At 50.1% G+C, this 121,497-nt stretch overlaps 6 protein-coding genes, 1 long non-coding RNA gene and 1 other non-coding gene across 15 annotated transcripts; 5 read left to right on the top strand and 3 right to left on the bottom strand.

Annotated features, from left to right (window-relative positions):
- Positions 1 to 4,178: 4,178 nt before the first annotated feature.
- PIAS4 (protein inhibitor of activated STAT 4) lies at positions 4,179 to 27,561 on the bottom strand. Of its 2 annotated transcripts, XR_008574275.1 has the most exons (12): positions 27,430 to 27,561; positions 23,774 to 24,209; positions 18,333 to 18,417; positions 16,602 to 16,643; positions 16,096 to 16,186; positions 15,591 to 15,719; positions 15,398 to 15,503; positions 11,965 to 12,038; positions 11,643 to 11,803; positions 8,000 to 8,130; positions 6,494 to 7,106; positions 4,179 to 6,025 (listed from the first exon to the last, which is right to left on the bottom strand). XR_008574275.1 is itself a non-coding variant. In XM_054805187.1 (11 exons), the coding sequence occupies exons 1-11, from the start codon at positions 27,454 to 27,456 to the stop codon at positions 6,901 to 6,903; spliced, it is 1,488 nt and encodes a 495-aa protein (XP_054661162.1). In that variant the 5' UTR covers positions 27,457 to 27,561; the 3' UTR covers positions 6,423 to 6,900. The 2 variants fall into 2 exon arrangements, 1 of the variants encoding a protein (XP_054661162.1); XM_054805187.1 differs by lacking the exon at positions 4,179 to 6,025 and having other exon boundaries at positions 6,423 to 7,106.
- Positions 27,562 to 30,407: 2,846 nt separating this feature from the next.
- EEF2 (eukaryotic translation elongation factor 2) lies at positions 30,408 to 39,392 on the top strand. Its single transcript, XM_054805184.1, has 15 exons — positions 30,408 to 30,547; positions 31,357 to 31,571; positions 32,242 to 32,423; positions 32,510 to 32,721; positions 33,542 to 33,720; positions 34,100 to 34,205; positions 34,513 to 34,626; positions 34,817 to 34,955; positions 35,073 to 35,268; positions 35,465 to 35,723; positions 36,040 to 36,147; positions 36,251 to 36,604; positions 37,506 to 37,688; positions 37,772 to 37,904; positions 38,777 to 39,392. The coding sequence occupies exons 1-15, from the start codon at positions 30,545 to 30,547 to the stop codon at positions 38,968 to 38,970; spliced, it is 2,577 nt and encodes an 858-aa protein (XP_054661159.1). The 5' UTR covers positions 30,408 to 30,544; the 3' UTR covers positions 38,971 to 39,392.
- Positions 34,263 to 34,332, top strand: LOC129197481 (small nucleolar RNA SNORD37). Its single transcript, XR_008574329.1, has one exon. It is a non-coding gene; the product is annotated as a small nucleolar RNA SNORD37 (small nucleolar RNA).
- Positions 39,393 to 39,531: 139 nt separating the features above from the next.
- DAPK3 (death associated protein kinase 3) lies at positions 39,532 to 45,629 on the top strand. Its single transcript, XM_054805189.1, has 9 exons — positions 39,532 to 39,614; positions 40,515 to 40,655; positions 42,255 to 42,615; positions 42,781 to 42,910; positions 43,090 to 43,138; positions 43,290 to 43,316; positions 43,417 to 43,569; positions 44,199 to 44,244; positions 44,447 to 45,629. The coding sequence occupies exons 2-9, from the start codon at positions 40,594 to 40,596 to the stop codon at positions 44,987 to 44,989; spliced, it is 1,371 nt and encodes a 456-aa protein (XP_054661164.1). The 5' UTR covers positions 39,532 to 39,614; positions 40,515 to 40,593; the 3' UTR covers positions 44,990 to 45,629.
- Positions 45,630 to 49,494: 3,865 nt separating this feature from the next.
- On the bottom strand, positions 49,495 to 56,968 carry NMRK2 (nicotinamide riboside kinase 2). Of its 2 annotated transcripts, none has more exons than XM_054805358.1 (8): positions 56,806 to 56,968; positions 55,281 to 55,371; positions 53,980 to 54,028; positions 53,612 to 53,783; positions 51,909 to 51,980; positions 51,290 to 51,396; positions 50,921 to 51,006; positions 49,495 to 50,262 (listed from the first exon to the last, which is right to left on the bottom strand). In XM_054805358.1, the coding sequence occupies exons 1-7, from the start codon at positions 56,829 to 56,831 to the stop codon at positions 50,921 to 50,923; spliced, it is 603 nt and encodes a 200-aa protein (XP_054661333.1). In that variant the 5' UTR covers positions 56,832 to 56,968; the 3' UTR covers positions 49,495 to 50,262. The 2 variants fall into 2 exon arrangements, with proteins under 2 accessions (XP_054661333.1, XP_054661332.1); XM_054805357.1 differs by lacking the exon at positions 49,495 to 50,262 and adding an exon at positions 50,438 to 50,816.
- Positions 56,969 to 60,877: 3,909 nt separating this feature from the next.
- On the top strand, positions 60,878 to 68,290 carry LOC129197194 (uncharacterized). The gene is made up of 4 exons (XR_008574282.1): positions 60,878 to 61,664; positions 65,101 to 65,228; positions 65,945 to 66,090; positions 68,168 to 68,290. It is a non-coding gene; the product is annotated as an uncharacterized LOC129197194 (long non-coding RNA).
- Positions 67,741 to 85,793, bottom strand: ATCAY (ATCAY kinesin light chain interacting caytaxin). Of its 4 annotated transcripts, none has more exons than XM_054805354.1 (13): positions 85,411 to 85,793; positions 83,446 to 83,574; positions 79,124 to 79,188; positions 78,539 to 78,760; positions 77,552 to 77,737; positions 76,802 to 76,904; positions 76,134 to 76,265; positions 75,655 to 75,741; positions 75,056 to 75,154; positions 74,746 to 74,781; positions 73,831 to 73,866; positions 73,041 to 73,076; positions 67,741 to 72,487 (listed from the first exon to the last, which is right to left on the bottom strand). In XM_054805354.1, the coding sequence occupies exons 2-13, from the start codon at positions 83,520 to 83,522 to the stop codon at positions 72,478 to 72,480; spliced, it is 1,089 nt and encodes a 362-aa protein (XP_054661329.1). In that variant the 5' UTR covers positions 83,523 to 83,574; positions 85,411 to 85,793; the 3' UTR covers positions 67,741 to 72,477. The 4 variants fall into 4 exon arrangements, with proteins under 4 accessions (XP_054661329.1, XP_054661330.1, XP_054661328.1 ...); XM_054805355.1 differs by having other exon boundaries at positions 73,041 to 73,073; positions 85,411 to 85,787; XM_054805353.1 differs by lacking the exons at positions 67,741 to 72,487; positions 73,041 to 73,076 and adding an exon at positions 73,400 to 73,642 and having other exon boundaries at positions 85,411 to 85,787.
- A 2,558-nt stretch (positions 85,794 to 88,351) lies between these two features.
- Positions 88,352 to 120,780, top strand: LOC129197254 (3-galactosyl-N-acetylglucosaminide 4-alpha-L-fucosyltransferase FUT3-like). 3 transcript variants are annotated; one of them, XM_054805510.1, is made up of 9 exons: positions 88,352 to 88,513; positions 91,321 to 91,448; positions 105,003 to 105,207; positions 106,649 to 106,798; positions 112,407 to 112,652; positions 113,968 to 114,192; positions 114,894 to 115,298; positions 115,393 to 115,586; positions 117,953 to 120,780. In XM_054805510.1, the coding sequence occupies exon 9, from the start codon at positions 117,961 to 117,963 to the stop codon at positions 119,047 to 119,049; it is 1,089 nt and encodes a 362-aa protein (XP_054661485.1). In that variant the 5' UTR covers positions 88,352 to 88,513; positions 91,321 to 91,448; positions 105,003 to 105,207; positions 106,649 to 106,798; positions 112,407 to 112,652; positions 113,968 to 114,192; positions 114,894 to 115,298; positions 115,393 to 115,586; positions 117,953 to 117,960; the 3' UTR covers positions 119,050 to 120,780. The 3 variants fall into 3 exon arrangements, with proteins under 3 accessions (XP_054661485.1, XP_054661483.1, XP_054661484.1); XM_054805508.1 differs by lacking the exon at positions 113,968 to 114,192; XM_054805509.1 differs by lacking the exon at positions 113,968 to 114,192 and having other exon boundaries at positions 114,894 to 115,303.
- Positions 120,781 to 121,497: the final 717 nt, after the last annotated feature.

Genomic DNA, 121,497 nt, shown 5'->3' with positions numbered 1-121,497 from the left:
GGGTTGGGGGGGAAAAAAAAAAAAAAATAAATGAAATAATAATGATAATAAGCGGAGAAAAAGCCCAAAGGGGAGGGTCAGGCTGAAAAAGGAGAAATTAAGGGGTTTGGTACAAAGGAGGAGAAAAATAATCGTGTGTCCCCATCCCCCCCCCAGTATAAGGGCATTGGGGGGGCTCAGCCCGGGTTTGGGGGGGCTCAGCCTGGGGGCCCCCCCCCAAAAAGCACCTGGTGAGGGTGGGGGTGGCCGGGGCCATTCCCTGCAAGTTGGGGGGCTGGGGGGGGGCAAAGGGGGGGGGAGCAAAGGGGCTTCATCCCCTCCCGGGGGCTGGGGGGGGGCAGCTCCTTCCTCCCCCCACGCTGCTTGTAAAGATGCTGCATCCAGCCCCTCCCCCCCCGGGGCTGGGGGGTCCTGGCCCCCCCCGGCCTGGGCAGTGTTGGGGGGGGGGGGTCGTTCTTCTGCAGGAAAAGGGCTGATTTCTTCCCCCCCCCCCCCCCAAATTCGCCTTCAGCACCCACCGGTTCGTGCCCCCCCCAGCCCTTTGGGTCCCGCTGGCAGCTGGGACCCCCCCCCCCCTCCCCCCGAGGCCTGATTCGACTATTTAAAAAGAAAATAAGAAAAAAAAATTATATATATAGCGCTATATATATCGTATCTATTTATATTTTCGATTTATTATGAAGAGTTTTATTTAAATAAAGAGGAACACTTTTTAAAAAAAAAAAAAAGGCAAATCGCCGCAGCGGCACAGGACGGAACTTTCTTAAGGTGGGGGGGTGGGTGGTAGGGGGGGGTCGTACCGAGTCGCAAAATGCTGCGTTTAAAGTTGTGTTTTCAAAAAATTCTATATATATATATATATATATACACACACACCGAGAGCTTAAACTTCTCCTGGGGCAGGGGGGGGACGCGGGAGCCCGAGCTCTGCCCAGGAACCCAGCGAGGATGCTCGAGATGGGGCCACTTCTATTTCAATTTTTTTTTTTCCCCCCCCTTTTGGTTGGTTTGTTTGTTTTTTGGTTTTTTTTTTTTTTTTTTCTGCGTCTTTATATATAATCTATTAAAGAGATTCTCTATCTGAAGCACTCGCAAGGTTTCAGCGGTTTTTATGTGTAAACTACTTTTGTGGTATATTTGGGTAAAAGGAGCGAGGCAAGGAAAAAAAGAAAAAAAAAAACCCAACAAAAAAAAAAAACACACAAAAAAAAGCACAGAAAAGACATTCCATAGATTGTAACTTTGATAGTTCTTTATAAAGTGTGGGAGACGAGGAAAAAAAAAAAAAAATTAAAATAATAAAAATTGCACTTTGGGGGGGGGGCTTTAAAAAAAAAAAAAAAAGAAAATAAACTATATATTAAAAATACACCCGCAGCCGTTTGGTCTTCTTGGGAGGCGGAAAAGCTTATCGGGGGCAACAGCCCTGCGGGGGGGGAAGGGGGTGTCCCCACTATTTTGGGCTGGTGTACGATGCTTTGGGTTGGGGGGGGTTTGGGGGGGGGGTTTTCTCTTTCGGGTGGTTTGGAGGCGGCGGGAGCCCCCGGGGGCTGCGCGGAGCAGGGTGGGGGGGTGGGGGGTTAAACCCTGGTTTGGGGGGGGGGGGGGTGACTGTCAGTCCCAACCTGTCACCGTGCCTCAGTTTCCCCAAACAGAACAACACCCCCCCCCCCCTTGCAAAGCCAACGCAGAGCTGAGTGCCCCCTCCCAGTCCGCCCAGTACCCCCAGCAGCTCGGCCCCGTTAAGCCGCTGGGGTGGGGGGGGCATGGGGGGGCCACGGGGCCCTAATCCCGTTTGGGCACAGATTAGGGCCGGGGCAAACGCCGGCACCCAGATGGCCGCGGTTTAAGGAGCCTCCGGGGCTGAGGTTTGGGGTGTGCCCACCCCCCCCCCCGGCCCCCCAAGGCTGCGATGGGGGCGGGGACCAGCTGCAAACAGGGAAACTGAGGCAGGCGGGGGGGGGGGGGAACGGACACGCAGGTGGCGCCGAGGGGACTCCGCGATCCCCAAAATCCTGCTGCCGCCCCGTGTCCGAGCGAGACCCAGCCTGGCCTCCACCCCCCCCCCCCCCCGCTGCCCCCCCCGGCCCCCCCCGAAGGGCACAGCCGCCGTTAACGGATTAATTTGTGTCATAAGCTTCCTAGTTCTCGGGAGCGCGAAGAGCTTTGGGGGTTTTATCTCCCGGGATTTAGCGGCCGACTCGTCTGTCTTAGCGAGACGCCCTAATGCCACTTAACACCTGGGAGCCGCGATTTTCATTAGGGGCGTCAGGGACAATTAGTAAGAAAATAATTAGGGCAAGGGACCTGCCGCTGGAGGGGGTGAGCCCCATATGTGCCTGCGGGGGTGACACCGCTGGGAGGTGGCTGGCCATGATGGGGGGACATGGGGCAGTGGGTCCCCTCCTGGGGCACCCTGTGAGCCCAGGGAGATGGGGGGGGGCCCAGGAGGGTCCCCTCAGGGGGATGTGTAGCCCAGGCACATTCGGGGGTCATCGGTGATGGGGGGGACACGCACAACCCCTTGGCGTGGCAGAGGGAGGGGACACGGCAGGTGACATCCAGAGTGGCCCTGAGCAGGTCCTGCTTGGAGCTGCCCCCACATTTTGGGGGGCCCCATCTGAGCGGCCCCCCAGCCCTGAGTGGAGGCAGGGGGGGGCTACAGGAAGGGGGGCCGGGGAAGGAGGGGGCCGGGGCCACGGAGAGCGGGGACCCGTCCCCAGGCCCAGCGTGCCCGCTCGGGCAGGCAGCGGTGGGGGGCTGCGGGCAGGGCGAGGGGGGGCAGCGCAGGCAGGGCAAGGGGGGGGCCGGGGGGCGCCGGGGGGCAGCAGGGGCAGCAGCAGCCGAGGCCGTACAGGGCGTAGGGGTGGTAGTAGCCGACGTTCACCCTGCGAGGGGAAACAGAGCACCCGGGGTCAGCCCTGAGCCCCAAACCGCCCTGCGACACCCCCCCCCCCCCCGGATACCCCCCCAAAACCCCGCTGACCTGCGGACGCGCCGCCGGGCTCGCCGGCGATGGTAGTCGCCTTTGGCGAAATCCTCCACGTTGGCAGGGTGGATGGCCCAGAAGTGGCCTTTGCCGTTGTCGCTGCGGCCGGCTTTGACGAAGCACTCGTTAAGGGAGAGGTTGTGGCGGACGCTGTTGCGCCAGCTCTTCTCCTGGACCGAGAGGCACCGTCAGCCAGCCCGCGCCTGCCACGGCCCCACCGCACCCACCCCAGGCACCGCCGGGACATCAGTAGGCACCAGAGTGAACGGCACCCGACCCGCCTGGAGAAACCAGCTCCTGGCACCACTTGAAATTGTCCTGAGATCCAGACGCCGGCAGACGCGTTTTCCCGGTGGTTTGGGGTCAGCAGAGACACTTCGAGTCCAGCCCAGCCCTGTCCCCCACCTGATGCCAGCATCCCGAGCTCAGCTCCCAGTTTGCCCATCCCAACCACCAAAACTGGGGGGGGAAAAAAAAAAAATCCCAGGAAACGGGTCCGTTCCGGCATCGCAGCCCCTCACCTTGTTCTTGAAGTAGGGGTAGTTGTCCATGATCCACTGGTAGATGTCGGAGAGCAGCAGCTTCTTCTCCGGGGAAGAGAGGATGGCGGTGGAGATGAGGGCGATGTAGGACTGCGATGGCTTGTCCCCGGTGTCTGGCGGGCGCCGGGGGGCTGGCGGGGGGGTCGGGCAGGGGGGAGAGGGGCTGCGGGGTCCCCCGTCGCCCCGCTCCGACAGCAGGTACTCGATGGTGAAGGAGGCCCCGGGTGGGTGCCGTCCCCCGGGCACCGCGTCCCCCATGGTCCCCGCGCCGCGGCCAGCCGGAGGGGAGACCTCCCGGCCCGGCCTGGTAATTAGCGCAGATTACAGGGTTTGCTAATTGTGTTTTCACAAACGGGCTGCCTTCGCAAAGCAGGCTGTTTATCTGGCAAAGCCCCGGGTTTAGCGGGATTTGGACCTTTAAGCCTCATAAATAAAATGATTAATCCGCTGGAGGTGGAGGAATTCGAAGCGGCACCGAGGTGCCCGCGGGAACGGGGCCCCTGCGCCCACCACGCTCTCGGCCCCCCAGTTCCCAGGGGGACCCCGGGGCGGGGGCTGCCCCATGCACAGACAGGCCCCCCCAGCTCATTTTGGGGTGAGGAGGGACCCCAGGGAGAAATCCCACCAAGCTGACACCGAATTAAATGTAAATCTTTCTTTTTATTTAACAAACACTATAATTTGAACTTTGAAGAATGTGTACTGAGGGAAAGAAAAATAATTTTCTTTTTGTTTTTTCTCTTCTCTTTACAAAAAAAAGAAAAAAACAGGATATAAGAAAAAACATATGTACAGGAAGAGCTGGCCAACTCAAACAGAAAGCAGTAACAGAAGCATGATGTTTCCAAACAGTGGCTTGGCCTGGAAAATTTAAAAGCAATTAAATTAGAATACAAATATTAGAAAAAACTGGACTCTAAAGCTACTGTGCAGCCAGGGATGCGAGCCACAGAACTTTATACAGTAAAACTTAATTTTTGAGCTCTACCCAGGTTTTTTATTTTTTTGTGTTTTAATCCCCTTTCCCACCCCCGCCCCCGTTTAAACCTGAAAACATATTGCTTACACGCAAACAGAAAAAAAAAGAGAAGAAAAAGAAAAGTCTTGTGTCATACAAGTAAGAGTTTCTCCGTGGAAGCAAGACTGGAAACAGCGGAAGAGCGAACGAGATGCGGCTGCCTCCCTGCCTGCTGCCCGCTCCCCCCTGCCCGTCCCTGCCTGCACCGGCCGGGACACCCTCCCAAGGTGCCTGGGGAGAAACCGTGGGGGGTTCTTTAATTCCCCCCCCCCCCCCCCCCCCCCCGCCTTTTGCCTTCAAGTTCTCGTTTTCCGAGACAAAACGCAGAAGGGCAGGAAGGGCCGGGAGCGAGGGGCGCTCCCTCCGCCAGCGCCCGCAGCCCGATGCGGAGCCCGGTGCCCTCCTGCGCTGGGCCGGGGATTCGGGGATCCTACACCACACGCGGGAGAGACGGGGGAGAATTTGGAGGGGAAACCTCCAAACGTGCCAGGTCGAAGCTTCCTGCTCAACAGCATTTAGAGGATAATTCTTTGCTTTCTTCCTAGATGCTTTTGGGCAAGTCACTGACAAGGATTTAAAATTGTTCTGGGTGGACCTTGGTGGCTTTTCTGACGACATGAGATTGGCTGTGCTTCGTTTTTTCTCAAAGCGCCGTCGCTTTGGTTCTGCCACTTCGCTGCCGTCGCCGCCCCCCTCCCCCCAACGCCCCAGCTGCCGGGAGGCGAGGGCTGAAGGGTTTGGGGTGCAGGGACACCCCTGCGCCGGGCTCGGGCAGTGCCCGGTGACACCAGGAGCCCCTTGCCCAGAGCTCGGGGGTCTCGGCACAGCGCGGCTGGACGCTGCTCAAGCGGCAGGAACGCCCCGACGTTGGGCACGGGGACATCGCTCCTGCTTGTCACCCATCCCGTGGCACGGCGAGGGGCAGAGGCACAGGCCAGCTTCCTCCTTGCAACGTTTATTCTCAGCTAACACGTGAGAAAAGTCAGCGAGGTCCAAAGCAAAAGAGAGTTCAGAGGCGTTAGCGGGAACAGCAGAGCTGCTGACGCAAAGTTAATTACAAAAATTCCCTAAGACAAAGTCAAAAAGGTTACCATTTGGAAACTCAAAAGCAACAACATTTTGCCATCAAGAGCATAGCAGTAGCTTTGGGTCTGGGACCAAAGTCTTGAACAGAGAAGTGGAAAGTCCAGAGGCTGTTAACACGTGGTCGCAGGGCTCCACGCATCGTCCCTCGGCTCTGTCCTCAACACCCTGCCAACAGTGCCGCCAGCAGCGCCGGTGCCGGGCCGCACGCTGGTTCGTGACTGAAAGAAACCTGAATTGGAGTTTACCGAGGTAGTTGGCTAGAAACTGAGATTCCCCCACCTGGCATTTTCTCGAAGGCCCAAGCATCCCTCGCCCCCCACCCCGCTCCTCCTCACGTGCCAGGTGTCCAGCTGTCCTGCAGGTCACTGCCACCGCCTCCAGAAACAAAGCCTTCTCAAAGAAAAGGGAATGCGCAGCCCTTTTAAGTCTTCAAAAACACCAAGTTATTGCACTTCAAAAATACAACAGATTTGTGGTTCGAGCCCTCCCCGCCCTCCCCATGGCTTCTGCTCAACTAAAACGATTCACTACGCACAATTTCTACATTACCTTCGGATTAGGTTAAAAGATTCAAAACGTGTCTCTTTACATGAGGTGCAGAGCTGCTGGAGCTCCTATCTAGAACAGTGCGATTTCAATCGTACGTCTCTTCCCTTTCACCCCGTGCCCCCCGTCCCCACCCCTAAAAATCCCCTCTATGCTTGCTGGGTTATACAAACCTCCCTCACCCCCCCACCCCTCTTCCTCTCCCTCTCCCCCCCCCCCCCGCCTTCCCTCCCCACCCCGGACTCACACGTCCAGCAAAAACTTTAGATTAATTAAGGAATGGTTATTTAACAAGACAATAAAAATGCACACAGCTTTGGAGATGCACGGGAGTTAGATGTCCTGTAGATCTGCAGGTGAACTCCACCGATTCCAACCGTCCTGGTGAAGGGCAGCAGAGACCAGCGAGCTGCGGATTCTGACTGCCTGGCTTAAGACACTTTCCTTACTTCAGACTCCAGTTCAGGGTCAGGCTTTGAGTGGGGTCGTTTTCCAACCAAGAAGCAGCTCAATGGTTTGTTTTTTGTTTGCGGTTGTGGTTTTTTTTTTCTTTCTCTTTTTTTTCTCTCATTTTAATGATTAATTTGGAATAGGAAAGTCAAAGGAGATCAGGGAGGAAGGGAGATGAGGTGGGAGAGGACATTCTCCCCCTCCTCCAGTTTAATAAGCACCAGAGTATTCAAGTCTGTCCGTTCTGAGATTCAGAGCTGCTTCCGCAGTCAGCAGGCAGAAACTAAACCTTTCTCATAAGAGCAGCGTCGTTTTGGTTGGGGTCCCTCATCATCGTCATCTTCTTCCTCATCTTCCTCCTCCTCTTCCTCCGATGATGAGCTGTCCAGTGTTAAATCCACAACGTCGGCAGTGGCCTTGCCGTTCTCACCGTTACCGTTCGGAGTGGGCAACAGCCCATTCACATCCGAAGAACCTGGAAGAGAAGACTCATTAAGACACTTAACGCCCATTTTAGGGAACGTTCCAATACTCAGTCTCTCATGGCTGTGTGGTACGTAAAATAGAATAATTTCAGTTAGAAGGGACCTACAACGACCATCTGGTCCAACTGCCTGACCAGAAGTTAAAGCCTGTTGTTAAGGGCATTGTCCGAACGCCTCTTACGCACCGACAGGCTTGGGGCATCGACTGCCTCTCCAGGAAGCCTGTCCCAGGGTCTGACCACCCTCTCGGCAAAGAAATGGTCCCTCATGTCCAGTCTAAAAGGCAAAGGTGCGTGAAACAAACTCTGCCTAAAAAAAAAAAAAAAAAGAGCCGATGCCACAAACCCAATGCTCGCTCTGGGGTCAGAACTTAGTGCCCAACGGCATCTGCCCGAGACCCGGGAACGGGCTCGGCCGAAGCGAGAAGTTACGCAGCAACGCTGCCCAGCCCGTCGCCATCACCACTGCCAGAGGGACCCGGCCTCGCGTGGGCTGCCCAACAGACAGTTTTCTAGTGAAAATCCTCTTTTCCCACAAAAGTAGCACAGTGCTGCTCTGGGCTGGTCATGCCGATGACATTCGGGGGTCGTTGCAGAAGTGCATCTACTAACAAACTTGTTTGACGCTGTACTGGCAGCCACCCAGCTTTGCGGAATAACCCAATTTGGGCCAGGCCCTCCTCCGCAGGGATGCGATGCACCCTGGCGATGCCGCTCGTTTCTGGAGAGGCTGAAAACGAAGGGGCTAACCAGAGGAAGCTCTCCGAGAGCCAAACTCATGTTAAGGTATCACACAGCTTTTCCCAAGCCAGCTGGGGAAGTCTAGTTTTCCAATTTGTGCGAATCTACGGTAATTTAAAGTCTTTAGTGCCAGAGATACTCACCTAGAACTAATATTGGACACTGAGGGCTGCAGCTCCGCTCTTTCTCAGCTCTGATGGGACACCAGGAGCCATCCACCAGGTACTCTATTTCATCTGCATCTTCGCATTCTGTCAGGATCTTTGACAGGAGCCTGGACAGGAGAAAAGATGCCATCTATTAAGCTCGAGGCAATCAGCAGGATGCATTTAGTGATGGGCCATCAACCTGGATCTTCACCTTAAACAGCCCTAAATTTAAAAGAAATTTGGTATTAGAAGGCTGCCAAACAGACAGTCCTTGCAGTACAGGGCTTGTTTTATTTCCCATAACACAAGTACAGGTTCTGACAGCGCAAGCCATCCTCGTCCCTTCTGACAACGTACCCAAACTGTGAACTAACATTTTAATCACCTGCAATTAAAAGACAGTCTTGCCTCTTCACCCAGTTTCCCAAGTCTGCGGTACCGCTTCCAGACAAGACGTCTGACGCCCCATCTAGAGCTATGTCAGGGCTGGTGCAGGTACATTCACACCAAGGCATTAGCAAAGGACAAAATATCCAATGACATTAGGAAATAAGCAATCCAACAAGCAGCACTTCACTTCCATCCAATTTTTATTTTCCAAAGCCTCCGTAGCAGCCACCAAAACAATACAGACAGCTTCCTTCAACAGCAAAAAAAGACGTGTTCACCACTGAAAACAGACCCAGTGTGGATACCTCGATGGCAGTCATCCCTCGTTGCAGAGACACTAACCAGAACGAAGCCCTTGCTCTGGCTCATTGTGTCTCAGAAACTGGGCACCTGCTTTATTCTGCTACGTCCCACCATTTCCCTGGGATGGTTACTTGGACACGCTATCAGAACCACTGTTCGGCAAAGCCTTACTGACTTTTGGATTTGAGCATTTCCTTTCAGTATAAAGGAGAACCAATAGCAAAAATCTCACAAGCTCAGGAAGACTATTTGTGGCACATCTATGGGAGAAAGTTTCTGCTGTCTCCCAGCTCGAGTAGGAAACGCGTTTCCACAGACGGTCCTGTCATCCAGCAGAGCAACCACCAAGGCTGCAATTCCAAAAAAGCTGACAAGGCCCAGAGGATCTCAGACCCGACCAACTGCCTCCCTCCTCAGGAGCCTACACCCCTTTTTTGACTAAACATCCAGCTGTGACTGCCAGGTTCCCTCCAGCTTACTTTCAGGGAGGTCTGAAGACTACCTTCATCCAACAGAACCAGCACTGAAACTCAATCTTGAGCACTGCAGAGCAGGGAGAAAGAAATCTGCTGAGCCTTCACCAGTGATGACCTCCTCCTCCTCCTCCTCGAGGGACACCTGCATTGCTGACCCATCGAGGTTCCACAGTCCAACCCCTCGTACCTTCCCCTTCAATCTCAGCAGCCTCGTTAGAGATCTCAAAGGAACTGGATTTTCCTGTTGGTGTTGGCCAGAGGACAAAGCAAACTTATGCCTAGGCTGCTTCAGACTGTCTAAAAAGCCACAGCTCCTGGATCAAATCAGTACCTACAAACACAGCAACGCTCAGAATATTATCAGCCTGGCCCTGGGAACATACCACCCAGGCGGAGACTTGTCTGCTCGCTTCTTTGCCTCGTGTGCCAAGAGCTGGATGCACCTGAACAATTTCTCTCTAAACTCTCCCTACTTTTGAAGGCCTCTGCGTTAGAGGCCAATTATAGAAGCCGTGAGGGTGGAGATCATTTTCCAGAAGCCAACAACCATGCATCTTGCTCCACCAGTCCTCAGGGTTGCTCTCAGTTTGGCTAGCACCGCTACGGATGTCGGTGGTCCCAGTCATAAAACAGACTCCCTGCATTTTGAGGCAACAAAGCTTCATCTGAGGGGTGGGTGGAGATCACTGTTCCCATTAACTCATTCCTTGTTCCTTCCTTCACTCTTGGACAAAAGCCAGGCAATTTATTGCACTCTTCTCTTGAGGTAGCCTCTGGAACCCATATTTCTGGAGCTGACAAGCATCGTCGCCAGCTTTCTGGCTTGCCTCAGGTGGCCCCTGCTGTCAGCCTAGCTCGTTCTGCATTTGCATACAGGACTCTGTCCACTGGGTCTGCAACAAGGAGAGGGAGATCTCCTGTTTTGTAGAGTAATCCCCTTGGCACACAACTACATTTTCGAGTTTTCCGGTATCAAACCTCACTCAGACATACAAGCATCACCTCCAAAGTGTTCTTGTACTGATGAACGGTAGCACAGTTAAGCTCTTCTAGCTCACGGTGAGCCCTCTGCTCCTCTCTTTGGTAACAAGACAGGCTAAGGTAAACTAACCTTAGTCCAGAGATGTGGGAAACACCATTCCCATATGAACTGAAAACCAGATGACAAGTTGAGTGCCAAGTCTAAAGCAACCTTTCCCCACTTCACGGCCGGAGAACCCTTGGCAGGGCTCAGGGTATGCATTTCTTGCCTCACCCTTTTCCAAATGCTGTTTGGAATTTACTTTGCTTTAATCCCCTCCTGTGCTTTTACAGCAACGACGCCACATTCAAAATGAGACAGCAGAAAGAGAACATCCCTCATGCAGGAGACAGGGGCTGCCTCGCTGGGAACACCGAGAATCGGGATGCTGGTGTGGCTCTGTCCTTCTGGCCCACTACGGGGCAGGCAGCAGCCCCAGGACGCAGCCAGACCCAAATGCATGGGTCTTTGCCGTCTGCCCTTCACCAACCCACTCTAAATTTGCTGTACCAAAAGCCAAGTCCCTCTCAGCGTACCCCATCTGCCTGCCAAGTGCACTGGTGTCCCCTCTCACACCAAGGGAGCTGGTGACCCCCTGCAGGGAGCTCCCAGGGCCCACTGAGCACCCCAAGGTCCTGCTGCGCAGGCTCAGCCTGCTAGCAGGATCAGCCACCACTGGGTGTCCCCAGAGGAACCAGGGCGGGGGCCCAGGCAGATCCACAAAACCTCCAGCCTGGACAATACATCCAAAGCATTTGAATTCTGTCCCTCCAGTGCATCAGAACCTGCTGGTTTTTTCCCCCTCTAGGTATGCAATACACAGAAACAATCCCTACTGAGGCATCCTTCCCATCCCTGACACTAAGATATTCACAGTGGTCACAGAAATTGTACTGGAACAGTCACACGGACTGTACAAAAGTCTTTCCACATACTACATCTGTACCTCTGTCTCAGGGGGTATATGTTGCATGACGTTCAGTTTAAGAGCTGGCAGAGAAGATCCCCCAATCACATTTACAGCGTGCCAAGAATTGCTCGTGAGCTGATGAGCACCTCACACCAACGAGAAAAGAGGAAGATGTTTCCTATTAAAAAAAATCACCTTATCGGGTGCCTATAAAGTGGTTTATTCCATGCAGCATGATATCGGTCAGCCAAGGCAGCTAGTTGTGCAGGTTCATCAGCCTGATGAAAAGAGCGAGGCAGTAAATGCTCGATTCTCAAAATGCTTTAGGGTAATCCAAAAATTAAGAACGGCAGACAAACAGTCAAGCCTTGCTCTAACACACCGAGACAATTAAGTCAGAATATTATGCCCCAGCAGAATAAGCTTCCCACTTTGTTTTGAGGTGAACTTCAATCAGATGCACAGAGCAAAAGACAAGATGCTGCACCCAGTGGGGAAAAAGAAAGGGGTTGAGGACAGAGAAGCGTGCGTACTCACCCGTCAATAATTAGCTGGTCGTAGGGTGCTGGTTTGTCACACACAGGGCACATCCACGTAGGCTTTTTCTCGTTCATCTGTAGGTAGAAGACTGCATCAAAGCACTGCAGATGTGCACAGGTCTCCGCCCGGCATGGGACAGACAGCCGCATCTTCACCAGCTGTTGAACCAAAGAGCAGAAGATCAGCGATAAAACCCGCCCAAGGCATCACCAGACAGTTCTCCTCCTAAGCAAAAAGGTTCGTTAGCTTGCAAAGCTGGTCTGGCAGTAGAATAGAGTTTCTTGACAAAACAAGATTAAAATATATTGCAAAGACTTACCGGACAGATAAGAGAGACACGAACACCCGTAGTAGCAATTTCACTGTCTGGATCCAAGCGTAGCTTCTCTTTTACTGCAGTAAGAGTAGAGGGCACAAAATTTAACAGATGCAAACTCAAACTTCGGAAACAACGTGTAGCACAGGTCAAGAAGCTCACTGACAGCCTTTGGCTGCGCGTGAGTCACGTTCCCCACAGACGACAACCTCTGCCAGTCAGGGACAGAGGACACCGGAGAGAGAAAGCTGTTGTATTGGACCAGGCTTGCGCAACCTGCGGAGCTCAGTAGAGACACTGCTTGGCCAGCCAAAAACCTTGTGCATGATGAGGCAGTTCATGGTCTACAGGCCAGCTGGAGTACTTTTTGGCCAGCCAGGACCACGTTTTCTTACAGAACCCCCATCCCAACGACTCAGGTCTCCCAGCCAAACAGCACTGCTGCCTCTCATCCAAGCAGACCAAATGAAGGAGGCGGGATAGACTTAGGTGTTGGGGTGAGGGCAACTGTCTGCGTGCTACCTGCTAGCTGCACTGTTAATGCTCTCTTAGCAACCCTTCCACCTCTTATTTACAAATGGTAGGCTGGGCAGCTGGGGTACATAGAGGAAATCCCACTGCTGACCAGCTTTTTCACGTTAATATTACACCAAGGCAGCCAACCAGGAGTTAATTTCTCTCCCTTTGGAGGGGACTGAGACGCCCACACACCCGGGCTTCCCGTAGGAAGGGAAAGAGCGGATGGATAGAGCTCTAGCACTTGGCAAGACTTCTGGAACAAAGTCAATTTAGGCTTATTTGGTGTTTAGCATAAGCCTGATGGATTTTATTCCCTTCCGAGGGCAGTGGCAATAGGACAGGGTTAACTGCCTCCCACTGCCCCGTGAAATTCAGAGAAAGTCCCCCCAGAAATGAGCAAACATGGGATACAGTCAAATTGACAGGAAACCAACCACATCCCATTATTCCCCCATCAAATAAACAAGTCTCCTCTTAGGGCTACTGAGCTGTAACTCTTCAGCTTATATGCTGGCCAGCTCATTTATTGCAGCAAACTGTTTCACAGGAACCGCAAGCAGACCCAGAGGTACCAGAGCAGACAGCTCAAAGAGCAAGGCAGCCATGCAAAAACAGTCACAAGCAGCGATGCAGCGTATATTTGTAAAGAATCAGACATTAGGAAAGGAGGGAGACAATCCTGCCCCTGCTGCTGCATCCTGAAAGGAAAACCCAGAGGAGCTGCAGGCAAACCAAGAAGAGCAGCAGACGCGCAGGTCCCGCATCAAGGTGCGGAATCAACACAGAAAATTAGCTTTAAACTACTGCACAACTCCTGAAGAGTAGCTGCTGCTAACACTGCTGTCTGAAAAGGCCTTTGACACTTCTATCACCATTTTTCTTTGGAGCAAGTCAACCATTTATTTTGACCTTTTCAGATCATAACAAGATGTCTCCAGACAATGAGCCTACATGCAGTTTTGCAACACACAGCTCTAATTAGAGAGTGACTTCTCAGATGTGAAATTCCCACAAGATTACAAGATTTGGTGTTGTTTTCTTCACATTACGAGACTTTTCAGCCAAGCTTAATTTTTCATAATGTTCTTTGTAAGAGCATTCTCTGTGCATCAATTACTATGATACATGGGAAGGAGAAATGGGCATTTTCTAGGACCTCCTGATTAGAATCAAGCTGGTTTAAGACTGCTTTTGGATCTACGGCCACGTATGTAAGCATCTCTGTTTTCAGACAACGTTCCTATACTAAAGTCAGCAGAAGCATATGCAAAGGAAGATGAGTCAGCCCTGAGATGCAACCGACGTCAAAAGTAGCTTTAGTGAGTACTGAAGGATATTGCAATGAACGTGAAATGGAATCATTTGCAGAACAGACCAGAGCTATAAAAGCAAAGTTTACTTGTGCTTGCCAGTTTGAGATGTCCAAACAACTTCCAAGCAGTAACGGGCCAAAGGAAGCAAAACAAGGCAACGTTCCTGTTTAGTTAAGTTTAAGGCCACCAAATCTCTGCCCCAAAGCCCAGCCAAAGCCGTTAGTTATCAAACTCAGAAGAACTGGATGCACACGCTTGTTACCGAGCGGAAAAGGGAAGACAGCTGCTTTCAGAACCTCTGCCTGCCACTCCTGGATTGAGAGCCCATCCTACAAGTGCTCGCTTTAAAGGGAACGGCACATACTGCTGAGCCTGGTTTCAAGAAGTGTCAGAGAAGAATGAGAGTATCCTCTGCAGTTTAGGACAACTCAAGAGCCAGTCTCTGCTCAATTCATTTAAGGTTCTACTGAACAGCAAAAAAAAGAAGGAGCACAGCCAGTGCCCTGGGCTTCTGAGGATGATGGATATTTAACAAATGGAAATTTTCCTTTCTTATGTCAATAGGCAAGTGCTGGCTGTCAGAGTGGTCTAATATGATCAAGACGGCCCTGGACATTATTTGGTGTGGCACACAGATATAGAAGCAGAAATGCTGCACTTAGCACGAAGATCAAACGTTTGGCTGAAGCAGCAGCTTGCCCCGCAGTGTGCATTAGGTGTCTGAAGACTGGACATGCCCGAAATCGTCATCTCCACTACGAATGACAATCTATCTTCAAGATCATGTTTCTTATACTCAGCAAGAGTTGTCCATGACTTGAATAGTATGTTTTAAAGACCATCGCAATCCATGGTGCTAGTTCTCCCATGCAGAACTAAATAGTAAGAACACTCTCTCCAGTAACATTAAATAACTGGAAATCCTCCAGACCCTCATGAGCTGCAAGTCAGATTCTACCTTGGAAAGGTAGTTTCCCCTCATTTTCAATAATGTTTTGCATTTGCCTCATACCATGATGATTTACCTGAGTGGTCTAGGATAAGCATCGCTCGGGATCATCTCTTCTCTGAAGCTCTCAACGCATATGAAAGTGCTGGTGGTGAAATCCCACTGCCAGCCCCTAGGGTTCACGGGCAGCAGGACATTTTCACCAGGATCCCTTGCTCCAGAAATCTCCTTTGGAAATAGTGCGGGTCAAGGCCGAGGTGCTGCGGTAATGTTCGTCAGCTCATAATTAGGTGAAGGCATGAAGCCATTCGCATCAGAACGACACTGGCCCTCAGCGGCACTCACCACGATACGACCTGGGGACAAATTCTAAATCCAACTAAAGTGATTCAGAGTTTCTGCAGAGCCAGGAGAAACACGCGCTGCAGAAGCGCTGCACTTGCACACAGATTTGGGGCAATTTCACACGACTGACATGCAGCTTAGCAAATCTGTTCAAATAAAAAGTGTTTTTATACAACTGGAGGAAAGACATCATATAAAGCTTGGCAGCTGTTTCCAAGCATGTTTCTAGTAGCCTGGCTATCAGGAACGCTGCAGCCTGACAGGCACACAGCAGACCTCCCTGAGCCACCTCATAAGCAAACATACTCACCAAGTGCTTTGCAGAGTTCTGGATGTTTGATCCCAATGGTTTTCAATCTCTGCAGCAGCTCCGCTGAGGTCATCTGCCGCACCAAGTACAGCCCCACGGAATAGCTCTAGGGAGAGAAGGAAGGGAAGGAATGAGTGAGGCTGCTCTTTTGCACTTGTTCGTGCCGTTCTGTGTGATTTCCTTCGGCACGTACCTTCCCATAATTCCCCCAGGTAACGGTGATGCGATTGGTCGCTGCGGACAAGTACATGAGATGGGTAAGGTTGATGGGACGACAGGGCCTTTTAGGTTCCACTCCAGGTTTGTTTGATGGATAGTAGCCCTAAGGCAGAAAGATTAAATACATTTTTGTTTTGGTGGGTTTTGTTGTTTGGTTGGGTTTTTTTTAATGAAGATGCTTTTATGTGGGCACATCTATTCATCAGCTTCACTAAATTCTACTCACCCACAGTTTTCAAGGAGAGGGGTAGAAGGGAGGTGAACAGTCAGACCAAGCGCAAAGTAAAAAGGAGCGAGTCTTTTTGCAAGAACAGTTTATTAACAACATAGCTAATCCATTAGAAAATTAGCTTTAAACTAAGCAGTGCACTTTTATACTCTGGCTTCTTGTCTGCATTCATCAGGAAAACAATTTCTTTCTAAATTACACAAGTCCTCCCAAAGTTGCAATGTCACACCTCCTGGCTGAGCTGACTTACCGGCACTGAGCAGTAACTATGATTCACTTTCACTGCAATGTTCGGAGGGTACTGATCCTCCTGAGGAGAACTAGTGTCTGTGTAACAGATTCTGTAAAGAAACGACACGTCTCTCAATATCCCCATGCTGTTTGCAGGTTCAAAGCTCTCTGCACATCAACAGCTACCAGCAGCCAACCATCACCACACCAACCCATGCTCCCTCATCTGGCCAAAGCAAAGCCAATTCCACTCGGCTCTCCCAGATCGGATGCAGGCTTGATACCTGGGCAGCAAAATCTGACACACTGTTGTTTTCTACTGCAACTCTAACTCAAGCAATGCGTGTAGGAAGAGTTTAGAAAGTAGAGTTTAAGGTGCTTGCGTTAGGCATGTGAACAAACAACTTACTGTAAGTTATCTTTGTAGCTACGAAAACCACACTGAAAGTTACTATCTTTTGGTAGTGCATTCCCTCCTCCACTGTTCTGCACCTGATGTTAAATCAACCCCATGCACAGACTTACCTTAGCACAACCTGAACCGATTTCACACCAGGTTGCAACTCCCTAGTAAATTAAAGAAGAAACAGAAACTTCACATTAATTATTTAAAAAAACCCCAAACAAAACCACCCCAAAACAACCAAAATCAGCTGTCGCTTTTGCCAGACTTAAGAGTTTTAGTTCTTTTTTTATATAAACCTTTAAAGAATTACTTTACAGAATTTTATTTAAATTGTACAATTTCCTCTGCAAATATCAGTGGTTCCATAATGTTTTGGGGTTTTGGTTTTTTTCCCCACCCTACAGCCTTTCCGTGGGTTTTCAAAACTGCAAAAGTTTTGGGTGAAAGATATCAATTTGCCTGGCATCCTTTTGCTGATTTGTAAGCATTTACAAAAACTAGGTTTTAAGGTCAGGTCTACCTGACAGTGTTCTTTGAAGACTCCCTTTGTTCAATTATTCAGCTAAAGCTGTTCATGCAAACCAAGGAACCGAGTGTTATGGCACCAGCAGAACAGCTTTTAGTATCGCTAACTTCAGTAGTACTATTCATAACAGGATTTCAACTGGTATCAGGAAAGCAACATATCCCAGAACAAGGGTATTTTATTCAGAGTCTTTGCACACAGGTGTAAAACATACTCTGATTTCTGCACAAGACACAAGGCTTTAGATAAGATCCAAAATTAGTCTTGATTTTAGGGGTGGAGGGGATGGAACCTCAGTTCAGCGGACAGACTGGTGCTGATGTGGCAGTTTTAGATCTGGGGGAACATATCTGGATACCACCCGCAAGCCGTGGAAGCAGATGGACCTGCACCGAGTGATCACTCTAGATTCTCACTGAAACGCCCTGCTATGAAATATTTAAGTTGTGTTACTGACAGTGAAAGTTTTCTCACAAATCTGACTATATGGAGAAAAGAGCACCAAGAATCAGCTACAGCACGTGTAGTCTTTTATCACCCTTAAAGACTTCGTGGAATATCATTTCCTTTCTGTTAAGCCTTCAAACAGCTTCCCCTACACTGCTTCTCTTGACCTACTGGGATCACAACAGTAATCAAGCACTGCATATTCAAGAAACATCATCTTTCTCCGACCCTATGATAACAGTATGATTTTACTGTGAAGAGAAATATTTAAAGGTTTTACGCTTTGTTTTGGAGGACCTCTTCTGCATCATTGTCCTTGTATGGCAGCAAGGACCAAGGGGGCAGGTCAGCAAAAGAGGAAGCCTTACTGCCTGCACTGACATCTCTCGGGCGTTGCATTGCTTGAATCAAAAGTTGCATCATGACAGAGGTCAGGGTAAATCCTAATCGGTGCAAGATGTTTTCTCATGCAGTTACTATAGCATCCTTTACAACAAGGAAGCTTTCTTTCAGATGCAAACAGCATTACACGTACAGCTTTTGAACTTTCGATGCAAAGAAAAATCTGCAAATATTCACAACACAAGCTCAGCAGAGAATTTAGGTCATCGACAATTTCATACTGCTTTTCCTGCCCAAAGGTACAATTCAAAAGGAAGATTAGAGGAGCAGAAGTTAAAATTAGGGACTTAAATAGGTAAAATTGTACCTCCCACCTCCCCCAAAGCTATTTGCTTTACATGAGAAGTAGCCTGTCTGCTTATGTCCTCAAACAAACTGTGTTTCCTTGCAGAGAACAAAAGCTTCCACAGAGAGGGAACACAGAGGAATTATACAGCTACATTTTTTCGAACTGTTAATACTCAATGAGAAGTACCTGGAATTTCTGATCAACTCCACTTGTCTTGGTGTTAATGCAAAAATGCACGGACTTTCCTGAAGCTTCTCATTATTCTGTGGAACTGAAGAGGAAAAAAAGACTGTACATCAAACTGATAATATCTAGCTCTTCATACATTGCTTAGCACAAGGTGATTTTTTTTATCTTCTGAGTTCTGCTTACTTCTAAGTCTTCTTTTCTCCCATAGAGAACTCCAATTATCACGCAATTTGGTAAATCTACCGTTGATTACAGCTTTGCTCATTTATTCCTTGCCTGTTTTGCTAGTTAGCACACTAACAGTACACAGTGGATTTGGACCCGCTTTTTTTTTTTTTCTTTCTTTTTCCTCCCCTCAAATAATCAATAAGCCAACAATCCTATGTTCATATAAGAACAAACCATGAGTGGCATCACAGTGTGGAGACTAGAACTGAAAGAAGCATAAGAAGAGACCTATACGTGACACGAAAGCATGAAACCACCAGACTGATCAGACTGATTCTAGAAAAGAAAGGAAACAACAACAAAAAGATCAGCTTAGATAATAAAAAAAAGCATCACAAAAAACAGCCGTAAGAGACAAAACACAACTGAAACACATGACCTTGAGGGTGCATTTATAGGTAGGGTGTTACAGTAGTCCGCTTTCAGAAACACTTAAATGAGAACCCAGCATTAATTGTGGCCTTTTATCCATTGACAATTTTAAGATCAAATGCATTTCACGTGGTTAAAATGAAGCCCGAGATGTGGAAAACACGTTATGACTTCCGTTTAGTACCTTTTATTAAATTCAAACGCGTCAAGTTTTATTGTCAGTACACGTTTCCAACTGAAGTCGAGGCCCTGAGCTGGTGAAAGTCACAGGATAAACACAAAGAACAGGAAGTGATAAACCAGCTTTTTTTAAATTTCTTTTTAGCAAAAAATGCGTGTTTTTCTTTGCATCACTTCAATTGCTAAGTTTATTCAAAGCCAATATACCAGAATTTGAGAAGTAGGAAAGTGTGCTTTACTGTCTGTGAATAAGATGAGATGAAAGAAGGATAAAACCTCAGCAGCTCTAAGATCTTGGAAGACACGGTGACAATCTGAGTCACCGACTACGGATATTTCCCTTTGGTAATTCAGCTTTAAAAATGCAAAAAGGGCTTTCAGAAATAATAAAAAGGTATCTTTATGGACTTTTAATTTAATTCTAGTTTCCATCCAAATGTCTCTTGACCAAAACAACCATCCAGAAGCAAAGCATTTCATACAGACTGGTATTTTTACAATGTGATGAACGATAACAACAACAAAAAATCATTTTACTATTGTTGCTTAAGTAACTGTCTATAGACACACTGTCCCTGATTATTGACCTACACAAAGACAAAGCAAACCTGATTAGAAAGACTGAGAAGTTGCTCATGTTTTATTTTGCATTTATATCAGCTCACCCTTCTTTTACAAAAAAGAGGGCCTGGCTGCTCAAAGCAGGCTGCCCATGGCACTGACTGGCACCGTTAGAGGATGCCATCAGTGACAGAAGTCAAAACCTGTGAAGTACCCAACAAATTTGCTATCGCCTCTCCAGCAAAATTTTTTAGCATCAAAACCAGCACACAACTCGGCTCCTTGACTTGTAAAACAGCTGCTGGGATCAATTTATTTTAACAGTTCACAATAGCAGGAAATCAATTTAAGACTGAGCTCAATCAGCAATCCTCAGAACGAGTCAAGACATAAAACTTCCAAAACCCAAAAGGTCTTGGCACATTGTACTCAAGACTTTAGCCCAAGGTAATTGCAGTGGATTCCCACCCTGAGAAGCCAACCTCATCTGCAGCTCTCCATCTGGCAGGCTAGACCACGCCATGCAAAATGAGGACTGCATTGATTTCTGGGTTTTAGGGTTTCCCTGCAACAAGGGGATTTTTGGTTTATTTCTTTTTTTAAATGTAACATTCCTTACTATTATACTTACTGGTCAAACTTGCTAAAGGCATTATATACTCCCAGGAAAGAGAGATCATACTGTCATCACCATGGCTGGAGATCATAGAATCATAGAATGGTTTGGGTTGGAAGGGACCTCAGAGATCATGTAGTCCCAACCCCCCTGCCATGGGCAGGGACACCCTCCACTAGACCAGGTTGCCCAAAGCCTCATCCAACTAGATCCCAAAGGTAGATCAGGTAGAGGTGAGCTGCTGGCAGGAAGCTTCTGTAGGCCTGAGGAGCTTGTTGTGAGTCCTCATTCACATCCCTACACCTCCAAAACAGCCCACCTCGGGGCACAATACAATATATAGGTGGCTTTTTTTCTTTCCTCCTGGGCTATTGGAACTACTCTGACTGGACTGAAGGTCATTTGTGTTCATGCAGGGGCCTGGGGAGACAGGGCAAGTTGACAGTATGACATCTTTTATTTTCGTAAGCGGCAGAAGCACTCATTTTAATGCATGCCACAGTTTGTTTAGGTGGATATAGCAACAATTCAAGCGCATGCTTTTGCTGGGATTCCTTGGAGATGGCTCAACGCAGTGGTGTTTGCTCTGCCATCAGAGGAAGGTGGCTGCCTTTGCCACAGAATTGGTGGCCCTGTTTACAGCGACTGAAGTCTGGCTTCAGAGGAGGAGGGGGCTGGAGCAGCAGTTTTACTACTTGCACATGAGAGAAGAGCCTCGCCACCACTGCAAGGCAGGTATTATCAAAGGGAAAAAAAACCCAAACAAGTCCTGTTTACACCGACAGCAGCAGGACCTCCCAGCCTACATGGCCTTCTGCTCCCACAGCTGTACCACAAGATCTCCTCTGGCATGCCTCCAGGAGAAGACCAGAAGCCTCAGTATCTCCAGCGAGTACAGGCTGTCACAGCTAACATTCGGAACAAAACAATCATTCAGAATTACTTACAGCACACTATTACTGTCAAAAACTATATTCACACTGCTTTCACCCAAAAAGGTGCCAGAGGATAAGTACGTGTATCAGCAAGGTGCTCAGATACCCCAGAGCTCACACATATACCCCACCTGTTAGCTACTTAAAATACAATGCAGGAAAGATATTAGTATTCATCCTCTCTAAAAAGGTATCTGATCAATCTTAATTTTAAGCTTTATCTACTCAAGAGATTTGCGGCAATTTCAGTAAATTAGAAGCATTCTTTCATGTTGACATCCTTAGACCAAACGAGAAAGCTGTGGCAGAAGCTGTTTTCATGTAGATAACTCAGATGCTAAACTCAATACTTCAATTGACTGGAATTGTGTGTGCAGTTACCAAATACGAGATATTAGCTGGTTCACAGTGGAGCTAATCTATCTGCTTTTAGCTGAAGCCACCTTTGTCTACAAGTATAACAGTAATGTGATAGTTCTTCAGGGACTCTGCTTGCCTACAGACCAAATTAGGCATTGCCCACCTCACCTTTGATGTCAAGGCAATCATCTCAAAGAGGCAAAGGAGCCTTTTCATTAATAAAGATGCTTCCAACTGAAGTCTGGAACATATAAATTAAGCTTCCCCTATTCCCACCATGGCTATATGCTTAAAATGCCTCTTTTGTAGCCTCAGGAAATGGGGAACTACAACAGCAGCTGGGTGTTTCTAAATGGATCCAAGATCTTAAACCTCTTTCAGGTACTTCCACGTTATGAGTTCCTGAGGCTGACAAGGAGCTTATGCTCAGTCCAAACACAGAAAGTGAAATCTGGGCAACAAAGCATGAACTGACGCAGCTTCCGTATGGAAAAACACTCAATTTTCCTCAGAGTGCTTTGTTTTATCATTCTTCCACACTAAGCAAAGCCTCATACAAGCATAACTTCTAACGTCAGAAGTTATTCCAGCACCCGGCTGTTCGAGGTTGCAATGGGGAGCAGTTTACATCCATGCAGTGTTGAAATAACCCGTTTTACAGAGAAACAAATGCTCCTTTATTCACATTGGCATAGGCAGAAGGAATTACAGTTGCAGGTCACCAGGTTGGGGAAAATTAAACAAGTGTCTAGAAGATGTCGTTAGGTTCTGAACAGCCAACTGGGACAATGAAGACTGAACATCTGTTCATACCCAGCTACTCACCACCAATCCCCCACGGTTAACCAGAAAGCACTCTCATCAAAAGGGAAAATTAGTCAAATATGCTTTAGGGAACAAGCTGACCCAAGGGAGGTGTTGGCTAACCGAGGTGAGATACTCAATTTAATGAAACCTCAGTTCTGGTCTGATGTAGAAAATTTAATGTCAATTTTTAACAAAATCTGTTAATCAAAGTATATCCAGGCTCCTCTCCTCTCTCTGGATGTTTCCACATTTTGAAAACTCATTTTCCCCTCAAAATACTACGTTTGCGTTCCTGACTAACAAACACCACTCCACGTTTAAGACTGAACTAACCCATTCCCCAAACAGCATTTAAAAGGTTTTAGCTTTACACTGGCAGTCACTCCTTGACTGTTTAAATGGTCCCAGCACTAACATATTTAATGCCTCCAAATGAAGATGAAAACTACACAAAGTCTAATGAATTAGTCTTTTTTTTTTTCCCACCTGCACAACCATATCTTCATCTATCTTTTTTTTCCTCCAATCCACATCAAACATTTTTTTCTGCAAAGACAGACCAGCTTCCCAAGTTCTAGGTTCATTTAGTAGTGAAGCCTGATTATTGACTTCATAAGACACTGCTCAGCAGACTACAACGATACTTCTCTGTATACACTGCCTTCACTGCAAGGACATTATATTTAACATCCATGACAACACTCTTTGTTTCTCAAAATTAAAAGAATGAAAAATCAGTCTCCTAGCCCCAGGGTGGGAAAAAGCACTTCTTCCAGTTTTCCTAGTTGCCCCTCAGAATACATACAAGTAACTGTGACAAGCACAAAAAAAAAAAAAAAAACAAACCACATCAGAAATACTGTTTGATGTGTGTATCACCCTCTTTCATCCATAGGAGGCTTTAGGTCAGGTATTTTAAGCACTGAAAAATAGCTTCAATGTAGAATATGTCAGTATATTTGTTTAGCACAGGTGCGACACCAACACAGAAAGATTTTCATCAATACACTGCCAAATTACGGAGATCGAAGGCATATTATGATTCACAGCAAAAGACACTGCAACATGCAACACAGCAGCATTTCCAAGGAAGGATATGAAAGCTACAGCCAAACAAGACAGGCTTTCAAATTACATCTCAAAAAGTGACCACACTCCTGTTCTAAGGCAAGGGGAAAAAAACAGATATAAATATTCTTCTCTAAAGTCTAAGTCTGAGGGGAGAGAGGAAGGTATCCACAACCACGTTAATCAGTCTCTCTGTCATACAACTTTACAGAACCTTGAAAACACCGTCACCTTTTTGACACTTAAACCTGTTTCACTTTTCTCTCCCAGACCGAGTTGATCATACGCGCACCAGCGTACTGAAAACTCACCCAATTCTGTTGGCTTCAACAGTTCATCCAGGGTCGTATAGAAGGGAAGTTTCACCAGCCGAACTTCAGGCTTCGCAACTTTGGGTGGCAACCTTCCCAGTCCGTTAAGGTATTTCCCATAGAGCGCAGGATAGTCAATATTAGTAGTGGAGATAGAAGTCCGAGCAACGGTGCTCCCGCGGTCGTACGATGAATGTATGGAGAGTGCCTCGGGAGACCGGTGTTGCTGTGGCTGAGGCTGCGCGACTTCAGAGCTCTTCTTGGCGTAGCGAGTCTCATAGAGCTCCTTAATCTTCTTGAAAACTTCAGGGCTGCAGTCAAATTGGACCAATTGCAATGCTCTGGTGACTAGTTCATGTTTAAGTCCGCTTTTACTCCTGCCAACAAAACCCAGCAACATCTGAAGATCTGAGACTCGGAAACTCATCACCATGTTCTAGGGGATAAAAAATTAAAAATGTTCTTACAGTTATAAAAAGGCAAAGCATCAGTTCGCACTATACTCTATCACCGGAATCCAAAATACTAAGAAAATCCTTATAAGACAGACACCAAACCTTCTGTTTAAATCAGCTGTTATTCACCTGATTAGCATCCCATTTCTTAGGGACTTGTTTGAGCAAGGCAAATACAGAGGAGACCATCAATTGAAATTGATCACCAAAATCAGAGAAACACCACGACAGTCAATGAATTACTCAAAAATCATTTGTGATAAATGCTAAGCATCCTCAAGGCAGTTTGACTGGAAGCAAGAGCGACCACAAAGGAAAACATCTCTAACAGCAGGCCCCACACAGGAAAGAAGCACATTAACTCCTCTACCACAGAGGTTCAAAGCATCCAAACTTCCCAGGCACCTTTGGGTAAGAGAGCTACATTAAAAACTTCATCTAAAACGTTATCAGCATTAGGCAAAGGAAGAACGCGAATGAGAACTGTATATTATCTGTATGGGCAAAACCCCCTCCAGAATCCTTCCTACCTACACAGAATCTTTACAAAATATCATGCATTTTAGACCATGGAAAGATATTAAAAGACTATTAAAGAAAGCAATACGTTCCCATGAGAACAATGCCTCCAAACTCTATTTGGGTGTTTTGCCAAGCACTCCCGCATGATCACAGCAGTAGCTGCCTTTGCTGCTGCATTGCTACTATCGATTTCAGTGTTTTGATAAGCAGTAAAAAACTATCTCCGTCTTCAAAAATTTACTTTCTTGCTCCTGTGGAAACTCAGAAGGCCTGTAACCGTCAGCAGATTCAAAGACCATACTACACTATACAGCAACTTTCCCTCAGACTAAGATCTAGAAATTATTTCTGTTAAAACTACTGTAAGAGTCTGGTGAGATTGATGTTTCAGTTCTCTCATGACAAAGCCGCATTATGAATGCACAAGACAAGCTTATCAAGTATGTGTGTTTGAATATTCAAGCTGCCCTGAAAATATACTTGATAGGTACCCACACAAATTCACTCAATATCCTTCCTGGTTTGTGGAAAACACAGGAATTCCAGAAGAAACCCCAGCTGTCCCACAGTTAAAAACCCAGAAGCAGAGACCCAGCAGGTCTCTCTTCCCCAACTGACACTCCAACCCTTGTCTGTGGATTAAATAATAATAATAATTAAAAAAAAGCATAAAAGACAGATTTCTGTGGAAGTAGCCTTGTAATTTCCTGGAATAAAACAGATAAGGATATTTTTTTTTAAATTAAGAAAGCTACTACTGACTCCAGAAACATTTAACCACCACTTTTGCATGTATGGGAATTAGACTATAGAGAAAATGTCATTTTATTTTCTCCTTTTTTCATGAAACCTGTCATTTAATCTGGAAGCTCCAAAGATGTTAAACAAATGTCACTGGTTGTAGTTAAAATTTTTGGCAGTTGTGGTGTGTCCCAAAATACCTTTGATGAGAGGAAAACAAGGAGAGAAAGGATGTTTAATTACTAGAAAGTCAGGATTCAAGAGATCTGGATTTATATTGCTGCTTCACTAGATACCACCCGTGCGACCTTGGAGAAATCTAGTTTCTGTGTCTGTTTTCTCCAAAACGGAGAGCATATTGTCCTCTCTGAGGCACTTTGAGGATAAATAGCGTATTTGCAAAGATAAATACATGAAGGCGGTATAAACGCTTCAACAGTGCGGTACCAGGGAAGTCGCACCACTCACTGCTTCTACACCGCTGGTCACTTGGGACTGTTGGTGTATAAAGCAGAGTTTGAGCTGACGGTCTTCTGCAGTTTACATTTAGAAGGATTTAAGATCCAGAAGAATAACCAGATTTGAGCAGTAACAGAAGAACAAGCCTCAGACAAAGAAAACCCGTCACTGAGGCTTGGACCCGCATGACAGAACGAGCAGTAGAGAGATCATGTTAACGCTAAAGCCTACTCCTCCCAGCAAGGAAGCCTTGGACAGAGCTCAACCAGCACCTGCGTACGAGAGCAACCATGACGCCTGGGAAGCACACCTCCTCCGCAGGGGTCTTGGGCTCAGCTCAGAACACCGAGATGAGCCCAAGAGCAGGGAGAGGGCAGTGCCTCCTAAAACAAGCCTCTCCAAATCTTATTTTTGCAGGGATGTAGCCACATCCTCGCTGGTGAGCTGATCCTGCAGGCGCTAAACACTCTACGTCCATTGGCGATGCTCAGTACCACCCTTAGCACCAGCTTCCCCATGGCGCTGTTGGGTGAAGCCAGCTCAAGGGCCGCCAGCCCGTCCTCTGCGCTGCCACGCACCAACAGCGGACATGGAGAAGTCCCAGGTCCCAGAGAGATGCCAGTGAATTGGGGACCCAGAGGGAAAAGGAGAGACCCACAGCAGAGCGGGGGCTCTTTCAACCAGAAGGCCCAATAGGGTGTACAGAACACCTTGGAAGCACAACACATCTTCAGGCATGTTTGTTGTGAAGACGTGACACTTCACCCCACCGCGGAGGAGCCTCAGAGGCAGCCCCAGGCCCCTCCGCCATGGAAAGACAGGGGCTGTGCCCCAACACCCCCAGCGCCGGGCACTGCTCGTCCCACCGCCACCCCCCCAAGCCACGGCGAGACGGGTGAAACCGGCCGGGGTCACTGCGAGGGCTCCCGAGCCCTCCGCCCGCCGGGCCCGGCTGGACAGCTCCGCTCCGCGCCCCACCGGCCGCGCCCCCAAACCGGCCACAGGGAGCCCAGGGCAGGCCGCGGAGGAGGAACCGGGCACCGGGCACGAATGGGCCGGGGCACCGCGGAGAGGAGGCAGAAGGGCCCGGGGAGCAGGGGAAGGAGCTCTGCCGGGTGGCGGGGGGAAGCCACCTGCGCTAATTAATCACTAGGAATTAACTGCGGGGGAGGCCGGGGCCCGGCCCGGCGGCGAGGGACAGGCCTAGGGGCGGCCGGCTGCCCGGGGCTGCGAGCCGAGCCAGGCCAGGCCCGGGGTCCAGCGGGGGCCGCGGCCGGGCTCGGAGGCCGGGGCGGGGCAGCCCCTGAGGTAAAAGGGGGGGGGCGGGGGGGACGGTCCCGGGGCGCCGCCCCCCCTCCAGCTCTCGCCGCCGGGGCCAGCGCCAAAGCCGTGCCGCCCACCCGCGGTCCCCGCGCCGGGTGCCACCCTGCCCGGCCCAGCCCAGGCCCCGCCGGTGGGGTGGGGGCACGGCTCACTCACTTTCGCCTCCACCAGCTCCGCCGCCATCTTGGCCTCCAGCGTCCACCGCGCCGGGAGCCGCCGTCCGAGTCACGTGACGCCCGCGAGCGGGGGAGGGGCCGCGAGAGGCACGCGCTGCCCAATCCGCGCGCGCGCTCTTCTCCCCGCGGGCCGCGGCCTCTCCGCGCAGGCGCAGTAGCCCCGCCTCGCCCGGCACCACCTTCCCAGGACAGCTTAAAGAGACAGCGCCCCGCTAAACCTAACGGGGGGCGGGGAGGAAAGAAAAAAAAAAAAAAAAAAAAAGAAAGAAGGACTGGGGCCCGGAGGTAGCGGCGCTGGAGAGGTCCCACCGCAGCGAGCAAGAGACAGAGCGACCGGGCCGGTGGCGGCAGCAGCATCCCCCTGGGAGTGATGTGTGGTGCCTCCAAAATGGCGGCAGGTGGATGCCCAGGCCAGGCCCCGCTGTGCCCGGTGTCGGCCTGGGTCAGCCCCGGGGGCTTCTCCCGAGGCCCTGCTTCCTTCTGCCGGCCCCTCTGCCACCCTGGAGCGCAGCCGGGCCCTGCTCACCCTCCCTGCTGAGGAACCTGGCCCAGACTGTGGGGCTGGGGAGGGGGCTCCCCCTGCATCCCGCTCATGGCTGAATGCTGGGTGCTTCGTTTTGGCCTGGGGAGGCTTTGGCGCTGAGGCCTGGGTGTGGTTTTGTACTGAAACTGGACAGCACCAGATCCGATCACTCATGTTTTTGTTGGGAGATGCTTGGGAAGAGCAGATGACTGACGTGAGCTTTTCTGAAGAAAAAATGCTCTGGAGAAAAACCCAAGAAAAGAGAGATCTGTGTCTTCAGAGAAACCCAAAAGATACCAGCCTAACCATCCTCCTCCTCGCTCTGCAGCAGCCTCTACTTGAACTTGCAAACCTCAAATTTTCCTGTTGGATCTCAGACCTCGGAGCTGCCAGACCCTCCGGCGTCCTCCATTAGTGAGGGATGCCGCTCACCCCTGTGTGTCTGCCGCACGGACCTCCGCAGCCTCCCGCCATGCCGTCCCCTCTGACGGGCTCCCTGCCGAGGCACACGGGGCACCTCGGGGCCAAAACCAACCTGCTCCATGGCCACGGCGTCCTGGAGATCCCCCAGCCCTCCTGCACAGGTCAGCGTCTGTGACCCCCATGGGTGCTTGGGGAGGAGACAATCTCTCCGATAACCCACCGCTTATTGAAATTACCTTCTCTGTGGATGGAAATAATTTCTCCTAAGCCCAAGACTGTTCCCCCGGGATCTGGTTGCTCTGTTTCTAAGAAGTGAGTGCACAGCAGTGCCCTTTCCAGCTCTAGGAGGTAACCCTAGTAGTTGGGGTGAAAGGCTGCATTGGGAGAGGTTTTCCAGCACTTTCCCCTCCTCGTTATCAACCCCATGAGATAATTAAGCAAAAAAGGCAATAAGCCAGTTTCCTAGGCAAGCCAATATGTTAATCAGGCTCCCCAGTGTTCCCTTCCAGTCTGGCAAAAGCCAGTATTGGTGCTAAAAATTGAAACGATTGCTATGGAAACCCCAACAGCTGATAACTCATCCTGTCACACCAGGAACACGGGGGGCCAAATCCATCCAGGGTCTAGCTCTGCCGCCATCCTGCCTGTCCCTGCCTGCGACTGATGGAGGGGACAGACGAGCTCGGGATGCGCCGGGAATTTGGCAGCAACTGTAGCTGCCAGGCGAGGTGGTGTGGGGACAGAGCAGCTTGATTTGTGTGAGCTTTCCTACGCTGAAGCTGAGGGAGGTGGAGCGATGGCCTCCTGCGGTGCTGAAGAGAAGGAAAAAAGCAGCAAAATATTTATGCCATGTGGGGTTATATTTCCCCCTGCCTGGGGTCCCTCTTTCTCACCCGCACGTGTTATCTCCCTTTAACCTGTCCCTAACTCAGGTGATGCTCTTCACCGGGTAGAGCTTCAGCTTCCCAACTCGTTGGGACAAAACGAGGGGAGTTTGGCCCTTCCTGCCTGCGCTGGGTTGGAAGGAATCCTCCCCAAACTGTCGGCGGGGTCTTCCCAGGCGCTGCCCAGCTGTTCCGCATCCCTCGGTGGGATGGTTCCGGACTCCACACGAGGAATCACGCCACAGCCCCAGGAGGAGCGAGGCCGCTGGGCTCCCCAGAGGGACCTCGATGGCCCCGGGGAGCCCCGGTACCACGCCCGGCAGCACGGCCCGGTGTTGCAGGGTGATGTCGCGGCCCTGGTGCAGCACCGTGGGACCCCCGGGACGTGGTGTGGGGTGCCGAGGGCACGGTCACGGCACGTACGGGGGCTCGGTGTCCCTGTGGCTGCCCGGGGGCGGGGGGGGGGGGGGGGGGGGGTAGCCCAGCCGGGTTCCCCCCGGCCCCGCGCTCCTCCCCGCCCATAGGGGGCGCTGCTGCCCCCTGCCCTCCCCGCCCACCCCCCCCACGCCGGCCGGCGCATGCGCAGTGCGGGAACCCTGCGGGGCCGGAGCGGGCGGGGGGCCCGACCGGCGGTGGCGGGAGGAGCCGGGCGGGGCTCAACCTCCGCCGGTGCCGGTGCCTGGGCTGACACCGGGCTCTGCCCTACCGCCTCCTCCCGGGAACCGAGACCCCGGGTTCGCCTGCCGCTCTGGTGGCGCCGGCGGCCCTCACCGTTCCAACAGCGGCGACAGTGCCGCTGCCCGCCCCGGGGGTCACCACCCGCGGTAGCCGTACCGGCTCCGGTGCCTCGGGTTGTGTTTCCACCCGAACTACCGGCAGCGCGTGGGGAGAGCTTTCCCCTTCTTCCCCCCCCCCCCCCCCCCCCCCGCGGTCCGGGCAGAGTCACGGCAGAGCGGGGCGGGACCCGCCGGTCCCAGCTCCCCCGCACGCCCCGGTGAGCGGCCACGTGGTCCCGCCCCGGCGGAACAGCCCTCCTCAACCATAGAGCTTGCCGGCTGCTGCGGGCCAGAGAGGCGCGGCAGCGCATGCGCCTTGGGTGCCGGGTGCGCAGGTTCCGCCCCCCGGCCGGCGCCGTCGTATAAGAAGGGGGCGGTTGACGTCAGCGTTCTCTTCCGCCCGCTCTGCGCTCGCCAGCGAGACAGGGCTGTCGCCGCCGCCATTGCTGTAACCCCCCCGCCCCGGAGAATCCGCCGCCATCCGCCACCATGGTGAGGCCCTGCGTCCTGCCACCGCCCCGAGGGGCCGAGCGGGCACCGCGCTCGCTCCGGCGGTGGGGATGGCCGTCCCGGGATGGCCCAAGGGCCTGCGGTGGCGGCAGCGGCCTGTCGTGCCGGGCTGGGCCGCTGCTGAGGGGAGAGGGGTGGGGCTGGACGGCGTCCCGGGGCGGGGGGGAGGGGACTGTCCCCGGGGAGACCCGGGGCCCTTCCCTGGCGGCTGGGGCTCGGTGTCCCTGGGGGCCTGTGCTAGCCCCCGTAGGGCCCTCCTCTCCCGGTGCCGGGGCTGCCGTGGCGGTGGGGCCCGGTAGTGCTATGCCTGCCCTGTGAGGAGGGGGAGCGGCGGCGGTGATGTGGCACCGGGACGGTGTTGACGCCAGGGACGGGCCTTTGCGATGGCTGGCGACTGCCTTATGTAACGCTGCGGCCCGGGCAGGGGGCAGTCATACCGGGCTGTCACCCGCCCTCTGCGGAGCAGCGACCGAACGAGTGGTCGGTTTTAGCGGGGGTTTGCCTCAAGAAAACGTTGACGTTGCCGCAGTTTGTAGGACATGAGCCAGCGAAGGAACGCGCTGGGTGCTTGCGCTGCAGGCCCGGGCCCCTCTGCTTGTAATGCTGGTGTCTGCAGTGCCCTTGCTCTTCTCCCTGTGGGTTGTCTTGTAAAACGCAGGCTGCACAGGCAGAATGGATGTCACTGTGGCTGTGGCAGGTATTTCTGATGTTGGTTGGGTTTCCTAGAATTGTCAAAGCCGTTTCTATATACCCTGCGTTTTTCTCTTCCCCCCCTTCTTTCATTCTTCAAGGTGAACTTCACAGTAGACCAGATACGGGCCATCATGGACAAAAAGGCCAACATCAGAAACATGTCTGTGATCGCCCATGTTGATCACGGCAAATCAACGTTGACTGATTCTCTGGTATGCAAAGCTGGTATCATCGCCTCTGCCCGTGCGGGGGAGACCCGTTTCACCGACACAAGGAAAGATGAGCAGGAACGGTGCATTACCATCAAATCAACGTGAGTTCCCTCCCTTTAGGTGCCTCAGTGCTCCACCTGCATGGTGTGAACTCGAGGGGGGGCTTTGAGTCCCCAACTGGTTTAATCGTGAGATGAAAGAAGACGGCGTCAGGCTTTCTCTAGTCTAGTTCAGAAGCTCATCTCTTGCTCATAAGGATTGCTTAAATGAAAGAGCAAGTGTTGATTGGCTTCTGGTGAATCATAGAGCATTACCTCGGTGGCCGCTGGGAAATAGATGTAACTCGGAAGCTTCAGCCTTCCATTTTAGCGCTGGGACTGTTGGATGTGGCTGATGTCTGCTGGAGTCCCGTGGGCACAGTGTGGAGACTGTCTTGGGAGCATCGCTGACAATGTACCTGGCGTCTGAAAGGGGATCAAAAAGGGCCTGGCAGAAAAAACGTAAATCCTTGATTGAAAGAAATTGAGCCCTCTTTGGGCTATTCAGATTGCACGGAGTCAGAAGAGGTTATGATTTCAGAAGTGGTTACGATCTCAGAAAAGCGTAGGAAGGGCAGATTTTAGCCTGCGCTCCTGGTTATCTCCCCACTGGCCTCCCAGGAATACGCTTCAGGACAGGCAGAGCTGATGTGTGGGATAAAAGGCTGTTTCTAAGCATTGGGGGAGGGGTAATGCGTAGATGATAATGTTAATGGTTTTTCTTCTATTTCAGAGCTATTTCTCTATTTTATGAGCTCTCTGAAAACGATTTGGCCTTCATCAAGCAGAGCAAGGATGGTTCTGGTTTCTTGATCAACCTGATTGACTCTCCTGGGCACGTGGATTTCTCTTCAGAGGTCACCGCTGCCCTTCGTGTCACTGATGGTGCCCTGGTTGTTGTAGATTGTGTCTCTGGTAAGGTTTTCTGCAGCCATGTGCCACTGGAGCCTGTATTGGGCGAGTTTGAAGATGAGTATAACTAATTCCCCTGTGTTTGGCAGGCGTGTGCGTGCAGACAGAGACTGTGCTGCGTCAGGCCATTGCCGAGAGGATTAAGCCTGTCCTGATGATGAACAAGATGGACCGAGCGCTGCTGGAGCTGCAGCTGGAGCCAGAAGAGCTGTACCAGACCTTCCAGCGCATCGTGGAAAACGTGAACGTCATTATCTCCACGTATGGAGAAGGAGAAAGCGGCCCCATGGGAAATATTATGGTAAGTGGGAGGCTGTGTTTGAAACTGGTGAGGGGGAGCAGTTGTGGCCCTTTGCTGTCTTGAGTGGAGAAGTGAGAGTAGAACAAGGAAGACGCCTGTACTACCTGGGCTTGCCCTGGTTTGGAGCTCTTGCTAGCTTTCCTTCCAAATCTTGTGTTAGCTCAAAGCTTGAGCAAATAAAGATTATAAATACAGGAAAGTATTTTCTCTCTTTACCAAGGGTGCCCTTGTTTTGTAGGACACCTCCTTGCCCACATCACATCTGTGATGTCAGGTGATGCGAGATCCTAGGCTCCTACGCAGCATCCCTCCCCCGGCTGTCTTCTGAAATGGAAGGCCAGTAGGTGTTTGCCAGTCCCTGCGCTCCGAGCACTGCTCCCCGCTGGGTTCCTGGGTAGCGAGCAGGGCTGTCGGCTCTGAGAAAAAGCTTGCGCTTTGTTCCCATTGAGCACTCTCCTGCATGCTGCAGGTTTTCATGTATTGCTGATCCTCCCTGAGGACAGGAATCTTACCTGCGCACGAATCTAAGCAGCTGCTGAGCTGTCTTGAGTATGTAGCTGGTTGAAGTGAAGGAAAAACAATCTAGTTTTGCGGTACAAAGATAAAATTGTGGGTGGGGGTCAGGCTGTCCTTGGACCTTGGAGATGGCTGCTGTCACAGAACTGCTCGAGAGTACCATAGTCCTGAAGCTCCATCTTAAAACTCTTTTTGTACTTGAGTGTCATCTGGGATGGAGCGTGCTGACTGCTGTAACGCTCCGTGGTTGCAAGAGCTGTGGCTATTCCTTTGTAACCCAACTGTCCTCTCTGTTCCCTTTCAGATCGATCCAGTGCTTGGTACCGTCGGCTTTGGTTCTGGCCTGCATGGCTGGGCTTTCACTCTGAAACAGTTTGCTGAAATGTATGTTGCAAAGTTCGCTGCCAAGGGTGACGCCCAGCTGAATCCATCTGAGCGTGCCAAGAAAGTAGAAGACATGATGAAGAAGCTGTGGGGAGACAGGTGAGGAATTGCGGCTGTTGATTTTAATTCTGGATCAGCTCTGTGTGGCTGCAACCTGACGCTGCAGAAGATCGATAAGGAGGGAGGATGCGGTCATGCCTGCTTACAGCCCTGTTTCAGTGGCTTGGTGCATGTGCTAGCACAAGAACTGAAATCTTTGCAGAGTAGGAAACGCATGGGTAAATGGGGAGAGGATGGGGAGTTGGCAAGGTGGGTTAAAGGCATTTTGACTAGCTCTGAAAGCCTGGGAGTGATGGGGGAAGGTATGAAGATGGTTCTTACTCAGCAGCTCTTTCCTTTGGCCTGAGGAAGCAGAACAAACCACCTTTCCGTAGCTGAACTGAGCATTGATTCTTGTCTGACTTGATTCTTTCGCCAGATATTTTGATCCTGCTACTGGCAAGTTCAGCAAGTCTGCTACCAGCCCTGATGGAAAGAAACTGCCCAGGACCTTCTGCCAGCTCATCCTTGACCCCATCTTCAAGGCAAGTCCGTTAGCGTTCAGTCCTTGCTGGTGCCTTGTTTACTTTGGCTGGGTGACAGCGCGTGATGATGGAAAATTTCTTCACTTTGACCTGACTTGTCTGATTGAAGAAATTTAAATATCTGACAAAGTCGTTACTCTGTGCGGGCAGGGACGCAGGTAGATATTGTGCAGGCGAGGATGTGGCTTAGCCTCCAAATGGATTCAGCTGGGTGATGAGCGAAAACAGAGATTCTCTTTAGAGACGCTTGTGCTGCTGCTTCAAACTGGGTCACCGGCAACCTTCGTAACTGCTGCTGCTGTTCCAGGTTTTCGATGCAATCATGAACTTCAAGAAAGAGGAGGCGGCTAAACTGATAGAGAAACTGGACATTAAGCTTGACAGCGAAGATAAGGACAAGGAGGGCAAACCCCTGCTGAAGGTGAGATTGGTCTGCATCGTCTGTGGGGAGGAGATGAGTCGTCGTGCTGCTCCAACTACGGCAGCTTACTAAGCAGCTACAAACCCTGTTTGGGTAGGAAGGTGCTGTTGGCAGCTTGGAGGTTGGGGAGGAAGAGGAGGCTTAACTGCCAGGTTGTGAATAATGTGACACTCCTCTGATCTCTGCTCAGGCCGTGATGAGGCGGTGGCTGCCTGCTGGAGATGCCCTGCTGCAGATGATCACCATTCACCTGCCTTCTCCTGTCACAGCCCAGAAGTACCGCTGTGAGTTGCTCTACGAGGGACCCCCTGATGATGAGGCTGCCATAGGTACGATGAGCTTTGCCACTGAGCGTGTCTTCATGTAAATGCTCCAAAATATCCGTAGCCGTATACCAAATGTGAGAAACGGTACTGAATTAAGTTGATCTCTCCCTCTCCTCCCAGGTATCAAGAACTGTGACCCCAAAGGCCCCCTGATGATGTACATCTCTAAAATGGTGCCAACCTCTGACAAGGGACGTTTCTACGCTTTTGGACGTGTCTTCTCTGGTCTTGTCTCGACTGGCTTGAAAGTCAGAATCATGGGGCCAAACTACACACCTGGCAAGAAGGAGGACCTGTACCTGAAGCCAATTCAAAGGTCAGTCCTGGCTGGGTGGAGTGTGCGTGGAGCCATAGCTCAGGTTTGTGGTTCTAGAACTGTCTTGGGCCTCTTTTCTCTGAGGCCAGGCAAGATGCTTGGCCGTCGACTTAAAGTCTGCTGCCGCAACTCCAGGATGCTGCCTGGTTGGACCTCCTCTTTCAAACTTGAGTGAAACAACTTTCTGTTTTGCCAGGACCATTCTTATGATGGGCCGCTACGTTGAACCCATCGAGGACGTGCCTTGTGGAAACATTGTTGGTCTGGTTGGTGTCGACCAGTTCCTTGTGAAGACTGGAACCATCACCACCTTTGAGCACGCTCACAACATGAGAGTCATGAAGTTCAGCGTCAGCCCTGTCGTGCGCGTGGCTGTGGAAGCCAAGAACCCAGCCGACCTGCCCAAGCTGGTGGAGGGACTGAAGCGTCTTGCCAAGTCTGACCCTATGGTGCAGGTGAATATCCGAAATGGTTTTTGGGACAGGAGAATTCCTGGTTCTGCTGGCACAGGAGGCTTCTGCCTTTAATTGTGATCATGCTGGGGGTGCCTGCAGAAAAGTCTTGAGTATTGGTCCCACCAGAGTGGGCAGGAATGCTGCGTTTCACCTTGGGGCTGGTGCTGAGTCATCCCCAGATGAGTGGAAAGAGCATCTAAAAGTAGCTTGTTGAGTCAAAGACAAAAATTGGAGGCAGTCACTGGTATTTAATGTGCGAGAGCTTTTGTTGCATTGCAGTCAGAAGCCTCACCAGCTGTATAAATGGTCTTTTCAGTGCATCATTGAGGAGTCTGGCGAGCACATCATCGCTGGTGCAGGGGAGCTGCACTTGGAGATCTGCCTGAAGGACCTGGAGGAGGACCATGCCTGCATTCCTATCAAGGTAGAGGGCTGCAGTGGCAGAGCTCCTCCTGAGCTCCGATGGGGTATCTGGTGAGCTGCGGTGTGGTTGATGGCTCACTGCTCTTTGCTCTTCGTCACTGCAGAAATCAGATCCTGTTGTGTCCTACCGTGAGACGGTCAGCGAGGAATCCAACGTGATGTGCCTTTCCAAGTCCCCCAACAAACACAACAGGCTGTACATGAAGGCCCGGCCCTTCCCGGATGGCTTGGCCGAAGACATCGACAAGGGTGAGGTCTCTGCTCGTCAGGAGCTGAAGCAACGAGCTCGTTACCTGGCTGAGAAGTACGAGTGGGATGTCACTGAAGCCAGGAAAATCTGGTGCTTCGGTCCTGATGGCACTGGCCCCAACATCCTGACTGACATCACCAAGGGAGTGCAGTACCTGAACGAGATCAAGGACAGCGTGGTGGCCGGCTTCCAGTGGGCGACGAAGGAGGTAAGGGCAGCCCGGCTCTGGTCACGGCGGGGCTGGGATCGCTCCGGGACAGGCAGTCTGCAGCGTCATAAACAGTTACTGCGTGTCCTTTCAAAGGAATTGTGGAAAAACTGCCACATAGAGTGCAAGGTATTTGTAATTCAAAAGTATCTTTTAGGATAAATGAAATCTGGTGACAGCTGGAATGATGATGTCATATCGGTTTAGACACACAAAACACACAACCTTGAGACAAAAAGCTTCCTCCCAGGACTGCAGAGAAAATCATCGTGGCAGCATGTACTTAAAATTTTAAAAAGCTGTTCAGAGAGCAAAATGTCACAGCAGGGACAGAAACTATTAAGGCGAATAACACAAAAGAAAATGAAAGGTGCTCTGAGAGCCTCGGCAAAGATCTGCCCTTGTTTACCAATTTATTTTTTTTTTTTAAGAATAGAGAGGAGATGGCTCCAAAATAATAAGGTAGACTGGGAACAGGAGAGGGTTTTTCCCTGTTTAAAAAAAGGTAAAGTTAGTCTCAGTCTGAAGAAGATGATACCATGTCACCAACGTTTTTTGTCCCAGTAATATGAAAAACTACTTTTCCTGGCCAAATACTTGGGTTTGTGGCATCATAAACGTGTGTCAGCACTTCCGATGTCAGCCTTGGAGCTATTGTGTGGAGATACTGGTAAATGGTGTCAGTGCCTGAAGCCTTCTTGGAGGAGCTGGTCTGAGCTCCTAGGCAAGGAGGTGACGTGCTGAATGGCTCCTTGCTGTGCCGAGCAGGTTCTTGTGCTTCCTGCTCTAGAACCTGCTTCCAAGGAGCACCCACAAGCTGAGGAACCAGAGCCTTCTGGTAGGGAACACCCGCTGTCCCCCTGACACGGTGTTGCTTGACCCCCTGCCCTGCTTTTTCTAGGGGGTCCTGTGTGAGGAGAACATGCGTGCCGTGCGTTTTGATGTGCACGATGTCACCCTGCACGCCGATGCCATCCACCGCGGAGGTGGGCAGATCATTCCCACTGCCAGGAGATGCTTGTACGCCTGCGTGCTCACCGCTCAGCCCAGGCTCATGGAGCCCATCTACCTTGTGGAAATCCAGGTGAGGAACCTCTACTTGGCCCAGAAGATCCTGGGCAAAAATGCAAGCAGGTGGTTCGTGGTCCTCACACCTCTCTCTTGCAGTGCCCGGAGCAGGTGGTCGGTGGCATCTATGGTGTGCTGAACAGGAAGCGTGGCCACGTGTTTGAGGAGACCCAGGTTGCTGGCACCCCCATGTTCGTGGTCAAGGCCTACCTGCCCGTCAATGAGTCCTTTGGTGAGTGTGCTGGTCCTGGCACTCCCCTGGGCCTGCAGCAGCTCCCGGGAGCTCGATCCCAACCGGGGAAGGAGATCCTTTGTGTCCCGCTTTCTGATGGCCACCATTGTAAAATTGTGGAGTCATTTCGGTTGGATAAGACCCCTAAGATCACTGAATCCAACTGTTAACGCTGTCAGGGCCACCACTAAACCATGTCCATAACCACCATGTCTGCACATCTGTTAGATCCCTCCAGGGATGGTGACCCCACCACTTCCCTGGGCAGCCTGTCCCACTTTCTGACAACCCTTTTGGTGAAGAACCTGTTCCCAATACCCAACCTGAGGCTGTTTCCTCTCATCCCATCACTTGTTACGTGGGAGAAGAGACCGATGTCACAGAACAGTTTGGGTTGGCAGGACCTTCCCAGGTCACCTAGTCCAACCACGAGCAGCGACATCTCCAACTGGAGCAGGGTGCTCAGAGCCCCGTCCAACCCGACCCTGAACGTTTCCAGAGATGGGGCATCTCCCACCTCTCTGGGCAACCCGTGCCAGTGCCTCACCACCCTCAGGGTAAATCATTTCTCCTTTAGATCTAGTCCGAATCTCCCCTCTTTTAGTTGAAACCCGTTTCCCCCTTGTCCTGTTGCTACAGGCCCTACTGCAGTCAGTCTCCATCTTTCTTCTGAGCCCCCTTTAAGCAAGAGCAGCTGCAGCGGGGTCTTGCGGAGCCCTCTCCCACCCCTTCCCCTGGCAGAGCACCGTGCTCACCATCTCTGGGGGGGCTCTGGGGCGCAGCTTTGGGTTCCTCTGGTCCAGCCGTGCTGGTGGTGACCCGTCCGTTTCTCCTTCCCCCTCATGGCTGTGGTTTTTTTTTCTCCCTCACAGGTTTCACAGCGGATCTGAGGTCCAACACGGGGGGCCAGGCGTTCCCCCAGTGCGTCTTCGACCACTGGCAGATCCTGCCCGGGGATCCCTTCGACAGCGCCAGCCGCCCCTGCCAGGTGGTGGCCGAGACCCGCAAACGCAAAGGGCTGAAGGAAGGCATCCCCGCCCTCGACAACTTCCTCGACAAACTCTAATTAAACTCGTCGGACTCTTGGGGGAGGGGGGGGGGGGAATTAATTAATTAGCGTTAATGCCCGTGTGAAGGGGTAGATGCCCGTGACCACCATCTCTTTGCATTGTTAATTAATCGGTTTCATAGCAATTTGAGACTTTAAATGAGGAGGAAAAAAAAAAAAGCTTTATAGGTTTCTGTGTTGCACATGATTCATTGCCATTGTAACTAAAACATTTCCACTAGATTTGCCCAAATCTGTATTTATTTGACTCAAAGCAAGGGGGGGGGGGGATGTGCTCTGTCATGGGGTAAATGGATGCAAAAATGAGGAAAAGGGGGTGGGGTGGGGGTGGGAAATGCCCGTCTGCAGTGTGACTGTCCTTCGTGACCATCGCCGCCTGTGTTAGTGCCACTGGAATTAATAAAATTGGATAATGGTGATCCGTGGTGATTTCGGGGTGATTTTCCAGCCGGAAATAGGGCGCCCCCTTGCGGGCGGGAGGACTTTTGGGGTGCCGTGGGTGGGAGGGGCGAGAGGAGCTGCGCCCACCTTTGGCTCCGCCCACCCTCCGCGCGCAAGGCGCGCGGAGGGTGGGCGGAGCCAAAGGTGGGCGGAGCCTGTAACAGTGTTGGAATGCGACGACGCGGGCGGCGGCGGCTCAGGTAGGGCGGGGGGGGGAAGAATGTGGGGGGGGGGCCGTGGGGCGGGAAAGGGGGCTGGGGGTTATGGGGTGAGGGGAATTTGGGGGGCTGTGAGGGCGGGAAAGGGGCGACGGCTTGAATTTGGTGGATGAAGGGGTGGGTGGGGCTGTGAGGGATGAAAGGGGGGTGCTGTGAGGCAGGGAGGGGGCTGTGGGGCCTGTGAGGCAGGGAGGGGGCTGTGAGGCATCGGGATGGGGGGGGGGGGAGTGTGTTTGGGGCCTGTGGGGAAGGATGGGGGCTGTGAGGGGTCGGGATGGGGGGGGTGTGGGTTTGGAGGCTGTAGGGCGGAGGGGGGCAGTGGGAGATGGGGGGGTTGAGGCCTGTGGGGCGGGAATGGGCTGTGGGGGAGCGGGGGTGCGTGGAATTGGGGTTATGGGGCAGGAAGGGGCTGTGGCAGATCGGGGGGGTGGGGCCTATGGAGCAGGAAGGGGCTGTGGGGGCTAGAGTGCTGCTGGCTGGGGGCAGTGGGGTGCCGCTGGCTGGGTTTGGGGGTCCCTCCACCACAGCTGGGTGTCACTGGCTGCGGTGACAAGAGATTGGGGCCAGGGTGGCCATGGACCCCATGCAGCCACCGCCCCCATTCCCTCCTTTCTCCCCCCAGGGCATCCCCTCAGGGCCGGGGTGGGCAGGGGTTTCCCACCGGCCTTGGGGCGTGATGAGGCTGGGGGACATCCCCGGGACTAATCTGCGGCTTGGCCCCAGCCGCCCCACGGCGCAGCATGGCATAGGGCTGCGCTGCTTCGAGGCTCCCGGCCCTCTGTCCCCCTGTGCTGGGTCCTGGCCCCGAGCTGCCACAGCAGGTCTGTTGCTGGTGTCGGTGCGTGGCTCCCGGGACATAAACCCCCTTTTCTGGTGCCGCAGGTGCTGATCCCCAGCTACTCCCCAGCATCCTCCGCACACAGGGTTGGGGCGGCTTCAGCTCCGCGGGGGCCCCGCAGCCATGTCCACCTTCCGGCAAGAGAGCGTGGAGGACTTCTATGAGATGGGGGAAGAGCTGGGCAGGTGAGTGACATCTTGCCACGCTCAGAGGGGGCTTCTGTGGCTGCAACCCCTGCCCAAGCACCGGGCCAGGAGCTTTGCCTAGCTGCTGCAGCCTTTGTGGTGTCCCCATGCCGGTGGCATCCCCTGTGCCGCCTCCGTGCTACCTGCAGGGAGTGGGTCTAGGGGCCGGGGACTGTGCTGAGAGCCAGGCACCTCTAGCAGCTGCCCATTAAAAATAAAGGCATTAGTTAATGTTAAACTGGCTCCTATATCTGGGCAAGCATAGCAGCTCCCTGCAGAGCTCCTGTCCTGTCTGGGTTTGGCCAGGGCTGCTGGGCCTGTGCTGGCGGCTTCCGGCCCTTCTCTGTCGCTGCTGCCTGGCTCTGCGCCTGCGGGACAGATTTGGGGGTGAATCACTGCATGCAAATGGGATTTAATCATCCGAGATGCAAAGGCGGTGGCGGGGGAGGGTGGGCTGGGTTTGGATCCTCCACCACTGCCTCGGCCACACCAGCACCGCTGGGACTCAGGGTCTGCCGCAGCCGTGGCTGCCTGGGCACGGGGCTTCTTGGGCACTGGGAAATAATTGTGCAGCGGAAACATTTTGAGTAGCTGTAGCTTTTTTTTTAAACGGGGGGCGGGGCTGCACTGTAGCCACCGTCCAGTGTGAGCTCTCGGGATGGATGCGGTGCCTGGGGGTTGGATCCCATCTGAGCAAGGCTGGTCCCTGAACTGGGGGGGAGGGGGCTGTGGGTGGCCCCAGCCACGATCCAGGGACGTGTAAAGGAGTGTTGGGTCTGGGAGCGTGCAGAGGCTGTGACGGGGACCACACGTCACCGCGTGCTGGTGGGGATGGCCAATGGCCGGGGCAGTGGGGAGGGGAGGGAGCAGCCTGGGGGCGTGGGACGGATCCCATCCTCAGGGAAAGGTGTTGAGGGGCCCTTGTGCATCCCAGCGCCCCAGCTGCAGGAGGCTCAGCCAGGGCTGGGAGGGACAAGGGTCGGGATCCTGCTGTAGCAGTGATGCTGGTGTTGGTAGGACCTGACTCCTTGAAGTGCCTGTCGATGCCCAGAGCCCTGCCTCCCCCCAGCCCCTGACCACAGGGTGCTTTGAACTGTCGGTTACTTTTATTTCGGACATTTTCCCCCACCCACCTTCCCCATCGGAGCTTTATGGTCCCCTGGGACCGCCAGGCTCCGAGGTTCACTTCTGGGAGCAGCCTGGGGGGCTCCTGGCTGGAAATGGGCCGATGGGCATCTCCCACCCCGGGTGATCACAGCAGCACCCCAACAGCCCGGGGAGGGTCAGCAGCTGCCGCACCCCTGGAAGGAATTCCCTTCTTCTGTCCGGGCCGCACTGGAGTTTACACGCCTGCTTTGGTGGTGCCAGGGTGTGTAAATCCCAGGAGCGTGCTGGAAGCAGGCAGGCAATGTTGGCTATGTGCTGGGAGGACCTTGATTCCTGACAGACCCCGGGGAAACCGTGCATCCTCTTGTGCGGTGCAGCATTCCTGCATGCAGCATCCCCCATCCTCGTGCCGGTGCTGACCCCACTGCCAAGCACACACTGGCACGTGCGATGCAGGAGATCCTCTCCTCACCTCCTCCCTGCATCCCGCAGTGGCCAGTTTGCCATTGTACGAAAATGCCGGGAGAGGAAAACGGGTCTGGAATACGCGGCCAAATTCATCAAGAAGCGTCGACTGTCGTCCAGCCGTCGGGGCGTGAGCCGGGAGGAGATCGAGAGGGAGGTGGACATCCTGCGGGAGATCCAGCACCCCAACATCATCACGCTGCATGACATCTTCGAGAACAAGACGGATGTGGTGCTGATCCTGGAGCTGGTCTCGGGCGGCGAGCTCTTTGATTTCCTGGCTGAGAAGGAGTCCCTGACGGAGGAGGAGGCCACCCAGTTCCTCAAGCAGATCCTGGACGGGGTGCACTACCTGCACTCCAAGCGCATCGCCCACTTTGACTTGAAGGTGAGGTCTGGGAGGTGCAAACGCCTCGTGCTCGGCAGTGGGGCTGGCTCTGGGATCTCTCCCTACTTGAGGTGTGTGTCCTCTCCTCCAGGGGAGGAGCCAGGGCAGCACAAGACTCCCGTGGGTGCGTGTGTGGGGTAAACAACGGCTCCTCTCCCCCTGCAGCCAGAGAACATCATGCTGCTGGACAAGAATGTGCCAAACCCTCGCATCAAACTCATCGACTTTGGGATCGCCCACAAGATTGAAGCTGGGAATGAATTCAAGAATATATTTGGGACCCCGGAGTTTGTAGGTGAGACCCGGCTGGCGGTGCTCTTTGGGGCTCCTCTGGGCTCTGAAAGCTTTGGCTTAATCCCGGAGAGATGTCCAAAGCCCTGGTGTGGCCGGCTGGGCAGTTTCTGGGATATGTCCATGGGGACGGGCTTCTTTCCCTCAGAATAAGCCTGTTTTCTTCTCTCTTTCCTTCTAAAGCTCCGGAAATTGTGAACTACGAACCCCTGGGGCTGGAGGCCGACATGTGGTGAGTGAGTCCCCTCCCGAGCACCTGCCGGCACCAGCCCCGGTGGCACCAGCCGCTTGTGCCGGCGTATCTCCCTTTTTGCTGAAAGCGCAGGGAGAGGGGACCAACGGCACTCTGCGGGGCTTCAGCCTCATCTTCCTCTCTCTTCCAGGAGCATCGGGGTCATCACTTACATCCTGTGAGTATAAGGGGTGTCTGGGGGAGACGGGCGCTGCAGGGTGAGTCCCCCGCCTTGGGCTGTCGCCTTTTTGGGGTGTCACAACCTGCTCTTGCCGCAGGCTGAGCGGAGCCTCCCCCTTCCTGGGGGAAACGAAGCAAGAGACCCTGACCAACATATCTGCCGTCAACTACGACTTCGACGAGGAGTATTTCAGCAACACCAGTGAGCTGGCCAAGGACTTCATCCGCCGCCTGCTTGTCAAAGACCCCAAGTGAGAGCTGGGGAGCAGAGCTAGGGATTACGCTGGGAAAGGGGACAGTCCCTTCTGCCCTGACCCTCTGTGTACAGGCAGCTCCCACATCTCCTGCCCACACGAGGGTTTACGCTCTGAGCCTGCCTGCTGCCAGCCCAGAGGCCTTTGCCCATCCCTGTTGTGCTGGTTGTTTATAAATCCCCTTTATCCTTGCTGCTTGTAGGATTTGGTGTTGCAAAACATCTTAAAACCAAAGTCTCTCCTGCCGTGTCAGGCATGGGGTGAATTCTAGGATCACCCTGAGAGTGTAGCAACTTGGCTGAAAAGTAGAGAACAGAGTTTGGAAGGGATCAAGGGCTGACCTGAGCACCCAGGACCCTGGGCTGAGGTGGGAGGAGTGGTGCTGCGTGATCAGACGTCAGTTGGGAGGTTCCTGCAGGCTCTTCCATGGGTATTTCCTCGTGGGAGGCTGGCTGAGGGCATGGGAGCTGGATGCAGCCCCTGTCTGGGGTGGCCCCTGAGTACAGTGAGTTTGGGCTTGTCCGTGCTCCAAAGGCGATGGGATCCGAGCTGCTTCTCCAGGACTTTAACAGGGAAAGGGGCAGCAAAGCCTCTGTCCCTCGGTCGCAGCCTTGCTGTTGTTGCAGGAAGCGGATGACCATCGCTCAAAGCCTGGAACACCCTTGGATTAAGGTGAGAAGTTAAAGAATTGGCACTCTATGGGTGTCAAACATCCAAGAGGTCGGGGGTGGGTGTTGACACACCGGCAGCTCTCCACTGCTCTTCCAGCCCCCCGTTGGGGCTGGTTTGGTGCTGCCGGGGGACCGTGGGTGGGTGCCGTCCGGCTCCCGCTGCCCTGGCTGTGCCCCACGCCTGCGGCTGTCCCTCTCCACAGGTGATCAAGAGGAGGAATGTCCGCAATGAAGACAACTGCAAGAAACCTGAGCGCCGCCGGCTGAAGACCACGCGCCTGAAGGAGTACACCATCAAGTCCCACTCCAGCATGCCGCCAAACAACACGTACATCAACTTTGAGCGCTTCTCCAAGGTCATGGAGGAGGTGGCTGCAGCCGAGGAGAGCCTCCGAGAGCTGGAGAGGAACAAGAAGTCCTTCCAGGAGGACATCGAGGCCCTGCTGTCCATCTATGAAGAGAAAGAGTCGTGGTACAAGGAGGAGAACGAGAGCATCAGCCAGGACCTCCGCCAGATCCGGCAGGAGCTGCAGAAGACGGAGGCCCTGAAGAAGCAGGCGCAGGAGGAGACCAGGAATGTGGTGCAGGCGACCAACGGCCTCAAGAGGCGTTACCGAAAGCTGGAGAACCACTATGAAGCGTTGGCCAAGCAGGTGGCCTCGGAGATGAAGTTCGTCCAGGAGCTGGTGTGGTCCATTGAGCGGGAGAAGCTGCAGAGCAGCGAGGGAGACGGCAGCATCCGCTAGCTCAGCCGGTGCTGGGGTCGGCTGCCCTCGGGCTGAGGTTGGGTCGTCCTTCCCGGATCCCCCCCTGCTGACCCGCAGTGGCAGGCATCACCGAAGGGACCTTGGTGGCTCTGCCCCTTGCTCGCCCCAGGAGCTGGACCACCGACAGCCTTTGGTAAATGTCCCCAGGCTCTGCTGGGCTCGCGGTGGCGTCCCGGGGGCTTGTGCCTCCCTGGAGACCCCTGCCTCAGGGAGCTCGAGTTCTGCTCGCTTGGGTTTTGGCTTCCCGCGTGTGGCTCTTGTTTGGCTTGCCATCTGCGTGCTCCCTGCGGTCCCGGCTGCTCCTCCCCTCGCTGCCGCAGGGCTGGGGGGCCAGTTCTCCCCTCCCCGTCCCACCTGGGGTCTGGGTCTCGGAGGTGCCACAGCGCCCTGCCTGGGGGGGATGTTGGTGGGGAGACCCCTCCTCTAAACCCTTGCAGCAGCTCAGTGTCTGCCACGCGTGAGCCATGACCGAGGACTGATTCCTGCGCGGCCCAACACGTGACCCCAGCTGTTCCCCGTTCCCCCCGGGGCATCGCACCCCGCCTTGTCCGCCCGCCCCAGCCCTCGGTCCCACTGGGCACTCCCCCTTTTAACAAAATAAAGGTTTCCCTACACCGGGGCGGCCGCCTTGGCTCCTGCCATGGGAGGATGGGTGGTGGGAAGGGGGCAAGGACACACTGTGGGGTGACAGCTCCTCTGCTGTGCCCCCAAATGGTGTTTGTGCTCCCATCCCAGAGGGATTTCCTTCATTTGGGAGGAGAAAGGCTTTTTCTTTTCCTTATCAGCCCCAACGCTGGCAGGTGAGCTCCCCGCGGGCTTGGAGGGAGCTCTGGGGATGGCGCTGGGTGACCCCTCGGCCCCTCTTGCCTCAGACCCCGGGGGAGGTTTGGGGGGCTCAGGGAGGGTTGGGAGATGGTCCTGGGAAGTGGAGAAGGTCTGTGGGATTTGGGGAGGTCCCTGGGGCTCGGGAAAGGCCCTTGGGTGCAGGGAGGGCCCCAGGGTTTGGGGAAGGTCTGTGGGGTTCCTACTGTTTTTCCCAGGGATTCCACTTTTGCAGGGAACCAGCTAGATGGGAACAGAGAGGACAAGGAATTGGCCCCAATGTTATTGGGGCCAGGAAGAGTTGCTGGGCTCTGGCATCACCGGCCAGCGTGGCAGAGCAGCTGGTGGCCAGGGCTGGTGGCCAGCATGGGCTGGACCCCCTCCCCTCGCCCCTGGCCTTCCGGGAACAAGGGCACAAGGTTCTCAAATCGCCGCTTTCCGCAGAGCATGCGCGAGAGCCCGGGGCTAGGTTTCCGCCGGGAGTGCCGAGGGGTTTTCATCTGCCCACGGCCCTGTGGCGATGGAGCCAAGATCCAGCTGAATTTGATCTGGGGGAATCACCGGCCAAATCCCAGCGGATGGCAGGCGGCCCTCTGGCTCGCCAGCACCCACGGCAGGGCGGGCAGTGGCCTGTTTTCCTCTGGCCAAGGGGATTTGCTCAATTCAGGCTTTATTTGTCACTCCAGTGTCCCCCCTGCCAGCTCCCTGCAGGGCTGGGGTGGTGGTGAGGTGGGCACAAGCCCGTGTGGAGGGGACATGCCCCGTGCCCCTGTCGGGCAGCCCCATGTGCCGGTTGCTGCCCGCTGACGTCCCGCAGGGTGTAGGTTTCATCCCAGCCCTCGGGGCATGCGGGCCCAGGGATAATTTTAGTCTGCCCCGTTTTTCCAGGCCAAAGTGCTCGGCATCGAAGGGTGATGGCGTGACCGTCTGGCTGGTGGCATCGTCCCAGGGCAGAGCAGGATCCGTGCTGTGGCCCCAGCGTGCTGGAGGGGGGATCTTGCCATGGGGGGCTGCCAGAGCCTGGCCGGGGGGGCTTGGGGCCGTTGTCCTCCTCCTGGACGCTGCATCTTGGGGGGCTGAGGTTTGCGGGGGAGGCTTTGAGGTGCAGATTCAGCTGAGTCCTGGGGCATTTGATCTGCTCTCACAGAGCCGATTTGTCACCAGAGCCAGCGTGTGAAAGGATGTACGGGAATCCTATAGCAACAGTTGTTCCCAAGCTGTGCAAAGTTCGCATAGTGCTAAGGCTTCCCAGATGCTCCTCGTGCCATGGGTTTCTGTTTCGTCTCCTGGAAGTCACTGGCCATTCACCCTGGCCGACACGGCCGTCTCCTCCTCAGCCACCCGGCAAGTACGCTGCTCCAGAGGCGGTGGTAGCAGGACATCTCATCCTGGTGGATAACACCAAAATATTTCTTGAAAAGCAGAATTTGGGGTGGTTTTCGTTGCTGCCGTGCTCAGGGTGACTTGCTTTAGAGGGTTTTAAGTTGCAGAGTACTGGCATGAGTTCAGCAGGCCGCATGCTGTGCCACCCACAGCTGCAAAGAAGGGGGAAAATACCTACTGCTCCTCATGGAGGAGGATTTACTGCAGAGAAAGTGTCCAGGAGGTAAATGCTACAGGAACTCAGCTAATGCTAAATGCCGTAGGAGCTAGAGCGGTGCTCAGAAACCAGGGGGTGTGCTGGTCCCCAGGAGGTTTTGGTGATGGGATGTACTGGGATGATCTCGCCTTGGTTCCCCTCTAACAGCTAACGCTGCTCTAGGGCGTTTTATGTTCTCTGTGGCCAGAGAATATCGAAACGCCTTTTTTACGCTTCGGTTTTTGCTTCCTAGAGGCTGACTTGAAGCGAGCGCCATGTCTTTTCCCTTAAATGTCTTTATAAAAGCAAAATGGTTTTGTCTGGTTTATCAGGTGAGGGTTAAACCTATCTTGTTAACTCGGGGGAAACCCTGATGGAAATTCTCCTGTGTCAGATCCTGCTGGGGAGCTGAGGCTGCTTTTTTTTTTTTTCCCCCCCTGCCAGTAAGCAGAGCTGCAGTTAATCTGCGGGAAACGCTCCATCTAACGATGTCAAATGGACTTACAAGGTATCAGTGACAAGTTGCAGCACACTGTCCCTGGCCCAGGCGTTCCTCAGCTTTGCCATTGATGAGCACCCGGCCGTGTAACGGTGTAATTATAGTTTTGTGGGTCTCTCCAGGCACGCGCGGGTTGCTCACAAGGAAATATGCCTTTTTATAGCTTGTGGAAGCGTGGGTGATGTCATCAATATTCGCGTCTCATTTCTGGCTGTGGCATCCCAGTTCCGGCCAGACAATTGGAAAATACGGGTGCGACACGAGGGGAAGGTGGTGGATCAGGCGTCCTTCTGGCTGCTTCGCCAGGCTGTTTGAAACACCCCTCGAAACAGGCAGGGTGGTTTTGGGGTGACTTCTCACTAATCTATGGCAGCTGCTTTTCCGGAGCAATGTTTCTAATTGAGGCATGCCCGAAAATCTTCTGAAGTGAGCTGTGCTGACACCACAGCCAAGTTATTTTAGTGCCCAAAAGATCACCACACTCATCCCACGTGAGAGGTTTTGTACTTTTAACGTGGTGAACCTTTTATGCGTGGTGCGCCGCATGTGCTTTAGTACATCAGTTTAATGACACTTCCTATCTTTAGCTGGTGTATTTCGATAGCGGGTTGACAGATCTCAACACGCTCACCTATCTCACCACAGTATTTAAGCTCAATTAGTTACCAGGCATGGAGTGGTGTGGAGAGTTTATTATTAACTTGGAGTTAGCCACGAGCCAAGGACAGTGCTGTGACCAGGTCTTCTTTGTGTGTGCAGAGCTGCAGTGCTGCGCCCCACCGTTTGAGAAGGGTGTGAAGGTCCTCGGGTGGGTGCGGAGGGACGAAGGGCTGGCAGGCATGTCCTCCGAGGGACGGCTGAGCGCTCGGGGTCCTCTCGCTTGGAGAGGAGGAGGCTGAGGGGCAACCTCACGGCTGTCTGCAGCTTTCCGAGGAGGGGACGTAGAGAGGGAGGTCTGAGCTCTTCTCCCTGGGATCCAGGGACAGGATGCCTGGGAATGGTCCCAGCGCTGAGTCAAGGGAGATTCAGACTGGACACGAGGGACCATTTCTTTGCCGAGAGGGCGGTCAGACCCTGGGACAGGCTTCCTGGAGAGGCGGTCGATGCCCCAAGCCTGTTGGTGCGCAAGAGGTGTTCGGACAATGCCCTTAACAACAGGCTTTAACTTCTGGTCAGGCAGTTGGACCAGATGGTCGTTGTAGGTCCCTTCTAACTGAAATTGTGGACGGGGTAAAGGGGAGATGACATTTTTCATGGCACCCACCACTGCGCTACTCGCGCTTCCCTCGGTTCTGGTTCTCCCTGAACGCCTGGTGAGGAACAGGAGCTGTGCTATTCATATAGGAGGAAATTTGGGCAGAATGTTCTCAAAGAAAGTACATAAGTAGGAAGATAAAGGGCTACCACTCATTTTTGCATCAGGAACAACACCCTCATTCCTTTCTCAAGCATGTTATGATTTATTTCAATATTACGATTATGTTTGCCTAATTACTTCTTTGGTGCTATCTCACTTGGAGCGGGGGCTTTTTTTCTCTCACTGAAATATTGAGAAAAAGCCTATCAACAGAAAAAGCAGTAAAACTATTTCCACTGATACTTTATTTATGGTTTTACTAGAAAGGGAGGGTGTGGATGCGTAAGAAATCCGTGGACTTCAAACCAACCTCCCAGAAGCATTTGAAAAACCAGAACCTCTTGTACATACGTTGTACAGAGTTGTTGTAATGTGCTGTTGGGCACTTTCAAGCAGGATTTTACCAAAAGTACATAACCTAGTTGGGTGTGAGCTCCTCCACAGGGGTGTAAAGGACATAGATTCCTTAGGACACCTTCACAGTGAGTTAACGAAAAAAATCTATTGGTAAATAGACTGCACGTGTACAAAGTGAACATTTAAATGCTGTTTGTTTCAAACCAAAATGAGGATGGCACTTGCAGGGCTAGTTCCGGAAAAGTTCCCTCAGGTAGCAGTTTTAATACAAGGCTGCTACTCGTGTTTCCTGAGAAGTCCCATTGATTTGCCTTCTGGAGTATAAGTTCAGAAATACTGCCATTTCCACCTCTTGAGGTTCAGGTAGCTGGAGGCTTTAGGACCAAATGACATTCTTATTTGGGTTGCAAAAGGCAGAAATAGCAACTTCTGTCCATACTTCTAATCTTGGGAGCACTTGCCTATAGTATCTTTACATGCTAATTTGTTTTGAGCGTGAAGCGAGAAAGGCCGAGAAGCCGAGGCTGACACAAAACTGGTTCCGTACCAGCACTTTAAAGACATCTGAAGCGCTGTTCACCTCCGAGAATCTCTCTTGTTGTGACGTCTGAACTAGGTTTCCAGGCCAGTGTCATCACCTAAACCAAAGCAGCAACACACAAAAGGAGGTTTGTGGCTGCACTGGTATGAAATTTCAGATGCTGTAGGAAAAAGCAGGGGCTGGTGGTCTGTTTTGGGGAGTTTTGCACCTATTTCTACTACAGTAAAGGTGACTGATGTATTAAAACAGGACTTCAACAAAAAAAAAAAAGAGAGTTTAAGTTGATTTTTACTGAATTTAAGAGATGACATTACAAACAAGCCATTACATAAAGACTTAATATCTGCAGAAGCGCAGAAGCACAGAAGCAGAAGTCAGTTGTTTTCCCAACGCAGCTCTACTTGTTCCATTATAAAAATGCATTTTCAACTTATGTTTAAGCCAGTGGAATATAAAATAAGAAAATTAAAAAAAAAAAAAATCCTGTCCCTCACGGAGTTGTGAATAAGTTATCTTCATTTTTTCAATTATATACAAAAGATACTTTCCGAAGGACAGTATAAGAAGAGTTTACACAAATAAACCCTCATTCCGACTTCTAAGTACTATTTACATCATTCTGTACATGGGTCTTTCAGGTGTTCCGAGACCCTGAAAAGCAAGAAGGGAAAGTGTGACTATCTGAGCTTAAGAGCGGTTGTTTCCAGCAGCCCATCCCTCGTGTTTCACCCCCTCGGAAGCAGGGATGTATTTACCTATAAGCAATTTAAAATCTTGTTGTGGATATCTTCAAGCACTTGATTGTAAAGTTCATCTCTAGACTTCAGGCCATCTAAATAAACTGAAAGAAAAAAAGATGGAGTCAGGCCAGAGGTTTTTGATCAGAATAAAATTTATGTAGATGAGTTTTAAAATATTTCACACTGTTGACCCAAAGGACAACTGGAAAAACAGAACCATCCTGAAAAAGCTACGGCCCACAAAATCTCTTATCCCATTATAAAGAATAGGTTTTTCTTCCCCCCCGATAATATGAATCAAAGGGAAGAAGTTATTAATTAAATTACCACCTTACTTAAAATCCAAAGTACAATGCCAAAGGATTTGTATTCAGGGACACTTACCAACATCAACGCCACTGTCCTCCATTTCTTTCCTGTGCTTTAAGTACATGGGCCAGACGTGTCCATCAAAGAGACCCGGTGGGTCGGGAACAGTGTAGTTACGAGTACTGCAAATACCAAAACGGAAGAGAACGTGAGGACTGCCGGGCTGCCTCTTGCACCCCCCCGAAGCCTGAAGGTAATCTGACAGCTGCTCAGTTGCATTTATGTAAAAGGTGAATGTCACAGCCCAACTTCTCATCGATATTTGTCCGTGTTTTGCAACAAGTTTATTTAAGCACCCAGAGTAAATACAGAAGCTGGAGGTGGCCGATGAAGGCAGAGCAAGCAGGCTCTGAGGGTTTACTGATGCTCACGGGGGAAGCGTGCAATGACTTTATTCTTTTTGCACCCATAATCTCCACAACCACCCCCCACAAATGGGACAGCTAGAGCTAAGGTTTCGGAAAACACCACGTGAAGGTCTCTTTCTCCAACTAAATTAAGATTTTGAACTGTAATTCCAATTTGTGACACCAATATCTCCCATTAAGAGAACAGAAAGGCAGCCTGAAGGCTCACCTCTCGTGGAGTCTTTATTGGAAGGAAGGATTAGTCTTATGTGAAAGGATCTTCTTACCTTCTCCTCCTTTTGCATTCATCGTATGGCACTGCCAGGTAGTAGCGTATGTCAAAGAGGTCTATCAGTGGTCTAGGGTAGGGTAGAAAGAGAGAACGTGTCTATGTCTATTTTTTTTCTGACAGAGAAAAGTGTTAAATCACCCCTGAAAGCCATACAAATCTTTCTGCCTCCCTCCTATTTGTGTCTATTGTAGACAACAGAAGTGTAAGTGTTTTCATTAAGACACAAGCTAAGGTTTGTTAGTAGCTATAATCCTGGAGGATGCTGTTTTCCAAAGGGCAGAATGCAATGCCAGGTACTTTTCCCACCCAGATACCCACTACTGTTTGCTGTGGAGGATCAGGCACTGGGCTGGGAAGGTGTGAACCCCAACTCTTTCTAGATCGTTTCCGATTCTGCTTGCAGTAGACCAAAGCTGTGATTCATCAATCTGATGTGAACTGACTTATCAAACCGCCCAGCCTGGTGTGCTGAAGCAAGCTGTCAAAATGTGCATGGGCAGACAGATTTGGTACAAGGCAATTCATCAGCTTGTGTTCTTTTCCAGAAATCAGGGAGTTGCTCTACTGTGGCGTACTGCGTTGTGCTTCTACTAGGCTGAAGAAAGTAAACCCAGAAAAATCCTTAAAGCAAATCTAGTTTGAGCCTGGGGGGACTGACAGAGTTCTAAAAGCCTGCTGAGTGTTGCATAAATGCTTAATATAGTATGAACTGAGCAAGCTCCATGTCTGGGGATGAAATATTCCCTCTGGACGAAGGAAAGGCTCCTGTTCACAAGACTGAGCGCTTCAGAGGTATTTGTAACCTTCAGGAGAGATATGGAGAGTTACCTCCCTGGGGACAGGCCAAGAACACCCGGCAGTTTGCCAGTTCCAGTTGGCTGTTCTCAGTATGGGTTGTCCGAGATTGCCATTTTACATTTTCCATTCAGTTTGGAAAGCCAGAACGGTGCTGCTTGTCTTATGGTACAGCTTAAACAACTCTGGTTTTGCTAAGTGTCATGTACAGCTTGTTCTCTTGAAAGAGTTTTGTAAACAAAACTGCAGTTTGGAGCCAAGAATCTTTTGCTCATCATGTTTCTAGCATACAATTTCCTGAAGTTTATATATTTAGCTATTGAAAGTTTTCTGTCTCTTCGCTGCTGGTCTCCTTATCTTCCTGCCAAGCATTTCTTCCCCATATAACAAAAGCAAAAGGAGTTGATCTTTGCTCCAATGTACAGTTAATTACTATGCTCAATTTAGTCAGTGTTAAACAAGCATGTGTACCACATGAGATAACTATTCTTAAATTCCAGGAGAGATTCCAAGTAGTGAATGCAGAACAGATTATGTTCTTGTTCTCATCAACAACCTTTTCAGGTCAAGGTTTAGGCACCGTGGAGGAAGGCCAGACGGAAGCCTGAGCCTTCACTGCGCGCTCAGTATTTACAAGTTCTGGGCTAAAGTTCTCCACGCCCTAGAGTTCAAGGGTGTGCCCTAAATGAGAACTTCCTACATTACCTTGAGAAAGTCACCTTGCGCACCTCACTTTTCCCAGCATTTACTGCTAAATGTTACATTTTACGTGAGAAAAATTCTTACACATGATACTTCAGAGCAAGGCAGGAAGGGTGTATTAGTACAAAGGAGGTTTTAGCCCTGGCACCAGAGCGCTAGTGTTCTTCCCTGGCAAACCGTTAATAGTTCCCCAAACCTTACTTGTAATTATAAAGCAGGAAGCCTTCAATGACCAAAATATGGATATCTTTGGAGGCTGGCTCTTTAGAGCCAGGCGTAACATTCACCCCGTGGGAACGGGCAAACTTCACTGGGTTCTCAATCCACGCACGCACAGTGCTCACCATTGCCTCCATATCCAAGGAGTCCAACACTAGTTAGGAGAAAGGGGGTGGGTAGGAAAAAGGTATATAATCAAATACCATGAACCACATCGGTTTGAAAGTATAATATAGAATGAACTTGTAAAATTGAAATTACATAAATTTACTATTAAATCTTTAATAATTAAAAAGAAATACTTAGGAAAGATATACATTACTGCATCCTATAGCGAACACTGCTCTTACCATCCCATTGTTTAAAGCCGTCTTCCCCGACTTCTATTTGATCTTGTGGCTGAAATATAGTGAGCAATAAAACATTGCTGCAAACTCAGCGTGATCAGTTACCTAAGATCCGATCACAACCTGGACACTACTGCAATACACAACAAAGCAAGTGTTCACTTAAAACAATTACAGACCTTATTTGGACTACAATAAAATTTAAGTTCCCATCTTTCACCAACCCCAAGAACTTTGAAAAGTTTTCTTGGCTCAGTCAAGCCACTACAGACGAAGATACATGTTCAGTAGTAGCTATTTTAACTCCTAATGGCTCTAATAAAAATGCAGGTTAGCATAGCACGACCTTTGGTCACTTAATAACAGCTTTATTTGCTCTAGCATTTGCAAGCTAAACACACTAGTGAGAAGTTAGATATCTTTATGGAAAATTCCTCCTCTACTTTAAGGACTCATATCTGACCAAATTTGTGCATGAGGCTTCTGGCAAAGAAGCGCTTCCAAATGAGTCTTTCGTACGGCACGTGCGGGACAGACCGACCCCACAGCTGCCAATGCTGGAGCACCTCGTGTGTCAGGGGACGCCATACAACGTCCTGCCAGCACGTTGCCACATCTCTTGGACTTCGGTGTATGGCGAGGTCCAGCTATGTTGTAATTCCTGTGAAATGGCTGCAGCCCACAGGGTTTAGTAATGTGGTTCTGACGTGACCACTTCCCCTGCTGTGGGGACCCAAGTCAGCACAAGTCGTCTGTATTCATCTTTAGTAATCTTTTAATTGGGTTTCTGATACAGAGCTGCCAAAGCTCCCCAATACAACTGTCTTTCTGTACTTAAAGCAGTGTAGGGGTGCTTAAATCCTGGAGTATTATTTAGAAGCAACATTCTTATTTAAATAAAATAAGGAGGAAAACCCAACACAGAGAAAATTATCTGTGCAGAATACAGTAAATAACCTCTAACTTCAATCAGTAGTTTGACCCAAAGTTAGACCTGTTGTTAAAACTAAAGCAAGCTTTTGCTGCAACTGCTCTGTGCTCAGCTGTGCCAAGCTCTGCTTCTGTGGAAGCTGGCAGGTACCAATATTTGTAAAGGTCAGTATCTCCTTACCTGTCCAAAGTTACTTAAAAAATTACATATACATATTTAAAAAAAAAATCAGAAAATATTACTGCTAAGCTGTCAAAACTTACTCGGAAAGCATGCACAAGTATATAAAACTTACAGGGGGGACCTACTACAACTATCACTACACACGCAAGCAGCGTTTGATATTTTAGTCAAAGGGAGGAGCTCAGCTTACCTTGAAGAAGTCATCCTGATGGACCACACAGCAGTTGGGGAGCACCTTGATGATCCTGTTGGTCAAGGTGGTTTTGCCCCCGTTGGTGACACTGCACAGAGAGGCGAGACGGAGGCGGGAGAACCGCGTTAGAGCCGCTGGGACCCCCCCCCGGCCCTCAGCGGGACCCTCTGAGGAGAGACCAACCCCCGCGGCGCCCCGCGCTCCGCCCGTTTGAATTTCCCGCCTCGCCGCCGTCTCGGCGCGCGCTGGCCGCCCATTGGTTGTGACCGCCCCTCGCCCCGCCCCTTCCCCGCCGGCAACTGGCTGTATCCGGCGCGCGCGCGCGCGCGCGCGGGGGCTCTGCGCCGTTCCTAACGGCTGCGCCGCTTCCCGCGCGCTCAACGGCCGTGCTGAGGGAGCGCGGGTCCGCGCCGCCATCTCCGCTCCCCTCAGAGCGGCTCCCCGGCGGGTCTCCCCCCCTCCCTTGCTCTCCGCGAACCTGCTCGAGCTGGGGGAAGCCCGGCTGGCGCCTCCTTGAGATGGAGGAGGCTGCGCGGGTCCGGCCGCTGAGCTGCCCTCCCTCTGGGTGCCCTCTCAGCCCCCGCGGAGGCTCCGGTGAGCGCTGGCGCCTTTCCCCGCTGGGGCCCGGCTGAGCTGCCTCTGCGGAGGGACCCGGCAGCTTCCGAGGTAGACTTAAAACGCGCCTTTGCTGGCATTTATTGCCCTAAAACGCCCTTGCTCGTTAGGGGGCTGGTGCTCATTAGCTTAAGAAGCCACCCCGTGAAAGTCAGGCTTGTAAAAAGTGCTTTTTAAAAAATGCCTTAAATGGATTATGAAAGAGGGCAGCTCAGAGAACGATTCAGGCTTCCTTGTACCTGCAAAGCCCGCTTAAATATAAAAGGCCTGAATAATCTTCCTCTGCAAAAGAAAGCGCTGCCAAATCTGAATGCGTTTATTTCTAATTTTTTATTCAAGGGCTATAAAAATCATGCTGTCTTTAACCCACGTTGTAAGCAAATCCAGCTCTTGCCCGGTGTTGGTTTTGCAAGAACTTGTGCAGTCGGCGGGGATGTGCCGAGCTGTCGCCCTGTCCTCAGCAGGCACACAGGCTTGCTTCTAAATCCTGCTTTGCTGGAGGAAATAGGTACACCTTCCACCTTATTTGAAGCAGGATTTTTTCCTCTTCCTTTCAGGGAAGATTTTAAAAGTCTAACCCAATGTTGAAAACATCCTCTTTCATAGTTGAGGCACACCACTCCCTTCATCTGACTTATAAAATGACTTGAAATACTTTTTTCTACTTCAGCATACCTCCTGTTAACACTATAAAAGTTTGGTGTGTGCCATCCTGCAGAGCTCTCTGCATTAAGTAAAAGCAGCATGAATTAAGACCCAGCAAGTTGCATCTTTTCTCAAATCCTGTAATATTATTTTATAGTCAGATATAAAATCTCAAAGTCTTCAATCCTCTATACATAGAACAATTAAATGGGAAAAAAAAGCAGTGTGTATATCTAAATATGCAATAATAACCGGAACTCACCCTCCGATGCCTATGATGTATTTCATCTTTGTCGACTTGCCTCCTTAGCAGGAATGCAGTGAGACGAAAAATTTAGAAATGCTGAAACTACTTTCAGCAGAACAAACTTCCCCTCACTCAGCTCTGCCTTGCCTTAACTATTTCATTGAAGGAAAAGGCGGGTTTTGCCTCTAATTTATAGGGTCCCACGGCAGTGCCCTTCCCTCCCCGCCATCTCCCCGCCCCGCCTGCTGATGGAAAAGCCCTGTGACTATCATGAGCCAAAGATGTCATATTTTTGAGCCGGGATTAGCCAATCCTCACCTCGGCGGCCGGGGTCATGCGCGCTGCTGCTGCACCTGTTTCTGCACCCCTCGTGGACCCCCGCTCCCCCGGCTTTGCTATAAATAGCTTTTTGGCAAGCTCTTCCTTTGCCTAAATTAGTAATGGGGTAGGTGGAAATGTCACCCCTTTTTACATTTCCTTTGGGAGTCCTGGGGAAGGCACAGAGTTGCGTGAGGATATAATTAAATGTCTTTTTTTTTTTTTTTTCCTTGAAGGCACACAAGCTCTTTACCTTCCTCTTCTTTTCCCCAATTCTTGTTTGATTATCTGAAATGCATCCAGGAATGTCCTGAGAAGGAATTTTTTTGTTTCTCCAAACTTCTGATAAGGAAGGCAAGGGAACTAAATTTATTTATTTAATTTTTTACTCCTTTTAGTGAAGCTGTTCAGAGAATGGAATATGCAGAGGCTGATGAGTGAATCCATTTGGACCATTATCTTTTGAACCTTTAGGAGGAACTTTTTGAACAGCTTATCCCTCATAAATAGACACAAAGTCAGAAAATGATACTAGCTTTCCAGCTCCAGTTTACTTATGTAAAGTAATGCTTTTTAAGGTAAGTTAACTCTAGCTGGACTGCTTCCTCAAGTAAACACCTCTGACCATGAGTACGCGTTGGGGAACCTGTGCTTTAATTTCAATTGTTTCAGATGCTCCTAAAATCAGGGCTGTCTCGAGAGATGTTAGGTGAAGGTAGAGTTAGCAACAGTTCTGAATGTTTTTTTCAGATGTACACAATGTGAAGTATATAGTACGCATTTTTAAATAGTATCTTGTCTAATAGAACTTAAATCATCAAACCATTGTGTGCCTTTGTTCTTCCTTTTTATGAAATCAGTCTGTGGAAACATAAAAAGGCATACTTAAAGGTTCTTTGTCCTACAGTGATTTGTAAAGTAATCATAAACAACCTTAGTGACACAGATATCTACGTGTGTGGTGTCTTGTTCATGTTCCTTACAGCTTTGGAGTCTGCAGAGTGATTCTTACCTTAGGATCTCGGACTGATAGATGTATGTGCAGCATACAGTGAGTGCTGGTGCAGGGCTTGGCCCCTGGCTGAAGGAGAATACAGAAGCTGCTGTTGCTGAAAGGAGTAGACAGGCGTTGTTTCTATTCTAGTTTTTTTGTATTGCCTCCATCATTTGCTCACTGGCTACAAAATATTACTGTCCCTTGAGCTTTTCAGCTGTTACAGTGAAAATATATCCACATAGCCAGAATTTAACGACTGAGAATCTGAGGAAACCGTTTTTGAAGGAGTATTCCTCAAAATCACTCCGGAGGGCAGGGTGGGGTGCAGCTCCAGCATCACGGGCAGTTGCTACTCCAGGGAATCGGGCTGCACCTCAGGGCTCACAGCTGCCACATGGGCAGGGGTACGTTTGTGGAGCTCTCCCATATACAGAGGTTTGGGGGCTCTCTCGGCAGGATGTTCCATAATTAACATGACGTCTATAGGAGCCTGTAGAACATTTTTGTTCTGGCAGTTAACGGCATCTCTTTTGGCCCACGTGGTATCCTATGGCTTAATCATCTCACCCCTTCTTAATATCCCCGGTATTTTGTGGATACCTTTTCCTCAAATTGGGTAATTGTTTGACATCTCTAAGTTTTATTCAGAACAACTGTTCCCAAGCTGTATTTAACTTGAAATTTTCTGCTTGTCTTTCAGGCCTGAAGAAGGATTTTGTGGCCTACAACCTTGTTTGTCTCACCCCAGTTATGTCTGTGATGTTACTTTTCCCTACAAAGCTGTTTTATGCTCATCAGCTATAAGGTCAAGGCCCAGTGCTTTGATAAAGTGAGCTGATCATGACTAAATATGGGCTGCAAATTAGAAGATTATTAACCGTCAGAGGTGTAAGATTCTGGAAGCTTTGCAGTAAAGACAGTGGAGGCAAGAAAATTGGTTTTAAGATAGAACCTTGTAAATTTATGAATGGGATTATAGCGAATGATCTTTTCCAGTCTATTATGCTGTCTTAGTTCTGTGTGTTTAACGAATAGTTACACAGTGTTTCCACTGTAATTATTATTTATGGTCAACATTAGTACACTATTTGATTGTTCCCTGAGACATCACTTGCAAATTATACTTTCATCATCATTTCCAAGGTAGCTATGTAAAAATCATTGCTCCAGAGAAATTGGGAGCTCGAATTCTTGAATACGAAGGAGACGTGACTCAAAGAAAAGTTACCTCTCCAGCAGCTGCCCCTCACTTTAAGCGCAGCATTTGCAGTGGAGAGTCACCGAGTCAGCCTCTCAGCTGGTGTAAATTGTCATTGTGCACCAAAGTGGGGCAATGGTAATTTACACCAACAGAAAATTTGACCTAAGATTAGCTCTCTGCTCAGATTTTTCATGCCCTTCATTATGTTTCTCTTCTGCTCATGAGCTAGGAAGGTGTCTTGGTTAAGAAAGCAAACTGCGTGTTACTTCAGTGTTTGTTTTACTACATTTGACCTTATGTGCTAGGGAAAAAACCTGGGAGTCTTGGAAGTTGTATAAAATTTAGGAGGGGACACTGGTCTCGGCTATCCTGATCCAGTCCTCTTTATGTTGGAGTCGTGCTAATCCAAATATTTTTGGAACGTGCCATCCTTGAGGTGAGGGAAAATTGTATTCTGCCCTGTGGGTTTACTAATATGAATGTGCTTCATATTATGTGTATATTCATACAGGTTGGGTTTTTGCATTGAAAGAATATTTGGCCTAAGATGTATCGAAAGAAACAATACATTTCTAGTAGAGATAGCAAACAAAAAATAACTGTGGCAGTAGCAGCTCCAGTTCCAAATACCAGAGTATTTGCCTGAGTTGTTTGGGATCAGTGCATTCCAGAACAGTGAAGTCCCACTATCTCTGTAAAGAATGTTAAAACTCAGTTTCCTCTGAAAACCAGAGGAATGAAGGACAGAAGGCACGTTGTTTTGTTGTTGGTTTTGATTTTATTTTTAAGCTCACAGTTGCAAATCTCATTCACGTAGCCCTCAGTGTAAAAGCTCATTTTTTAAACCTTTTCTTCATGGTCCCTCTGTGCTCTTGTGGATGCGTCTGGCTTTTCCTGAGTTTGCTTTTGAGCTCCTTGTCATGATTTTTCTGTCACCCTTATTCACGCTCATGCACCAAACATGCAGTGAAATCATATTCACCCACATAGCTCAAATTCTCAGATTCCTGAATGGCCTCAGACTTGCTGTTCCTTTAGGTGGTGGCATGTGCCTGCCTGTATTTGGAGATCTCTGGCATTTCAGCTGTCTGCTTCCCTAAGAACAAAAAAACCTCTTAGAAAAAACTGTCTGAAATGAATGGTGACAGTTACACTTACCAGCTACAACAAATTTTACCCAACCTGTAAAAATATGCCTATGCAAATGCCAAGTGTTCATAAATGCTTTATTTAGCAAGTTATGTTAGCTGCGTTTCTCAGTGAGTTATGTTTCAATCATTTGAAACTTCCTTTTTTTTGGGCTTGTTTATCCTGCAGATACGTTATCTACTTGACACTTGACTAATACAAATACCATTCAACAGCGTGCCTCAATCAAAGATAGAAAATGTTCCCTCTCTTTACATTATTTTTAGAATACTAACGTTTACTAAAAGTTTCATGTTAATCATCTTTGTTAAAACTAAGATAAATTTGGCAGAAGCCAGTTTAATATTCATGGAGCCATCACGGTATAATTTCCCTGTGATAGTTTAGTTTCTGTGTGTCCACTGACCTTTCTGTTGCAGAATATGACTCATTTATTCTAAAGGTTTAATTCAGAATTTAAATCCTTCACTAATCGTAAGACATTGTTTATGGTATGAGCAAGGTTATGCCAAGGTTCCTTCCGCTAGAGACCCAGGGGAGGGAGCTGGATGAGAGTGCATACCAGCTAGTAAAAGAATGGGATGAGACTCATTTTCACTTGTGAATTTTTAAATCGTGGGTTTATTTATTCTTTCCAGAAAGCTGTGTTAGTTGGGTTGCTGAGAGTCCTTCTCCAAGGCTTTGGAGGCTGCTCACCACTGCAAAAACTTGTCATACCCCTTCTGGAGGAAAGTAGGCTTTTATTTTAAACAAAAACAAGGGAGAGAACATCAACAGAACAGTAGTCAGTGTTAACTGCCAGTAACTAGAACAGCTAATAGTAAGGAAAATTAGGCTAGTAGAATAACAAGCTTAAATAGTGTAATGCTTAACTAGCTGGCATCTTGTCACAGTGATAGGCAGAGTGGCTCGCAGCCAGATCTGCCACCCTCAGCGGTGATATTTTCTGCCACTGCTGCTGCTGATCCCACGGCCGCTGTTGGCGGCAGGAGGTCTGTAGTCCTGTGAAGGAGGCAGGGACGGAGTGGCAGACAGGTCACACTCTGAGAATTTAGACAGGATGGGATTGGGGAGAAGCAGCTGTGCATTTGAGAAAAATACAGATGAAAACATTTCCGTTTATCATTACTTCAGGGATATGGGATTAACCCAGAAAAAATATTCTAGAGGGAAGGAAAAGTGATGGGCCACGAATGAAAGGATGAGAGGGTAAGTGTAAAAGGAACAGATTAAGAGGTAATCTGAAGTGAAGACTCTGTGAGGGAAGGGAAAACTGGAGCCCAAAGGCAGCCAGCTCGTTACTGATGAAGTCCAGTCAGAGGTGGAGAAATTCTTCTAAATTCTCAGTTCCCAAAGTATCAGGTTCTGCAGTTGTTTCGCTCCCCACGCTGCGCTTCCCAAACATTTCCTGACTGGAGCCCTTTGGATCTGTCGACCACAATGCTGCCAGAAAGGATCCTCTTTGGATTTCAGGAATTTGTTTCACGGGATTAGTGGACATAGAAGCAAAAAGGAGTAAGATATGCAAGAAATGCTTCTATTTTGTATCTCTGTGGTGCCAGGTAACAATTGCAGTAATTCCAGGAATAAATTTTTAAACAGATGCCAGGCATTTCTAATGTCATTTGACAGCTGGCATATGTTTGTAGATGTGTGACATTGTTAACTTAGTCCTGATAGTGTTGCTATAAATTGTATAGTCAGTAGCAATGAATTAGAAGCATTTTTTATAAGTAATAAAATCCCAGTTTTTAGCTCTCTGGTTTATATTCTAGGAGAGATAATGTCTAATCTTCCTCCCCACTCAGTTGAATCTTTTGGCCAACGTAGATCGTACTGATGGATGAGAGGACAGGAAGTAAGCAAAACTTGAAGGTAGTTTGGAAAATGAAGGAGGATGAAGAATGAATAAGGCACGAAATAAGCTTTTCACAGCAAACATGCAGTAAAGAAGCTGAGCTATAAGGCATGTTGTTAACGTGTGATGATTCATCCAGCGCTCCAAAATATTCTGACAGTTTTTCAGGTATACGTTTGACAGACTCTTCAAAATCAGTCTGAATAGGTAATATACAGGCAAGAGAGGGAAATTTTCCTTTTCTTGCTGTTAAAAGCTCATCCTTGCCCGTGCTGCTTCATTCTGAGGTCGGTAGGGCTAAGCCAGCTCTCAGGTTTTGGGGCAGGTTTTGAGGTTTCCCTATGCTCTGTCCCTTGCTACCCTGGTGTTGGGTTATTTTGAGTTCTGTTTTAATGAAACACAGAAGATCAGTTCTGGTCCTCATATAGGATATGTATACACTGTATACTCTAGTATACACTCTTTCTTCTGATAACACTTAGGCAAAATTGGGGTGCTGCACTCTGTTGTAGTTGCTTATCCCGATATAATCCTGGGGTAAAAAACAATTGAGTGCACTCAGCAGGGTGTGCAGGGCTAACACTTTGAATGTATTTAAGAAGGGAAATGCTGTAAATAGAAGGCAAGTTAAGGAATGCACATTTCTCTTCTTCTGTTCTTTGTGGTCCTCTCCTGTTTGATGCCGTTCATACCTGTGTTGCTATTCTTCACTTACAGCCATGCTAAATATGTCCAGTGCTGTGCTGAGAACAGAGCCCATGCTGCCTTTTTGCGTTCTCCTCATCTGCCTTGCCTAGAGGTAGCTGAAACAAGGAACAAAATGCTCCCTTCGCTAGGAGCAGACTGCCTGCCTTCGTAGTCCTGTGGGCGTGGGATCCAAATCAGATGGCAGAAAAATTACCTCCCATTTTCTGGAATCAGTGTACTCTGTGTTAGTCCTTGATTTGATCTCATTTCAGGGGCACGGAGGTGCCTGGGGCTGGGCTGCATCTCCCACAGCTGCGAGATGCCAGGAGGAGCTTACAGACCAGTTCTACCCCCAGAGAGACTCTAGTTCCAGTGATAAGAGGAACATTTCTTACATCCACACGGGTCAGCCTGAGGATGGGATTCATTCTGCTGAGCCGTCTCAAAGTTCAGGGACTGATGTCATCCAGATTGACCCTGGGCCACTACAGTGACCGCACAAACTTAGACCGTCTGTGTAACAAAAAGATTTGGGGAGAGAGATCCTGTGCAGGGAGATGATCTTCACTGAATAAATTAAGTTGCTGCGGAGGCATTTTATATAAAAAATTAGTTCTCTTGGTAGATTTACTGATGTAACTAACATTTTGCAAGACTATTTTTGTTGTTAAAGACAGACAGGAAAAGGATATCGATCTTCAATTTTAGTCAAAACTTGTGGCAGCAACACCATACGAGTTACTTTCATTACCAGTTTTATTTCGGTTATTTGATTTGTTGTTTATTTTTTAATAGGTTAAAACTTGGTCACACACGCTGTGTTCATATTGAAATTTCCCATGCTGAGTGACTGCCTCAGGCTAGTGGTTTTGATAAGTTATTGCTAAAATAACTTGGGTGCTTGATATAATGAGCGTAGCAAAAAATCACTGTTTTGATTATAGATCTATACAATTCATTTCTTTGTAGGTTGCTTTGGAAAAAAAAAATCCACAAAAAATAGACATACACAACAATCTACATTAAAAGAATTTTAATGCTGCAAAATTAACATACCTATGAGCTAGGTGCCCTGTGTAAAAGAATATTTTTCATTTGTCATGCAATTCATGACCGTGTTGTAACACACAAACAGAAAGGGTGATAGCCTTTACATTTGTAAAATGGATTTTAATAAATGTTCCTTCAAATGGATTTTTGTGGCTGTAATCTTTTCAAAGAGGCTGTATTTGGAATTTTGGATATAGTTCACGGAGGTAGAATTATTAATTGTTAACCTTGATTTATTTGACTGCACTATGATGTACTAATAACAATCAAAACACGAGAAATAAGGGAATAGACATGTTTTGGCATTTAAAGAATGGTAAAAATGTTAAAATGGAGTAATACGATGCGAGAATACTGACTGTCCTTTGGCTGATGGGAGGAGTTATCCAGATCTGGGAGACTGTAGGTAGTTTGGGGCGGGATGGGGGCCACTGAGAACAGACTCAAGTTTATTTGGATGCAGTGCTGCTTGCTTACAACAACAGGAGGAGTCGATGTCTTTACATTCAAGCCCTGTCAGTCTCAAGTGCTCTCACAATTGTTTTTTCTCAAAGCCATGTTCTGAGCACGTATTAGCAATATTGTCCAACTCCTACCCGTCATTTCTTTTTTCTTTCCATTCCAGGTACGAAATCTTATTCTTACAACTCTCACTTGGGCGTTATTAACTTTTCTGTAGAGGCTGAGTTTCCCACTGTGGCTGTTCCTGATGGACTGAAAAAAATACAACCACTCTAAATTGAATTTTAACTGGAATGTATTGGCTTTCTCTCCTGCTTCAAATCTCTTCTCAAAGCTCAGCTCTTCAGCTAGCATTCCCTTGTTAATCTCCAGTCTTATGTTACTCAGGGAAGCTGACCGCTATGGATCATGTTAGATTGTTAAACAAAAGGTCAAGTAAACAAAAAGTCTCAAACATCCTGAAAAGTTAACTCAAGGTGACAAGTTGAATGATCAAAGTACTGAACTCCCGTGTGCTAAAAAGGGAAAGAATGTTCTATCGCTTGCTCTCTTTTTCACTTGCATTATTGCTTCGTTGTCCTCCCCTAGGCTGTGATTCACCTTACTGGCAGTCTAAAAGATACGTGTGTAGTGTAAAGCGAGATATTTAGCTACATCTCTTATCGGAGGAGAGAGAGAGGCCTCGCCACAGAGTGATTCATCCCATCCCGAGACAGGTGAAATCATCTTTTCATCCACTGTAGAGGGAACCTAAAACTAATTTAGACTCAGTATCTAATTTTTAGATTGATAAAATTAGGTGAGAGGAATCTCATCCCTAGTGTTGAGGTTAATTCTTTGGAGAAGATTGTAATTGTTTTAAGCTGAGAATCTTGGTTGCTGTCTGTGGCGCATTGTGATTAGCAGTGACGGCAAATGCCTCAAAATAGTCTACGCCGTAATTAGCATGTTCTTGAATATTGCTTCATTCAGGAACCTCAGTCATTTTGGAAGGGAGAACAGTCGCATAATGCACATGTGGGAGAAGAGATTTCCCCTTGGGTGACAGTTGACAACTCTTGCGACAGAAGGGGTGTCAGTACTGAGGAGGAGTGGGAAAACCCTGACTTTTCATTCAAACTGCAAAAGCGAGGACTAGGTGGAACGTGATTTTATGTTTTGCGGGAAAGACAAGGGGGTTTACATTTTAAAATCACACAATATGCTGATGTTATAATGTTTTTTTCTGCCTTAAAATCAGAGCTGATGGTGGAGTAAATGTGAGATTCATAAAGGCAGCATGCAATTTAGGTGGGTTTCAGGCACCTAATTCAAAGAAAATGAGCCATGCAAACTAATTGTGCAGCTGATGGGGAGTTTATAGCGTCTGAGCTTTCATTAGAAAAACTTCCAGAAAACTTCCCTGACATTCTGCTATTGATCATAACCACAGGTGCCACCACCCTGGTGAAAAGGAATATATACCTGGAGTGCAGGTCCAATCGAGAAAAGTGAAGTAAATGTCCCAACTCTTACATCCACCGAAAGAGTCGTTACGGGGAACTAGCCGTGCATCTAACGCAGACTGCTGCAGCGAAGGTCGGCAGATATGTGCTTAAAAAAAACGTAGCATGGGTAAATTAAGGGGTGACAAGAGCAGCAAACAGTTAATCTTTCACTTTTCTCTCCCGTTCCGCCAAAAACCCTCAAACCAACAATGTGATCTGAGTATGTGTAAAAGATACTGGGGTTTTTTTCGAATGCCTCTCTTCTGTATCTTTTAAATGGCAGCCAGTTTGCTGCAGAGGTCTTGTAAAATGTCTGTTCTAGGGAGTATTTGTAGCTTTTAAAGAGCGCTAAATAAAAATAATAATATAAAATTGCGATCAGTCAAATAGAGGAATATAATGCGGCTGATGGAAAACTACAGCGAAGGCTGGTTAAAGGGTATGTTTTCTTCTGAGGAAAGACATCTTGTCTTCTGATCGGGAAACTTTGTTGCTTTGGTAGGGTAGCAGCTAATCCTTATTTTTTGTGGCATGGTGTAGTCATAACACGATGAGTTTTTGAACTTCGTCTGCCGTGTTGGTTGCATTCTTTGCGCTTAGAGCTGGGGTTCGGCACACCTCAACCAAGACTCTCTGTCTCCTTTTTTGTCAGCACTGACCAGATTCCTTCCTGACACACCGGTGATGCTATGGGCCTTTTGCTGCAAAGCTACTTGAAATATTTTAGAAGTGTTTCGTTCATAACCTAAAAACATCTGCTTACATCAGAGGCGCTGCAAAAGCGAGTAACTACAGGATTTTATAGCGCTGCCTGGGGTTAGCAGCATACTACTGTCACACCCCTGCAAGAACAGGTTCCTACGTTGTTTTTGCCCGCCCAGACTTAATCCAAGGTTAAAAATGTCATATTTGACACAGAGCATTGCAATTCCTTCTGCAAACTTTTGTACGTACGTTTCACAAAAAATCAGGGAGGAGGAGCAGAAAAAAAATATGGTACTAATATGATTGGGGTAGAAGGTTTTTTTGGTGAAAACAGAATCTTAGTGGAAAACCTGCTTTCATACATACATGCTGCAAAAGTGTAACCCCATGAATATATACTCGATGAAACAAATATGCATATCCTGAATGAGTTATTTCACAGCATGAATATAGTAATGCTTGTTATAGGATTAGACTTGTACGTATTCATACTGCCAATTCATTAACTGAAATATGTTAATAACCTATCTAAAACCCACGCAGATTAGACATCTCAGCCATTTTCCTGTAAATAGTTATTTATAAGGGTTTGGGGGTTTTTCTTTCTGTTTAAGCAGCTTTGTGGGTTTTTTGGTTGTGGTTTGGGGGGGTTTTGAGTGTGTTTGTTTTTACAATTTAATTCCCAATCATTTTATCAATTTGAGTATAAAAAAATATGTCAAAATAATGTGAGATTAAAAAACTTGAGACATGTATGGTTCTGTACAGGTTGATAGAAGTCCAAGGGAAGCAATTTTTCCCTGGCTCTTTTCTAAAGCGTAACACTGAGGGAAACTTGGGAAGCTCAGACGCCGTATTGGTAGAAATTATTTCAGTAAAAACATCCTGAGAGGTTCATTTTGCAGTATCGTAATCTCCAGGGAGGACTTTGACTTGCTTTAGTCAAGAGAATAGCATCCAAACAAAAATTGTCATAATTTTTTCCATATGGAGCCAAAGTCTAAATAAAAGATACTGACAAAAAGAGGGGTATGCATTTTTGCTTAAGGATTAGTCTCATTTTAATTGAATAGCCACAGATTTTTATGGAATAATACAAAGCAAAAATAATAATACATACTTAACAGCAATCTATGTCTTCTAGCATAAACCACCTAATTACAAACACTTTAGAAAAATGACAGTTCACACATTTTTACATGTAGGTTTGGGTTAAAAGGGCCCACTACGAAGGAAAAAAAACCCCGAGATAGATTATGTTATATTGTCGTGGTGACTTTTTAAAATTCACTTTACCAGTAGCATGCTGTATTTTCAACTGCCAGTACATATGGAAATACAAAAGAGAAAACATGTGCTTTTGTATTTATAGCAATTTTGCCTGTACGTTTCACCTGTGGTCAGGCCAATCTGAATTTATTGCCACCAGCGTTTCATTAACTCTTTTGTTTTTTCATCCCTAGGTATGTAAAATAGAAGATGCGTTGCTTTTAAAACTTTTACCGCTTAGGTTTTCTCATACATGTGTAATGCACATCTGTAAGCAAATCATCTTTGGAAAAAATAGATGGAAAAACCGCAATGAGGTATGCTCTAAATATCCACTCACATTTACACAGCACTGTACAGAAGAAATTGTACTAATCATCCAACTTGAATATACAGCAGCATCGCGGTTTTATTTCCCGTGTCTGCCTTGTGAATTGGAAAGAAAATTACTGGACAAGTCCCAAATCTGGGTGATTCCTATATGTGCTAAAGCAAAGTAACTGTATAAATCTGACGGTTGCTGCGCAGTGCAGTGACGAGTGCCAGCATTTCCAAAGGCCGGGTCAAGTCCTGTGGCTACCTTAAAGGGATGGGAAGGTATTTCCTAGTCTGCCATCAGGAAGGGATCTGATTTTTCAGTTTGCAGGCTGATGCTCGGTGAACGTTGCAATTCAGCCATTAATTAGACTGTGAGTAAGAATACCATGACTTTTGTGAATACGCTATCGTGGGTGTAAAATAATTTTTTTCTGCAGCTAAAATGTGGCTCTACATGGATTCACCGTTAGAAAAATCTCATGAAAGGTAGAATCCAAGACTAGAAAAATGTTGTTGACAATACCTGCTGTTTGATATAATACAGTGCATTCAGAAGTCAAAATATTTATCCTTTGGAGATGTTTTTATGAGGCTGAAACAAGGCCTGGTGTACATTTGGAACATTGACCAGTATAGCAGTATTGCTAAAATGATGTAGTTTATTTCATTTTATTTTTTAAACATATGTATATATACTGGCAGAAGTCCTAATGTAAATGCACTTTTACTAGCAACATATTTTTTTTCCTGGTATAGCATATTTCTGTTGTAATCTGCATCTCCAGTGGAAACGTAGAGCTCGGTGGGTAAACCCTTTTGCAAACAGGCTTCACGAGCAGCCCTCTTGAAGGAACTGGCAAAGAAATTTGTAAAATGGCTTCAGCCGCCTCAGATTTCTGTTTCGTCTTTTGTCACCGCTTGACTTTTGTGCGAGGTAAGTCCTCGGGTTTAAGCCACTGGTTGACAACTCCCCGCCGAAGCGATTATAGCCTGTCTGCAGCCTCCGAAACTTTCATCAGCTTCCTTGAGAGCCTCTGGCAATCTCTCGCCTCCGCTGCGAGGAGGATCCAAATTTGTAAAGATCTTCTGACGATGAATGCAGCGTATTTGGTGGAGTGTTTATTACGGCACGTGGACCTGATTTTGTTTGAAGCCTGTGCAGGTCTATTGCCATCCAACTTGGGTACGTTGCTCTGTATTTGGTGAAGGGACACTGCCAACTCCATTGGTTCTGTTTCTGTCAAAGAATTGTAGCTACTTTGGTTTCAAGTAGCATCTAAAATAACTGAAAGAAGTCAATGATACTTTGTTGTTGTTGTTGTTGCTATAAAAATGCACATTTACATTTAGCTATCGTTCTCCATTACGGGTTGCAGGTTCTTTTCTATGTTGAAAAGACATATAGACATCCATCCATCCATCCATGAACATAAAATTTATGTTACACTCATAAAATCTTGTTAAAAATTAAAATATAGTGCATACTACTTAGAGTGCTCTATCAGAAAGTGCACTTTTTGAAAAATTGTTTCAAAGAAGTTACAAATTGACTTTTGTATTCAAACAAACACCTTCCTTCCTATCTTGAAATGAAACTGGTAATCTGCCCTTTTCACAGCTGAACTCTTAACCTCGCCCTGAAGGAATTGAAAAAATACGAAGCTTCATCTTCAGGTCGGCTCATTCTGTAGTTCTTTCTGAAAACGTAGACAGAGCGTCTTCTTTGGAGAAAAAAACCCAACAACAAAACAACTGAAAGACATTCTTCTGGTATGGTTACTGCTGAGGACCGAGGAGGAATCCATTTCTTCAGGTCCCGAGACAACATTTTCGAGGTTTCTTATCTTCCATGCCCATGTGTTCCATAACAGCAGTATTTTCCATGATGTTGTGAACATTTTTCACTGAACTGTTTAGTAACTACAGAGGCATAAAAGGTTTCTAGAGTTGTACTTTTAAACATTATTAAACATTCTCTCAATTTTGTTCATTATATAATTGTGAACTTGCCTTTTGGTGTCCAACTGCATTGCATTCTTTTGTGGAAAACATAGCAGATGATTTTTTTATCTAAATGCACAAAACCGGTCTCAAAAGAAAAAAGGAAAATCTAGGTTTAAGTAGTATCGGTGGGAGAGAGTGAATTCACGCACTCTAATACTACAGGGAGATTTGTGATTGTTTATAGTCTGAGCTAAAATTAATTCCATCGGAAGAGTCCTTTCTTAATTTCAGTGGGTTCCTTTAGTCCATCTGACAGACGGTGTGTGAAAAAGGATGCCCAGCGTTGCAGATCGGGTTAACGCATTAATGTCTGAAAATTTCTGACTGCCGCTTCTGCCTTGAAACAGATGTCTGCTGGCTGTTTGGAAAGCTTAGGACAGAACGCCTTTTGCGGGGAGGTGTTATTGGCATAAAACCTCAACTCCAGAAAACCTGAAGTGCTGTTTGTCCCTTGTAGCGTAGAATTCACTTTGTCAATAGCTGACTCATAATGAAATTTCTAGAAAGCCATGGAGGTTGGTGCTTCTGTGGATACAGTGCTCTGTTTTTCATGCAAAGGTCTGTTCGGTAAATCAGTAAATACGTCCGTGACGGAAGTGCACGAGAAAAGCATATACCAAATGAGAAGTAACGTTAGAAAGCATATTTGGTGCTCCCTTGTAGTGTTCAGGGAAATAAAGGTCTCATCTGTAGCAGTTTCATTCACTGAAAGGAAAAAAAAAAAAAAAAAAAGAGAAGCGTTATGTATACAGAGATGTCCCTATCTTGAGGAAAATCTTGCTTTGCCGGAATTGTCCTCCAGGGGATTTCAGAGCCGAGCGAAGCAGTGGTGATTTCAAATAGCTGTGGGCTAGGGTTGCCAGGTTTGAAATATTCCTTAAGTGGTGAGATACGCCAGTAACTCTTCGTCTGCAGTTGTCTGCAAGGGGTTTTACCTGATGCATTTGAGACAGTTTATGTAAGCTGGCCTTGTGAAATGAGGAGTTCCCAAATGATTTTGGCCAGATTCGTTTCTTAAATTGTCTTCCCTCCTTTGCTCACAGAATCCTCATGAATCCAAAATACAAATTTCAGAGTTGCAATGTCACGTCTGCATCCCTCAGCTAACTGAGGAGCTGAACCCGGACACGGTGTCCTGCCTCCACATCTGCAGCATCCTTCACCTCCAGGCATGATTACAGATGAGACCTTCATTGCCCAGGGACAGCGAGTAGGAAATGTCAAACATTTAGCAGCTTGTCTCCGCGACAGGAGGTATTAATAGTGAATGATTGTCCAGTGTCATGAAATCAATACAAAGACAAGGCGTGAAAAACTTTCCTGTCCGTAAGGCTCCTTCTTAAAACCAGACCTTTTTGGTGTGTGTGCGTTGCTATGAGAAGATGCTCACAAGAAGGTCCTGTGGAGGCTGCCATGCCGCACGGGACTCTTTAAAGTTATCAGAGTGCCTTACAAACCGAGACAGAACAAATCAGGAAAAAACCCATGGCATTTACTCATAGAAATGGCTCGGTGTGAGTTAATAAGAGGAACTGGCAATGAAATAACTGAGGCAGTCAAGGCTGGAAGAGGTGCCTAGGCCGGTGGGCACTTGGTATTTTCAGGAAAAAACATACACTGGCTATAGAAAGGACGAAAATGCACTCTTTTCATTGCCTGTATTAGTTATTCCCTGGGGCAATGGCTGTTGTAGTGTCTGTATGGGAGAAAGTGGGTGCGCAGTTTAAAGCAAAATGTCGCGGTGCTGGCCAGCAGCAAGTTAGGGGAAGGGTTTATAATTTAAACAAAAAATATATCTCTTTCTGGGCTGGTGACTAATGGACTACAAAGCTCTTAACTTACTAAGAGGAAACATGGCATCTATTTGAACTACTTAAAAGCTCTCCACAGACCATTACTGAAACACACTGGAACCTGTCCTGAAAAGTGCTATTCTTGGCTTGTTTTGTTTTGTGGTGGCTTTTTGTTTGGTTGTTTGGGTTTGGTTTTTTTTTTTTTTTAAAGTAAAATGTTTCCAAAATGTTTAAAGAACTTTGCATCTTGGAGACAGGGGAGGCAGGCTCCGTGATCTTACAGAACTCGGAATAAGATGATGGCAAGGTCTTACACCAAAAGGTCATTTACGTGGGTGACTGCCAGGCTGCGTCATTCTTCGGCTCCATTCATTCCACTCTACTTCGATTCATGACATGCTGGGAAGGAACAGAAAGACAGAGTTATTTTTAGAAAGCAAATCGTGGTATAAATTTTGTTATTCCCACTGTGTCAAAAAATATGAGTGTGTTTGGGTGTAATCCTCTACAAAAGTGTATCAGGGCCAAAGATAATGATGTCATTCCCAGCGTTAATGGGCTTTCTTCTTCTCTAAGGATTTTTCCTGAGTGCACAGGACCATGAAAAAGTCACGGTAGGGTAAAGCAGGCAGCCCTGCAGTAAATGCCCATGTGCACACCTTTACCGTGTGGCAAATGCCAGGGAATTGATAGAGGCGCAGCTTTTCTCAGGCGCCTCCGTAGCAGCTGCAGTTGTGAACAGTCTGCGGTGGGGTGAGGGTGTCAGCAGCTTCCCAGTTCTGTACCCCGCTGCTGCAGATTGGCTGATGCCTCTTTTGTGTTGGTGAGTGGCACTGGGCTAAAGAGGTCCTGGGTCTAACCCAGTCTTGCCTTTCCCGTTAGTGGATTTACAAACGCAATGAAATCCGTCGCACAGAGAGAGACACACACAAGAGTGAGGTACAAATCAAACCTGGTTTCTTGATCCTCTGCTGGGGGCACAGGCCTGCTTGGAAGAGAACCAGCAAAACAATAAGTGAATCTCCACCACAAACTAATCATCCTTTTGGCCCTGAAGTTCCATTTGTTTCTTGGAACAATTCAGACTCGTCCAATGGACCTTGGGAATTTTGATCAAAGCTCCTTCTGCTCTGGGAAGAGAATAGCAGAAATATGCACTGTTCCCCCTCAGGAGCTAGTTAGATAGAATAAGGAAAAAAAAAAAAAAAAAAAAAAAAAGAAGAGGCTGTGTCACTCTGAAGCAGAGCCAAAACCAGGCCAAATTATCCTGGCACAGGATGTTGACACTGTCTTCCAAACCTCCCTAGAATTTTCCTTCCCATCTCATGTTACAGCCTCATATCTTGCCTTTACGCACACCCAAGATGTGCCTGACCGCAGTATTTGTCCCCCTGCATTGCACCAGCATGGAAATGCTACAACTGAATGTCAGGAGAACGTTCCCTGGTGCCTCTGGCTCTGGTCCATGACCATGGGGTCACTAGCTTTACAGCATCAGGAATCCATTGCCATAGGTGAAGGTCAGTAACATCACAAAAGCGACGGCACAGGGAGCTGTTAGGGAAAGGAGAGGCTTTATCAGTTCCCAGACACTTGAGAAATGTCCTCTTGGGTCCAAACATCTCCTGAGAGTGCAGAGCCTGGCTCCCCAGGGGGTGCTACCAAGCAATAGGGCCATTCTCCGCACCAAAGGCTGATTAAGTTATCTTATAAGCAAAGGATAAATAAGAAAGAATAGTTACCTTTCCTTCTCAGCCATGTCTTGTTTCTCTTCTGCCCTGTAAACACAAATTGCATTTGAAATCTATCATCTAGGAGCAGGCAGTGTGAATGATAAGAGTATCTAAGGCTTTTCTAGAGAGAGAGCTGGACCTCAGAGGTTACAGGTCTGATCAGAAATGACTATTAGTCCCTGCGATATGCAACCCTGCTAATCCTAATGCTTTCAGGATGCCCTAGAGGGAGGTAGCTGCCTAATTTGGGCTGGGCAACTTGGGTTTCAGCAGCTAACGCTGAACTGAAGCCTCTCAAACTGGCATCTCCCATTCCGTTCACCAGCACGAGGAGGTGTTATTACAGCACATCGCTCTTGTGTTGACCCAGCTGGGCTTCCCTGTGTCCACGATTGCCTTTTGCTTTTAGCGGAGCTGTTATCACTGTTTATGGCCAGCACTTCTGACCTAAATCACCAGTGATAGAACCGGTCTAGAAAATGAACCAAACCAACCTGTAAACTAATGGCCCTCTTTATGCCACTCTAGCAGAATGAAGTGGCTTTTAAAATAAGCACTCGCTTCCACTTTAAGGTCAGTTTGTATGGTCACACGGGGAAAATCGTGCTGTCTTTATACATGGAGTGATTTCTGGTGATCTTTGTGAGCACATACGGTGCACGTTGAGGATGTGTGCACTTGTGGGGCTAAGAGGAACAGTTCTATGGATAAATAAACTTGTAATCAAGCTTCTCCTCCCTCCTGCAGCTTTTGCTTATTTTAAGAGAATCAGTAGAAAATAAGCATAGACTGTGTGGGCTATCGGGATAAGATGAGCACAGAATTGACTGGTTATAACAGAAATAATGACGAGAGAAAGCAAAAGGGCAACAACATCCCGAGAAAATGAACCCACCCTCCATTCCTCCTTGAAATTAATTTTACCTTTCTTTTCTAGCCTTGATCCTCTCTTCTTCATATCTGCAACAAACAGGAGACATTCTTTAAATGTTACTCAGTTGGGACCGTTTGCTTTTAGTAAAATGCAGTGATTGCTCTGAAGGTGACAGAAACTGCAGACTAGCACAGCGTGCGGGCTCTTGCTTGGCACCAGGGTACGAGCGAGATAAGGTTTGCCCAAGGCTCTGTGTTTCCAGTACGTGGGGTTTGACTCAACACAATATCCCGCTACACAGGATTTTTGTCCTGGGCCTCCTCAGAGCTACGCGTGCCCCAGGGTCCCTCTGATACTCACTGTAAGACGCAGTCTGGAATCTGTACGTGCTCCATTGGGATAAGTTGCTCCAGTTCCTCCAGGCTGTGAACATACTGGATCTTATTGATAAACTTTACACTGGCAAAGAGAGAGAGAGAGGGAGCATGTGCTTGAGGGCTTGTTTTGATGTTCTCTCCATAGGAAGTCAGAATTTTCCTGATGGAAATGGGGAGTTCTGCATCTCTGTATCCTCTGTAGTCTGAGTGTACCCATCTCCTCCCAGCGCTAATATGCTGGTCACTAAAAATTGTGGTGAGATGCCACATTACTGTACCTCACTTTTCTTTGACCCCACCTCTCAATATCTGTAGGAAGGAAAAAAGGACCACCATTCCTGCGCTTCCCAGAAAATCTTTATGTGCTACCCACTGGGACAAACTTTGGTCTGGATCCAGACCACCACAGTGTCTCCTAAAACCACCCCTAGAGTTGTCCTTGGAAGTATCAGAGAGCTGTAGGACAAACGAACAGCTTCACCTACCTTGGTCTCTACTAGTTCAAGGTGAGCTTAAGATCTGATTCATGAGATTAAATTTCCACTCCAAAACCAGCTGAGCTTGGGAACATGTTATATTTACCTGATGAAGGGTCTGGATATAGCCAGCACTGTCCGGATGAACCATGAAGGATGCACGATTATCAGTGCTTTGAGGTTCTTACGCAGCCTGTGGAAAAGCCATGGAACAGAAAGTCAGATTCAAAATACCTTTTCTTAAACTCATCTGTAACATGTCAGGGCACTAATAAGCATCACAGTGCCCACCAGCCTCAGCTGGGTGTCTCCAGACAAAAGCCCTGCCCATGGCCTTAGGAACCCTATTTAAGCTCAGACCTGGCAGGCTTGGGTCCTGTGTTAGCCTGATCTTTGTGAAGGTGCTTGTGAGGGAAGGAGGGAGAAGAGGAGATGAAGAGAGCCTGGAGTAAGTCAAGCAAGCTGTGATAGAGGAAGGAATTACAGAATCTGAGGAGTGAGAAAGGAGGGGTGGCTGGGGAAGGCTGCAAGGAAGAGATGTGGGAAGAGGACAGGGAAGGATGAAGACACCAGCAGGGTTCTCACCTTCTGTCTATCATCTGATAGCATTTCTTCAGCCAGCCGAGGCCTGGCATCCTCCTCCGGGGCGTTGCTCCATTTAGGTACACGATCATATAGTCCTCAGCCACCAGCAGCTCCAGACTACTGATCACGTATCTGTCAAGTGGTGATCAAAAGCAATGGGGACATCAGACTCAAAAAAGGTCCCTTGAGGTTTCTTCAAGTGCCTGTGTGCATCCCAAAAGGCCTCCAGACCCTTTCTTGGGATAGGTTTCAGATTCTCCTGGCACCTCTGCAGGAAGCCCAGGGGTAAGGGGTCACTGGTACATGTTAGCATAGCGCATACAGTGATGGACATCCCTGTGCCATTCTTCCGCCTGGCAGTAGCATCTCCCAGCTGTTCAGCATTGTATACATATGTTCTAGCCTGGCTGCGAGTCCATCACTGGCATAATTAACACTGAGCGTTTGAATGCTTTGACTTACTGGACTTGGATGCAAATGCTGTGGGCAGTGTCTCACCCAGTGATACTCGCTCCAGTCTGCAGCTGCAGACTGGCTACATTTGGCCTGGATTCAAGCTATTTCCACCTGAGGTTCCTCATGCAATGAATACATGGGAACTGTTTCCCCAGAGCCTGAGTAACCTTCCTTGCCCTCCTCTCCCTCATAGACCTTGACCAGCCACTTACAAGAAGAGATTCTCCATGATGTAGTGATAATCAGCCAGGTTACTGTCCGGGAGGTAGCAGGCAGCGAAGACAATGATGGCATTGAGACCTTCTCCATAGTATCCTGGGAAAGAAAGACACAGGTAGTATCAACGATTCTTTCTGGGGGGGAGATGCAAGAGTTGAAGGAAAAATAGCAGCAAAGATGTATTGCCAAATGTGGGCCTGTGCTGCTTTTTGTGCCTCTCTTCAGCTCTGGGTGTTTGTGTCTCTTGCTGACCTCTTTCAAGGTCAGATGTGCCTCTGATCCTGGTTTTGGCTACAACGTGCATGTGGGGTTCAAGGAAGGAATGTGTGTGTGTCAGGGCACAGAGCTGAGAGCTTTGCCCTTGGTTGCCGCCTGGCTTTGTTCGGATTTCAGAAATGGCCACTAACTGTGGACGTAACGGCCTTGAGCTGTGCCTCCAGAGGCATCTGCACTCCATCACCGGCGATGCTGCCCGCACCCAGGGCTGAGGGTCGGGGTGTATTCAGTCTTGCTCAGAGTTGGTGTTATCCCTACCTTGTTTACTGAAACATTGCTGCAGTGGCTATATGTTTTTTAGCATGAGCTGGGTGCTTTTGTGCTTATCTGCCATGTAGTGGTACAAAGCAGACAGCAATTTTTCCTTAAAGGCAGTCAAAACAATCAGTCATGGCATCCGCTCCAGCTTGACGAAGATGGACTGAAAGAAATCCACCAAGCCAGGATTAGGCTGCCCTCTCCCTCACCTCCGTGTGTCACCACTCTCATGTAGGGTTTGATCATCTGGAGGTCGATGCGGTGCTCCTGCTCTCCGATGATGACAGTCCTCCAGAGCCGTCCGTTAGTAGCACTCCCATCTTCTGTCCCGCCATCCCCGAACAGGTCTGCACTGTCCCCAGGCATGTTCTTGGCTGTGGCTACAGGAGTGTCATCTGGAAAAGGGACAAACATTTCTGCCTTTAGTATAATGAATAAAGAGGCTCTGCAAGAGCTTTGGTGTGCAGTAAGAGACAGTAACAACCACAGACTGAGGATGACCCGTTTCATCTGCAACTTTGATCTGTGTACGTTTGTGGTTCTTGATAATCTTGCTCCATTGCCAAATTGTAATAGAAATAAACTTAACATCTCATCTTGCTTATAGAACCTGCAGTCTCAGGTCAGGCACTGGACTTCTTGCTGGATCGTCCTTCAGATCCACCTATACTGGCTGAAGAGGGCACTGCCTGTGCCAGAGGGATTGTCTTCTCATCTGCTAGCAGAGCTGCTTGCACGGGTACCCCTTAGCCTGACCCAAAATCAGCCAGGTTAGCCAAGCCCGCGTTATTCAAGATGTTTGAATGTTCACATGACAGCTCTACTGGCAGAGCCCGGCAGGCAGCACCTTCCAGGCTGGGCTGGTGGCCCAGCTGCAGCAGGAAGGGCATGTGTGTCCACAGCCTTATGCCTTACCCTGAATTTTGGCTAGACTGGTGTTTGCAAGTCCCTGAACTACTTCTGCCCACGCTATCCCCAGATGGAAGTGCTGAGATAACAGCACTGAGGCTCCTGGGCTCTGGCTGGGGTCCTGGTGGGGCAGATGTCTGGACGATGAGGCTTGGTTGTGTGTGCTGTGCTTCACTGCTGAGGAAGTCTGTTCTCAGCTGCTGATGGTGAGTGGTGTCAAAAGTGGTTAGAATGAGGCTAAAAAAAGCCCCAACCCCTGCAGACATCTGCCCCAAACCACCTTTTACCTTCCCATTCCAGCTCATTCCCATTCCCCAGGAATTCGAGGGAATCTGTCTCGTCAGGAGTTTCAATATCGTCCACGTTAATGTCCAGGTCATCTGGTGTGTCCAGGAAGTCATCGGAGAGAATGGAGCCTTCACTCTGGTCCAGGGAAATGTTGATTTCAGGTGCAACAAGTGTCTTCCGCTTACGATGCGCCCCATTAAAGTTTAACGTATTTGGGGGAGCTGGAGTTAAAAGGAAAATAACCGACAGGTTGTCCTTGTTCTGTATCCTTAGTGCAAGACATGGTGCTTTCATTACGCATATTTCAGGCTATGGTCTTGGGAGTCCCCAAGGGTGGTGGATCATAGCTGGGAGGTATGATCAGCAGGTATGGCTGGATAAAAATCCCCACGCTTCTGAGATACCTATTTCCTCCCCCAGCTTCTTGTGAAAGATTAGCAAATTCAAATCTCTGCTGGTTTCCTCTCCCACATGGGAATTTTTTGCGGATACTCCGAGGGAACTGGTTTTTGCCCTAACTGCAAGCTGCCATTCCCATAGGCTTGTTTTCCTTTGAACTCCTGATAAGGCAGGCTGGTACTTACAGGACGTATTCTCGTCTTCTGTAGGGCTGCCCAGTGACTCCATCCCCGTCTCTTCTGGGAGAGGTCTGCAGGCAAGCCGAGGTGCGGAGGTAAAAAGACAGGAGATAACAGGTGATGTTTAGGAGACAGTCACTCCATGGCAGACAGTGGAGAGAACTGGGGACATCAGGGAAAAACATACAACCCCATGTGTGCTCTGCCCTTTTCCTTTTGCCTGTGAGCAGCCCAGCAGCTGTGCTTTCTTAGTGGAGCACTGTGCAATCCCTAGTAACCTCCAAACACTCCCTGCATTTACCTCCCCCCCAATACATTCCTCATGCTGCCATTCAGCCAAGAGGCTGGAAAATCCATCTAGGGACACGGGAACAAATCCTATCCCCAGAAGACCCTGGTAGCATCCTTGCTTTCTCCATATTATCCCCCTTTTTACCTCCGTCAGAAGTTTGAGAGGCAGTGCCAAGCTCTAGGGCTCCTCATCAAGGGTACCAGGGAACATCTTCTGCAGTTGCCTTTTGCCACAGGCCCTGGCTGCAGCGGAGCAAATCTTTATCCAAAGCACCCGCCACAACCACCTCTCCCGGGAGGCAGCTGCCTCCTTGGTCTGTAGTGACTTTGCTCTAAGGCGGCTGGCGTTCGAGGCAAGGATCAAACCTTAGGTGTGATCCCAGAATCGTCACCCCATCCTTACCTCAGCCTCTGTTTGACAAAAGCTGACAGCGACACCCAAACCCTGCTGAGGTTTGGAAGCAGGTTCATTCCGAGCTGATATCCAGGCACCAGCACTCAAACCCGTATTTTGGAGCCAAAGGCTAACCCACTGCTCCTTTCCTGGGGCTCCACGGCAGAGGTCAGGATTTGCAGCTTCTCATGCTCGGTTCCTGCGCCCTTCTGGTATAACTCACCGTGCCTCCAGCCGGAGGCTAGAAGCATCAATTGATTTAAAAGTTGACTTTCCTGTACGGATGCTAATGCCAAATCTCATTGTGTGGCTGTCACCCTTTGGAAGTTGCTGGACTTGCTCCTGATCCATTTGGGGGTAAGTGAAGTCAGCGTCCCCAGTACTGCGGCGAGGGACCCTCGCTGGTGGCTGAGTAGCGCACCGCCCACCCCGAGCTGGATGCTTTCTGGATGCTTTTCCCCCATAATTTGAGCTGGGATTTGTGCCTGTCCCTTGGCATTAGCTGGGTTTGAAACTTCTCGTGCAGCATGACCAAACCCCCCCCAAGCCCATGACAGGTTCTTGATGTCAAAGGTCTGTTTAAAAGGGACCTTCTGAGCCGTGCTCATTTCACCCACCCCTTGCTGGAAGCTCCCTCTCAACAGGGGGAAGAACTCATGCCTCCAGGTGTAAAATCCTGGGTGCTGGGACAGCCCTGGGGTGAAATGTGGGGGAGAAACCCCCCAGTTTTAAGGCTGTGCTGTAAGAATGGGGATGGGACTGTGCGCAGGGCTGGTGTCCAGCAGCTGCTGGCCTTACGGTCCAGCGACGGCAGGGAGGGAGATGGTGGGGACCAATACCTCTGAGTCTGCAGGATGCAGCCTAGCGCTGCCCTACAAAGGCTCCTCTTTGTGCTGCAGTGACACCAGAGCCACCAGCCAAATTAAACCCTATAAATATTTAGATTAAGGGATAATCCTCTCCTAGCTGGTTGTTGTATATTTATGAGAGCTGGAGACCTGATCAAAGACACTGGCTCCTTGCTCGCTTGTGCAGCACCCGGACCCCGTGGGCTGCCACAAATATCCCTGAGCAGTCAGAAAGATCCCTCTGCCCCCCTCCAGCTTCTCCTCTCCTTTTTGCTTTTGTCTTGAAGGAGGCCTGGCTGGTTGTTTTTCTGACTGTGAGCTGGCGCCTGGCGCAACTCGGTGATACAGTGTCAAAAGAGGGGGGGGGGGAAGGCCCAGCTGTACCAGGGTACGTGCTGCAGTCAGGCACTCCGCTCTCTGATGCTGGGATTCATTTAAGAAAAGCAATTCAAAAGTCAGAGGCGAAGAAAAGGGCTTTCTTACCTTCCCAGAGGATGCTCGAATCGCTACCTCCCAGTCTCCCGTGTCAATCTTCCTTCCCAAATGCAGCTAGCCCCAGATGCCAAATTTTCTGAGTGAAGCAGGTTTTCTAAGGGTCAGGTGCCACCATTTTGCTTTCTGCTGACAGCCTGCTGCCCGGTTTCCCTCTATAAGCACCTTCTCTCGGGCCCCAGCCAGCCCGAGCCTTCACCGACCATGATCCGATGGATGCGTGATGGAGTGAGCATGCTCCTGCATCCGCCCCACGGCACCGCTACAGCATCATTGCGGGACGGCACTTGCACAAACAGCTGAGACAGACAGTCGGCAGGAGGCTAAGCCTTCAGGGAGCAGCAGGAGGGGGGGACCCTTTCCTCCCCGCTTGCTCAGTGCCTTGGCATCGGAGCTTTGCAACCTGCAAGGCAGGAGCTTGTTCTGCAGGTCAGCTTCTCGGGGAGGGATGGGAATGTTGCCCTGTGTCCTTAATGAGCAGCTGAATTCAGTTTCGCCAGCCCAGATCTTTGTCTAGGCTATGTTGGGTTCTTTTTTTTTTTTTTTTTTTTTTTTCTGGCAAGATTGGTTAATCACAGCTAAGCAAAAATAGCTATGCAGCAAATCATCTGCTAGAGAGCTACTGTCCCACATGCAGCAGCTTCTGCCCTATTATTTTAATGCTTCTAGGGGGAAGTGTCTCAATAACTATTATTTATTTATTTTTAATGCTAGTTAAACACAGCTGGCTCTCCCTCATTTGCCTAGTGGCTGTTCGGGCTCAATTTCACTCGCATCATTCCTGATTTAATCCCTCTGCAGCAGTCTGTCAGCAGGCTGGGGAGCGTGTTTGGCCTTGTCCCTGCCACTGGCTTGCCACCCGGCCACGGTCACATCCCCTTGCCCTCTCCCTGTGCTTCGTTTGCTGGGCAGGAGCGACGATGCCCGTGTCGGGTGGTGCTGAGGGCTCTGCGGAAGAAATGCCCCTTGAAGGCTCAGCTGTGGCTGGGCTAAGTCTGCAGCTTGCGTGGCACGTGTGAAACAGAGCCTGGCGGCTCCTGCTCCAGCGTGATGCTGTGGGGTGGTGCCCAGGTGTCCAGGTGCTAGTCCAGCTTTGTCCCCAGATTTTCTAGGGACCCTTGGGGTCAACGCGCTTTCCTCTCTATGCCTCGCTTTCTGCTCAATTAAAAGCTCGTCAGCACAGGGCTCGGGGTGGGGGGTGTTAGGTTGGTCGGGCATCAGCCCAAAACTCTGTCCGGTTCTGCTTTCAGTGGAAAGAAAAAAAACCCATCCTAGAAACTCGGCTGGGCTTGGCTGAGCCCACGTCTGGGGCCAGCGGAAGGACAAGCCACGTCCTGTGAGCAGGGTGCTGGGCTGGCAGACAGAGGTGCTTAGATTGGCGATGCAGCTGGACCCGGCCTAAACAGAGCTAAGCTCATCCGCTGGTGCCGAGGGAAACAGGAGATCCTTTCTAGCGCGGTGGGGGCCGTGCACGCCCACCTGCACAGCACACTGCGCCACTGTCTGCGAATACAGGGGCTCTGTGGGCTGCCCGGGGGAGCTGAGCTGCAGCTGGGACAGGGTGATGCAGCCCTGAAAAGCCCCTCGGCAGCCCGGACCCCAGCTGCAGCAAGGCTTGGTGGTGGCCGTGCTGCGTGTGCCCCAGCGAGCCGCTGCTGGGCCAGGGGCTTTTAGCGCTGGGGGTGTGGGGCAACGCCTGGATGGGGTGCGGGTGGGTGCACCCTTTGGGTGGCTGCAGGGAGTTCAGCACATACTGGGCTTATGGGGGTTTTGGGGTATTTTTGGCACTCTGAGCAGCTACTAAAGTGTCTGTGAAGGTGAGAGCTGCCACTTTGGCACCTGCTGTCACCCACACATCATTCCTTACAAGGTTTGCAACCATTCAGATCCTGCGTGTCAGTGCCAGCAGTCGCTGCATCCCAATGACTCCGCTTCCTGTGGCGAATCCCTGGGAAAGCAGCGTTGCTCTGTCTGGGGAGACACCGCTTGATTCACAGCCTGGGAAGGAGTCCGTCCGTCCGTCCATCCCTGTACGCATCCATCCATCCACCCATGCTAATCTCCCTGTCCTCCGCACCCAGCCCCTTGCCCTCTCCTTGGCGTGCTCACAGAGGGCTGCCAGAAGCCTCTCAAAAATTTTTAAGCTTTCAGAGCAGCCTTGCTACAAAAGCTCTGTTCTCTGGCCAGAATTGCCCTGTTGGAGTTAAGATGCCTGGTGGGAGGGACCTGCTTGCTCCATGGCCTGCTGGTTTCTTACAGGAAGAAATAAAATTGTCCCTGGCTTTTTTTTGCAGGGAACAAACCTGGGGAAGTCCTCGTCTTGCCACTCCTCCTTCACATCCACATTTTCCATCCGCAAAGTGGCTTCTGTGGTTCCCATCGTGCTCAGAGAGGGCTGGCTGCACAGCGGGTCCCTCAGGGAAGGGCTCAGGCTGGAAGGTGGAAGGCAGAGAGGTTGGCATCGAGCATCGCTACCAGGGAGCGTTTAATCCGACCCGTTCAGAGCAGGCACGCTGAAACCTCGCTCCACGGAGAAGCAGCGTGATAGCCGCTTGTTTTGCAAAAGCAGCAAGGCAAGGACACGGGGTTTTGTGGTGACTCGACACGTGTTGAGTGGGAAAGAGGAGGTGAGGTTGGCTCTGGATCAAAGCAGCGGGTTTATCTCTGCTCTGTTGTGACCTTAGTGCTTTTCCCTGAGGATCGGCACTGTCTGGGCTGATGCCCACCTGTTTTTCCCTTGCTACTTCTCTTCCACTACTAATCTCAACATAAATGAGCACCTCTCCTGAGGGAAATGAGAAGAAAATGCTCCTCCCAGGCTGGTTTCAGGTTGGTTTGGCAGTAGCACCAGTTTCCATTTTGTTGGCCTGGGCAGAAGTTAATGGCTTTGATTTTGCAGAGGAATCCCTGACTGCTGCTGCCTGGTCTGTGCTCCATCCCCACGCTTATCCCCGCACCCCGAGGGAAACGGAGGAGGGCGAGGAGGCCTTCACAGAGATGGTGAATGTCCTTCCACGCCCCTGGAGAATTCACGTTTCTGCCTTGCTCCCGGGTAAACCGAAGCAGATGCCAAAACCTGGAGTGCCTCAAATGGAGGCAAGGTGGGTGTGCTGCTCCCAGTTTGGGCTTTCTCCTGCACTGGTACGAGCAGGAGAAATTCAGATCCAGCGAGCCTTGTTCTCAGTCATGCTAACACCCCAGCAGAACGAGGGGCCCTTAAGACCATATATATTGTTTTGACTTCACTGGAAGGTTCCTACGCTGCCAGCCAGCAAAAATCAAACCTTCGTACCTATTTCGCGGGGACTGCACCTGCAAATCCTAACACAGTCTGGCCGAGGGCTCAGGACCAGTCCTTGCAGGACCAGCCCTGGTCGGAGAGGGCAGATACGCTGCTCTTGGCTGGATGCTGCTGCAGCTGAGCTTAGTAGCACCTAAGCCCGGAGGGGACAAGGTCAGGCTTTATCTTACATAGAACGTGTTCAAGTGAAATCAGCTCATATGTTGGGCATGTGCATTAACCCACCCACTGCAGGACGGTTTGGAATGTTCTTCCTGAGCTCATCCTTTACGCTGTAAATGTACCTAGGTAGTGGCAGAAACGGGTTTTTTGGGGTAAGGGACCTGGGGTTATTTCCCAGGTGGAGGGGGCTACTCTGCCTGTCCGCTGGTGTCAGGGAAATGGGCACCTAGCAGAGTTTGACCCATTGCTATAAGGCTCTTCTAGAGAGCCAGCGCTTTTTCTGCTTCCTTTGGAGGCTTGTCTTTACAGAGGGTGTCGCTGGGTGATGATCTGGAGGGAGATAAATCTGTCTGTGCGTATCTGCTTGAAAGTAATGAAGCTACGTAGAGGCCTGAGTAAATCCAGCGTCCGTCTTTATTACAGGCACTGGCAGAGAGAGGAATCAGAGCAGAGAGCTGGCTGTGAGCGTTGCAGGGCTCTCTCCCTGCCCGGTGTGTCTCAGCCTGTCCTCCCAGCACACACCTTATGTATTCTGTCCTCACCCCCACGCCTGGCTGCATGCGATGCCCATGACACGGTCACGCGTGTCTCCATTTTTGATTTCCCTACACCTTGGGGCTCAGAGAGACCCCACCTTCCCTCCCTCCTCCCCACTGCCGTCATCTGCTTTCTGCTAACCCTGAAGGCGTCATGGAGGGAGGAAGGGAAAGGAAAGAAATTGAAGCAAATCCCAGGCTGGAGCCTGATGTTTCTTAATATTGAACGTTGCCCAGCAGTGTGGAAGCCCAGATGATGCTGTACTCACCGATGCTTGCGGCTAATGCGGAACAAAGAAGATCCTGCCTGTATCCCAGCTATGCATTCCTCCCGACGGAGACGGGCTGCTCAGGAGCTCCAGCGCCTGGATCCAGATGCAGGCGTGTGCGGCTTTCTCAGCGGAGGAGCGTGGGGATGCATCTAGGTCGGCCTTTCTCACAGCAGTCGTGGCTTTGATTTGGGTTTTGTTGAGGGGGAGGAGGGGAAATTGAGGGCAGTTATTTGTATTCTTCCATGGCTGCCGCTTCGTCTGCTGCCTCCCTCCCCTCCAAGTTATTTTATTATTTTCCGCTTGCAGCTGGCTAAGCCTCAGCTCTCTTAAGTCAACTAATTGCAGAGCTTTTGTGTGTGAGGAGGATGGCGGTGGTGGTGACAGGGAGGGGGGTGTTATGGAGGATGGGTGGAGAGAGGAGCTGGAAGCACCCCCCTTTCAGTGTCACCTCTCTTCCAATTGGCTGAGAGGTACCAAATATCTCCCTACACTCTTCCTCTGGATGAATGATGCTGCCAGGGGCTGAGCACACCGTCTCCTTGCTGCTTTCAGTGGGAGCAAGGGATGCCCGTCATCCAGCAGGATCTGGTCCTAGAGGAGGCGTGGGAGCTGGGGAGGGGGGGTGGAAAGGGGAGGGCTTTTTTAATACGGTGCATCGTTCGCTGAGAAAGTAAAAAGTGGCCTCAGCGTGTGGTGGGGATGCAGGATTTAACGGCCCATCTTGCCTTGCACATGCAGAGCTGATCTGTACCAAATCCTCGGGCACCGGTCTCACTGCTGGTGCCAGGGGCTGTACGGCCAGACCCGACCGACGGTCCTGTTTGTGCTGGGGGGAGCAGCTCCTGTTCCTTGCTTCCAGGATGTCTGTTACCGCATTACAGCCCGAGACCTCTGCTGGTTCCTTTGGAAATCTAAAAGTGAATGGAGCAGCAAGCGATTTTCACCTGCTCCAGACCTGGGCTCACGTCTCTGCCTTCTGGTTCCTGGGCTTCAGCAAACAGCCTTCCCTCCGGCTCAGCCCAAAGCCGCAGCCCAGCTGCTGGTAGAGGCAGGGTTAATTTGATGACGTCTGCTGTCAAAAAATCCCCCTCGTGTTTGCATGACGCAGCCACCGTGCTGTGTGACCCCCCAGTGAAGTGCAAGGGTTTGTCTTCTGAGTCGTAGCAGAAATGGTCTGAGAGAGGAGGTGTCTCCTGTTACATTAACTGACAGAGCAGGACTGGGAAGTCTCGCCTGCGCCTGCTGCCCTGGGATTTTCCTGTTACCACCTGCTAACGATGCATGTGGGGGTTTTTTTCAGGGCTGTTCCATGGGCAGAGGAGCTGCGGTGACCTGGAGATCAGGGCATGGTGGCGAGATGGAGGAGTCCTGTGTGGTCGAAGCAGGAGTCTACTTATTGCACTTTCTGTCACGGTGAGGAGAAGAGTCCTGTCTTGGTCCTGGCTCTCGTGCAGCCCTCTCGTGTGGTCTCAGCATGGTGCTGGGGCTCTCCAGTGGTGCCAGCTGAGGTCTGCAGGCTCAGGAGAAGGGCTGTGCTGCAGGTAAAGTCACAGGCCCTGCTCTGGCATGCTCCCTGGCTGCCCTCCTAGGACACACCATGCCTCTCCCATCACTTCACCCATCCCATCCTTCTCCTGTAACCGCGTGTCCCCGCTGGGCGATAGTGTGTCCTGTGTGTTGATAACCGGGGCAGTATTTCCTCGGTCCAGTGGATGTCACCGTAAAGAAAACACCACGCATCAGTGCTAGCCAAACGCCAGCAGCCCCTAGCCACATGTGTGGTCAGCCCGGTAGATCCTGGGTCAGACCCTCAGAGAGATGGTGGGCTATCCCTTGCTCACATCTCACGTTTTGGGCATGCCTGTGGTCCGGGATTCACAAGATACTTATGGATGCTTTAGGGATGCGTTATATTTCTTTATGTATATTATCTATTTCTATATCAGAAGCAGAAAGAAGATCCATGGGGACAGAAAGAGATGCCAGGAAGTCTGTAAGACTTGATGACTCTGAAGTTAATTGCAAAGTCCTCAGGGTCATCACCAGCTAAGGTGAATATTTGCCTTTTACCTTCATTTTTACATGAGAAACGTTCTCATGTTTTCCAAAGCGGTTTCAGCCTGATAGCACGAGAGCATACGTATGCATACAATAGCATATGGATGCCATCTACTGGCTGCAGTCCCGGGACCTGGAGCAAGCGTACTTTTTCCAAACACCATCAATCTGGTCACAGAGGTATTTCATTGAGCGCATGCTGATAGGATGAGTTAGCCCATCTCCGCTTGCCAGGCCAAGTGGTTTTGTTGCAGCTCCATTTTCTTTAGGTATGCTGGGATGTATGAAGTGAACGCTGCACCAGGCTGATTTTCCAGCACTGCAATTCCTCCGGGAATTCTGCTGAGCCCAGCTCCTGCAGAATCCTGCTGATTTGGAGGAGCAATAGCAAGGTGAGGGAATGGGGTGTGCAGTATCAGGTCCTTCTTGGTGCTGGGTGTTTTCCCAAGTAATTTTTTTTACGCCGTTTCAGTCTCTCTCGTATCTCCACATGTTCCTCTCACGTGGAATAGCGTGGTTTTACGTCACTTGATAGCATGTTTTCTCAATCTGTGAGCCAAATACCCACATGAGGGGAGAGAAGGATGGTATGTCGCTCTTGGAAAGACACTGACTGTCATGTGAGCATCTTCCTTTTATTTCCCTGAATTTGATGCTTTTTTTTTTAGGCAGTGAGAGCTTGTGCTGATGGGGATTTTCTGCAATCCTGCAGGTCACCAGCAACCCCGAGTTTCTAGATTACTTCTCTACCTGTATGAACCCATGGTAGAAATGCTTGGCTTGCTCAAAAATGCCGATGATGATGTCACTACATCAAATCCAGCTGTTTCTTGTGCACGGATGGAAGTCAGAGACAGAAACCTGTTCTGGAGTCTGCCACGGGAGGGCGATGGATCCCCCCCCAGCCTGCGGGAAAGAATCGCTTCTGGCTCCGACCGGAGATGCACGGAAAGGGCTGTAGATGTCACTTTGCACCAGGAGATGGCTGGGACTGAGCCCCGAAACTGTCCCGGTGGCTTTCTCCGAGGGGAAAGCAGAAATGGTAAGTTTAGTCCCGACCTAAGTCTGATGGCTCTTTAAAGAAGGGCTGAGACGCTTTTTTTCCAAAAGCCAATATTAAATAGGTTCTGCCGCTGGCCCAAGGACCTTTGCAAAGGAAAGGGGTAAGAGATGCTCCCTGGGCAAACTGGGGATGTGGGACTTTACTGGTGGCCGAACTCAAACCTTCCCCAAACGCTGCACGGGACGGGCTGCTGGAGCCGAGAGCTCACCACGATGTGCAGGTGCACCGCAAGACAGCAGCTTGTTCCTGTGTGTGCATATTTGCAAGGTTTGCATGCGTGTCTCTGTGGTTTTTAGGAGTCTTGTTGAAATTTAAGGCATTTTAAATGTCTTTCTGACTGGCCAGGACATTAAAATGTCTGCATCTGGCAAAGCATCCTAGAGAGGGAGGTCTGGGGGATGAACGGGGTCTGACATATCCATACTCAAAGATCTCCTCTTTCTCCATTCATGCTCCTGTTTCCTGACCATCAGAGGTCTTTAGGCAAAGATGACCCAGACTCTCCAAAAAAGAAATATCTGTAGACTATTTACTCTTCTTTCCATCCCTTTATGACAAACTTGGGCATTTCCCACATTTTCCCAAAGTAATTTCTATTAAGCCTGTTGTGTGGCAATGACACCACTGACGGTGCCCAGCAAATGCTGGGTGCTGATGGTGGCCAGTTTCAGTGCAAGCTCACAGTGGGCTCAAGCTTGTTGGGTGCCCTAATGAGTGCAATGCTCCAGCACAAGCTAAACCTCTTACTAAACTCCAGAGAATCCAGACAGGCACAGGACATTTTGAATACCCAACTCTGGGAGACGCTTTTCAGAGTTTACACCTTGCTGGACACTGGAGGATCCAAGCAGGAGGCGTAAGGTCTGCAGAAATCCGGCTTGTTCAGACTGGCTGCTCGCAGGACGGCTCCTCTTTAAATGCCTGCGGGTTTCTCTTTTAGAAATCTGCCTTCTGTTTCCCCCCTTACAGTTCAGGCAGAGGTTACAGGTTTTCATTTATGAGGGTAAGAAATGTGCATTTTATTTTAAACACTCAGTTGCAAAAATCCCAGGAACTAGAGCCTGAAAATACCACAAAGGTCTGTGCAACTCTCAGACTCGGCATGGCTGGTGATGTCGTAGCTCGTGGTGGTTTAATGGGGCTGGTGTATCCCTGCGCATCCCCAGGGAGGAGACAGCAGGGCCTGGATGCTTCCTTTCTGAGCTCCTGATAAAATGGCATGTAATAAGGATGGTTGAGGTTGGAAGGCACTTCTGGAGATCATCTAATCCAACCCCCTGCTCAAAGCAGGAGCAGCCAGAGGGGGTTGGTCAGGGCTGTGTCCAGTTGGGTTTTGATTATCTCCAAGGATGATGGAGACCCTACAACCACTCTGCACAACCTGCTCCAGCGTTTGACCACCCTTACAGTAAATTAAAAAAAAAAAAAAAAAATCCAGTCTAAAGGAAATGTCCTGTATTTCAGCCTTTGCCTCTTGTCCACTGGGCACCACTGAGAAGAGTCTGGCTCCAATCACTTCAAGCTAGCCTGGCTGAAATTAAGATGAAACATTTGTGTGTAGAGAAAATAAAAGTTATTTTGGTTCCTTTGAAATTATTTACAACTTGAACCAAAGTTTCAAGAGTTTAAAAAAAAAAAAAAGTATTTTGGGGATGAAAAACTGCAGGCTTTGTTTAAGATACGATTGAAATTAAACGCTTTAACTGTTTATTGCACTGTGACATTCTCCGTTTGAAATTTGCCTGCCTTTAATTAAAAAAGCAGGGGTCTGTGAGTGCCTTCAAACATGCATTTGAAAATAGAGAAAGGTTTTATTTTGGGTAGAACAAAATGTTTTCATTGTCTCCACTCAAGGGGGGAAAAAAAGAGGTTTGCTGTGACAGATAGGAAGGTTTCACTCTGGGTTGAGCTAAAGAGAAAAAAATGTTCCTCTTCCCATTTTTTTAATTTGATCTTTAAAGGATAGACCAGCTATTTGCACAGGTCTAGGCTTCATCTCTAGGAATCCAAGTAGAGCAGCTGAGGGAGGAGGGGCGACGTTGGGATCTGGTAGGTCTTTGAAATGTGGGATTGGATCGGACTCATTCCTGTGGAACGGCAGTAGCTGTTGTAGATCTGAATTCTCCTTTGCTGCTCCTACGTATGTAGGGCAGCTCGATGTTGACATGGAACAGGCTGCCCAGGGAAGTGGTGGAGTCACCGTCCCTGGAGGTATTTAAAAGGTATGTGGATGTGGCGCTTAGGGACATGGTTTAGTGGTTGGACTGGCAGTGTGAGGTTAACAGTTGGACCTGATGATCTTAAAGATCTTTTCCAACCTAAACGATTCCATGGGCATGGCTGTACTCTGCGCTTGATGGTATTGAGGTCAGCTCGGTCATGGAATAAAAAAGTGGAAACCCCTACACCCTTGCCTTGCAGCATCTTGAGTTCTTCTTGGGGGGTTTACCTTCTCCAGCTGAGGTTTTTATAGGACAGCTGCTGCAGGTCCTGGTCTGGGGGCAGCAGCACTGAAAGTTGTCACCAGCAAAAGCCTGTTTGGGCACCGGTGTGAAACGAGTCGATGTGCTGTGAGGCACTTCCCACTGCCCTGGGGATCGTTGCCCATCCCCATAGCATCAGGCCCTTTGCCTCAGGGCTTTTCAGGTGTGGGAGGACCAGGTACTGCTAAGGGTTTGGTTCAAAGGGAGGGGACCTGTGGTGGACCAGAGTGTGTTGGGTGCAGGCTCTGCAGCAGCGGGACCTTCAGCCCCTCCTCTCCACTGCTGCCTCCTGCGCTTTTGCAGGACGTCGGTGCTGCTGCGTGCTCTTGCAAAGCCCAGATCTGCGTGAAATCCAGAGGCGTGAGTGAGTGAATCCCAGGAGCTGCCGAGGGCGTAAGGAGAGCGGTGTGGAGAAGGAAGAATCCATTTAGGTGGGCACCAGCTGCGCTTACTTACAAGGTTACACATCTCCCAAGGGATAAGGGAGGTAAGTGCCCAAATGTTTCTGGAAACCAAAGGCAGCACGATTCCCAGCTGAGACCACGCTGGCAACACCTTTCCTCCTCTCCTATAAAGCTGACGTTTTGAGTGACATTTCAGGGGCCAAGCTGGGGATATGGGAGGACTTAGCACCCGTGGGTGCCACCAGCCTCTGACCGCAGCAGTAGGGATGTGCAGGGCGAGAGCAGGGAGGCCGGTTCCTCCCTGGCCACAGGTTTGCCATCCGAAGGCAGCGCCCTGTAGCGGAGCACGGCCCGGCTGTGTGGGATGGGGGTAACGCACGTCTGCTCTGAGGCGGCTGCCAGGCTCTGGGGCCCCGAGGACTCGGCTGGAAGGAGCTCCTGCGTGGGCAGAGGCGGCTGTCAGGGCTGCATGGCCCAAGCCCAGCATCGTGGCCGTTTGCTGACAGGCCCTGCCGCTTTCTGTGGCTATCGAACCTCTCCAGAGAGACTCGGGGAGGCAAATCCAGCAGAGCCAGGGATCCTGGGAGAGGTGGAAGGAGTTGGGCCAGATATTTGTCGTGTAGCATAAAGAGAAGCCTGAGGGAGAGACTGGCCTTTTCCTACTCAAAACCTGGTATATTTAAGGCACTTAGATGAGAAAACGGTGCTTTTCTTTCTCGGGAGATGGTTTGTGTGGCTAAACCATGAAGGCAAGCATCCTGTGGCTGTGCGCTGATCTGCAGAGAGCCGGGCTGGGAGGATGGTGCGTGGTCCCTGCGCGGGAGCAGAGCACCTCGCTGCTGGACCAGCCGTGCCCTCCGGAGAGGCACCTGCAGTTCCTGCCACGCGCGGGTTCCCTGTGCGAAGAAGCGTAGCCCGAAGCACGCCGGGCTGCTCCCCGCAGAGGGGCAGGATTAGGGCTGCAGCTCTTTGCAGGCCTGCAAGCGGCAAGGGAAACGGCATGCTGTGCCTGGACCTCAGTGCCTGAATGATCCACGACGTCCTTGGGGACGGAGGCACTCATTAGTCCTGTATAAACACTTGTCATGTTGGACTGGGCTTTGTGAGACAAGTTCATTTGTGATGGGATGGAGCCTGGGAAATGGAGACTTTGACTGACAGGTCAGGTTAAACTCCCTGACAGGCTGAGGGCTTGTGGCTACCTCCCAAAAAGCTCTTCAGGGCAGCCCCTGGCCCAGCCTTCCCTTCCCAGGCTCTGTGTCAAGGTATAGCCTCATCGCCTGCAGCGCCGTACGGCAGCTCCACGCTTGCTGCGATGGCTGCGATGGTGTGTGCAGGAGAGCCATGGCCACCTCCTGTAGGAACCGTTCTCCAATCTCTTGCACCAGGGAAATATGTTTTGGGTTAGAAAAGAGATGCTAGAGAAAGAAGGCAGTGAGTTGGGATTACTTCACCCCCTACTTTAGGTTTGAAGCCTTAGATCAGGCCCGTGGACAAAAGCATCTGGGAGAGATTATGGCCCTGACCTGGGGCCTGGTGTTTACGCCAAACGAAACGGCTCGTGCTAAGAGGGCATTGCGTGGCCCGACCTGCTCCACATGCCTTGTTTACATCTCATAAACAGGAAAATTTCACCCAGACCCTCCTCCCTGATGATCAGCAGCAAATCCTCCCTCCCCTGATTGACTGTTGGACTTCCCTGGGTACAAAACCACACAGAAAGGCATAAACAGTGCTGTCCAGTGACCTGGGCTTTTTTATTTTTGTTTTTTCCCCCTGAATTGTGGCTGGACCTGGCTCAGGGAGTGGATTGTTTAGTGTCGAGGTAGCCGTGGTGAAAAGCATCCTGGTCCTTGGCCGCATTCACACCTGCTTGGCTGAGTGGTACTTTCTTTGTTCAAGTGCAGCAAGATGCACATTTGGGAAGTTCCTTGTTGTTTTTTTAGCTTCTCTAGGATGAGTCCGTCTCTTGTGATCTTTGTTCGTTTCCCAGCGCCTGGCTGGAGAGGGAGGCAGCGTCTGATGGCCTGGGCAGCTGCTCAAAGGTTGCGTGGTCTGAAGAACAGAGGATGTGGTACATTGCGACCTCACCGACGGGCAGAGGAGTCCTCCAGAGCTGGAGGAAGCAATGTCAACAGACAGTGCTGGATCTGCCCCATGACTTTGTTGTCAAAGGAGCCTGTGGATGCTAGAAGTTTATATGGGTTTAAGAGGACACTGGGCAATTGCATGTAGGAGAAATTGCTGAGGGGTTACTAAGTACATCTGGCTCACGAGTTCCTCAGTTGGAAACAGCTGGAGACCGAGAGAGGACTTGGAGTAATATCACATACATTTGTCTTGTTCTTACACGTCTCTGGGCATCCTCTTACGGTCACTGTTAAAGAGAATCTGTGAGGGAAACTGAGCTCTTGGCCTGGCCCAGTGGGGCAGTCTGCGTGAGGACCTTGTCCCTTGACTCTTGTTTACGGGATCATTTTCTGCTGCTTTGGCATAAGCTGCCTCTCCAGGGAGCTGATATTGGACTCTGCTGCTGGCTGAGCTGGGAACCAGTGAGGCTGTTTTTTAGACCTATAGATGAACTGGAAGGCCATGCTGTTTCCATCTCAGCACTGAATGAGAAGAGAAGAAAGGCCTGATCCTGCTCACGTGCAGGGTGGGAAAAGGGAGATGGATGGCTGAGACCGACCCTTTCTCCATCCCACCCACTTCCTCTTCTCAACTCAGCCCCTCCATCTCATTAATTTCTCTGCAAATCTTCCCTTGCACTCAAACTCTGACCTTCCCTCTCCCTACAGTGCCCTTGCTCTTCTGCTTTTCCCCTTCCTTTGGTCCCCTGCATCCTCCTCCCAGCCTTCTCCTGCCCCATTCTCATCCTCTGTATGAAACAGCTCTCGGCTTGCTGGCAAGCCTACAAAAACAGTCTCTACAGTTTGCCGATTCCTGGAGCTGTTGAGGAGGGGAAATTGAAGCAAACAAGCAAATGGGCCATGAAAACCAACATCAGTAAAGAATGCAGCTTTCTGTAGCTGGCAATGGGCTAATATCTACAGTGACAGATCCAGGAAGAGTTTTCTCCTCTGCTTTAAAATATGAGGTTTTTAAGGGGTTGGGGTTTTTTTTGGGGGGGTGGTGGTGGTGGGTGGTGTTTCTTTTTTTCCCCCTCTGTATTAAGTTCCACAATCAGAATTGCTTAGCAGGAGTTGGATGTCATGGGTCAGCAGCAGAGAAAACAGATATCTCTCATGCGTTTTGGGGAGGACGGAAGACGATTCAAATGGATTGACGGTGGGATTCATGCAGAGATTTATAATCTGTTTAGGAATATCCCCCACCCCAAAGAAGGTGCAAATGACGGATTGGCAGGTTGAGCTCTGTGGCACGTTGTCTGCCGAGGAAGGCTTTGCACCTGCCTGGCTCTTGGATCCATCTCCACTTCAAAGTAGGCAAGCTCTCCATCACTAGACATCTCACAATGAAAAGGGCAGGCAGAATGGGGCAGAGGTTGTCTGTCTTTTCATCTCGATGTAGTTCATCAGCTCCAACCGCATCCCCACCTGGGGTTTGTATGGGTTAGCAGTAAGATAAACTCCACAGTGCCTCATCTTGGGTGTTTTGCTGGGAGGTTTAGCTGGACATAAAAGCACAGCCTGTTGCTCCGTGGAGGAGGTGCCTTCTGTTCAGTTACGGTTTGTGAGTCATGCCTTGGGACCTCGTTCTGCTCTACCTCTGTATTAGCCAGGTTTAGCCGGGCTTGACCCAATGCCACAGCCATTGAGGAGCTGCCTTCTAATTTCAGGTTGCATTTTATTGTGGGCTAATCCTTCCCCCAGTGTAGGGGAGAAGGAACGTTGTGCCGAGGTTTGTCCTTAGCTTCACTGGCTTTTGTCCCTTCCTGGAAAGGAACTGATGAGAGTGAAGGCATTCAGATAGGGGGTAATGGGGAATTCGGCCTGGCTGGAGTCACGGGGGCACGGCCCTCTGGCCCTCCCAGACCGGTGGCTTTGGAGAAGTCATTGATGCTGTGTATTTTTTGGAGGCTTGGGATTGGGACGATGTGGCTTGGTTGCCTACCATAGGAGGGGGATCAGCCAGTGCGTTGCAGAGGAGCTGGAACGGGAGAGGCTGCGAGTGTTTCCCAGGTCTGTGCTTGATCACTTCTGAAGGGCTTGGGTTTTTGATCTTGATGAGGAGCTGTTGATGATGTGAACTACTTGAAACCACCTGGTGCAAAGTGAATGCTTTCCCTTCAAGAGATGCTTAAACTCCTATTGATTTTAGACAGAGCCCATACAGAAGGTGGTTTGCTCTTGTGTTTTATTATCTAGTAATAAACATTTATTATTGCTGCTATTCACAAGTGAGCACCTCAGCACAGCAAGTCTTCAAGTGGTGACAGGAGCGTGATAAATTTTGCTACCAGTTCATGCCCTGATCAGTGTAGGATGTTTCTTGCTTTGGGATCCCCAGGCTGTTGACAGCTGACATCTAGGTACAGGCTGCCCCAGTGAAACACCCCGTGACCTTGACATTGATGTGTGAAGGGTTAATAAGGGCTTAGCTCTGCCTCCCGTGTTCACATCTGCTGATTAATTCCAGCCAGGTGTCTACGGTTCAGGTCTTAAAACAACAATTGCTGAAGTGTCTGGGAACACTTAGTTAGGCTTCACTCTGCAATTCCAAGTATGGATAAATATTTGCACCTCTGTGGCTGTAAGACACCTTTGAGATATGAAGGCAATTACTGTAGGAGTTCTTTGCAAGAGAAAAAGACTGATTTCCTGGGGAGCAGTGGTGGTTCAGAGGCGGGCAGGACTTGTGGGCTCTTTTTGCAGCTCCTTCTGGGTGGTCTTGGGGAAGGTCATGGGGCAGCTGGTTTTGGGTGCTGGAGGGGTTGTCCTCCCACGGCACCTCTCAGGGAATTCAAACATGCTCCCGCTGACTTTGGGCTTTACGGTTTCTGGGCCATGGTTGCCCCCAGTGATCCATTTTACATGGGAGAATGAGGAGGAGAAATGCAGACTCCAGAAGCACGTGCAAAGCCCCTTTCTTGAGATACCCTGAGGAGAGGCCCTGTATGGCTCAGCGATCCCAGAAAATACGTTTAATTTTGGTGGGTTCCTACTTCCATCTAGGTGTAGTTTAATAGCTGTTCTGCCTCTTTCTGTTAAAGAAAGCAATAGTTTTCAGCTATATCTTTGGGAGGATACGGCCCCATGGCTCTGAATTTCTGGCTTTCAACAGCGTGCCATCCTGTGATGTGTTCAAAGATAACTGAAAAAAGTGTCTGCCTTCTCCTGACAAGGGCAATTTGGCTTATCTGTGCCTCCCCGCGTGCCTGGGGACTCTAATTAAGTTACCCGCTCTTCTAAATGTGTTAACCATGGCCCTGCTGTTGCACCTCTGACCATTTTTTATGTCTTTTTTTCTGGATTTGCATCTGAAAACTGTATGGAGACTTGTGGACGTAAGCCACATCTCAGTCTGGCCAGTGATACACCTAACTCTCCTGAGCTGGAGTGTGGCAAATTAAAACTCACTCCAGACATTGTCATTGACTCAATTCAGCGACATATATGGGCTACAAGATCCTTATTATTTGGCCAAATAAACAGCCTCTTGAGAGCTCTTCCCTCCAGTGTGTGACGAAGTTTCTTTATATCTCGCTATCCGTACCGCTGGGGAGTCTGTGGTGCATTAAAACAATTGTAATAACTTCACAGGCATTTCCACATTCAAGTGATCATAATAATGCTCATAAAGTACACTCCAGTGTGAAGTATTTATGAATTATTTGACTTAAGGTGGGGGGGGAAGAAGAAAAGACCTGGGCTGAATTAATAGCTCTGGAAGAACCATAAATTTAGAGGAATCATATTGCAGAGGGTTATTTTGTGTGTGCAATAAAAGGAACATTTATGGCTTTGGTGCGTAAATTTGGTTTGAATGTTTTTGAAGCGAAGTACTTTGAAATAACTTAGAACTTTTCTCCTTTCATTTTAATATTGCCTTAAAGAGAAACATCAGACACTTTGGTGCTATGCACGAAGGCAAGCAAGGAACGAGGTGGGAGCGCAGTTAACTCGGCGTCTTGTCCTTGACCGTGGCCTGAAGCAGGTGAGGAGGGTGAGCAGGAGGATGCTCCCAGAGCCCTAAGGGAGATGCTCAGCCCTGGAGCTGGCTTCCTTTGAGCCCGCACTGGGATTGGTGGCCACATGTCTCCCATTCACTGCTGTGGCAATAAATATACGTGATCCCAAATCCCTTGTTAGTAATCATCTTGTCTGGAGGCGTTTCTGGATGCTGTTCACACGCCGCAATAAGGCAGACGGCTGTGAGATTTGTCTTCCCTCATTTCCCAACCTGAGGGTGATGCTTTTACTGCGGGGAGGTGAAGGGGAGGGAGCCAGGGGGTACCGAGGAGCAGGCGTCCCAGCCACGCCGCAGGGTTCACACCAGGCTTCTGTTTACCCCGGAGCAGGAAAGGCGGCAGATTCTGCCCTTTGGCAAAGTGCGGGGAAAGCATTCACTGCATCCCTAGGAGGTGTTCGGAAGTGGTGAGGGAGCGTTTACACCTCTGATCAGCTCCTGCCTGAGGAAGAGGGGTGGGAGAGCGGAGCTGGCTTAGGATGCGGCTCTCAGGGATGCCACGGGCAGTCCTAGGTGCAAGATGGCAGAGACGACCTGCTCCAGTGCGTCCTGCCCACTGCTGCACCTTCCCTGAGTCCCTGGAGCCAGGGGGGACTGGAGCTGCCAGGAAAGATGTCTGATTCAAGCAGCAGGAATGCAGACACCATCGCTCCCTGGGTTTTTTTGGTGGGTTTTTGGTTTTGGGGTTTTTTTTGTTCCTTTGCTACATATCATGATCAGACAGAGCGACCTGAAGCAAAGCCTCAGCTCGTAAATCCTCACTGTTGCCAGGACCCCGGAGGGTTTTCTTCCCTCTGTCAAACTGAGTAATCAAATCCCCTCAAACACGTTTTTAATTGGGTAACTGAAGGCTGTAATGTTCCCTCTGGGACATCTGCGGTGTGCTTGCACAGGCAGCAGGGAGACGCTGCCTCCCATTCCCTGGTGTGAGTGACGCCAAGCAGCAGCCGGGGCTTCTCCTCCAGCCTGGAAGCACTTAGGGCTCCGGGTGGCTGCTGGAGCCGTGGCACCCACATGGGAGCAGTTTGGGGAGATGCCTGTGAAGCACTGTGGTTCTGGCCGTGCTCCCTCAGGGCCGGAGCTGACGAGGTTGGTGACTGCATGGCAGCTGTGGGGTGGTGGGGATGCTGTCCCCCCCTTTCCCTGCTAAAGCATCACAAGTGGGGAGCGAGTAATGACTGAATAGTTGTGAGAGTGGAAATGCCATGATTTCTAGCACAACGAGGCTGCTAGAATAAATTACCTGGGTGTGGAGGCACATTGGTCTCTTTGCTTTGAACTTTTGAGTTGCCCAGGCCATGTGCTCAATGGGAAAGGCAGTCAATGTGGATATCGCCCTGCCCTTGCCCCATCCCAGCTTCCCCTGCCCAGCCAGCCCCTTCCCCTCTCTGGTCCCCACAGCAGCTTCTTGGCCAGGGCAGAGCCAGAGTCCCACCAGGACCTTCCCTCAAGGGAAGGTGGAAGAGAGCCATCATGTGCTGAGAGATGGGGAGATGTTCTTGTCTTGGTCTCCAGCAGATGGATACTGCTGGGAGTCCTGCTGCACTTGGTTTCTATCTCAGCCAAGATAGTTATCATTAATTGTACTAACTCTAGCCGTTCCTGACATCCACAGAAATGTCTAATCCTGTTTTGGAGCTACCCACATTCTTGGCCTCTCTACATCCTTCTTTCCCTGGGAATTTTCCCTTCAGACGACTGGGCTGTGCTAGAAATGCACGTTACTGTCAAAAACCTACTGAGAGGTTCTGCTGGGTAGAAGATGTCGCAACGGCAGCCTGTGGTGGTGGTGCTGGTGTAGGGTGGATGCTGGGGCGTTTTGGGTCTTGGTGCTGGATGAAAATCTGCCTTCCCCAGGGTGCTGCCAGGGCAAGCCCAGCGAACGTGCGCGTCTGCCTTTCTGCAGTACCCAGGTAGGGGTAAAATGATGCTGGATTTGCAGGTAGAGGTTACGTCTCTGACTTAGGTCATTGGGGAAATCGGATTAAAGAGGTGGATGTGGTTTGGCTAGAAAGGCTGTTCCCCCTTCACAGGCTGGTTTGCTAGGATGTTGGAAAAATGACATCGAGACCTGAGGATGTCCCTGTCCCTGGGTCTCCCTGGCTCCCTGCCGAGAGCCAGAGGGTGCTGCAAAGCGGTACCAACAGCAGGTCTGCTCTGCGAGCCTGGCATCCAGTAGTCAGTGTCTGTAAGGGAAAAGAAAGCAACCCTCACCTTAACTAAATTAATACACTGGGAGAAAAGATCTTTGTTCATTCCCGTTTCACTAATAGAAAATATTTAAGTGCTGAATACCCCCCTCCCCATGCTATAGCTGCTTTGTGCGCAGGACCTGCAGGTTCCCATGCAAGCCTGTGAGGTTTTCTCAATGTAACACTGACTCCTGATGGATTTCCCTGCTGGGAGGTAGAAAAATCTTAAATGAAACCCTGGCAGAGCTAATTGCAAAGGATGTCCCACCTCGGTTCCTGGCAGGCTGGTACATGGATGTTGGCTTGGGATTGTTTACCACAGCAAGGCATTTTTCTGCAGGTAACGTGCATTTCTGAAGTGTTTCTGGTGCATCCAGGATGCAAAGGAGAGTAAACTGAAGGGCAGTTGATAACTAGAGGGTCATTTTCTGGTTGATGCTGGCTGGAATCAGATCTGTAATGGGCCCTTGGCTGTTTTCGGAGAGGTGTTGAACCCAATGCTCTCTGCTCAGCCCCTTGTCTAGGCGAGCCCCTGCCTGAGTGGAAAGTTCACTTCTCAGACCTGTAAACTTAAACAGCTCAGGAGGCAGCTGGGGTCTAATCCAAAACAGTAGGACGGCGTGAAATATCCTCCCGGAGGGCTTTCCTGCTATGCTGGATGCAGATCTGAGGCATTTTGTGCAGGGCAGGCTGTCGGCAGTGGACGGGGCGCCAGGATCCCACATCTCGGGGGATCGGGGGTTATTTGTAGAGCCCCACGCAGATGGCGAGTGATTCCCTTCTGCCACTGCCACGCAGGACACCGGGCACCAGAGGGGCTTACAGCTCCCCGCATCTGGGAGCCTCCTTTGCTGCTCACCGGCACCACGAGCCTGGAAAAGGACGTGCTGCCTGGATGAGATTTTGGGAGCGGATGTTACGAGATGACTGGGAAATGCCGTTTGCTCCTCGTGGTTGTCATTACGTCCCTTTGGTACGCTTGCCCCCAGGTCTCTGAGCAAGCGAGGCGCCGGGGTTGACACTGACCCCATGCTGTGCCGGCCCCAGCCTGGGAAAGGGGGGGACGTTAATGCAAAACCCATCAGCTGCACCTACAGCGCAGGAATACCTGTCTCTATCCCCTACAGGCTGGATTAACAGGTCTTGCCTTTTTTTCCCTGTAGGAAAGAGTTATTCGCCCTGCATTTGTTTCAGAGCAGCGTTTTCGTTCAGAGCCTCTCCCGGCGACAGCCCTGCATGGAAGCGCTGGAGTTCCCTGGAAATACGGTGATGGGAAGGAGCCGTGAAATGGCCGATGTCACCGCGCGCTGGCGGCACACAAGGATCTGGGGGTGCCAAGAGCCACTTGAGCAGAGAAGTGCAGGTTAAACAAACCAAAAACCTACATCACCACCCCCCCCCAGAGTACTCAGTGTTCCCCAGCACGTGGGGCTGGTTCCTCCTCCCCTTCGGACTCATTGCTGCCAGGGGGTCTCAAGGGGCTCCCTGTGGGAGTCCCAGCTGAGATTTCCAGCCCTGACCATGTATTTTGAGTGCTTTGAGGGGTGAAGCAAGGCTTGCGTTTCAGGGGAGCAGGACCTGCACAGGGATGGGGCTTCTGGGCACATCTCTGAGGTAGGTGGGTATCAACAGAAACTGTGTCTCAGTAGCACAGCTGTGCATTCCCTTAACTAAAGTGTTTACCCATTGATCTGGCCTCCCAGAGACCTTTTCATTTAAGGTTTTAAAGGACCTTGTGGTGATGCATGGCCAATGGTTGGGACAGATGGGGTTTGGTGGAATTAAACTGTTGTCCAAGTCCTTGGCTGAACCATGACCTTGAGGACAACCTATGAGGGCCTCCTGGCATGGAAGACCCAAGCTGGAGGGTCTCCGTGAGGACAAGGGCAGGTGGTGGCAATGGGAAGTTAGGTTAGGTGAGCAACCAGATCATTTTAAGTCCTTGTTGGGATTTGGTGCCATGAAACAGATGAAACCTTGCACTGAATATGTGAAGTTGGGATAAAGCAAAGCTGGATCCCGCCCCACCGGCTGTGATCCTGCATGGCTTCATTAATGAGAGGAGCAGAAATTAACACCAGGCAAGTTGATTTTTCATTGCTGCTGTTGGATAAAGTTTAGCTTGGAGGACTTTTTAACCTTAAAACAGACGTCTTCAGGTCTGGGCTAAATTATGCCTCCACAGGCTGTCATTATATCATAAAAGGAGCAGGTAATTTTAACATTTTTGAACAATTGCCCAGATTAAGTTTGCTAAAGAAGAAACCTCTGTGAGTGTTCATGGACGCATAGAGGAAACCAGGACTGGAATGCTTTGATTTATGAGTGGGGTCGGGGATGACCAGGAATGTGCGGGTCCTTGGACAGCCTACACACGAGAGCAGGAGGCTTAAAAGACCTGCTGAAATGCTTTGTGGTCTGAGGATTTCGCTGCTGTACCGATTCATCTCCGATTATCAAACAGAGCACAAATTCCTTCCTGATGACATGCAAGAGAGTGTGTTACCGGAGAAGCCAGCTGATGAATTCAGGGTGAGAGGGATATGGCAAAGGGTCTTTCGGGTTTTGGGGGAGGACTTGAGTGCTTTTGGTTGCTGATGGAGGTTTCTGCAGCCTGCAGAGCTCACGTTGCTGTTTTATGCTCACTGGAGACGTGGGCATTGAACCAGAAGGCATTTTTAAGAGGTAAATCAGCATCCTTGTCCATGGGCTGGTGACGCATTTTGCAAAATAGCCGTATCCCCACACCGGAAGAGAAAACCCCCAAGCGACAGCCCTGTGAGCAGCACGTTGTGAAGGCAGGGCTGTGCGTAACTGTTCGCTCTTTGACATTTTAAAAGGGGGGAAAAAAAAAGTAGAAAAGGCGAGACATCATGTGCTGTCTTCTGCTCCAAAGTACCCACATTTTTATAGCCCAGAAAAACTTGACTCCTCAAGGGCCTGAGCCTGTAGAGCCCATACCCAGCAGTGGTGGATGCCAGCAGGAGAAGCATCTTGGCCCCATTTTGGGAGTGCAAACGGCAGCGGAGGCTGCACAGGATCAAGCCTGGGATGGTGTTGGGACCTCACTCTGCTGCCGCTGACGTCAGGCGGGAGAGCCCGGGGAGGTGGCTGGAGCAGAGTTAGAAACACCCTTTGCTGGTGTGAATTAGGTTAGAGCGTGGTCCCCGGGAGGAGGGGGGAATTCATTAAAATGCCGCCACATGTGGAATGGGGTTATAATTGATTTTGAGCGAGTGCAGCTGACAATCTGAAAATATATTTTCCCCTCCAAAGGGTTTTTATTCTTTCAGCTCAGTCTCACTGCAGCCTTCAAATACCACAGATGTACGTACAGGCGATGCTCTGGCATTGGCGTGAGCTTTTCCCACTAGCGATACAGAGCAGACCGAAGCACTATCAATTGGAGGAAGCTATTTAAAGAAAGATGCTGCTCAGGTCTTTGTGCCTTTTCAGGTTCAGTGGGAAATGTGTCATCTTCCAGCTTTTGCAGTAACAATTTATTTTCTTTGTAGTTTCATGCTGATCTGCTGTTGGTTTATTCAGGAATAGCTCAAGCAAAAAGCACCCCAGTTCTCAGCAGGCAACGTAAATTCAGCTCCTGGCGCTGCAGGAACCCCCTTCGGAGATGCTCCTCAGATGCAGATGCTCAGGCAAGCCCTCACGGTTTAACACCACACCGCTAAATGTAATGTCCTGGGCTCGTTTGGGTGATGGGATTTATCGTAACCCCTCTCCGAGCTCAGGGAAGCCGCAGCCATTACCCTTGCTCAGCTGACACGAAGGAGCCCAACTTACCCTGGCGATGTTTGTGGGTGTCTGAGCACCCACCCAGCATCGAATTGCTCTTTGTTTGCTTAATCCCTGTCAAGCCAGGTGCCACAACTGCATGGAAACTGCTTTAAATCTGGGTGACAGTGGAATTTGTTAGCCCGGGTACCACCACGCAGCCCTTCCCGAAGGGAGAGCCCAGCTCGGGGCCGGAGGACCTTCCTGTAGCATCCCGGAGAGCCGTGTCCTAAAGCGGCTCCGCTCTCCCACCCCTTCTGCCCTCCCTGCCGGGGAGAGGGCATCCTCCTCCCCAGGACGAAACCCGTGCCTTAGTGGTGGCTGTTTGCTTTCCCTGTTTTAAAGGGTTGTAAAATACTTCCACTAAAATCCACTTGGAGCAGGGGAAACCAAAACGATCCAAACAAACCCACTGCAATGTCCCCCTCCCACGGCTGCCTCAACCTCCCCAGTGCTGGGGAAGGATTTCCTGGCAGGATGGGCTCCCCTCGCTGTGATTTAGGACTTGTCTCCCTGGGAAGCTCTCACTGAGCCAAGCAAGAGCCCAGATCCTGTGCTCTCATTGTTATTCTGCAAAACAGCTGCTTATTTCTGCTTAATCCCTTTCCAAACAGATAGGCTTAAATCAGAAAAGTTTGGTTTTATGCCAGTCTGTGCAAGAAGCTGTCCTGAATCATATCTCTGGGCAGACGGACTCTTGTGGGGCTTGTAAAATACCGAGCACCTTCTTGGCAGAGTTGCAGTGAATAAGAGTGAGTAAAAAAATTGGCCTGGCCTCCTAGGGAAGCGGGGGGGTTCCTGGCCCAGCTCATTCCCAGCAGTGCTGCGGCAGCATTGTGGAAAAGGGGTTGCAGCTGAGTTGGGGGAGAAAAACCCCCTCAATATTCAGATTGATGAAGTAAGGGGAAAATGGCCCCAAAGGCTGTTTCTGTGCACGGGGAAATTACATGCATGTGTTTCTGCTGGTGGTTGAGGTGTCTAGTGCCTGGCTCCAGCCTGGGCTCTCCTCTCCCAGGGCCAGTGTCCCCTGGCTGCCAGGACAGCTCATTTCTCCAGAAATCGCAGGACGGCCGGGAGAGATAAACATCCATGTGGCCAATGCTGCCTGTGTTGAGGTGGGACTGACCTGGGGTGAGTCCTCAGCTGCAGGGACCACGATGGTCCGTCATGGGGGACACCGGAGACCTCCCTGGCTCGGAGTTAAACCTTAGGTGCCACCTTGGCCATGTGAACACAGGGACAAACCTGGCCTGACCCAGCTTGTGGATGGGTGATGGTTTGAAAGAACTGCCTGGGTGCTGCCTCATCCCAGGAGAGAGCACCCATTCCTGGCAATTCGGACCCACATGTGCAGGTACAGTTGAAACTCTAACTAAGGAGCCTGGCAGCAAAGTGACACTTTAATTAAATCTCTCTCTTTTTTTTTTTTTTTTTTTTAAAACATGTCAAGAACCCGATGAATTCCCCCCCCAGAAAACAAATGCGCAGCAAAATCAAAGTTGTGGGTCACCGCATTGAAGCCGGGTTATCAAAAGCTGAGTGCGAGCCGTGGGAGAGCAGCTGAGACGAGACGGGGAGGCTTCGCTGCAGAGACGGAGTGCCACAAGGCAGCGTGGCCCGTTCGAGCTGATGGAGGGGGAAAACATCCTAAACGCGTGAGTGCCGGTTTGGGTGGCTGCCAGGGCAGGGCTGGGAGAAGGAGGGCTGGCGAGCCACAGGTAGGATTTCAGACGTCAGGTCTAGGGAAGCGCGTATGTACGCGTGCAACCGGCACGTGTGTGCGCGCACCAGCGTGGACAGCCCGTCTCCAACCGTGTGTGTGTGCACATGTGTGCCACAAACACAGCTGCCAATGCACGCCTACCTGCACGCCCACAAAGCAGCCCCTGTGGGCACAAACCGCCCTGCTCATCCTTGCCTGGTCCCAGTTGTGTTTTCTTCCCCTTCCCTTTGGCCGCACCTCACGGATGTGACCATGTCTTTCGACTGGGCTGAGAGCAGCCCCGGTCCAGCCCCAGTGCTGCCGAGCCCCTTCCTTTGGTCCAGCCTTTGCCACCGCAGGGTTCTGGCGAGGAAAATTTGGAGGAAATAGGATTGGAAGGCCTTTTTGGTGGTGAGAGCTGAGCGTTGGCTGGAGGAGGGGGACCATGGGTAGGTCTTTTCTTACTTCCAGCTCCAGCAGCATCCAGGCATCACTGGTGCTGTGCTGCCACGGGAAGGCAGAGGGCTGGGATTTGCCCACCGAGGTTCTGGCACAAGAATTGCCCAGCCCAGGTATAGGCATTGCCTTTCACCAATCCCACTCCTAAACCACAGTCCTGACCCCCCAGCCCCATGCCACAGTCCCATGGGCATGGGGGAAGTCCTGGGGCGTCTGCAGGAGCCCCTCACAGTCTTCCTTCAGCCAGTGCCGGGTTTTCAAGCTTGTGTGGAAAGGAAATGAGAGCAGGAGCTGGGGGCAAATGCTGTGGTGTGCACAGCCCTCTGCCCTGGCTGGCAGCTCCTGGCATTTGCTCTCGATCCAGCTATGATTTTTTTATTATTATTATTCTGTACAAAACCAGCTTTCAAATCAGCCCGTAAAGCAGTGGCAGCAGCTTTGGAGAATGCCAAAAGCATCCGAAACATCAATAGGATGGGTGCGTGGAGCCAGAGGAATTCCTCCTGCAAACCCTTGGTGGCGTAGGAAGGGAGGCAGGAGGCACGGTGGGTGGCTAGCAGGGCTGCAGAGCATCCTCCGTGGGGCACCTCACCCCACGCCAACTTCTCTGGGGAGGACGATAAACTGTGATGCTGGCAAAGAGCTTGGTGGTCCGGCTCAGGAAGCGCAGGAGGATGCTCACGTCAGCTGTAGAGCAGGGAGGTTCCTGCCAAAGTCTCCCTAGGACTAACGCGGGGCTGCCTTTGCCTGGCAAATGTTTGACGCCACACAGAGGGGATGCTGGTGAATCCAGGATGTTTCCATAACTCAGACACAACACAGGCACCAAAAATAAGATAAGACAAAAATAATTCCAAATGAAGCTCGCCTTTTAAAAGCAATAAATAACCTTGAGCAGATGCTGGCTTGCTCTTAATCCAATTATCTATCAGCAGGCCTACGCAGTGCTGGGAGGAAAACCACACCGACCCCATCTTGCTGGGAAACGGGGCTTCAGCTTCTTCCAGTTTTTGGACTCCCACCCTGCCCCAAATCCAGCAGAGCTCTCCAGAAACGTGATATCCACGGGCGGCACAGCAGCACAGGTGAGTTCCCTGTCCAAGGGCACACTCTGCAGCCTGAGAGCACCGGTTCTTGCCTACCTTCTGTATCGTTCAAAGCACTCAGAGGGTGAAGTTTTGCTCTGGAATACCAGATCTTGAATCCCTTTTCCCCAGGGCTGCCACAGTGGTGCCTTCTTGAGTTCTATGGTGCAGGGTCATGGAGAAGAGCCTCCTGCAGCCCAGCGTGCTCATTTTACAGCCACCTTCCCTGCCCAGAGGATTGCAGGGCTTTGCATCCCAGTTGGGATGTGACTCATGGGATGCTACAGCCTTTGGGGTACCCCAGAGACAAAGCCAGCTGGACCCTCTGTGCCTGAGGAGGAGAAACCACTGGGAAGATGGTTGAGCAGAGCGGGCTTTGCTCTCCTTGCAACTGCTCCTTGCTGCTTGGCCACCCACCCATGCGGACCCATGGTGAGAGGCCGGGATGGGCTCAACCAGCAGCTTCCCCAGCAATTAGCGGCCACTCTTGGGTCTCAGGTCTCAGCAGCCCCGGCTGGTGGTGAGAAAGCTGAGGGAAGGAGAGCCATGTCCGCTGGCTGTGACGGCAGTAAAAGTATTTCTGGAGGAGCGCCCTTGCCAGAGTAAATTGTTGGCAACCACGCGCTAATTCTCTTTTCATAAACAAAGCAAAAGAGATAAAAGCAGCAGCCTCGGCTGCCTCCGCCTTCTCCCTCTAGCGCAGCGCCTCGCGCCCTTGCACACCCAGTCCCGCATCTGGAGCTCATTGGGGGCAGCTGCTGGGAGGACACGGATGGGAACCAGCTGAGCCTCCTTGCACGCTGCTGCCAGGTCTGAGCATGGTCCTCGGGAGGAAGTGTGCAAATGGGGCCCCGCTTGGGCTGGGAAGCTTGGTTCAGATCAACGGTGGCAGTCAAAGCATCGAAAAGCGGGGTGGTTTGGTCAACCTGTAAGCAGAAAAGTGAGGTGGCCGCCATGTATTTTTAATGGTCAAAATAGCTTCAGATTTCCTCTCGGCCATTAGTCCCTCTCAACCAACAGTGGCCAAATGCTGGGAAAATGTGCTGCTTGTTCGATCTTGCACATGCCCTGAATTTGGTCCTGTCCCTGGCACAAACCTGAGATGGGCACCACGAGCAGGGTGTTTCCCTCAGGCTCTGCAAAGAGGTGGTCATCTTGGTCACTTTGGAGCACCTTGTGAGCAACTTTCCAAAGCTGAAGCTTTGGGAAGTTGTTACTAAAAAGGCCAATTTGAACCCTTTTTTGCGGCCAACAATCATTGCAGATGGGTTTCTCGGTGCAGAAAGACTTTGGTGGGGCGGGGAGAAAAAAAGACCTGTGTGGCCACAATGGAAATGTTTCCACTTTCCATTTGCAAGAGGAACATTTTCCATTTTGGGGTTGGAAGTGGCTTCTGTTTAGAAACTTGAGGACAGCATAGTACAATGTGAAAATAAACAGCCAAACAGCCCAATTTGCTGCAACCCAAAAATGAAGTGTTTTGAAATAAATGAAACAGAGCCCCCTGATTGGGCCCAAATGAGATCTCAAGAAGTGGGATGGACGCCTTGGATGATCCTTGGCTTTACCAAAGTCTTTCCAGGGCATCTCCTGGTGGATCCTGCCGCTGGTTTTGGGCAGGATTTTGGAGGCTGAACCCATGGTGCTCAACTGGAGTTGCCCTGGACTTGTCAATCCTGTAGAGAAATGGCTGGGAGCTGTCCCGGCGTGGGAGCATGCCTGCCTAGCCCCAGCTCCCTCAGTCAGTCCTGTTCCATCGGGGTTTGCTTTGTGCTTTCCTGACAAACCCTTGCTGGGGTTGCTGGTTTTCATTAGCTGGGGGAGGGCGGTTCGCTGCCTTGTTGGCTCTTCCACGTCCGCCCCATCCTTAGGGAAGGCTCAAGGAAATAACTCGAGTCAAGCAGGCTCAAGAAACTCCAAAATGGTCCTCTCTGCAAGAGTCAAATTATAGAGCGGCGTGTCCTGTGTTAGTCTCTGCAATCTGAGACCTGTGGTCTTTCAACTGCACCTTTATTTGTTTATCTAGATTTCCTCTGAAACCAGAGATGTGTTGCTAACATGGTCTTCATTATAATTTTACTATTTACATTTCCAGCTACTTGTCTATCACATTTTCCCCTTCTAGACCCTCCCCTTGCCTTTTCTTGGAAAAAATAGATGCTGTGCATACAGGGGGTCACTGCCCAAATCTGCTCTCTTCTGGCAACCAAAGTGTGCAGCTGGAGACCTGGAGTCAGCTACAAGCGGGCTGTCTCTGGGGTGCAGTTCAGCCTTTCCAAAGGATGCTTTGTGAGGGTGTGGCCAGTGTCTTGCAAGACCCAATCTTCCTCTTCTCTGTTGTCGGTCGGTATCTCATGCGTGGGGAGCTGCAACTTGTCTTTGCAGCCCCCAAGACAGTGAGGTCCTGCCTGCACGGTGGCTATAGCTGAGCCACCAGGCATGGAGGGGCTTGGGGAACGATGGGAGCTGCATGTGCTGCAGTGGAGGAGATGGCAAGTTGCTGCTGGAGGTAACCTCTGCCTCATCCACTCATCAGACCAACCGTGCATCCAGTCATCAGCCCATATTAGGTACCTGGACCCACATTCGAACCTCAACTTCATCAAACCCAAAAGGAACAACTGTGTTTTTGTCTCTGCTCTCATGCTAAATGACTTTCAGCCCTTGGCTTTTTTTTTTTTTCGGTGGAGACCCATTGCAGACAACTGACAAATCACCCTTAATCCACCTGAACTGCTAAATCTCTTGGTAATCCCTCCCCAGCACTGCTCCGACGCTGCTCCCCTACAACAGACCTTCTTGGTACCATTAATCAGTGTTTTTGGCTCCTGGGTGCCTCATGGTACGTGTCTACGCAGGGAAACCCTCTCATTTATAAAACTTGGGGACCTCCCACAGTTTCCCATTCCCTGTGACCCCGGCGAGGGGGTCAGTGCACAGAGTAAACTGGTTGAGAGGGAAGGTCCTAATATTTATGTGGAAAGCCATTAGCAGGCAATATCTTATCTACCTTCTGTTTTGAAGTGGAGGCTTGGGGTGATGACAGGGCTATGGGTAGCATTGGAGCTGCCTCTGAAATGCCCCGACACGCTCTGTTTTGCCATCCACACTTGGGGCTGGGATATATAGCACATTCTTAAAGTTGTGGGATGAGAGCAGTGGATGCAGAAGGATTTCAGAGAGAAAAAAAAAAAAAAAAAAAAAGAGCTTAGATCCTCACCTGCTGAATTTTAAAGCCAAACAAAAGCTCCCAAATCCACCTTGATACCTCCTGGGATGGTGTGTTTTAGCCAGCTGGTCCTCGTGTGGATGCTGTCCTTCCAGGCCCAGCTGGAGGATGGAGTGGTCTTTCCTGGTCTTAAAAAGTATAAACCTATGAAATAGCCGTTGTCTTGTGAGTTCCCCTGAGCCTTCCCCAGATGTTGAGCATAGCTTTGAACACAGAGGTGGTCAGATGTTGTTTTCTCCAGTGGAAATTGTCTTGGAGAGCCTCTGCGTTGGATGTAAAAACAGGCAGGGAAGAAGTGAAGATATAGCAGTGGTGAGATCCCTGCAGGACTTTTCACAGGAGAGGAGAGGTGGTGGCACCCTGGAAGGCAGGGACATGGGAGAGTGGACCAGCAGGTACATGGATGCTGCGTAGGCAAAATATCGAACTGCAGCACTGTCACAGACGGCATTTCTTTAGGAAATGTGGTAAAAAGCAAACCAGAACCAAACTAAAGAATGAGGCAGTGGGATTCCAAACTCACTGATGTTTTATTCATAGCATATTCATCAAAAAGAGCCCTCTGCTCCCGGGCTGCAGTGCAGCTGTGGAAATAACCTTGTAGTACCCTTTTCAAGTTCATATCCTCATAAGATGCTGGGAGCCCAGGTTGGGCTGGGAGCGGGAACAGAAGCGTAGACATAATGAAAGTCACTGGAAGCAGTGAAGCTGTTGGCTGTGGGCAGTTGGGTGACCTCCAGTCAGCAGATTCGTGGTAGCATTCAGCATATAAAGTCTGGGCACCCTGTAGATGCTGGGCATAGACTGGGGAGAAGAGTGAGGCTGAAGCAGCTGTTGGGACTCTGTGAGCCCTAACAAATCTCACAGCAATCGTCCCTTAGTTCAAAAGCCATCAGGGATATCCAGGCACAGGCTGGAAAAGTCTTCAAGGGCGGGTGAAAATTGACCTCACCACCTAGTTCTGCAAGGCTGAGAAAAGCAAATTCCCAGAGCCAAGAGTGTGGTTGCTCACTCTTTTCTCCCCTCTCTCCAAGCCCGGGATGGGTTCGTGTGAGACGGAAGAAATGTTTCTAAACCAGAAAGCTGCCTGTTGGCAGCATTGAGATTGCATGTGCGCTAGGAACAATCGCTTTTAAAAATCAGGCTCTCCCTGACCACCAGGGACGCTTCTATGTTCCCATGTAGCTTTTGTTCTATTCAAGTATATGGGTTTGTCTATTTGGATTTGTTTGTACCAAGATGGATTTTGGAGGTGTTACTATTTGCAGTCGCTGAAATCCTACCCTGACGCCATCACATGCTGATTACTAAATGCTGTGAAATGTAGGATCTTGGCTCTTGACCTGGGAAAGACACTTGATGATTTCAAGGAATGGGCAGGACAGAGACAGCTGAGGGGGAGCAGCACACCATGTGTTGGGCTGCTACTGAATCAGGGAAGGAACATAAATTGTCATAGGGACCACGGGTTTTTTGCTGAATTTATGGATGCACTTGGGCATGCTGGAGACACATAGCATCTCTGATTCCCAAAGCTGATGGGGAACAATTAAGTTGATTCCTCCCCAGAAGAATGCTGGAGCCTTTGAGAGCTGTGTGTGAAGGTGGCCTGGGCAAGTGGAGCCATAAGTGCTGGCATCCCTCTGGCGTGGTTCAGCTCTGGCTGCAGCACAAGTAATTGTTGGGTTTGGGTTTTTTTTTTTTTTCCTCTAGAAGGAAATAGAACATTCTTGGTAATACAAACAGTTCACTTCCTGCCACTCTCCTGGAGGCTGGAGCCTGTGGGGAGCAGCAGTGGGGCTGCCTGGCCTGGGCTGTCCCAAGGAGTCGGACCCATGCCAAAGGGGGGGTGTTGCCCTCTGGGAGGAGCTGTGGTCCTGGTGAATGCACGGGACTGGTGATATAATATAGATAGAGCAAAATCATGGGGCAGTGTGGGGAGACACAGTGGTAATGAGATTTGGCCCACCCATGGAGGCAGATGGCTAAGGGAACGCAGGGTCTGGGGGATTGCTGCTGTTCAGGGCTAGTTGCCAACCCCACGCTCCCTTCCCAGTCTCACTGCTGACATTAAAGGGCTCTGGATCAGGTATGGCTAAATTTTGTTCTCGGTGGCTGCATCTTTCTGCTCTGCTGTTACTGGGCTGTGCCATGAGGTGGGTCTAGCTTAGAAGATCAGAAAACCATTGCTGTATGCCAACCAGGGCACGTGATTATAAGGTGAGGCACAAACAACGTGCTCAGCATCTTAGGACCTGTTGTACATTTGGGAGTTGGGCGCCACGCATCTCCCTGATCTTCCTTCCTTATGCTGGAAACCCACATGAGAAATTTGGCAGGATGAGAGTGCCTATTGATTCTTCTTCTATGTCTGTGCAGGCAAAAAGGCTGAGGGTGATGGAGGGGAACATCAACAGTCATCATGTTTGGACAAGACCTACCCATCTTACATGCTGAAGCTCAGCTGCATGTTTAGGACTACCACTGGATCCATGCTGGTATTTGCCTATTGATGATCATCTCCCAAAACATCTTTGTTCCTGGAAAGCTAGGAGATGAGCACCTGGAGATGAGCAGGGAGTAGTTGGAGACCGCAGCTGTGAGTGCCCCGGGCAGAGCTGCCTGGTGAGTCTTCGCAAAGGAATTCTGCATTCCTCCCACTGCTTTGCCCTGCTCTTACTCTTTGCAGTCAGCCCGAAGTGCTGGAGCAGGGAAATGTAGTGTTGTTCCCTTGTTGACCCTGCAGAAGCTTTTCAAAGGAATTGGAGGTACGTAGAGACGTCTTCCCAGTTAATTTTACTGCAAGCATTAAATGCCTGGATACTAGCAGAGGTATATTGCTGATGGGGCTGTATGTGCCCTGTCCTCTTAGAGTCTCGTGTTTTTTCTTGGGACAAGGTGTCTGATTAGATAAATGCTTCCAAGAACTCCCCTCAGCTGCACCCTGGGCTCTGGCTTTTCCTCACATGTTACAGATGCAATGGGAAATTAAATGGAGCCAGGGCACAGGTCTAAACACTGTCCTGTTATCATCTGTACTGCACACACCTTGGCACAATTTTAGCCTATGCCAAATGGCGCTCTTCAAACAGCATCTAGATATGGTCCAAGGATAGCTCAGGGCAGGGACCATTCCCAGCAGAAAGCCTGGATGCAGCTGCAGCTGACCGAGAAGCAGTGGGGATGGGAGTCAAGCTGGGTCACTTGGCCTCAGGGACAGAAACTAGTCTCTGGCCCATTTATTTGGTAATAGAGATGAATCCAGTGTGTTTGCAAATCCATCGTTGCAGATTATCCATTGTGGACTAACTGTGCTTGGTGACCCCTTTGAAGGCAAATGGTCTCAGCTGTTCACCTGCTAGCCTCCCTGAGTGAGCGACATTTGCCCCGTTGATGCAGGGAGTTCAACTCTACATTTTCCTGTGCTCACCTGGGTGAGAACTCAGCATCCAAAGCTCCGCTGTCACTTGCTGGGTCAGCAAGGGCAGTAACCAGGAAGCTTCTCCAAAACACAGCATTATTTGTCTTCAGATGTAGGGATTATCGAGACTATTCATCATATAACAATAAGTCTTCATGTCAGCCGTGTTTGGTCCTGCCAAGTCCATTACCTGAACGGCTTCTTTGTTCTGTCTGTGCTACAATCTCACATCACCTTCTGGACTAAGTGATCTGTCACCTCATGTCACATGTGCCACTCAGAACAATTCTCAATCCACAGCTTTGTGACTGTTTTCCATGGCTTCCCCACGCTTGCTCTTTTGTTTAATTTACATTAATTACCCCTGTTGAGCTTAAGTTCCTTATGGTCCTGGCTTTCAGGGGTACAAAAGTCTTCAATTTTCCACCTTTCTGAAGCTTCTTACCTGGTGCTAGAGGATCCTTCAACTCAGGGCTTCCCATGGTGCTGGGAAACTCAAATCATCTTTCTCCTCCACAGCCTAGAGTAAAATTGCATCTGGAGACATTTGGGCACGCAGGGTCTTCATTTGTGCTGCAGGCTGCAGAGCTCATGGACCTTCAGCAAGAAAGCTCGCTAGCATCTGAACTTCACGACTGCATCTACCCTTGTAGGACAAGGTTCTCCTGAGGCTAACCAGGCATCCTTTTGCCACCAGGGAGTGGCCACGTGCAGACTACCTGCAGGAAATGGTTGCTTGCCCTGGTAACTCCCAAATTGCACCTGGGTCACATTGGGCATAGCGCTAGCTGGATCATGCCAAAGCTGGGCCATGGACCATTCCAAATTTCAGCCTCTATGTGAATTAAATCCAGATCCTGTGCCCTCGTATTGTTTAAGTTACTTGTATAGGTGTAGCCTGTGCCATGGGGAAAGGGTAAGAAGTGACAGTTTCTCATGTGTGGAATTTCTAGGCAGAGCAGTTGAATGGCTGGTACCTTCTCAGGCCCAGGTGAGGGGCTGTGAGACCTCAGGCTGCCTGGGTCATCCTGGGGTGAGCAAAGCATGAATTATGGCCCCCATCCCTCAGCCAAGGTATATTTTTTTGCTCTCGCCTGTGCTGGAGTGCTCCCAAGTCTGCAGGAGACACCTGGATACATTTCAGGTTGACCCAGTTCTGTCCCAGGAAACACTCACCTGCTGGTAGAAGGCCTGGAAATATAAAATTTTCCACCCCCTATTGCCCATTTACAATCCCCTTGCCCACCGAAAACACCCCAAACCTGCATTAAAACTCCTTCTGTGAATTTAATTCCAGACCAGCAATCCATTTTTACAGCTGAATATATTTAAGCCTGATAATAACACCTAATGGCTTTTTTATATCCCAGCCAAGTGCAGCCAAGCTCAATACAAGATCAATTCACTCTGGCCATAGCAAACAAAGAACCTCTTCACGTTCACAGACCGTGATGTACAGCTTATTAACCTGGGCTGGAGATGCTCCAAAGCACAGTCTGTGGTCTTGGACACAGGAGGGAATCCCCCAGTCTCGCTCAAGTGCTTGTCTACTCTGAAGCTCGTGGTGATTGCTGAAAGTCACCAGTCCCAAGATGTGCTTTAGCTCAAGATCCTGGAAAGGTGACAAGGAGATGTGGCCTGGCGTGGGGATGGAGGCAGCTGTGCCATGAAGTCCGTTAGCTGGCAGGGAGACTTGCAGACCTGATGCCTACACATCCACTCCATGCCAGCTTTGCCCATCCTTCCCAAAAAGAGCTGTCCTCCTGCGACACGAGGTGAAGAAAGCAAATCCTGTGGGCTGAGGCTGGCAAAGGAAGCAGACTAGTCCATGTGCAAAGGTGCTTTCAATGGTAAGGTATGTTTTAACCATAAGCAACGTCTGGGCTGTTTTATTTGACCGTTCCTTCATTTGTCAAAGAGGAATCTGTCCTGGCTTTATTACAGCTTTTATTCCGGGTGACAAGCTTGTGGTGGCAGCAACTGGCATGCACAGCTCAAGACACAGACGAACACCGGGAACACACTGCCAATCCCTCCCTGCGTCTGCGCTCTCCTTTCTTCTCCTCTTTTCCTGGTTGTGCCATCCACTTCAGTGCTCACCTTCACGGCGCACTTTCTCTCCACGACCAAGCCCGGAGGTGAGTTGCAACAGTCCTTTATTTTTTCAATGCTTATTGGAGGAGGAAGCTGACTTCGGCTGTGAGAGAGAGGCATCGGGTACAGGAGGGAGGGGGTCTGCGGACATCTGTTTTCACCCCTGCTTGCAGGGAGGTATTGCTTCCCTCTCTGTTTTCTTATCGTGTCTGTCAGTAGTATAGGTACCACTGATATACAAGGTAAGAAGTGGCAGGTGCCACATCCACCAGCTTTTGCTGGAAGTCCTGGTGTTTTGGGGGATCTTACAGCTACCTGTAAGACCACGGTGAAGTGCAGGCTGGTGCTATATGGGTTTCCTTGTCCTTAGGTCAATGCTGGCATGCAATCAAGACTGTCCTGTTAGCCAGTCCTGATTACTGCAAAAGCAGCAAGACCTGGGCTTTGGGACACAGACAGCAGCCCCGTGCTCATGGAGACCACAGCAAGTGGATCAGTAAAAGCAACGGTGTGTTGCAGACCTGAAAGACCATGACTATTATCTGGTAGAGAGGAGCAGCCAGCAGGATGCCGGTAACAAAAGTGCTGATCCTGATGCTATGGCAGAGACTGTCGGAAGTTCGGGTTGGGGGTGTGGTGGTCATACTAGCTAGCTGTGCTGAGAAGGCTGTGGCTACTGTTCACAGGACACAAGCAAAACACACAAACAAGGCCATTAATTAGTACAGATAAGCCGTTTTGGAACATTCAATGAGGTCATCAACCAAAAGACAAGCAAACACATATAGCACCAGCCTGCACACCAGAATGGTTTACAGGTAGCTGTCAGACCCCACAACCAGCGGGAAAGGGAGCTCTCCACCCACCATTGCTGTGTGGCGCTGACCTCAAAATCCAGTTTGTGGTTCACGGGCCCATTGGCCCATTCTTCTAGTTTGTGTCTTTTTTTTTTTTTTTGGGGGGGGATCCCTTTCATGTCTTTTCTTTATTACGCCCACACACGTGTTTTTCTGAAGTTGGCATTTTGCTCTGGTTTCCCACATGCGCAGGCAGCGTTGCCTGTGTCTTGCAGCCCCGTGCAAAGCTCAAAGTCTGTCCCGGTGCTCCCGTCACCCTGCTGGGCTGGGCTTGGATGTGGGGGCTCATCTTTGCATGTGACAGGATTTCTGCTGGGGGCCCCTTGGTGGCTTCCTTGGAGGGAAGTCCTTGGGTATGTTCTGACTTCTCCGTGACCACCCCCCTTTTGGTACCTTTCTGCCCTCATGAAATTTCTCCCTACCTCGGACATGGTAAAGTGGGGGTCCCCAGCCTGGCCATTTTATATCTATACGTTTTTAATCTCTGTAGCTTTATAAATGTATGTGTGTATGTATATATGTATATATATATATATAAAAAAAATACAAAAATACAGTCACAGCTATACATATATAGAAGAATATATAAACCACTGTATCTATATCTAAAGAAATATATTTATACGTATTTGTACACCCCTTTATGTATACTTCTATATATTGCATATAAATGTATTTATTTTTATATACGAGCATTTCCCAGTCCAGAGGAGGCAGGCAGCCAATCACACGGCTGCTTCCTGGTCCAAAGGAAGTGGGCAGCCAATCACAGGGCTGCCTGAGAACATGTGGGAATGATGGTGTCAAGAAAGGGCTGTCAGCGAATCACAGAGCAGTTTGATGTTTAAAAAAGTGGGCAGCTCCCTGCCATAACACGGTGGCTCCCCGTCCTAAAATGGCAGCCAAACCAAAATGGTGGCCAAACCAAAATGGCAGCCCCTTGTAGGTAGAGGAAAGGCCTTCCGGGTCTGATGTACTTCTGGGTGAACCGGAAGGGGTGGCCGGTCCTGCAGCCAATCACAGCAGACCACATGAGAGGAGGAGTGACTTCTGGGCCCTAAGGCTGCTGGGAGGGGGCAGGATTTCTGGCGGGAGCTGGTGGGCGGGGCACCCGTCACGCCTCCGCATGTCTCTCAGTGGCGCTTCAGCCCCTTCCCAGGTCCCCGAGGTCACAGATCTCCCCGTGACAGAGCAGGCCACTACGCGTCCCAAGGAACCTGCAATGGGCTGCTCGCGGCTCTTCTGGGAAATGACGGGGGGGAAGAGGGGGCTGAGGAGGAAAGGCAGTGGGTGGTGATGGAGGGAAGCCGAGGGTCTGCGGAAGGGCGGCTGCGCCCTGCAGGTGAGTGTGTGTGTAAGCGCCTTGCGCCAGGCACTCTGGAGGTGACCTTTCTTTCCGCAAAGAGGTGGCTGGAGGTAAATGTACTTCAGGTCTTCGTGCTGTCACCTGAGTGCCTGTGCATACCTCCCCACCAAACGGTGTACCCAGAGCCACCTCCCTGCTGGGGTCAGTGTGCACCCATCACTCGTTGTCCTGTCTGTGGTGTTTGCAGATCCATTCATGGAGCTCGTGGAAGGGAAAAAGATCTCCTGCAAGAAACTCCTCACCTTCCTGCTCTTCAGTTTCATCTTCAGCTGCTGTCTCTTTGTTTCTTTTCGTCAGCTCAGGACTTCTGAGCCAGAGCATTACGATTCCAGTCCCTCTGCGCAAATAGCCCATGCTGGAAATACCAGTGCCCCACCAAAGGGTGAACGCAGGCTGACCATCCTGCTGTGGAAGTGGCCCTTCGGGCACCACTTCAATTTCATAAACTGCTCAGAGCTCTACGGCACCCCGGACTGCCACTTCACCATCAACCGTAGCTTTTCCAAAAAGGCTGATGCTGTGATTATGCATCACAGGGATGTGTGCAGGGACATGGAGAGGCTGGCCCAGCTCCCCAGACTCCCGTCCCAGCGCTGGATCTGGTTCAACCTGGAGTCCCCAACTAACTCTCCAAACTTAGGTGCCATGGACAACCTCTTCAACCTGACCATGTCTTACCGGAGAGACTCAGACATCTTCACCCCTTATGGGGAGCTGCAGCTCCTTGGCCAGCCCCAGCCCCTCAGGATCCCACCTAAGACCAAGCTGGTGGCCTGGGTAGTCAGCAACTGGAGAGCAGGCTCCCACCGAGTAAAGTACTACCAGGAGCTGAAGAAACATATCGCTGTAGACGTCTATGGGCGACATCACTTGCCTCTGCCCTGGGACAAGCTCCTTCCCACTATATCCCAGTACAGCTTCTACCTGGCTTTCGAGAACTCACAGCATGAAGACTACATCACCGAGAAGCTCTGGAGGAATGCCTTGTCCTCTGGAACCGTCCCTGTTGTGCTGGGGCCTCCTCGAGAAAACTACGAGCGCTTCTTGCCCCCTGACTCCTTCATCCATGTCGATGACTTTGCCAGCGCTGGGGATCTGGCGCGGTACCTGTGGGAGCTGAGCAAGGATGCTGAGAGATACCAGCGCTACTTCCAGTGGCGCAAGTGGTTGAAACCTGTGGCGGGGGCCGGCTGGGCCCTGCACGTCTGTAGAGCTTGTCACTTCTTGCAGACGACAGAGGCCAGGTACCAGGTTGTGCCCGATCTGTCTGAGTGGTTCGTGTAACTGCTGTTTGCTCAGCTCTCTGCTGCACTGCAATCTTTTTGTCCTTGCTGGCAGGCTGCGATTTCACAGAATGATTGAACTTGATGGAAACAAAGGGACAAGAGGAGCTTTGAAGCGAACAAGGACAAGGAAGCAATTAGGTGTTTGTATGTCTTTGTCTTACTGGAGAATAAACTGTCAGATAGAGTAGTACATTGGGTTTTTTGCTGATCTGTTAGTTACCTGAACAACTTGTTACGCTGGCTGCAGCTTGGTCTTTGGAGAAGTTCACCTCCAGTCTCTGCAAAGAGTTCCGGATCAGCTCCACAGGCTGGAGAGCCAAAGCAAGTAGCCAAGGGGGAAGGTGAAATAGCAATACCAATCATAAACCTGTTTCAAGGCCTTTGTACTCTGCAAAGCTGCAACTTGAAGGGGTGGCCACGCCACGGGGGTGCCTGCTGCTGCAGGAGGAACTGGCCACGCTCCTCTCTCCCAGCCCCGCAGCCCCAGTCATGCCCTCGCTCTGCCTCAGGCTCTCCCTGACCGCCGTCGGGATGCTGCATCGGGATGCTAAACAGGCAGAAACTACTCAATTGATTTTACAAGGCTGTTTTTTGGGCAGGCTAGCAAGACAGTGTGGCTTTGAGGAGGGGTCTGACTGCAGCAGACTGGTGCAGGTAAGGCGTGGGGTGCCGAGGATGCCCCTGAAAGCACCGTAAGTTTTAGTGCCTGCAGCACCCTGTGGCAAGGAGACGCTCGGGATCAGCGCGTGATGAGCTACTTCCTCCTGTCTGCCTTGACCATCGCAACTTCTGGCATCGACTGATGTCTCTAGGCCGCATGTTTAAAAATCAGTGAATAATTGGCCTTTATTGAGCTTCCTGCTGCTGTCCAGGTCGTATCACTGGATATTGTTTCCTTTTCAGGTAGAGGAGCCCCATTGCATGGAGTTGGCAGACACAGCTGTGCCCTCCCAGGCTCCCTGCCGATACCTCTGGACATTCAGTTTGTTTTCTTGACTGCTACTGATCCTTGAGCTGAGCTTTTCAAAGGTCTGTCCTGACCCCAGGATGTTTCCATGAGGAAAATGAGCTCAGAGTCCAGCAATGCATACAGAGGTGCAATTGTTTTCTCCATCAGCAGCGTTTAGCAAACATTTCCAAAGAATTCCCTCTGGATTTCCTCCCGCAGTCATTCTGTAGCAGAAGGACCATCAGCAAGACCTTGCCTTTAGCGCTGCGAGTCCCTTATTTCGATTAACAACCTTTACCACCTTCGGTTTTTTCTCTGCTTTGCAGATTGGTTGAATACACTGACCAGCACAAGCCTAAAAACAAATCCTTCACTCTGAAATCTGAACCTTTATCCTTCCCATCTTTTTCCTGTCCTCCTAACAGTACCTGTCTAGATGGGACCTTCCTGAGGCTGCTTAATTTCTTGAAGAGCCCTTGCCGGACCTTAGCAAACCCCTTTGGAAATTCAGGTGGACAAATTTGCCACATTTTCCTTAGCCATGTGCTTGCTGGCTGCTTCAAAGAGCCATAAATTTGTGAGGCATCCATTTTTATTGCCAAATAATTGTCCGTGCTTCTGCCTCTGCCTTGTCTGCCTGCAGACGCACACATCTCCTCCTTGAGCATGTAGCTCCTGGGATCTCATCAACCGACCCTAGTGCTCCTTCCATCTTTAGAGCCAGTTCAGAGCAGCTGGAGAAATTGAAGATTTTAACATTACTGATTGAGCTGATGTGGATAAGAGATGAATAACGTTCTGCAGGTGAGCTCTATGAACAGTCTCTTCCTGTCAATGGGTGACACTGGGGAGTTGGGATGGATGGTCACTCGTTTCACTGCTCCTGCTAGATTTGGAAGATGATGCCTGTCCCCGGGCTAAGTCCTTCCACCTCGAGACTTCCGTTGGGAAGACTTCAGCTTTGAGCATTGGCCTCCAGAGCTGCCTTTTGCAAAACTGAGCAGCGACAGAGCGCTGCATGTGGGGGCACAAAGTCCAGCTGCTTGGGAAGGATGTTCCATTTGAAAAAAGCAAATGCAAATTTCCAGGAGCTGCTAGACCTGACCCATGCTGCATGCATGAACACAGCCAAGAGGAGCTTGCTCTTGGCTTTAACCGCTGTCATAAAAAGCCTTCCCAGGAAGAAACCACGGCGTAAAGCCCCGTGAACACGTTCATTTCACCTGAAATATTTGTCTTTAGCCCGTTTTGAAGGACATAGTGTGGGGAAGGGGAGTTCCTGGGGGCAGCAGTGCAGGGTGTTTTGGGGCAAGGCTGCTGTCTCCAGGGGGTTTAGATGCCTCTTGCAGCAGTGGGTGCGACTTGGCCAACAGCGTTTCCAAGTACACAAGGTGGCATTAGCCGGGTGCAGAGCAAGTGGCCGTGCATGGGCAGGGAGCCCAGTTTTGGTCCCGCTGGAGACTTGGTGATGATGTTTATTGAGATCACCCTGTGCAT

The sequence above is a fragment of the Grus americana genome, chromosome 28 (genome assembly GCF_028858705.1).
Source record: "Grus americana isolate bGruAme1 chromosome 28, bGruAme1.mat, whole genome shotgun sequence".
NCBI classification, from domain to species: domain Eukaryota; kingdom Metazoa; phylum Chordata; class Aves; order Gruiformes; family Gruidae; genus Grus; species Grus americana.
Note: the sequence above shows the minus strand (reverse complement) of the source record. Positions and strands in the feature narration are given on the sequence as shown.

Coding starts and splice junctions, on each gene's coding strand:
- DAPK3 (XM_054805189.1), top strand. CDS start 40,594: ATGTCCACCTTCCGGCAAGAGAGCGTGGAGGACTTCTATGAGATGGGG. Junction 43,139..43,289: donor GGGCTGGAGGCCGACATGTG/GTGAGTGAGTCC, acceptor TCTCTCTTCCAG/GAGCATCGGGGTCATCACTT. Junction 43,317..43,416: donor GGGGTCATCACTTACATCCT/GTGAGTATAAGG, acceptor CTCTTGCCGCAG/GCTGAGCGGAGCCTCCCCCT.
- LOC129197254 (XM_054805508.1), top strand. CDS start 117,961: ATGGAGCTCGTGGAAGGGAAAAAGATCTCCTGCAAGAAACTCCTCACC.
- PIAS4 (XM_054805187.1), bottom strand. CDS start 27,456: ATGGCGGCGGAGCTGGTGGAGGCGAAA. Junction 12,039..15,397: donor AGAACTCTGCAAAGCACTTG/GTGAGTATGTTT, acceptor CTCTTACTGCAG/TAAAAGAGAAGCTACGCTTG. Junction 11,804..11,964: donor GTGTCTCTCTTATCTGTCCG/GTAAGTCTTTGC, acceptor TTGGTTCAACAG/CTGGTGAAGATGCGGCTGTC.
- ATCAY (XM_054805353.1), bottom strand. CDS start 83,522: ATGGGAACCACAGAAGCCACTTTGCGGATGGAAAATGTGGATGTGAAG. Junction 79,189..83,445: donor CAAGACGAGGACTTCCCCAG/GTTTGTTCCCTG, acceptor GCTTGCCTGCAG/ACCTCTCCCAGAAGAGACGG. Junction 77,738..78,538: donor GAATGAGCTGGAATGGGAAG/GTAAAAGGTGGT, acceptor TCCCTTTTCCAG/ATGACACTCCTGTAGCCACA.
- EEF2 (XM_054805184.1), top strand. Junction 34,956..35,072: donor TGATGATGAGGCTGCCATAG/GTACGATGAGCT, acceptor CTCTCCTCCCAG/GTATCAAGAACTGTGACCCC. Junction 36,605..37,505: donor TCCAGTGGGCGACGAAGGAG/GTAAGGGCAGCC, acceptor TGCTTTTTCTAG/GGGGTCCTGTGTGAGGAGAA.
- NMRK2 (XM_054805358.1), bottom strand. CDS start 56,831: ATGAAATACATCATAGGCATCGGAGG. Junction 54,029..55,280: donor ATCAGGATGACTTCTTCAAG/GTAAGCTGAGCT, acceptor ACTATATTTCAG/CCACAAGATCAAATAGAAGT. Junction 53,784..53,979: donor CGGCTTTAAACAATGGGATG/GTAAGAGCAGTG, acceptor TCTCCTAACTAG/TGTTGGACTCCTTGGATATG.